The 144,179-nt window shown below is 35.0% G+C and overlaps 4 protein-coding genes, 2 long non-coding RNA genes and 1 other non-coding gene across 10 annotated transcripts in view; 5 read left to right on the top strand and 2 right to left on the bottom strand.

The window, feature by feature from the left end:
• The window catches only part of LOC150032690 (uncharacterized), a 3,405-nt gene extending 3,064 nt beyond the window's left edge, over positions 1–341 (bottom strand). Inside the window, exon 1 of the mRNA XM_090306987.1 lies at positions 1–341. This exon is cut by the window's left edge and continues 47 nt beyond it. Coding sequence (XP_090163113.1) covers positions 1–341 — 341 coding nt within the window.
• A 32,782-nt stretch (positions 342–33,123) lies between these two features.
• On the top strand, positions 33,124–36,025 carry LOC120091826 (protein TEEBE). Its single transcript, XM_039049968.2, has 3 exons — positions 33,124–33,502; positions 34,249–34,746; positions 35,213–36,025. Exons 1-3 carry the CDS (start codon positions 33,415–33,417, stop codon positions 35,731–35,733), a joined length of 1,107 nt encoding a protein of 368 aa, XP_038905896.1. The 5' UTR covers positions 33,124–33,414; the 3' UTR covers positions 35,734–36,025.
• Positions 36,026–46,184: 10,159 nt separating this feature from the next.
• LOC120092140 (uncharacterized) lies at positions 46,185–107,177 on the top strand. Of its 4 annotated transcripts, none has more exons than XR_005485922.2 (4): positions 46,185–46,410; positions 46,711–46,781; positions 46,868–46,938; positions 106,348–107,177. It is a non-coding gene; the product is annotated as an uncharacterized LOC120092140 (long non-coding RNA). The 4 variants fall into 4 exon arrangements; XR_005485921.2 differs by lacking the exon at positions 106,348–107,177 and adding an exon at positions 90,466–90,776; XR_016524537.1 differs by lacking the exon at positions 106,348–107,177 and adding an exon at positions 47,609–47,882.
• On the bottom strand, positions 56,263–57,715 carry LOC150032689 (uncharacterized). Its single transcript, XR_016524539.1, has 2 exons — positions 56,741–57,715; positions 56,263–56,670 (listed from the first exon to the last, which is right to left on the bottom strand). It is a non-coding gene; the product is annotated as an uncharacterized LOC150032689 (long non-coding RNA).
• LOC150032688 (small nucleolar RNA R71) lies at positions 77,119–77,225 on the top strand. The gene has a single exon (XR_016524929.1). It is a non-coding gene; the product is annotated as a small nucleolar RNA R71 (small nucleolar RNA).
• Positions 107,178–108,654: 1,477 nt separating the features above from the next.
• Positions 108,655–111,563, top strand: LOC120089828 (Ribosomal protein S21 family protein). Its single transcript, XM_039047232.2, has 2 exons — positions 108,655–109,215; positions 111,389–111,563. Exons 1-2 carry the CDS (start codon positions 108,914–108,916, stop codon positions 111,396–111,398), a joined length of 312 nt encoding a protein of 103 aa, XP_038903160.1. The 5' UTR covers positions 108,655–108,913; the 3' UTR covers positions 111,399–111,563.
• Positions 111,564–118,328: 6,765 nt separating this feature from the next.
• On the top strand, positions 118,329–118,712 carry LOC150032687 (secreted RxLR effector protein 161-like). The gene has a single exon (XM_090306986.1). It carries the CDS (start codon positions 118,329–118,331, stop codon positions 118,710–118,712), a length of 384 nt encoding a protein of 127 aa, XP_090163112.1.
• Positions 118,713–144,179: the final 25,467 nt, after the last annotated feature.

The raw sequence follows: 144,179 nt of genomic DNA, 5'->3' as shown, positions 1-144,179 counted from the left end.
TCGGTCACAACGTCTAGAGACTTCGTTGCCTCCTGATGTGTCACGGCGTACACTCGCCCCTGCTGCTGGGGTCGACCTACGATATTCTTCTGCTTGGCACCACTTGACCCTTTGCCTCGATTTCCACCACTTTTTGGTTGGTTAACTATCTGAGAGGTTAGCTGTTGTGCTGTCGAGACATCCCTGTTCACCTGGGGACAGTCCCTCTTGAAATGCTCTGTTTGTCCACATTGAAAACATACCCCTCTGCCACTATAGCATGCCCCAAAATGCCTCTTGCCATAACTAGGGTACGTCAGTCTCTTGTTTGCGCTGGCTACTGACTCACCAGCTTGTGGCATCTCTGATCGACTAGCTGCACTAGCCAAGGGTCTCGTTTTTCTTTTCTAGGATCCCTGCCAACTGGTTCCCCTGAATTGGCTTCCACTAGCCTGAGTTGCAACTGGAGGTCGGGATCTTCTGTCTCTAGGCCCTACTACTGCCTCACTGCCTCTTGGCAACTGCTCATCATCTGCCAAACTTCGCTCAACTCGTGTTGCTGTTTCTACTAACTTGTTAAAATCTAGCCAGTTAGCCGTAGACGTCACCGGAGTTCTAATTTCCTTCCTTAAACCTTGTTCAAACTCCCTACATCGATCTCTTTCCTCAGCAATAATCGGTAGGGCGTATTGCGATAACTCTGTAAATTTCTGCCGTACTCTGCCACCGACATCGTTCCCTGCGTTATTTTGAGAAATTCATCCCTTTTCACATCTGGAATGAGCTAGGGTAGTCCTTGTCTTCAAAGGCCTTCCTGAACTCAAGCCATAACATCGCATCTGTACTGGCTCGTCTAGCGGATATCACTTTCCACCATTTCTCTTCTTCTTTCTGTAATAGGAAGGTGGCTAGCCCTACTTTCCTGTCCTCTGGACAACTCATAACATTGAAACATTTTTCAACTACATCCAGTCATAACTCGGCTTCAGCTGGGTCTGTTGTACCTTCAAATGTTACAGCCCCTAGGGCTTTAAATCTCTAAATACCATATTTCTTCTCTAGGTCGGCTCGTATGGAGCCCACACTGGCTGCTAATCTCTGCACTATCCTGTCAAAAACTACATCTTCTAGCTGAGAATCTGCCCTTGCCTAGGGAATACTAGACTCTCCCTCAGACATCATTTCCTGACCAACTAGATCATTCACCTTCTTTTTCCCACCCGGTAGGTTCTCTCTAACCTCCAGGCCCCTATTGGTAAAGTCACTATTCCTGCCACCTATCTGCTTACTCGGTCTGCCACGTTGCCTCGGCATTTCCCCTAATACAATGTACACATGTTAGGGACTCGTACTTAGGGACTTAGACTTATGCATGAACTTCCCCTCTCATTCCCAAAACCTTATGCTCTGATACCAGCTTGTCACACCCCCTTCCAGATTAACCTTTGAATCTAAAAGAGGATATGACCGCGGTAGTTACTAGCCCTGCTGCCAGCACCTACCACCTTAGCCCTCTGATCTAAATGCCAACCTAATAAACATTAATAATGTATGCATATGGTATGCCTCCTTAAGATTCTACAAAATATTATATAAACACATGCACACAGCCATCATATGACACCTAAAGAAAGAAACATTCACAGATGGGCCCAAACATCTCTAATAAAGCCCTAGTCCCTCTCAAAACATGTGTACATAAATAGATCATCAACCTAAGTCTTCTTAATAAGCCAAGTCTTTAGGTGGCAAGCAGCAGCAGGATCAACCCGGAGGAATCTGATTGCTACCTGAGAAGGGAAAACACCGAAATTTCGTGAGCTTAAAGCCTAGTAAGTGACTATAAAATCGTATAACATTATGTATTACATTACTGTAAACATGAAAATATATTAATAAGGGTTTCAAGCAATTGTCTCTAAATGTAGCTTTAAACCATTCTTAGATATCATCAAACATCATTATTCCCTAGTTGAGTTCGGCCTCTCATTCAGAACTGCCTACGTGTACATGGCCATACTAAGTACCGTCATACCTTAGGTACTTCCGCTCAGATACCTTCTCAAACCTATCCTTCAATATCGAGCTACTAAGATACCTTCTCAAATGTCCTTCAGTATCAAGTTGGTTAGATACCTGCTCAAATGTTCTTCGGTACCGGGGTATTTTGTATCATCAACTTAAGTTCTATTGCCTACCATCTACACAAGAACTCATTCTCTCACAACCTTCCTCTAGGAAGCATATTTTAACATTAGAACTTAACTATTGTAATGACTACATGACATACCTTGGCCTGTGCTACACATATACAAGTCGGGGAACATGCGTTAAGTTATTCTCCATCTACTTGTTGCTTGAGAAAGTATAAATTCATCACTAATGTCACTGTAACTTACTTAATTTTATATGTATAAGTATTGGAGACATTAATTCACTTAGTCACTCACCGCTCGTCAAGCTCTTAATGGTTTATACACCTCTCCTAGCTCTTCTTGACTTGAAAGGACATAATTCCCGGTTAAACTACTTAGAATTCTTAGTCAATTTATTCATTTATTAAAGGAACTTTCATCAACAAAGATAGCTTTACTGGCGAGATGCCCATAAGCGAGGTCAGCAAGATCCTCTAGAGCGATATCAGCGAGATCCTCTAGAGTGATACCAGCGAGATCCTCTAGAGCGATACCTGCGAGATCCTCTAGAGTGAAACCAACGAGATCCTCTATATCGAGATCAAGCTTTTCCTAGAAAACTTTCATCCTAGCGATACTCAGCCCAATTCCTAGCGAGATTTTCTTCTAGAGTGAGATCGGCGAGATTCTCTAGAGTGAGATCAGCGATATTTCCTCTATAAGCAAGATCCTCATCCCCATATCTTGCTATAACTCCCACGGTGAACTAGTTGTTTATTCATCCCAAGCAGTTGTTTGCTTATGCATCGATTCCCTATTATAACTTTAAAAATTTATAACTTAAAATCCATAGCTCTTTTCAAGAAACTTTCTTCTACAAACTTGTTTAGAATTGGTTATCTTTCTTACCTTAAAATTTCAGATAAAAATTCCTTGTAGTTTGGCCTAAAACTTCCAATCTTCACCTCGAGCTCTGATTAACCTAAGATTCTGCCTCCTCTATACTTTCTTCACTTCTTGTTCTTCTTCTTATGCAATCTTCCTCCAAAAAGACAACCTCGCAAACTAGATTCTCTGTTTTCGAATGGCACCAATTTCACTAAATTTGCTCATGTCAATTGTCGAAACCATGCTTTTGAAGTTCTTCTTCCAAAAACTTTCCACCGCCTTCAGAGTTCAAGGGTTAACTGCCACGTCACCTCTCATTTAATATGTTTTTCCTTCCCTTCCATCATAACTCCTATAAACAAACATGAATTGCTACTTAGTAATTATATAATATAATATTCCTTTGGCTAAACATACTTATCTAGGAAACCTAGAGTTCGGGGTTTACAATGATCTCGCGTGCAGTGATCATGGGCTCATGCTTCTTGGCTAAAACGTCGTTAAGGCTGGCCAAAATATATGCTCGGGCCTTTTTGTTTACCGTGTCTAGCGTTCGTACGCGTCTCGAACGTTTCGAGCAGCGTTAGGAGGTGGAATAGAAGGACACTCCTCCATAAGGATGAACCTTAAGTCATCGATGATTAAAATCGTATTAATCATATTCTTCCAACTAGCGAAATTTTCGCTAGTCAATTTATCAACGGCAAGTAGTGGTAAAAGAGTGGTAGCCATAATTTAAAATTGTTGAAAACGTGAACAAACGTAATGAGTCTACTTGCATTAAACCATTCTTAACACTAATTAAGTTTTAGCAAAAATAGTTTTATTATACCCTAAGTGACATCTATTTTGCAATGATGCTCTAGTGAGGCAGGACAAAAGTCACCGAATGGTGATCAAGTGCCCCTTCACTGGAATGAGTCAATCTCAACCATTAGACAGAAACAACTCCTTGTAACTGAATCTAACAGTCACCATTATTCGGTCCAGAATTTGTTAACATCCTTAATAATTTTGTGCAAGTGTAACCCCTTATTCTAGGCCCTAAAGTTCTGCCCTAATGAGCCAACCTTAGGGAAAAACTAATTGGGACAAGAGACTAAAGCAACCCTATCCATTGCTAGAGATAAAATAAATAGTTATGCAAAAAAGTTATCCTTTAGAGGGACACTCCCAGGGTGCCACAAGGCGATACACTAAAACTTTATCCAACTTAATGAGAGAGACTGAGGGATATGTTGTCACACGTCCCGCTCCCACTTACTATGAACATTCTCTCCATTCACCTTGGTGCTGACCTACCTAAATGCCATCCGTAGGGGGACACTCCCAAGGTGCCTCGAGGTCGAGGATAGATCTCACGGTGTGAACTTTTTAGGGAGAAACATGTAGAGGTAAAGTGAAGTATCATATACCCCAATTACCTCCCACTAAATGTTCTGCCTAGGGATTCATTAACTTAGAAAATCAGACTACTGATTTTAACTAAGTAATTTGTTTAATTTTCTAAAAAACAATACTTACTTTTGATGATTAAACAAGTTTGATTTAAGTCTTATTAAACACTTTAACAGACTGTCATCAAATTTGCATACATGTAACAAATCTATCTAATTCACATTTCCAAGTAGGTTCCTAGGTAGGGGTGCGACGTTTTCATCGACTTAAGTACCCAGCCTAGCCAGAACCAGCCTTAGCCAAAAGATCCCTTATAGATACATTTGTTACATATTTAATCTTTTATTAGTCAATGTAATCCTATTAAACTGAATTAAAAGATTAAACTTAGGTATCTAATCTCATTAGAACCGTGACCTTAGGACTATCTCAATCAAATTTTAAAACACTTTTAAAACATGATTAAAGCCTAAGGTGTGCACGCAACTCTTTATTATTATTTCAATTCTAATTTCATTAATTATAACTTTTATAAAGAATGAAACAATTAAAATCATTCACATTGCTAAGCTAGACATTCACAAGGTATTTATAACTTTTATAAATAAACTTAAGTGTCATGCTTCATGCAATGTTCATTCATTACTAATTTATAACTTTTATATAACAAGTAAAGAACTAAGCATATATTCCATGCTAACATAAAACCTTATATTATAACGCTTATAATATAAATGATGCATAGATATGCTTTAATACATGCATATATTATAACTCTTATATTATATGATGCATAAGCATGCTTTAATGTAATTTAATCATGCATACTAATATATTATAACACTTATAATATAAAGATGATGCATGAAAAATGCATAATCTATGGTGGGTTTTAATACTATATGACATACATTATGGCATATAAAATAAATATACATTACATGCATATTTAATAAAAGTTGATGGACTGGGATAACTTGTCTCAAAACCGAAAATAAAAGCTAAACTATTACAAAATAGTTGAGTTAATCGGTTCGAATAGGTGAACCAGGTCTTGAACCGCCAACCTTGAAGCCTTGTCACTTGATCGTATAGCAAATCCTTTGATCGCCAAGTAACGCACGTCGAGTGTAAACGATCGTTTAGCAATGATCGTTGGCTTAGGACTATGCAATGAGCATGAAAGTCCACGCGATCGTGCAGTGCGCTTCGAGTAACGCATGACATGCAATCGTCTGTATTTTTTGTCATAACCAGAATTTTCCAACAAAATGGATCCATTTAAAAAATGATCATGAGAAAATGTGTAAATATACTCCCGAAAGCGGCGTTCTTGAATGAAGTCGAGACGAACCGAATTAGCACTTCTCAGATCAGGTTAGGCCTCTCCAGCGGAGCTGGGCGCCGGGGCCCTGGATGCGCTAGCGATCAGCACATAGGGGGGTGGTTGCCCGGTGACTATGCGATGAGCATGATAGACTACACGAACGAGTAGCAAGCGCCAAGTATCGTATACCATGCGATCGTGTAGCTACTAACTATGCGATGAGCATGATAGCCTACACGATCGTTTAGCGTGCATTCCTTGTGTCGAGTGTCAAATACTATGCGATCGTTTACCCTCGATCGTCTATGCAATCATGCAGCCAACGCAACACAATCGAGTAAACTCTTTACACAATTGCGTAGCATTAACTATGCGGTCGTTTAGCAAATACTACACGATCAACTAGAATATTTCTACATGAACGCATGGCCAAATCTAAACGATCGTCTAACTTGAGCTACATGATGCGACCACCATTTCATTTTCTTCATCAAAGCGAACTGAAACTTTTTGCATATGAAGCTTCTTCATGAACTACTCAAAAAACACAAATGAATATAGACTCGATTACAAGTTATTATGCCTAAAGACACAAGGGCCTTTACAATTAATTTTTCTAAAAGTAAATAGGAAGCATTAAACAGAGACAACTATCCTGAAACATCCATCAACAACTTCCACACACATTTAACACTTAAACGCATTGCAAAAAGTTAAAACCCACCAAAAGTGTAAACAAAATTCAATACGGCAATGGAATTTGGAAATCAGAACACAACCTGACTCTGATACCAATTGAAGAAACTCCATTTACAGAGGACCTTTAAGCAGAAGCGGACCGTTCAAATCCCATTGTGAATGAACTCATATATTTACAGTCACACAAAACAGATTATGCACAAAAATTAAATTACAACATGCCTCTGAAATAAAAACAAATGATAAGAGATTATACCTTTGAAGAACCCTTCTTCAAGTAAATCCCTCGATCAAATTTGTTCACGAACACAACAAACATCTCGAACACCCTCGAACAACAACAAGCAGCAATCGGACACTACCACTAGGTTACCTTGGTATTCTCAGTGTGAGAATCCAGAAATGGTGGGCCCTGGCTTATTTTGGTTAGAGGGAAGATTTAGAGTTTGAGGAGGAAGACGATCGAGTGGACGACGAAGTCTATCGCATAGACAAGTTGCACGATCGTTTAGATAATAAGGCTATCGTATAGTCTTTGAAGCTATCGTGTAGTAACTTGATAGTATATATGATATCTCATCTTGCTTTGGAAAAAATAAAACAATTTTTATTTATCTCAATTTGCCATAAAACTGTGTAACTATCTGCTAAGGGTGGTTATGGAGAAAAAGAAGTTAATTATCATATAATTAATAAATTATAAATAAATATGATAACTAACTTATTATATTATATTTATAACCTATATTTTTAATATTACATCATATACAATATATAAACCATAGTTCATTTTCTCTATTTTATGACATTTAATATAAATCATATTTATATTAAATTTAATAACTATGAATCTAATTCATAAAAAATATATTTGAGTCATATTCAAATATTTAGTTCCTCCAGTTAAACAATAATGTATCAAATACACTAAATCAATTATATCATATATAATTTAATTAATTTAATTATATCATATATAATCAAATTCTCTCTTATTAATTTGAACATTTCAAATTAACCCAAAAACTGATTCTCAACTTAAATCCATTAAGCTACCAGGGGGACCTTATGAACCTATAGCTTGAAGCTCCAACGATACATGAATAATTGATTAAACTCTTTAATAACATTATCTATCATCCATTAACTGTCGGGCACTCCACTAAAGACCGACAACTGCACTCTACGCACTACAGTTAGATTTTTGTGTGTATTAGATATAACCAACCAATAGTACGATGACCCTTCACAAATCGCTTATAAGTACAACTAGTCCAAATTACCGTTTTTTCCCTGTAGTTACATCTAACTTCTTAATTACCATTGATTTCTCTAATGAACAATGGATCATAGTCCTACGACTAAACTCATCTCCGGCCATGAGAGGTGTGTGGCGCCACATTGTTCAAGACCCGGAATCAGCCCTTAAGGGAACAATTTATCTACTTACCCCTGCTTTGGAGAAGGAGTGAATTCCATCTTGTGTTGCTAAGTTCTCAGCTCCTCAATCAGACAAATCCCCAAAATGGTAGGCTTGTTGAGTCGACGATCTAAGGACCGCACTTATAAGCAGGAGTTCACAACTCACTCAGGATTAAGGTCATGTTACCTATGGTCATCCTAGTGAAATGAAAGTCTCAATTATGAATAGTGATATATAACGAGACTAAGCATTTTGTGGTCCGGTCTTATACAAACTCCTTTGTATAGAATATCCCCGCTCACATGTCTAATACATGAATGATCATGACCAGATCATTTATAGCACTTTACAACACTTGTAACACCTACAAAGCGGGCCATACTCATAGTGTCACAAGAATAAGGTACCCAGCCTTATCTATATACTACAAACCGTTTAGGTTATCACTTAAACACGATCCATTTGTATGTCTCCACATACATGTTTAATTTACAACGATAATCATGGATATTAGTTTATTGGTTTGTGGTTAATGCAACTAAAATATCAAATATTTCATAGACAATGTGAATAAAATACCATATATTATAAATCACAAAATGTTTGTTCATACAAGTGTTTACGAACTACAGGACCCTACGACATTTAGGGCATCAACCCCAACAGACCAAATACTATATCCAAAATAACTCTCATTCCTTAGTCATTTAGTTACCATTTTCGGTCAAAAACTTACTAACACTTAGTAAATCTTGTAAGTATGACCCTCCATTTTCATATTTAATATAACGGTATGATTATGCCCCCAAATAGAAAGATAACGTTCAAACTGAAACTAAAAAACCCTATACATTTATGAAGTTTAGGTTGTTCCAAATCCTATATTACAACCCTCTGAGGGGATCGCCATAAAATGACTAGCTAGTGCCGCCTAAAAATGACAGCAGGTACAACATAGGAATCTCACGGTACAAACTAATGTAAGAGTCTATACGATATGTTGACACATTTCCTGCACCCACTTACTATGAACTACTTCCCTTATTCACCTTGATATTGACCCATGAAAACACTTTCTGAATGGAACAGTCGTGGTAAAAGCGACATGAAGCCGAGCATGGATCTCAAGATGTGAACTCTTAGGGACACGAGAGCTAAAAATAATATATCGTTTATACTATTAATCTCACACTGAAGTGTTCTATTTATTTAAGTATCTTTTGTACTTAGGTATATTTCGTCTAAAAAAACATCCCAAGTCTATGTGGTTTATCCAAGTATAAAATTTATATTTAGATTTTAACCTACGATGTCTAAGTGATAAAACATTTTATTACCTCACATCACTCATGCAAGCTCATAAAATGGGTTAACAACGCTCAATAATTCAGCTAAAATCTCCAGGTAGGAGGTGTTACGTAAACCGTCAACTTAAGTACCCCTAGTCTTAGATAGAATTATAGACCGATTGAGTTTGTAACCGCTATTTTAGTTATTAAAAACAAGTTGTTTTTTTAACCTAAGTGAGCATGTATCTTATCTTTGTTATAGATTTTAAATGTCTAACCCATTTTATAACTTTTATAAAACTATAGACATGCTATAACATTCATATAAGCATTTCATACATTAATATAACAATTATATTAAATTTATGAAACCCCAATCATGCATACTATATATTATAACTAATTTATAACGTATATCAATGCATGAAACATGCTTTCCTATGCTGAGATTTTAAATCTATATGGCATACTATATGCACATACATGTTTACTTTAAATATAACATACATCACATGCATAAAATATTTAAACAACACTGATATAGATCAGCTTTGGCATCATAAGCAAGCAATAAATTAAATTATTACAAAAATAATTGAAAAACATCTTAAGGAAGCCTTTGAACTGCTCGAGCCGACCAGAACCGGACTCGACCCACAAGAACCGACCCTCCTATTCTTCAAAAGAGGGTAATCTGGTAAAAAAAAAAAAAGTTGAACCGGAACTCACACCTCCGAATCGGTCGAACTGGACTGCTCCCGCGAACCAATTCACAAACGTGCGCATTTCTGGGCTAAGATGAGTAGTGTCGCAATGCTTCATCCCAGCGTTGCAACGCCTCGAGTTCATGAAGAACAGTGTTGCAACGCTATCTGGACAACGTCGCGGCGCTGCTTGACAGTAGCTTTTTTTCCAATTTTTCCAACTGAGCTTGCCTGTTTCAATCTTCATTTACAACCTAGCTTCAACTCTATTGACTCCAATAAAATTACAAACTCTCAAGCATGCATTAAAGCTCATCAACCAAGAGTCATTACAATTTTAACAACTAAGTCAAAGAGAATTCTAATGTCAAAGTTGAATTAAAACTCATATTAGTCACCAAACATGCATTGCTAGAAACTCACCAATCAAGAGCCAATTACACATTTAACAAAGGAATCAAAGAAAACTTAAATACCAAATCTCAAAAAAAACATATCAGTGCATCATTTTCACATATCTCATAAAAAACACCCACCAAGCCAAAATTAAACTAAATTGAATGCTTATATGATGCTCTGATACCAATTGTTAGAGTTAGACGCAGCGGAAGAAAAACGGTTCAATAAGTATTCTAATTCATTAATTTTGGCTTTAAAGTAAGCATGCTCATAAACTAATAAGAGGGTTTCATAACATACCTTTGTAGAACCACTTGAATCTCGATTCCAGCTACAAATCTCCACCAAATCTGCTTATGAACCACCTCAAGGCCTTCCCTACTATACTTTTGGTGCCTTAGATTAAGTTATGAGACTCAAAATAAGATTGGATCAAGAGAATTTAGAGAAGAAGTTACTGCATCACCATGGAAGAAGACCTTCTTCAACCTCAAGCTTTTCAGCAAAAACTATCAAGATGCATGCTTGATTCTCAACCCAATCTTCTCCATTTATTGCAAGACTATCATGCAAAGAGGATTGCTACATGAAATGCACCTCATGCTTGGAAGATTGACTCATGAAAATGGTGGAGAATGTCTGAGCTACTTAAAATGGAAAGTGGAGAAATCCCACTTTTTCTATTTTCTATCTTTTCAATTTTGTTTTGCAATTGATTTCCAAAATCAATTTTTGTTTTCAAAACAAAAATCTTTATTAATTTTACAAAATTAATTTTCTAAGAAAATTAATAATAATTAATTAATTAATTCTAATTAATTCAATATCAAATATTAAATTAATGTGACAGTAATTCCACTATCATGAATCTCTATTCATAAATTTAATATTTAAATCATATTTAAATGGAAAATTATTTCAAATGGTAAAATTTTTTAAAATATATACAAGATATAACAAAATTTTAGAACCATCAATGTCTATCAGCGTCTATCATTGATGGTTCTAAAATTTTGCTATATCTTGTAAATATTTTGGTTTATTTTTCTATATTTAAAAACAACCCTATTTAAATATTAATTAATTCTCCAATTTCGTTTAATTCCAAAATTAAATGCGTAATTATATCACATTAATTAATAATTCCCTTAATTCTAATTTGAATGTTTCAACTTAACTTATCGTGCTGCTCTAAGGCTAATCCATTTATGAGCTAGTACGAGGACCTCGTGGATCTACAGATCATGGGCTTCAATGTTACGAGATTAATTGGCTAAACTCTTTACACTGAATTCACATCCATTCGTTAACTATTGGGTCACTAAATTAAAGCCCAGAGTTGCACTCTCTTCACTGTAGATATATTATGTCCATTTGATATAACCATGATTAGTAAGTTAACCCTTCATAAGTTGTTTGTAATAACGATTGGGTCAAATAGTTGTTTTACCCCCGAGGTTATCTCTTGTTCCTTAAGTTCTACTGATCCTCTAATGAACAAATAATTTGTGATCCAATCAATAAACCGAGTCCCTCTCGAGCCAGTAAGAGGGTGGGGCCCCTTGTTCAATACCCGGAGTCAGCATTTAAGGGAACAACCTCTCTACTATCCCTGAAAGCGGGCAGAAGTGAATTTCATCTTGCACTCTATGTCCCAATCTATCTACCCGATCTTACTCATAAAATGGAGATTTATTGAGCTGACGCTGTTGAGCCAACCCTCGCTTATGAAAATATAAGAATAATCCTGAATAAACAGAAGTTCATAGTTAGCTCAGGATTAAGGTCAACTTACCTAGGTCATCGCTTTGAAATAGTCACTCTTAAACAGTAAACAGCATTAGAAAGTAAGAGTGACTAATTTTGTGGTCTGGACTTGTACAAACTCATTGCACAAGACGCCCCCACTTCTCATGTCATGACATGTACGAATTATGATCACTTCGTTTGTAACACTTTACAACTTCTTGTAACAACTACAAAGTAGGCCGCATCTGATAGTGTTACCAGAATAAGGCACTTAACCTTATTCATATACTATAGATCTTCTTAACTATTTACTCGAACCTGATTCACTTTTATGTCTCTGCATAAAGTTCAAGTATTCATGTAATAGTCATGGATCTTTTAGTTTATTGGATTTATTTCTAAAATGAAATAAGCAATTCATATATTCAATAACAACTTATTGAATGTTCAGAAAGTTTTAATGTTTACAATCCACGAGTTTTAGGACATAAAACCCAACAATCTGGCCACTCTCACCCATAGAAATCAAAGGACTACCTTCATAGGCAGGAGTTCACAACTCACTCAGGATTCCGGTCATATCACCTATGGTCATCCTGGTGAAATGTAAGTCTCTATTATGAACGGCGTTATGTAATGAGACTAAACATTTCATGATCAGATCTTATATAAACTCCTTTGTATAGAATAACACCACTTACATATCTCCACATGAATGATCAGGATCAGATCATTTGTAGCACTTTACAACAATTGTAACATCTACAAAGCGGGTCGTACTCGTAGTGTCATCAGGATAAGGTGTCTATCCTTATCCATCTACTTTAGACCATTTAGGTTATCAATTAAACGTGATCCACCCATATGTCTCTATATACATGTTTAAGCTATAAATAACCTTAGATGTTAGTTTATTGGCTTGTGGATTAATGTAACTAAATGTCATGTTTTATTAGTTAAATAAAATGTTTGTACAATACAATTACAAACTACAGAACCCTACGAGATTTAGGGCCTAGACCCAAGAAAGGCAAGAGGAGGGTTTGAATATTTCATCTCTTTTATAGATGATTATTCTAGATATGGGTATTAATACCTAATGCAACACAAGTCTGAAGCCCTTGAAAAGTTCAAGGAGTATAAGGTTGAAGTTGAGAATTCATTAGACAATTAAGGCACTTCGAACCAATTGAGGTAAAGAGCATATGATTTAAAATTCTATGACTATTTGATAGAACATGGAATTGCATCCAAACTCTCAGCACCTGGTACACCTCAGCAGAATGGTGTATCAAAAAATTGAAGCATAACCTTATTGGACATGGTTCAGTATATGATGAATTATGCTCATTTACTTGATTCATTATTGGGTTATGCAATGTTCCATCCAAGAGTGTTTCTGAAACACCTTTAGAATTATGGAATGGTCGTAAAGGTAGTTTATGCCATTTCAAGATCTAAGTCTTTCCAGTACATGTGCTTGAGGTGAATCCTAAGAAATTTGGTGAATCCTAAGAAATTTGAACCTCATTCAAAATTATGCCTATTTGTAGGCTATCCTAAGGGAACTAGGGGTGGCTTCTACGATTTCAAAGATAATAGAGTATTTGTATAAAAGAAAATGCTACACTTTTAAAAGAGGACAACATCAGGGAGCATAAATCGCGCAGTAAAATTTTGTTAAGCGAGTGTTCCAACGAAACTACTGAAACTTCAATAGAAGTTCTTGAAGAAGCTAAAATTTTTACAAGAATTGTTGATATAGGTTCATCTAGCCGAACACATCCACCTTAATCGTTGAAGGAACCTCAACATAGTGGGAGAGTTGCAAACCCATGTGTTCGTTATATAAGCTTAATAGAAACCCTAACATCATATCAGATGGTGACATTGAGGATCCATTGTTCTATAAACAAGTAATGGACGATGTGAACAAAGATGAATGGATCAAATCTATGAATCTCAAAACAAAGTCGATGTACTTAAATTTAGTATGGGATCATGTAAATCAACTTGATAGTGTCAAACTTATAGCTTGCAAGGGGATCTACAAGAAGAAAGAGGGTGCAAATGATAAGGCGCAGACCTTTAAGGCTAAACTGGTGGCAAAGAGTTATACCTAGGTTGAGGGAGTGGACTATGAAGAAACTTTCTCACCTGTTGCCATATTAAAGTCTATCCGGATTCTCTTTTTCATTTCCGCATATTATGACTATAAGATTTGGAAAATGGACGTCAAGACTGTCTTTCTGAATGGGAATCTTCAGGAAACCATCTATATACAACAACCAGAGGGATTCATCTCCCAAGTTTAAGAGAAAATGGTTTGTAAGCTTAACTGGTCCATTTACAGATTGAAGCAAGAATCTCGATCTTGGAATATAAGGTTTGATACTATGGTCAAATCTTATGGCTTTAATCAGAATGTTGATGAGTCTTGTGTCTAAAGAAAATCATCAACAGTTTAGTTCTTAGTATTGTACGTGGATGATATCCTACTTATTGGAAATGATGTAGGTGTACTGACTGATGTTAAACAATGGTTAGCGGCCTAATTCGAAATGAAAGATTTGGGAGAGGTGTAGTTTGTTCTAGAGATCTAGATTTTCAAGGATCGTAAGAACAAAACACTGTTCTTGTATTAGGCATCGTACATTGAGAAGATGCTTGTCAAATATTTGATGAAAAATTCCAAGAGAGGCTTATTACCTTTCAAGCATGGAATTTTTTGTAGTGGGAATAGTGTCTTAAGACACCTTAAGAGGTTGAGAAAATGAGACGAATCCCCTATGCATTGGTTGTTGGCAGCCTAATATATGCAATGTTAAACACTAGACCTAACATTTGCTATGTAGTAGGGATAGTCAGTAGATATCAGTTTAATCCAAGATTAGTTTACTGGGCAGCCGTTAAAACCATCATCAAGTATCTTCGGAGAATGAGGGACTACATGCTTGTGTATAGGTCTAAGGATTTGATCCTTACAAGATATATTGAATCTAATTTTCAAATTGATAGGGATTCTAGGAAATCCAATTCAAGATCAATGTTAACTCTTAATGGAGGAGCTGTGGTCTGGAGAAGCACAAAGCAAGGTTGCATAGCTGACTCTACCATAGAGGCAGAATATGTAGTGGCTTGTGAAGCTGCCAAGGAGGTTGTATGGCTTAGAAAGTTTTTAACTGATTTGAAAGTTCTTCCAGACATGTCAAAGCTTATCACCCTTTATTGTGAAAATAATGGTGTTATGACTAATTTTAGGGAGCCTAGAAGCCACAAGCGAGGAAAATACATAGAGTGCAAATATCATCTTATATGGGAGACTGTGCATCGGGGGACGTGATTGTTATGAAGATCGTTTTGGAGTACAATGTTACTGTTCTATTTATAAAGGCTCTCGTGGCTAAAGTGTTTGAGGATCACCTAGAGAGTTTGGGTGTACGAGGCATGTATCATCTAATCTAAGGTAAGTGAGAAGAATTACTAGACGCGTGGTGTATGCCCTAGTTTATTGTTTTGTGTACTATACTTAGCTTTTTTTTACTTTGTATTTGTACACCCCACTAGCTTTAGAACAAATGGAAGATTGTTGGGGTCGATGCCCTAAATATCGTGGTCTTGTAATTTGTAACTTTTATTTGTACAAACAGATTATTTATTTAATAAAATAAGTGTTATTTTATTTGAAATTTAGTAGCATTAACCCAAAATCAATAAACTAAGATCCAAGGTTATTTGATGTAGCCTAAATATATATTTGGTGACATACAGGTGGATCATGTTTAAGTAATAACAACGGTCTTTAGTAGATGGATAAGATTGGATACCTTGTCCTGGTGACATTACGGATACAACCCGCTTTATATTGTTATAATTGTTATAAAGTGTTACAAATGATCTGATCCTGATCATTCGTGTGGAGACATGTGAGTGGGGATATCTTATACAAAGAGTTTATATAAAATCGAACCGCGAAATATTGAGTTTCTCTTTATAACCCCATTACTAGAAAAGACTTATATGTCACCAAGATGATCATAAGTGACTTGACCTTAATCCTGTGTGAGTTGTGAACTCTTGCCTATAAGGGTGGTCCTTTGATCTGCATGGGTGAGAGGGGCCAAATACGCCAATTCAATATACCTATCATTTTTGGGATTTATTTGATTGAGGAGCTGGGAAAACAATTATACAAGAAGAAATTCACTCACTTTCATTGTTAGGTAAGTAGATAGATTACTTCGTAAGGGCTGATTCCGAGTCTTTAACAATGTGGTGCCACACCCTCTCCTAGGCCGAGAAGGATTCAGTTATAGTTAGACCATGACTAATTATTCATTAGAGGGATTAGTGGTACTTAAGAAGTTGAATGTAACTACAAGGATAAGACGGTAATTGTGACCTAACTGTACTTAAGAGCAATTTATGAAGGGTCAATGCATTGTTGATTGGTTATATCCAATGGACATGGAAATATATCTATAGTGCGAAGAGTGCAGCTATCGGTATTTAATGGAGTGATCGACAATTATTAAATGGAGATTAATTTAATTAAAGAGTTTAATTAATTAATTAATTAATCTTATATAATTGGAGCTTCAATCTATAGATCCATAAAGTCCTCTTGTTAGCTTAATAAGAATTAATGAGAATCAAATCAATTTAGGATTAATTTGAATTGCTCAAATTAATTGTATGTGATACAATTAATATAATGTATATGATACATTATAATATAAAGTTTGATGAGAGAAATAAGTATTTGAATATGAGTCAAATATTAATTATATGAATATATAAACTATAGGTTAAAACTAATATGAATATGATTCATACTAATACTACAGGTTATATGAGAGAATTTAATCTATATGTTATATTATATGTGATATAATAAGCTATAGGTTATATATTATATGAGATGTAATATATGGTTTACTTATATTAATTGGTTAATATAATTAAATTAAATTTGAATTATTTGAAATTCAAAATTAAATAACTTCTTGGGAGTTATTTTCACTTAGTAGATAGTTATCCCTCAAACTCTTTCATATGGTGCAATTTGGACAAAGAAAGGGATATACTTTAACATGATTTTCACAAAAGAATCTCTCAGTTTCATCTCCTTCCCTCTGTCCTATTCTCTTAAGAATTACTCTTTGTCTCTTTTACAAAATTAAACACAAAAGCCCACAAACTCTTATGATTCTCACCTTGAGAATAACAAGGTAATGTTGTGGCAGTGTCCTCCTAGGCAAGTTTGTGATTTTTTGTGGAGAGAAAATGTGAAGAAGTGTTTCTTCAAGGGTATGTATTCCTATTCCCTTTCCTTTCGATTTTTCTGTAGACAAAGCATGCTTAGGACTTGTTGTTTATCCTGTGTTTCCATCTCTCTATTTTATTGAGTCTTACAAACAAAATTTGAGACATGAGGTGTTCGTACGCTTCCATTTTGGGAATTCAATCCCTTCATTGTTGCCACTTTATACTACAATTGAATTTTAGTAAAAGATTATTAATGGTGTTGTTAACAAAATGTGTACCTTATCGTTGATCAGTGCTTGTGGAGTACCAAACGATGTGAAGATATACTTGGTAAGAAATTTTGAAACAATCAACGCATCATTATTCGAACATGATATGGCTTCGACCCATTCGGAAACATGATCTACTGCCACTATGATGTATTGATGGTCACATGAAGCGGGAATGGCCCCAAAAAATCAATGCCTTAGACATCATCAATTCAATTTCTAGAATTGAGGTTAAGGGAATTTTGTTGCATCTAGATATGTTTACCGTTCTCTGGCAGTGATCACACTTAGCTTGACTGCAAACTCACAAGCATCTTTAAACAGAGTTGGCCAATAATACCCACTCTAAAGGACCTTGGCGGTAGTTCTTTGTCCTCCAAAATAGCCTCTGTATGGAGACTCGTGACATTGCGAGAGTATGAGATAGTAAGCATTTTATGGTACACATTGCCTGAAAATATAGTCAGGTCCACGTTTGTACAAGTGAGGTTCATCTTAGTAATAGAACTTACACTCATGCCTCAACCTTTTCTTTTGTTATACATTGAATTATTCATATTAATTTTAACCTATAACTTTATATAAATCTCATTCATATAATTAATATTTGAATCTTATTCAAATATATATGGTCTCTCATATTATAAAGCTTAATTTTGAATCTCATTCAAAATTAACTATATATTATAATGTATCTATACACATTATATTAATTGCATTTCATACAATTAATTTATATTCCCTTATTAAATTTGAAATTGATCTAAAACTAAATGATTCTTGTTTTATCCTTAATGAGCTAGCAAATGACCTAATGGACCTATAGAATAGAGGCTCCAATGATACGAGATTAATTAATTAAATTCGTTAATTAAATTAATCAACATTCATTAATTATGAGTCATTCCACTAAAGACCTACAGTTGCACTCTTTGCACTGTAGATATACTTCTATGTCCACGGATATAACCAATCAACAGTAAGTCAACCCTTCATAAACTGTCCGTAATTAAATTTGGGTCAAATTACTGTTTTACCCCTATAATTATCTTTAACTCCTTATGTACCATTGATCCCTCTAATGAACAATAAATTTATAGTCCAACTATAAACTAAATCCTGGGAGGGTAAGGCCTCACAAGACCCGAAATTAGCCCTTAAGGGATCAATTCATCTACTTACCCTAAAGACAGGAAGAAGTGAGTTTCATCTTGTGTAGTTATGTTTCTAACTCCCTATTTAGACAAATCCTCAAAATGGTAGACATATTGAGTCGGCGAAACTAGTCACTCTCACCTACAAAAATTAAAGGACTGCCTTCATAGACAAAAGTTCTTAACTCACTCAGGATTGAGGTCAAGTTACCTGTGGTCATCCTATGAAATATTAATTTCTTCAATCGATGGTGCTATAAAGAGAGATTAATCATTTTGCAGTTTTTTCTTATACAAACTCTTTGTATAGGATATCCTCACTCGCATGTTTCCGCATGAATAATTTGGATCAATTTGTTTGTAATATTTACAACTCTAGTAACATTTACAAAGTAAGTCATATTCGTAGTGTCACAAGGATAAAATACCCAAACTTACTCATATACTACAAACTATTTAAGTTATTACTTGAACATGATCCACCTGTATATCTACCACATACTGCTCAAATTACATAAATAACCTCGGATATTTCATTAATGGATAATTGCACATATAAAAGAATCAATTATTATTTCAAATAACTTATTAATTACGAGGCTTTAGAGCATACATCCCAACATAAATATGATTTATGATTAGAACTATATAATATGTGAGAGTAATACATTTGAATGAGATTCAAATATTAATTATATGGATGAGATTCATATAAATACTATAGGTTAAAATTAATGTGAATGAGATTCATATTAAAACTAAATTATGAAAGAGTTATACATTCGAACATAATTTAAATGCATGTTCAATTAAATATGTGATATTTAATTAAATTATAATTAACTAATAAGATTAATTTATTATTATATTTATTATTTAATTTTATAATTAATTAAAATTAAATATTGGATTCGAGTTTAAATAAATTAATTAAATAATGTTAAAATAACTCCCCTCAATTGTAGGGGAGTAGTTAAAGCAGTGAGGGGAGTTTACTCCCTCTCATGTTTCTTTTGTGGTAACAAATCATTTTGTAAAAGTTACGGAATATAAAAAGAAAGAAACACAACAAAACAAAAGCTCTCTCGACTCTAACTCTTAGAATTCCTCTGCTTTTCCTTTTTCTCCTCCAAAAAAAAAAATAAAAAAATCCCACCATCCTTTTTCTTGTCTGGAGAATAGTAATGTTTCCTCGTGGTAGTGTCTTTTTTTCGTGATTGTTTGTGGACTTGTGAAGAGTTCATGATATTTTGGTTTTTTGAAGCTTTTATGGATAGGAAATCTAAAAAGACAGACTTCAAAGGTATGATTTCTTTTCCATGTAAAAGCATATTGTTAGATATAATGGTTATCCTATGTTCTGCCTTTTTCCTCTGTTTTTTCATGGTTTTCCAAAAAAAAAAAAAAAAAAAAAAAATCAATGGCACACGCGCTCATGCATTTCTGCTGAGGAATACGATTCCTTCACATATGTAACCCGACCTCAATCCTGAGTGAATTATAGATTCTTGCATATGAGGGCTCACCCTTTGATTTGTCCGGATGAGAGTGGCCCGAGTCGCCGACTCAATATACGTACTATCTTAGGGACTTGACCGAATAAAGAGCTAGAAACATAGTTACACAAGATAAAATTCTCTCTTTCCCACCGTTGGGAAAGTAGATGAGTAGTTCTCTTAAATGTTGACTCTAGGTCTTGAACAATGGGGTCAGATCCTCTCACTAGTCCGAGCGGGGCTTGGTTTATGGTTGGATCATAAACAAATTGTTTGTTATAGGATCACGGTACTTAAGGAGAAAGAGGTAATTACACGGGTAAAATGGATTGATCCAACTATAATTATGAAGAACCTATGAATGATTGACTTACTTGTAATGGTTATATCTATGGACGCAATATATTCTACAATGCATAAGAGTACACTTATGAATCTTTAGTGGAGTGCCCCGTAATTAATTAATATTGACTAATTTAATTAAGAGTTTAATTAATTAATCTCATATAATTTGAACTTATAATCTGTAGGTCCATTAGGTTCCCCAAATAGCTCACAACGAGTAAAACAAGGATCAAGAATTTTGAAGAAATTCGAATGTTCAAATTGATTAAGGGAATTTATCGTATATGATACAATTAATATAATGTTTTAGATACATTATAATATAACATTAATTTTGAATGAGATTCAAAATTAAGTTTTAAGAGAGATGTGCATTAGAATGTGATTCATATATAGTTTTAATTAAACGAGTTCGATATTACGTGCGTTGCATGTATTGCATAAAGTTTTAAAAGAGAATTTAATTCTAAAATTTTAATAATACAACTAAAATTTATGAATAAGAGAGTTTTATTTTTTAAAATAAGTCATGAAAAACATTTATAAAAAAAAAATTGGAAATTGGGTGAAGGAAAATAATAGTTATTTGAATTGAGTATAGAACGTAATATAAAAGAATATATAAATTAAACATATATAAAAGAATATATAAATTGAAATATTTTGTACTTTTTTTTTCCAAAAAAATTGTGATAATTATCATCTTAATGAAAAAAATATATGTTTTATTTTAATCGGATGATTTGATTATCTTCTTAATTTTGAACTTCAATATGAACAATATTATTATTATCATCATCATAAAATTTGTGGTCACTTGGTTAAAAAAATGTATTTGATATCTGGATTTAGATCATTTGATTATCCTCTTAATTTTGTACTACTTTTTCTTAAATTTCGTGATAATTATCTCTTAGTCATTTTTTAAAAATTTTAATTTTGATGATTTGATTATCTTCTTAATTTGAAACTTTGTTTAAACCAAAGTTTTTTAATTTTGTGATAATCCTTTCTAGTTATTTATTTATTTTTATTGGATGACTTGATTAGCCTCTTACTTTTAAACTTTAAATTAAACCTAATTGTTTTTATTTTTTTATTATTTTGTGATAATAATCTTTTTTTTATGATTTGATTATCTTATTAATTTCAAACTTTGATTTAAACTAAGATTTTTTTAACAAAAAATCGTGATAATTTTTTTCTAATTTAATTTAAAAATTTTATTAGATGATTTGATAGCGTCCTAATTCTAAATTTTAAATTAAGCCAAAATATTTTTCTATATTTTAATTTATTTTGGATTGGATGATTTGATTATTCTCTTAATTTTAAACTTTAATTTAAACTAAAATATTATTATTTTTTTAGTTATAATTTTATCTATATTGATTTTTTTAATTGATTTGGATGATGTGATTATTCTTTTAATTTCAAACTTTAATTAAAGTAAAATATTATTGTTTTCTATTTTTTATAAAATTTCATAATGCTTCTTTTTTAGTTGAAAAAAAAATGATTTGATTATCTTCCTAATTTGAACTTTTTTTTCAAATTTTTATTTCAATAAAAAATAAAATATTTTATGCAAACAGAAATCCTAAAAACTTAATCTCTTTTAATTTGAACTATCTTCTTCTTGATTTCAAACTTTATTTCAAATTTTTATTAATTGGCGTGTACTTACAAAAAATTTAAAAGGATGAAAAAAAAAAAAAAAAAAGAACAGAAGCATGTAAGAAATAGTAAAAATTATTATAAATCTTTAAATTCATTGGTGTGCATAAAAAAACTAAAACGTGGAAAAACTACCGATACTTTAAACACAATCACTCTTTTCTTATCACTTTGTCGACCTTTAAATTGCTTGAACTTGGAGAAATTTCTTGAACTTTAAAATCAAAGTCTTTTATCCACCCTTTCAATATGTGAGGATCAATGGGTGAATTTGTTGTATATATAGAAAAAACTACAAAAGCATATTAAAAAAAGTTACATTAAATAACTCTATATATTTTTGTAAAATTGAAAGTGAAAAAAGAAAAAGAGGACATAGGTTAATCCAAAAAAGAGAGAGAAAAATGTGATATCTTCCTATAAAAGATAGAAGAGATACTTGAAATCGAAAAATTAAACTTCTTAAAAAAGGAAAAGAAACATTAGGAAAGATGTCGGTATTAACAAAAAAATTTTTAAAAAAAAACATATCTACAACAAATTTTCTTTAAAAAAAGAAAAAGAAAAAAATAAGAAGAAGATGAAGATGAAGAAACAAAACAAACAAGTTAGAAAGAGTTGATTAACAAAATTATTAAAAAAAAAAAAAAAAAAAAAAAAAAAGGAGATACTCGATGAAAAATGAAAGTTGAAGTTATTTATTTATAGAGAAAATGTAGATCTCAAATCATAATTTGATCTTATTTTTTTAAAAAAATATTTTATTTAATTTGAAGAAGAGATTATTAGAGATAAAATGTAATTTTTTATTAAAAAAACCTGAATAAGATATTAGAAGATAAAATGTGGTTTATTTATTTATTTATTTATTTTACCTTTATTTAACTTGGAGTAGTTATTAAAAATAACATGACTTTTAAAAAAAATAGTGAATAAGAGATTAAAAGATAAAATGTTATTTTTTAAAAAAAAAACCTTTTATTTAAAGTGAAGTAGAGATTATTAAAGATAAAATGTGATTTATTTTTTAAAATATTTTACGTAAATTAGAGATTAGAGAATTGATTTTTAAATTTCTTCCATTTATTTAATGTGAAGTAGCTATTAAAGATGAAATGTGATTTTTTTATTAAAAAAAAAAAAGAATCCTTTTATTTAACATGCAATGGAGATTATTAGAGATAAAATGAGATTTTTCTTTATTTAATGTGAAGTAGAATTAGAGATAAAATCTGATTTATTTTTTTAAATTATTTTTATAGTGCAGTAGAGATTAATAGAAATAAGATGAGATTTTTTTAATAATTTAAATGTGATTATTTAAGATTTCTCAATGATCATAAGCTAAAATGGACAAAAGAGGAAATCGAAAGTTTCTCCCTCGTAGTCGTATCCTCTTTTAGATAATATAAATATAAGATAATTAATTAATTAATATTAAATTAAATTATATTGTATTAAATTAAATTAAAAGCTCACTTGCATTGCAAGAGGAGTGGGCAGTTGGAGAGTATACTCCCCCTCTCTCCTTAAAAACGCAAAGTCTGCAATTCGATGTAATATTTTTTTAACGTGAAAAAGGAGGATTTTATCTCTCTTTAAAATTCCCTCAATTGATAGAGAAGTTTTCTCTCAACCAACCCTGATCCATCTTTCAAACGAAGCTCCCACAAGCTGATTCTTGCCAAAGAATGGCAAGGAAGACATTTTGGAGGTGCCATGTGCATTCCTACTGTAGATCTGTACATTGGGAGAAACTTGAAGAAATCAATGATCTTCATAACATTATATTCCTTAGTAAAGATCATGCTTAGCCTGTTAATTTCACAACATTATGAATGTTTGTCCATCTTTCATGTATTGAGAATTCTAAATAAAATCAAAGTAAATGTCTGCTGGGGATTTGATCCCATCGAACTTTTCATAATTTTAGTAGTATTGGGAATTATTACTTATCGTTGGAAGCAGGGAAAGACACGAAATACTTGTGGACAAATAATATCTCATCTTATTTGGCAAAGTGAGCTTAACTCAACAGTACTTAGCATGATTTTCCTCCTTAAAAATTAAAAGTTCAATCCCCCATTCCATAGAAACTAAAAAAAAATCTATAACATACTTATTTCATTGTGTTGTATATGATTCAAAGAAACAAAGTTCTTTTTGCACCATAATAATAATAATAATCTACCATGTCCCATAGGTCCACACCTAATGGCGGAGCCAGAAATTTTGTATAGGTGCACTACATAATTAAAAAACTGTAAAGAAATGTAAAAAAAATATTCATGGCTTGATAGATTAACTAATTTAGTACAATTATAATTGTCTCTACGAGTTTTTATGTCTTGAAATCGATCCAAATTTAGTGAATGAAAAAAAATATGATTCTGAAACTAATAAAGGCCTTGTTGTAAGTATGTTCTACAAACTTGATCTTAAATATTATCATTATATTTAGAAGTTTTAGTTCTTAGACCAGGATCTGCAACTAATTATCCTAAATTGATTTCTATATAAGATCTATCAAAATCAGAAGTGTGTTATCTTTTTGAGAATGATGATTTTATGGTTTCTATTGTTATTTTTCTTTTAAAATATCTCTCCATGTTAATATAGAGTTAACTTTACAAAAGTATTATCAATAAAAGTATTATGATTTATTACATAGATTTAAAAGTATGAAAATTAAAAAATTTGAGAAAATTTTGAAATTTACTTGTGAATGGTACGATTCGTCCTTACGAGGAACGGAAAATTATCTTGTAATTTTAACTTTGAAATTAATTAAAATAAATATATACTAAGCAATACAAATCCAAAAATTATGTAGACAAGAAGTTAATGATATATTTTCAATAGAATGTTGTTGAGACTTGAGTGGAAAATTTTAGATTGAAAAAAATATCTATAATAAAAAAAAATTGACGTAATCCTACCAAATTTAGATTTTAAGATAAATTAAATTTTAAAAGTTAAATAAAAGAGATTCAAACCTACAACCTATATCATTATCTTAAACCCTCCTTACCACCACACCACCTTCAACTTTTAAGCCCTCCTTACAACCCATCTTAAGCCCTCCTTACCACCACACCACCTTCAACTTTTAAGAAGACAAATAGTTATATATATATATATTATTAAATATTACTTAAATTTTATATTAAAAAAATGTAAAATATGATAAGTTGAGGGGCCTTTTCGAACCTCTATGTGGCTCCACCAGTGTCCACACTCAAAGCTACTTTACACTACTACTCTAATGTGGTGAGTATCATATAATTATCCTTAGCATTACACTCCATATCTCTCTTACGCAGCAAAACTTAATACTTCGTTTACGATTCAATAAAAATATTTCGATCAACTTTCTTCTTAAATTTAAGTCAAGTCTATTTAAGATTTTGTTCCACAATCTTAAGAATCTATACATTGTAAAACTAAAATGACACGTGGAAAAACAAATCCTTAACTACATGTTAACTTGAATCAAATTGCTAACACAAGAAAATCTTTGGTAATTAGTCAAAATCAAGAAAAGGGGGGAAAAGTTAACAAAAAGTGATCGAGGAAGTGGGCCTGAGTGCACATGGGGGCTGGGCCCTAATCAGCCCATTAGCATTAAATTAGTCTTTGATTAAAGGAAATCTTTGTTGTGCCATTTCCCACCCACCACACGGCTCACCTTAATAATGCCACGTGCCAATTTCATTAATTAATTTTCGGAAAATATTATCTTCTCATTAAATAATTTCTAATTTTAAATGAGTGAAATTATAAATTAAGTCCTCAAAATCTATAAATAAATCTTTTAAAAAATCTCAAACTGTCTGCTTGTGTCGGGTGGATGCTTAATTTTAAAAATGAGTACTTAAAAGTATATTATAAAAAATAATAATAATAAATACAATTGTGTATTTAATAAGTTTCCAAATTTTCTTTAAAAAAAAAGTACGTTTCTAATTTTGTTTAGATAAGTTTCTAAATTTTAAAGACACTCGATTTGTGTTTAATAGATTTTCATAAGTTCAAGTGGATAATTATTTGATTTTTTGGAAAAATTAAGTTCATTGGTACTTTTTTTTATTGATTTCTTTGTTATATTATCTATTTTTTTTTATAGTATTTTGAAAAATACTGTCAAATTAAATATATATATATATATATATATATATATATTATCTTTTAAATTTGGTTAAGAATTCGATGAAAATCATGATAAACAAAGTTGTAAGAAAACAAATGTAATTTCTAAAAAAAAAAAAAAATCACATTTGGTAATTATTTGGGCTTTCTTTAGTAATCATTACTTTTTTTAAAAAAAAAAAATTAAACCTACGTCCTCTCATTTTCAACCTACGTCCTTTCATTTTCTTACCTTTGTTTGTAAATTTATAAAGTTTAATAGTTGAATTCTTAGATAAATTTAAAAACAAAAAAAAAAGTTTTTAAACTACTTTTTTTAGCTTTGAAAAATTAGCTTGTTTTTTGCAAACAAAACAACAAATTAGAGGTGAAAGAATTGTTTGCAGACTTAATTTCCAAAAACTAAACACCAAAAATCAAATGATGGATCTTGATTTGTTGTTTTTAATTTTTGAAAATTAATTCAATGAACATCATTTCTATCTCTAAATTTCTTACTTTGTTACTTAACTTTAACATTTAAAAAAATAAAACTAAGTTTTGAAAGTTTTTAAAAAATAATTAAAAAAACAATGAATCATTTTTAGAGTAGGAAAATAAAAAAATGAATTGAGAAAAAATATACTTAATTTTAAAAAAATAAAAAAATTATCAAGCGAGACTTAAAATACTCAATAGTTATTAATAAGGTCTAATATTTTCAATATTTTCTTTTTTTCAATTAATGATTCAATTTCACATAACACTAAATTTTGTAATTACATTAATATGGATAATAGTTACATAAAATTTAAAAAATATCAAATATGTCCATACTTATTAAATATTAAATTAAAAGTCGAATGACTTATTAGCCAATAAATTAAAATTTTATATATCTATGTGACAAAACATTTCTAAATATTTTAGGTATAAGATTAAAAATTCACTGACTTATTACAAAAACTTAATAATAAGCTCAATTTAAAAATCTTATGGAAATAAATTTATATATTAAACATTTATATTTTTCTATTTTCTTCAACCGATGGACAAGTCGACAATGCAAGTTGATTCTGAACATGTAAAGCGACACTTAAGCCTGCGTATGTTAGCGTTAATAATTTGATATCCTACTCATCCCAGACTTTTTATTATTAATATTAGTGTTGTTGTTATTATTATTATTTTCAAATTAAATAAATTGTATCCAAATTTTTTCAAAAATTTGACATATGAACTTAAGGGGATGTTTACTTCTCAATAAACATAATTAATCAATTATAATATAAAAATAGATTCGTTTAAATATACCCATATAAATATGTTCTCAAATAATTAATTAATAATATTTTGTGAAGTATGTATAATAAAAACAATTCATTAGAATTGGAACAATTTTAATTACAGATTAATAAATAGGATGTAAATTCAATCAAAATTGATACAACTCTCTTATTTTCATCCATATACCATATTTTCTTGTTTGTTATATATTTTATATAAATATTTTCAAAAATATTGTTTCCATTCATAACCTAGGGTAAGAACATTTTTAAACTTTTTCTTAGGTTAATGGTGATAATGAAAATTTGAATATTCAATGATCCATTTGTAATCAATTTAGCTAATTAAAAAATATCAAAATGTTTGAGTTCTTTAATTACATATATGTGCAATAAAGTTAAAATATCATTTTCATCTCTATACTTTAGAATCCATTCAATTTTAATCTCTGTAGTTTTAAATATTCAATTTTAGTCCATATACTTTCAATAAATTTTAAGTTTAGTCCCTTAAAATTATTTTTTTTTATCAAAATTGATTAAATAATAATAATAATTTTTATGCAATAATACATCATGTAAGAATATATTTTAAAAGAATTGAAAATATAGTTAAATCTCTATCATTGATAAACTTCTATTAGTGATATGATCTATCAATAATCGACTCTAAATGTTGGATTTAAATTTTTCTAAAACTGTAATTTTTTATATTATACTATATCTGCAAATATTTTGACTTTGATTGTTATATTTGTAGTTGTTGAAAAATAAATTTATCTGGTTTTTCTTTTTTTAAAAAAGAAAATAAATTACATTTCGCTTTAGTCCTTAAGAAAGAAAAAAGATAAATAAATAGCTTTTGGGTGTGGCCCCTCCTCGTTAAAAGGACCTTATCCTCTCATTGATAGGATCCCCAATTTAATTTAATATTATGTCAGAATTTAACCAATGAAATCAGCCCCCTATTTATTTATTATTATTATCATTTTATTTTTTTTAATGTATTTGGACCAAGAAGAGACCATAGTCCCTAAGAGATTTAGTAATTTCAAATGTAACGCGGTGGTAAAATATTTCTATATATGTTCTTTGTTATTATTTTAATCAGCCCCTTTTTTCTTTATTGTAAATTCTACTCCTTTTTGTTTTAAAAAAACATCCTAATAAAATAGAGTTATTAATAGATTTAGTCGTTGTCACCTTGAGATAGTTCAATACAACTTAGTTGGTGAAAAAGATATCTCATTCAAGAACTTCTATATAAATAGTATTATTCACAAATAAACATTAATATATGATAATAGAGTGAGGTGGAGTTGAAGATGCACCCATCTCTCACTCATTCCCAAATTTGAGAAATTGAGATTGGGATAGGTCGTAGGAAACTGATGATGTGAGATCTTATGGGCTATTTTTTTTTTTTTTTTTTGTTATTTATATACATAGATATATATCAGATTAGATAGATTATTTGTTAAAATAATCATTATTTCAAAAGAATATAATCAAATTTCTTGTATCAAAATTATGATTCAACTTCTACTACTACTCATATAATATTTTTCTATGTAAATTATAAGCTCCAATTTTTCAAGGCTAAATCATAATGAATGTGAGGAGATTCAACACATTCTGTTAGAGATGTATTTAAAAACTTTTAGGCAAGTCATAATCTATGAAATATATTCTATTATTGTGCTTGCAAGCGTATTGTCAATGTCTCTTTTGGTTTATGTAAGGATTTTGTAATTTTGTTGCCTACTCTCTGGCATGTGTAGCTGTTAGTTTGTTTAATTTCATGCTCTTCCTCTACGGAGGAAGGTGTTTCTACTAATGAGCAACCTGCTAATATTTTCACCAAAGCTTTGTCCCCCGAGTGCTTCCTCCCATTGCTCAACATACTCAAGTTGATTCCTACTTTACCACCTTGAGTTTGAGGGAGGGTGTTAAAATATACTTAGTCAATATATATCTGGTCTATGTTTTTAGAGAGTTTTTAGGTTGGTTGAGCCCTTCTAGTTTTATGGTCTATTTTTAGTCTCTTGATACTGTATTTACACTTCATACATTTTCTGTAAGATACAACTTGTGTAAATACATTTTTATCCAGGCTAATGTACATCCGTGATAGTATGTTCATTAATTTGAAATATTTCACTAGACTAAAGTACAAATTATGCCAAAAGATGGACCATATTTTACACTTTAGGAAAAATCCAAAAATAAATAAATAAAATAAAATAAAGTAGTCATCAATCATGAATCAACTTAAGTGGAGGCAGATCTCCAACTTCACATGGGGAGAATCCAATTCCATGAGATTTGAAAGCACATTATCAAATTTGATTAAATAAACACCTCCATCTAAGATTCTCAAATGTTTTGTCTTATAATAATGACCCCATCTCAGATAATTAATCTTATTTTAAGTCTCAAATAATTATTATTCATGCTGTGCTATGACAAAATACCAATTTATATATATATGTTACCAAAATTTCCAATTTTTACCATTTATGCTATATTTTGTTTTGTAAATAAATCTTCTGCGCTTATATATATATATATATATATATATATATATATATATATATTTAAATATAACTTAGAAATCACTACTGAATAAATATTTTAGGTTTAAATAGTTAATTTGATAATTTTGATTATTATATTTTCAAAAGATTCGTTTTGCTTCTTGCACCTCTAAAAGATGACGATATTGGTTGCTTCACTTCTATTTTTATTTTATTTTAAGTTAAAAGGATCCATTTTTTTTAAAAAAAATATCGAAATTAAAATAAATCAACGTTGGAAGTATATATCAAAATGAATCAAAATTAACCTTTTGAGAACACAATCATCGAAATAAAATAAAGTTAAAAATATACCACAATGAAAGTAGTATTTAAATAATATTTAAATAAGCTGGTGAATAGGAAATTTCCTAGTATTTAGGAATAGTGTGGTTTTTATTTCTCATAAATTAAATTAAATTACACTGAGAGACAGCATCTGACACATCTTCCATTATTGCCTCAAAACTATTATTTTTTCAATTTAATTAAGTTCACCACCACAACAAATAAAAGGTTAATTAATTTCAGCCACTTCTATTTCATTCATTACTTGTTTCCTCAACCGAAACCATTAATTACAAATAAATTGAAAACTGGAAATGGAAAAAAGGGCTCACAATTATTTCGATTTTTCAATTTATGACATCTTTAAATCATATTTCTAACTTTTTTTTTTTATGCGTATTTCAAAATTTTGGTCGAAATCTTAGTAGGAGAATTTCACTTTTCTTCGATTTTTTCAAAATTTAGAAATTTCAATGACCAATTTAGAAATTTCCATGGTCATTGAAATTTCGATATTTCGAGTTTTTTCTAGCAATTAGCTATGCTATTTTAAGTGATGTGTAAGAAAAATATTTCTTTTCTACGGTACAAAATCTTTATTTTCAAGAAACTACTTATATTCACTCAAGTATTTTTCATTGAATTTTTACATTATTTCACCTCAAACTTTAATTAGAGTGAGTTCTCTAATATTCATCTCATTTTCTCTCAAGTTCTATCCACTTGTAGAGTTTTCTTTTCCTTCTTTCTTTTCCATTCTGACGTGTTATGTTTAATATTATGAATTTTCCATTATTATCATTATGTTTTGTTAATTTAATGCTATGATTTGTTCATTTTTGTATCAACTTCGTTTTATAATAAATAATTTATAATTATTTATATGCAAATATTTCATATATTTTAATTTTGTAATTAATTTTCAATATTTGATGTTATTATGTACTTATTTTTTTATTTTTAAATTTATACTCCAGCATCGGCATCTGCATATATATTTTACAATATACATTTAAATGTCATCTTACTTTATAGAAATGATGGTTAAAAATTGTCAATTATAATCTAATTCAGCTACTGTCAAAGTTTCATTAACTAATTATAACAATTTATATCCATTTTCATAAAGTTTCCTAAAATTTCCATCGATATCAATATTTTCATAAAATCAGGATTTTGATATTTTCATTGCTATTGATATTTCGCACCTTATTTTTATGTGGTTTTCTTCTTAGATCTTTAATTTTTAAATATTTTGTTTTTATCTTCTTTTAATTTTTTAGTCCAACGTATTTGTCTTGAATTGTGCTATTAATTTTAAATGTTTTGGTTTGGCAGAGAGACTTTCAAATATTACGAGTCTATCTTAAGTGTTAGATTAAAAATATATATTTTTTAAAAATATCGTTCATAATTTTTGTAGGAATTATAAATTAATTTCGAAGCTCAAAACCTAGGTTAAATATTACCATGTCATATTGAATAAGAAGATGATTAAGAAAATTGTACCTAAAATTAAACAATTAAAATATTAAATTTAAGAGTTTGGAAACTAAAATGAATACATATAGAATTTTGAAAGATACAAATAGAATTTATGATCTATTAACTAAAATATGTGGGTTCACATGCACATATACTTGAATTCAATAATAAGAGGGGTAAAGAAATTCGAACATTTAACTTTTTGATCGGAGATATATGTCTTAACTAATTATGTCATATTTAAATTAATTGTGAATTTACATACATGCTCAAAATTTTCAACTCTAAAATACATGAAGTGGTGAAGAAATATATGGTACAAATTTAGAATGCAATTAGATTACATGTTTGGTCCATAAACTTTAAAGTTGCATATTAAATTACTTTTTTTTTTCAAAAAAAAAACATTGAGATTTTTATTGGTCATTTTCTATCTAATTATATTTGAAATGTTTCTATCTCTTTGACCCTATTCCATTTCATGCCTTAAATTAACATACCAACTACCAAAGTAATCCTTTTATAATATCATTATGATGTTATATATACTTGAAATGGAAAGTTTAAGATCCTAAAAGTTTACAAAAAAAACTAAGCACATATCACTCAAGTTTGAAGAGTTGTGCCAACATTAATCTAATTAAATAGTCATGTTATTCTGGTTTTAAATTGGAAGTTCAAATTCTCACTTATACATTTATTATACTAACAAATTTTTTTGGAGAATTGATGAAAATGTCCAAATATTTGTAACAAGGAAGTCCAAATTCTTCAATTTGTACTAAACTTATAGTTTAGGAATTATAAGGCAATTCAAGCATTAAGAATTATTGTAAAAAAAAAATATTTAATTACAAATTTAGTCCTATAATTAGAACAAAGTTAGAATTAAATTCATATAATTTTAAAAGTTAAAATTTTGTTCTCATAATTTGATAAAATCTTATAAATAGTTTCTATAATTTGATAAATTTTCATACACAATACTTATTGTAACATTTATTTACGAAAGCTTTATTAAATCATATGAACTAAATTCTAATTATAAATTATAGTCATTTAAGTTCTAATTTTTTCTTAAAAATTTTAGGAACTAAATTTATAATTTATGAAAAGAAAAAAAATGAAATAAAACAAAAATGATATTAGAGAAAAGAAGTGAAATGACAAGTTTGGCACCTTCAAGTCCATGAATCATGGAGCAAAAATCGGTCTCGAAATGGAAGCAAGCAGACAAATTCACAAGCGATGTTTCATATTTCAAAATCTCATTTCCATTGTTGTATTGCCATTGCACCTCTCACTTAAACGCGTAATTTCTACTAATCTTCTTCTCTTTCCTCGCTTCTTCCTGCTTTAATCATTCTTCTCTCACTATATATTCTCTCCCCAAATCCCACCTCCACTCTCATCCATTCATACCCTTTCCCCATTTCCTCTCTAACCCCAAAAATGGCTTCTCCTCCATTTTCATCACTGCCGTTGCTCGCATTCTTCTTGCTTTTGGCTTCTTCAGCCCTTGCAGGGACGATTTTAGAAGGTATCATGCTCCTTTTCAAAACCCCTTTTGCCTAATTTTGTGATTTGAATTCCCTTTTTTGTGGGTTTCTCGTTTTCCTGTTTTTGCTGCCATTTTGCATTTTGCTGCATTTTACTTCAAGATGTACTTATGTCTGCTTGTGGGCTTCTCTGTTTTTTGTTCCTTTTTCTCATTTTGAAATGGTTTCCTTGTTTTGTTGATAGTACTGTTTTGGATTTTCTTTGTTGGATTTACTGTATTAGTTTTTGCTTTCTAGTTTCCTCTAGTGAAAGTTTTGCTGCTGAAATCCCTCTATCTCTTCTTCTGCAACTTCCATTTTTTAGTTCCTGCTTTTGTCCAATTTCATTCTGCTTACTTGGAAGCTTCATCCCTTTAGATCTACCCTTGGTAGAGTTTGTTTTACCCTCCAGACCAGTTTTAGTCTCTGTATTTAGTGTTGGGAATGCTAACAAGAGAGGAAGATCATAATATACAAGTAAAGGTAATATCAATAAATCAATTGGTAAAGTTATGCAGGTTTATGCTTAGAGTGGACAATATTGGTAAAGTTATGCAGGTTTATGCTTAGAGTGGACAATATTGTATCTTTGTGGGACTCATGGGGAATATGTTGTAGTCCTAGCAGTTGGAAGTTGGATCTTTCACTTTCTACCTCACCCTTAGAGCTTTGACTAGAGAGAGAGAGAGCAATGTATGTTTGTATTTTCCATTTCTGGATATTGAACTCTGTCTCTTTACTCACACAGGACTTCTAGCAAATGGGAACTTTGAGGAATCACCAGCAAAAACCAACTTAAAGAAAACAGTAATAGTAGGCAAAGATTCTCTGCCAAGCTGGGAAATCAATGGCTTGGTTGAGTACATCTCAGGTGGACCTCAACCCGGAGGGATGTTCTTCCCTGTAGCTCACGGTGTCCATGCTGTAAGACTCGGCAATGAAGCTTCAATCTCTCAGAGCATAAAAGTGAAAAAGGGATCACTTTATGCTCTAACATTTGGAGCTTCAAGAACATGTGCACAAGATGAAGTTTTGTCTGTGTTGGTGCCTCCCCAGAATGGAAGTTTGCCTCTACAAACTCTTTACAGCAGCAATGGAGGTGATGTCTATGCCTTCGGATTTGTAGCTCGGTCGGATTTGGTTAAGGTGACGTTCCACAATCCTGGAGTTCAGGAAGACCCTGCTTGTGGACCTCTGTTGGATGCTGTTGCCATCAAAGAGCTCGCTCCTCCATTGCCAACAAGAGGTAAAGCCATTCCCCCTCCGCCAACATGTTTACTGGTTTTTTTGAGATCTAAACACTTGGACCATTTGATAGTTGTGAGTTTGGTAATGTTTGTGTTATGAAATCAATAAATAAAGAAAGTGAGAAAATGTAAATAGTAAAGATCAATATAGAGATTTACGAGGTTCATTAATAGTGTCTTAGTTAGTCCATGAGCAGAGAAAAATATTAGTTTATATATAGCACATTCCTCCAACCCTAAGACCAACATCATAAACAACATAAATACAAATAAAATTTAGGAGTGCGAGATAACCGATTCAAGATATTCCAACTGTTTGATATTCTTCTAATAATTGTAAGAAATATTCTCAAAATGTAAAGTTGAAGAGAAAATATAAAGAAAGGTCTTGTGGATTTGGTTGTTACCAATTTCCCTGTATTTGCCTTAATATTGATCAGTGCCTGTTTTATCATCATCTTGCAGATAACTTGGTCAGAAATCCGAGCTTCGAGGTTGGTCCTCATCGGTTGGTGAACTCCACCAATGGAGTTCTTCTTCCTCCAAGACAAGAAGACCTTACATCTCCACTCCCAGGCTGGATCATAGAGTCCCTCAAGGCGGTAAAGTTCATTGATTCTAAGCATTTCAATGTTCCTGTTGGACTTGCAGCAATCGAGCTCGTTGCAGGTAGAGAAAGTGCAGTTGCTCAAATTATCAGAACCATCCCTGACAAAGTCTACTCTCTAACGTTCAAAGTTGGCGACGCCAAGAACGGATGCCATGGATCAATGATGGTGGAAGCATTTGCTGCTAAAGACACCGTCAAAGTTCCTTTCGAGTCTCAAGGAAAAGGCCTTTACAAAGCTGCCATTCTGAAGTTCAAAGCAATCTCACCTAGGACCAGAATCACATTCTTCAGTTCATACTACCACACTAGAACAGATGACTTTGGATCCCTGTGTGGTCCTGTGCTTGACGATGTTCGTGTTGTTCCTACTTATTAGAGATATTATTTGCAATGTCCCTGGCTCGGTATTGAGTATTGATTCTTAAAAACGTAGACGTTGCAACGGCTGCTTGATCTATACCCTTCTTTTGTAATTAACACCTTTGATGAGGCTAGCTGTGTTCTTGAACTCTTTGCAATTTTCTTGTCTCAGGAAGTTTTTACTGGTTTTCTTGTAGTTTATTTCATACTATCAATGATCCTAGTTTGAATGTTGGTCATTAATATTTATAAAGTTATATATTTCTCTCTAATAATGGAGAGGGAATAGTAAGATTTCATGATATAAACTCACTCTTTAGAGATCAATTTTAGCTGATTTTGTTTGAATATTATTAACGTGTCAATTGGGGTCTTCAAGATTCGAAACTTTCATTTTTCTCAATAATTTGTTTTGAAATTCAATTTTTTTTTTCCCCTTCCAGTGTTGGGATTAACATTATTACTGATTACGGTTTTCCCATGGTAGAAGGGCAACTTCAATCATGTCTTGTGTAGGGAAACTGGTCAGAAATAACCAAATAAGATTTCAACTTTTACAATTAACTCCATTTTTAACAATTCATTATAATAGTTCTTATTGGTACTTCTCGGCCGAGATCTATTTCAAGATTTGAATAAAAATTTAACTTTCTTTTCATCGCATATTCAAGTCATTAATCTTTTTGAGCTTTTTCAGTAGAATCTCAACCAAGATGAAGATTGAGATCTTATGTAATCTTTCCCAAAGAAGCAATGAGAAATTCATAAATCCATATGAAAATTCTCAATCAAGACAATTGTGGAAAGATTACATACAATCTCAATTTTTGTCCCAGTCGAGATTCCACCAAAAAGCTCAAAAAATATGATGAAAAGAAGTTAATTTTTTTTTATAAAAAATCTTGAGGCCGATATTGATCAGGAAGGACTAGGAAGGAGTGCTAGTTATGAAAAATGAAAATAATTGAAGATTTCAGTTCACAAGTCTCGGAACTACTTCCAATCAGAACTTGCACTACGAATCTAAAGAAAAACACTCAATCCCAACTCTCATGATATTGCTCACCGTGGAACAATGAACAAATGTTGAATTTTTCGTTGCTTAAGAATGTTGGGAATGACCAACAACTACCTAGGCCCATGGCCCATAGAAAATTAACACTTAAGAAAGTTTCCTGGGATGTTTCTAGTGAACCTCGGGATGTCATTAGCATGGATTTTGTTTTAGAACTACAAAGACTAGGAGACATCATGATAGTATTTTTGTGGTAGTTGATAGTTTTAGTAAAATGACACATTTCATTCCATGTAATAAAATAGATGGTGCTCCTAACATAGCTAATCTTTTCTTTAGGGAAGTTGTTAGATTGCATGGAATTCCTAAAACCATTATTAGTGATAGAGATGCAAATTTTTTTAGTTATTTTTAGGAAGTTTTTTGTGGGGTAAATTGGGAACTAAGTTTTTGTTGGAGTTAATGTCCTCAATTGGTGTATCTTGTAGTTTGTAAAGATAAATTAAATTATACATCCAATAAAATAAGAGGTATTTTGTTAATGTTCAGACTACATTAAATTAATCCAATAAACTAAGATCTAAGGTTATTTTATGAAACTTAAACACGTAGGTGGAGACATATAGGTGGATCACGTTTAAGTGATAATATAAACGGTCTATAGTAGATGGATAAGGCTGTGTACCTTATCCTGGTGATACTACAAATATGACATTCTTTGTAGATGTTACAATTGTTATAAAATGCTACAAATAATCTGATCCTGATCGTTCATGTGGAGACATGCAAATGGAGATATTCTATACAAAGAGTTTGTATAAGACCAGACCGTGAAATGCATAATCTCTGTATAACACTGTTGCTAGAAGAGACTTACATTTCACTAGGATGGCCATAGATGACTTGACATTAATTCAAAATGAGTTGTGAACTCCTGTTTATGAGGGCAATCCTTTGATTTGCATGGGTGAGAGTGACCTTATTATTCGACTTAACAAGTCTACCATTTTGGGGACTTGTCCGAGTAGGGAGGAACAGAACTACACAAGATGGAATTCACTCATTTTTCAACCTTAGGAAAAGTAGATAAATTGCTCCCTTAATAGTTGATTCTGAGTCTTGAACATCGAGGCCTCAACCTCTCACTGGCCCGAGAGGTGTTAGTTTATAGTTGGACTATAAACTGTTTGTTCATTAGAAAGATCCGTGATATTTAAGGAGTTAAATGTAACTGTAGGGGTAAAACGATATTTTGACCCAACTATAGTTATGAGCCATTTGTGAAGGGTTGACTCACTATTGATTGGTTATATCCGTGGACACAGAAATAAATCTACAGTGTGAAGAGTGCAATTATTGATCTTTAGTAGAGTGACTGGTAGTTAATGAAAATTGATTAATTTAATTAAAGAGTTTAATTAATTAATCTTATATCATTGGAGCTTCTAATCCGTAGGTCCATAGGTCCCATTGTTAGCTCACTAAAAGATATATAGGTGGAATAGTTTGAATTGTTCAAATCAATTGCATATTAATGAGATTAATATAATATGGTTAATTACAGATGTGATATATAATTAAGAGAGAAAAATATTTAAATAAGATTCAAATATTAAAGAGATGTATGTGATAATTATATGTTGATTAATTCTATATTAAATATGATTTAATATAGTCGTTTAATTGATTAATTAATAGTTAACTGATTAATTAATTAATTTTTTAGAAATAAAGATAAATAAACTTGTGATGTTTATTTATTTATTAATTAATTATATACATTAAATTGGATTTAATATATATGGTTATTTAATTATTGGACTAATTAATTAAATAAAAGTTATTTAATTAAATTCGAACTAGAATAGGAATATGAAAGACCAGGAGAAGGGGGCCACCCCTCTTCTCTATAAATAGGTTTTCATGACCCATGTTTGTGACACAGTTGAATTGGGAATTTTGAATCCTAGACTCCTACTACTTCTCTCAAAATCTTTTTTTTTTTCTCAACTACTTCTTCTTCCTCTTTCAAGCCTTAGAGACCACACATCCAATTCTTGGGATCTTAGACAATAATAAGGTTTCATTTACGATAATGTCTTTTGATCATTGAAGAGATGTTCAAGAGAAGACACGGGGGGAATCATGAAGAATTTGAGAATCTACAAAGGTAAGGTTTAACTCTTCCCTCTTTTCTTCTCTTAAATGCATGCTAATCTTGATTTTCTTTATCACTTATGTTATTATTTTTATACCGTATTTTATTTATGCAAAATCAAAAATAAAATCAAGCGATCACACGCTTCCGCTTGGGATTCAATCCCTTCAACTTTTATTTTCAACAACTTGTTACCTACAAATCGATTGGCAAATTGAGGTGGTAAATAACACATTGAGGGGTTTGCTTAGGTCACAAATTTCTAAAAATCTCAAGTCTTGGGAGGATACTCTACCTTTTGTAGAGTTTGCTTACAATAGAGCAATACATAATACCACTCATTGTTCACCTTTTGAGTTTGTGTATGATTTTAATCCATTAACTTCTTTAGATATGTCACCTTTGCCACCTAATATGTTTACTAGTGATGCAACTATTACAAGGGCAAAATACATAAAAATTTTGCATAAAGAAGTAAAAAAAAAAAGATTGAAAAGAAGAATCAAAAGCTTGTCCATAGCATGAACCAAAGGAGGAAGAAATTGATTTTTAAACCCAACGATTGGGTTTGGGTTCATCTATGAAAGGAAAGGTTTCCAGATCAAAGGATGTCTAAACTTCAAACAAGAGGAGATGGTCCATTTCAAGTGATAGAGCGGATCAATAACAATGCCTACAAACTAGATCTTCCAGGTGAGTACAATGTAAGTTCTACTTCTAGTGTGGCTGATTTGGCTCCTGATATAGGAAATGAAGACCTTGTTTTAAGGATAAATTCTTTTAAAGAAATGGAGGATGATGTCAATTCAACCATTGAACCATTGCATGTACTCGAGGGAGCAATTACAAGAAGCAAGGCAAAGAAGATTCAAGAGGCTTTCACACTACACCTTCAAAAGATAGCAAATTCACCAAAGACGAAAAATAATTTTGAGCCAAATTTTTTATATAATGTTAGTTCAATAAGTCAAGAAGAGAATGACATGAAGATAACATGGAAAAAAATCCTCTAGTTTGAAAGATAGCATGGCGGTCTAAAAAAGTGTACAGATTTTGTGAAGAAAATGCGGTCAAATGTGCACTGCATGGAAAAACATGATGTCAAACCTTGTCAAACATGCATATTAGCCTTGCTGCCTTCTAAAGGAGTTGTTCGCACGAGATTTCAATAGAAATTTATTTCGTGGAACTTGAACTTTGTATTTGTATTAATTTTGTGGAAAGTGAGTACAATCTCTAATACATAACATTTTGATGCTTTCAAAATAAACTATAATCTTTAAGCTGGTTGATCTTCTTGAACGATCGACTTTTGGGCTTGTTGATTTTCTTGGGTGATCGGCCTTTGGGTTTGTTGATCTTCTTGGATGATCGATCTTTGGGCTTGATAATCTTCTTGGATGATCGTCCTTGGACTTGTTGATCTTCTTGGATGATCGGCCTTTGGGCTTGTTGATCTTCTTGGATGATCAACTTTTGGGCTTGATGATCTTCTAAGATGATCGACCTTTAGGCTTGTTGATCTTCTTGGATGATCGGCCATTAAACTTGTTGATCTCCTTGGACGATCGGCCTTTAAACTTGTTGATCTTCTTGGACGATCAACCTTTGGGATTGTTGATCTTCTTGGATGATCAGCTTTTGGGCTTGTTGATCTTCTTGGAGGATTAGTGTTTACACGAGGATTTCGGAGAAATTTATTTCGTGGAGTTGAACTTAAGTTGGTGTTGATGTTGATGTTAATTTGATGCGATGTGGTTCGATCTCTAGTGTTTGATCCTCTGATTCTCTCTTGGTTGAATGCGTAGACTTGATGTATAGAACTGGGGTGTGTGGATGTTCTTGAGCTTCGAATCTTGGAAAAATGCTTGTATCTTCAAAGGACTTCAGTCTTCAAGCATATTCAGAATGCTTGTATGTTCAAAGGACTTCAACCTTTAGAATGCTTGTATCTTCAAAGGACTTTACTCTTCAAGTGTGGTCAGAATGCTTATATCTTCGAAGGACTTCAGTCTTCAGAATGCTTGTATCTTCAAAGGACTTCAGCCTTCAGAATGCTTGTATCTTCAAAGGACTTCAGTCTTCAAGCATGTTTAGAATGCTTGTATGTTCAAAGGACTTCAGCCTTTAGAATGCTTGTATCTTTAAAGGACTTCAGTCTTCAGAATGCTTGTATCTTCAAAGGACTTCAGTCTTCAAACATGTTTAGAATGCTTGTATGTTCAAAGGATTTCAGCCTTTAGAATGCTTGTATCTTCAAAGGACTTCACTCTTCAAGCGTGGTCAGAATGCTTGTATCTTCGAAGGACTTCAGTCTTTAGAATGCTTGTATCTTCAAAGAACTTCAGTCTTCAGAATGCTTGTATCTTCAAAGGACTTCAATCTTCAAGCGTGGTCAGCTTCAAGAGTAAAAAAGTCTTCTGATTGTAGAGAATTTCCTCTAAGCTCTCTGGAATGCAGAATTGCTGCTCTTCACAAATGAAGAGAGATCGTCTATTTATAGGGCTCTCGGATGAGCTTCTTAGGCTTGGGTTTGGTTGATCCATGGGGCTGGCCTTTGGGCTCAATTAGTTAGACTTGGGGTTGGTTAGTTCATGGGTCTGGCCTTTGGGCCCAATTAATCGAATTTAGGCCTGATTTGACATTTGGGTCAAATTCAACTTATTTTTGGGCTTAGTTGGTTTTTGACCCAATTAATAATATCAAATTGGACCAAATTAATCTTATTTGATTCAACGGTCATGATAAAACCACGTGGCATCATCGAAATTTGTCTTCAACTTTAATTCGGGACATATGTCAACTCCTAATTGGGCCCAAATTTAATGATTTGGAATTTTGTCATTAATTTAGCAAATGACGTGGCAACTTGTGATAGGTCCAAAATTTCTTATTCAACGAAGTTATTTAAGACATTTTGAAAACTTTCTACATTTTTAGTTTTGCATTTTGACTTCTAAATTGGTATGCAATTAAGTTCCAAATTCTTAGGTATTATTTTCTACAATTTACATTTAATTGTTTTTTAATGACTTTTGAGCTTCCATCCTATGCGCGACCGTTTGGCCTTTAAAATAGCTTTTGCTTATTCAACCCTTTGGTATTGTCTTTTCTTTCAAATCTAGTTTTAGATTTGATGTTTAAATCAATTCATTGGGCCAGTCTTGTCAAGCTACTCCTGGAGTGAGTTGTCTTAGGATCTAAGAGTGATCATCATAGATTCTAAGTTTGATCTAAGTTAGTTTTTTTGTGAGTGTTTGCAAGGATCCTAGAAGGACTTCTAGTTTTACATCCAACAAATATTGCGAGCACTTATCACTATTCTTGTGTTCTTCTTGAAAAGTTTTGAGCTAAAAGGATATTGAGTTTGAAATATGTTGCTTATCCTTTGGGTGAAATTGATTAGAGTTTTTATTAAATGCCTTTTTGAGCATGAAGTTATACATATTCTGTGGTTTATACTGTTGAATGAAAATCATCTTGAGTTGATGTTTGTCTTATGTTGAAAATATATGTGATTTGCAATGTTGTTTGGAATTCTTTTTCATATGAGGAGTATTTATTAATTGGTACTTTCTTGATCCCCGATTAACATTTTGTTCAAAATTGGTGTAATTATTGCTTATGTTGTACCATGCTTATATTTGACTGATAATTCCGAGATGTGTCAGAATTTTTCTCATCAAAGTGGATCAATTGAAAGGTGCCACTTGGAGTAATGGAAGAATGACACATGGTGAGCTTTTGATTTTTTGATTGGTTTTAAAAAGAAAATGAATTTAATATATTTTATGTTTGTGTCTAATGGCTAGTTATATCAAAAGAAGTAAAAAAAATCTTGGTTTTTTCCAAGATCTAAAAGCCCAAATTGAATATGGATTTCTCCTCTTCCCTTCCTTTCTAAACTCATTTTCTTCTCTAAAGTTTATACAACTACTTTCATATTTTTCAATCCTATACAAAAATACAAAGCTTCCGTTGTTGCTCTCTCAATCTTCAATTTTCTTATTTTCATCTTTTTCTTGAGAGAGATATATTGTATTATGAGGATTGATTCATTAAGTGCTACAATTTGTAAATTCACTCTTTTAGAGAGTTTCTTAGGTGAGTTCTTTAATTTTTTTCAAACATCTTGTCAAGGTTGCTCTTGATACTGAAAAAGAGTGGTGGTAATAGTTCGATCCTAATCCGTGAAAATGATTGAGTTTGTTCTTAAATTCGCAAAAAGAGTAGTGTAGTGGTTGGACTCTAATTCGTGAAAAGAGTCAGTGAGATCCTTATTCAAAACTCCAAGAGGTACTTGAGAAAGTGGACGTAGATCGAGTTTGACCGAACCACAAATTTTTTTTTTGATATTAATTTCTCTATCCATATACTACTTTAATTTTGCAATTAAAGTATTATTATAGTTTATTACATGAAATTAATTTCAATATTTGTTCTTGAAGTTAATTGCTCATATTTGTGTATTTTGATTAGTAGTTCTTAAATTTCTACATTCATCCTCCATGTTGTTATTAAAATTAAATTAGGTGCTTAAAAGTGTTAGTTTTAATTACTTGGCTATTTTGCTTGAATTTATTGTTTAAATTATTTGTTAGCAAAAAGTTTGTTTTTGTTAATTTGTTTAATTGGACCCATGTTAGTAAAAAGTTTTCATTAATTAAAATTAACCCTATTCACCCCTCTCTAGGATTTTATCATATCGATCCTACTGATTCAATATGCTTACCATTTTGGAGATTTGTTCGAGTAGGGAGCTAAGAACATAACTACACAAGATGAAATTAAATCCTTGCCGATTTTTTGGCAAGTAGATGAATTGCTTTTTTAAGGACTGATTCCAAGTGGCTCACCCTCTCACTTGTTAGAGGAGTTTAGTTTATAGTTGGACTATAACTATAGTTATGAGTGATTAGTGAAGGACCGATCCATGGACATGTGAATATATCTACAATGTGAAGAGTCAGTGTGGGTCTTTAACGAAGTGACGTGTAGTTAATGAATGTTGATGAATTAATTAAAGATTTAATTAAAGTTTTAAATCCTATTTTAGTTCCTAAACTTTATAAGTTGTTCTATTTTGGTCCCTAAACTTTCCAAAACGTCTATTTTAGTCCCGGAGCTTTTAAAAAATGTTTGCATCGATCCCTACGGTTAAAATTCTATAATTATTTAATATAATGATGAGATGACATGCATATTTGGATGACTAGGCTCTACATGATTTGATTTTAGAACGGAAGAAAATGTGGAAGTAAAAAAGGAATACGTAACAACTATATATACACGTGTATAGAAGGCAACATGCCAAAGTTTGTTAACAAAATCATAACAGAGAAAAAAATTACTAAACTAATTTATAAAATCCATCCACAGGTTCAGATTTACCTATTTTAGTCTAGGTTTATTTGTTTTATGAACTTTCTCAATCTGAAGAACATATAAGTCTTAACAAGTCCATTCATGGAGCCAGTCCTCTCTCCATACCCAATCCCCAACACAATATGATCTCTCATGTAGGCGTAATTTTTCATACAATTGCAAATTTGCAGTCAATTTTAAAATAGCTGAATTATAAATAGATTATAAAAGAAAATAACCGCACAATCAAAGGAAGAAACAAGGGCTGGAGATGCTGCAAATACTCAATATTAAAAACCACTAATTGAGGAGAATCCTATTGTGGAGTGATGGTCTAAAAATCCTCAAATTATTTAAGTTTTAAGAATTTGGGCTGAAGAATTCAAATTTTCAACGCAATCAATTGCAAATTAGAAACCTTCCATAGATACGCATATTGTATATTTATAATATCAATTACACAGATGACTATTGATATTGTCATCCTATACAAAAAAAGGGCTATCTTTCATAGGCATTCACTTGATGTTGGAGCAGTAGAAGTTGTTTCTTGCACACTTAGAACCTTCATAAAAAGTGTCAATGAATTAAAAACATGAATTAGAATAATAAATGTATGTTAGAACAAGCTATAGAAATTGGGTTACAAACCTGAGGCTCACTTCTTTGTTCAATGGGTCCTTTACACCTTCTCTTGTTGTATCCATACTCTTTACATCTACTACATTTAATAAGTAGCTTGATATGCCTCTTTCTTGTAATATTCATGTACATATTTCTCTATAGGATCACCTTGATAAAAGATATAACTAATGGCATGCATGCACATTGGTAATCCTGTGAGATCCCACTTTCTACATGAACATGTTTTAGTATCTAAGTCCACATTAAATTTTTTCAACCATCTTTAACTTCAAATTTACCATTTCCTGCCCAAGTGGATGCCCAATTTCTACTTAGCATCTTCTCTTGCTCAATTTTCTTCTTAGATAGGAACTTCAAACTTTTTTACTTTATCTCTATTTCTTTAGAATCTCCTCATCAAGTAATTTCGAATCCACTCACAAAGGAAAATAATAGGTTGATCCCTAGCTTCCAAAATAGTAAAGTTAAATACCTCACAAAAGTTATTAACAAGGGAACCACTCTTACTATTTGTAGTGGAGGCATGCTTACTCCAAAGACCGGTTAGTTGTAGATAACCATTTATAAGCTCCATCTATCTTTTTCATTACTCCCTCTCCCATTGTTGTTTATATGTGGCGTTTGCTGTCCTCCCCATTATCTCCTTGCTGTTGTTAACAACAAGACCCTCAGACGACGAATAAGATAGCAGCAAACAGTCAGATAACGACGATCGAGCAAAGAACGGAACCTGCAAAACAAAAGTTCGTTATAGGCTGAGTCGCGTAGCTCGCTCTCTTTAATACGTTTCGCGGTTCTACCCAAGTGTGCAAACAGGTCGGGAATAGTGCCACACTGTCCTCAGGATAAAATAGTCCAAAAAGAAAATCTGATTGAAAATACACCGTTATCGACCGGAACACACACCTTTTTGACGGAACGACTCGGTCGAAAAATGCTCGCGCGGAAGACAAAAAAAATGAGATAAATAACAACGAAAATAATAATTTTATTAAAGAAAAATAATCACACACATGCATCATACCCACCCGACTGCATATGTGAATAGTATAAGGATAAACTAAATATGATTAAGGTTATGTATGTTAATAGAGAATATGTATATTAGAATATGATTCATATTTACATTAAATTTAATATATAATATTTAACAAATTAATTAATTAACTTGGATTTAATTAATTAATATTTAATAAATTAATTAAATTAGTTATATTTAATTAATTTTAATTAATATATTATTGAATTTGATTTATTTAATATATTTATTAATTAAAATAAAAGAATATAACTCTCCTGCAAAGCTGGGGAGTGGTGAGTGGAAGCTGCAGGTCCACGTCGAAGCTCAACCGTTGCTTGTCGCTCATTCGTCCTTCGGTCGTGGTTCGAACGTCGGCTGTTGCGCAAAGAAGGTGTTTCGTTCGAGCAGTCGATGTCGCTGTCGTCGATATTAGATCTGACCGTCGTTGACCACCATCTAACGCCGCTAGCCCGACAAGATCGCCACTAAAGTAAGTCAACACCTAATTTAGCTACTGCCTTTGGTTTTCGCTGGAATCTTGGATTTGGGGTAAGATTTAATTAATTTAGTTGGACTTCTTGAAGGTTATTGAACACCCACTAAGTTTCAGCTTCGATTTATTAATACCCATCACATTTTGGTGTTAGATTAAGGGGTTAAGGCGTGATTGTTTGCTGTCTAGTAGGTTCAGGGTAAATTTCGATAGGATTTTGTAACTGTGTGGGGTTGCGTTGAATTTCCATCAAATTTTTGTTCTGATTTGATGATATCAATGAATTTTGGATGTTAGAAGTGCATTTCAGCGAGCTTTTGGTGGTTATCCAGCAGATTTTGAGGTTTTTAGTAAGTAAAAGTTATTGGGTAAGTTAACTGGAGATATTGAAATAAATTTTGTCAATTGGAATTAGGCCTTAGTTATCCATTTTAAATATGGCTTATAATTTTAGGGCTTGACTCAAGGTCTTATTAGGCAAAGGGGAGATAAGCTTGTTTGAACACATTTAGCCTTAATTTCAAGGTATGTAATCTTACTATTAGAACCATCTTTGTGTCGGGTGATATAATTAGGATAATTTTGATGATTCTAAGACTGTAAATCGCGATGCTTGATTAGAGAGAATATATGAGCATATAATAAATATGTTTGAATTATATTGTATGTATGAACATGATTTAGAATTTTAAAAGGATGAATGAGCATGAACTAAATTTTATATGATATGTTATCAGGATGTATGAACATAATGTCATAATTCCATTATTAAGGGACTCTGATTTATTGCATGATATTTATGTTAATGATAGTCGCCCCGAACCCGTAATCTTGTACCCACTAGAGGTTAGTGTCTCCTTTGAGATTCACCAAAGGTTAGTGATTCCTCGAGATTCACTAGAGTTTAGTTTCTCTTTCAGGATTCACAAAGGTTAGTGTCCCCCTTAGGATTCACAAAGGTTAGTGTCTCCTTCAGGATTCACCAGAGGTTAGTGTTTCCTTGGGGATTTAATAGAAGTTTGTGACTCCTTCGGGGTTCAATTATCACCTAGATGGTCATCTATGATAAGTAGATGTTTTTGTATGTCCCACTAGAATGTTGGATTTATTAGACATAAATGCATAGCCTAACCTCGGTAGTAATGTTACTTACTGAGTATTTTATACTCATTTTTTTTAATGTTACATTTTTTAGAAAAAAATAAAGGACACATCGACGAATGATAGAGGGAATTTGAGACTGTGCCATTTGGGACTAGAGAGATGCTTCTACTCATTCTCATGTTTTAATGTTTTAGATACCAATCTTGATGTTTGAACGTAGAGTTCCGTTGTTTGAAGTTTTTATAAAGCTTCATGAAGTTTATTTTGAACTTACTATTTAGGGGGACTCCAATCAAAGATTTTTAGTTATTTAGATTTTACAAAAACTATTTATCTAATATAATTCTTTTGATTTTTAGTTATAATTTATGAAAGAGTCATTTTGAGATTTATGTATGCATGTGGTAACGACCTAGATAAGTCTTAGAAAGTTGGGTTGTTACAGATTCTGGTAATTCTTCTTCTACTACTTCTTCACCCATTCCTACTTCTACCATTTAAAATACTATGCCAGTTGTGGTTGATGTTGATTTTCCCATAGCTATTAGAAAATGGTTCTTTTTTTTTTGCCCTTTTGACCTCTTCTGGTGAAAACTTGGTTGACTTCTTTCTTTTTCGACACTCAAGGAGATCATTTTTCTCTTGTATTTAAATTATAAATCAGTGAATATAATGTTAAAATCAGTTTAGAAATATGTAGGGCATCATTTAGAGTGATTTAGACAATCATTTATTACAATATGGCGATCATTTAATAAACTATAAGCATAATTTAAAAACTGTAAGAGATGCTTACTGTTTTGGGGTAGAATATATTCTTATCCATCAACTTATACAATGGAACCTGAGAACACGTCCGCCTAAAAATTCGTGGTATTTCCTTCTTGCTCACTTTCGTGGCTATAAACTTATTAGATGTTGACAGTATATCATAAGCCCAAACCTATAATATGCGGAAAAAAAAAACATTTGATACACATACATAATTTGTCACAAACTGTCACATCCCCTCCCAAATTACCCTCTTAATCTGAAAGAGGATATGACCGCTGTAGTTACTAGCCCTACTGCCAGCACTCACCACTTTAGCCTTCTAATCTAAATGTCAACTTGTTAAATATTAATAATGTATGCATATAGTATGCCTCCTTAAGGTTCTATACAATATTATATAAACACATGCATACAACCATGACATAACATCTAAGGGAAAAAAAAAAATATCCACAGATGGCCCAAACAACTCCAATAAAGCCCTAGTCCCTCTCAAAACATGTGTAAATAAACAGATCATCAACCTAAGTCTTCTTAATAAGCCGAGTCTTTCAGTGGCAAGCAGCAGCAGAATCAACCCTGAGGAATCTGACTGCTACCTGAAAAAGGAAAACACAGAAAATCTGTGAGCTAGTAGCCCAGTGAGTGACTATAGAATCGTATTACATCATGCATTACATCACTATAAACATGTAAATATACTAATAAGTATCTCAAACGACTGTCTCTAAATATAGCTTTAAACCATTCTTAGACATCATTAAACATCATTATTCCTTAGTTGAGAACGAGCCTATAACGCTCTACCTCCCAACGTCTATTACCGGCCAAGAGACCCATACTTCGGCCTCCCTTTGGTGGTGCATGGCCTAGGAGACCCATACTTCGGTCTCTCATTCAAAACTACCTACGTGCACATGGCTATACTAAGTATTGTCATACCTTAGGTACTTCTGCTCAGATACCTTCTCAAAACTTGTCCTTCAATATCGAGCTATTAAGATACCTTCTCAAATGTCCTTCGGTATCAAGTTGGTCAAGTACCTTCTCAAATGTCCTTTGGTACCAAGTTGGTCAGATGCCTTCTCAAATGTCCTTCGGTACCAAGTTGGTCAGATACCTTCTCAAATGTCCTTCGGTATCGGGGTATTTCGTAGCATCAAATTAAGGTTCATTGCATATCATTTACACAAGAACTCCTTATTTCATAACCTTCCCCTAGGAAGCATATTTCAATATTAGAAACTTAACTTTTGTAATGATTACACGACATACTTTGGCATGTATTACACGTATACAAGCCGGAAAACATACGTTAAGTTATCTGCAACCATTTGTTGCTTGAGGGAGTATAAATTCATCATTAATGTCACTGTAACTTACTTGTCCTTATATGCATAAGTATTGGAAACATTAAGTTCATTTAGTCACTCACAGCTCATCGGGGCTCTTTAACGGTTTATATACATCTTCTAGCTCCTCTTGGCCTGAAAGAACATAATTCTCGGTTAAACTACTTAGAATTCTTAGCAAAATACCTCAAATAGTTCATCTACTAATGAAACTTTCATCAACAAAGACAGCATTGCTAGCGAGATAATCATCATGAGTGAATTCATCCTCATGAGCGAGATCCTCATAAGTGAGATCAAGCTTTTCCTAGCAAACTTTCATCCTAGCGATACCTTACCAGCGAGATTCATCCCAATTTCTAGCGAGATTTCCTTCTAGAGCGAGATTCTCATCATAAAATCAGCGAGATTTCCTTCATAAGCGAGATCCTCATTCTCCATATCTCGCTATAACTCTCCACGGTAAGCTGTTTGCTTGTTCTTCCCAAGCAGTTGTCTGCTTATGCACAGATTCTCCGTTACAATTTAAAAAATGCATAACTCAAAATCCAAACCTCTTTTGCGGGAACTTCCTTCTACAAACATGTTTAGAATTGAGTAAACTTTCTTACCTTAAAATTTCAGCCAAAATTCCTTATAGTTCAGCCTAGAGTTTTCAATTTTCACCTCAGGCTCTGATTAACCCGAGATTCTACCTCCTATGCACTTTCTTTACTTCTTGCTCTTCTCCTCCTACAATCTTTCTCCGGCAAGATAACCTCGAAAACTAGATTTTCCCAGCTTTCAAATGGCACAAATTTCACTAAATTTGCTCATGCCAATTACCAAAACCAAGCTTTTGAAGTTTCTCTTCCTTTTAATCTCCCTGCCACCTCCCGAGTTCAAGGGTTAACCGCCACGTCACCCCTCATTTAATATGTTTTTTTTTTCCTTCCCTTCCTTCATAATTCCTATAAATAAACATGAATTGCTACTTAATAAATATGTAATATAACATTCCTTTGGCTAAACATGCTTATCTAGGAAACTTAGAGTTTGGGGTTTACACAAACCCATTGAATACATATTGAATTCAATTGGAAAAGCAATGGAATGCAAGTAAAAATCCCTTTATACAGTAGTATATGATGTGTTTGGGATTTGTTGCTTTCTTTATATCGTGCAACTCCTTCTTCTCGCGTAAAATGCACTTATACTATTCAACAAAAGTTCGAATAAGACAGTCGGCCAGTCAGAATGCCTGAAGACTTCGGTGTCATCGACTATCCCAAATGTCTTAACGTCGAATCGTATTTGCTTGTCTTTTCCCATCATCACAACTTTGGGGTATAATGCCAATGCAACCTTCATGACATTTTCATCGTTTGTAAATCTGACTTTTTCAAAAGCAGTCTCAACATCTTTACAAAGTTTTTCCTTCTTCTCATTTAAGTCCTTCGGTTCGAGCAATAGATGTTGTAATCTCTCTCCGCTTGTATTCTTTCAATTGTTTCCTCGGTCGGCCACGACTCAGTTCTCAGATTAAAATCATCTTGGGTGAATGTTACTTTCTTCTCCAATATGTTGAAGCTGATAACATTCGCGTTCTCATCATTAACCTCCCTTAACAAAAAAAAAAAAAAAATGGTGGAACAACTACCCATTGAACACAAGGTCCACGTCCAGTAGTGGACCACATAATGTTTTCCTAAACATCAACATCTACCCTGTGGTAAGTTTCTTCTTAATTAGGTCATTCATTTTGTGGACCATGCAAGAGACGATAGCAGGAAAATATTTTTTAGTAGAGATGACTATCTTAGTAAACTGTAACAAACATATAAATTGTAGCAATAAGTAGAAGATCACTTAATAAAACCTAATGATTGCTTGCACAAAAAATTAATCGTTCGTTTAACCTAAGTTGCACGATCCTTTTGTTGGGATTGGTGTCCTAATTCTCCCGGAGTCTCGTTGTTTGTAATGATACACATTATTTTATGAATAAAATAACTGTTATTTCATTCTGGCATTTACTCATATCCAATAAACAAAGCTCCATGGTTATCTTATGTAAACTTAAGCATGTATATGTGATATACAAGCGGATCATGTCTTAAGTGATAACCTAAATAGGTTTGTAGTACAAGGATTAAGGTGGGATACCTGATCCTTGTGACACTACGGATACAGCCTGCGTGGTAAAGGTTTGCAAGTGATGTAAACTACTACAGATGGTAGATATTGACCATTCATGTGGAGACATGCGAGCGGGGGTGTCCTATACAAAGAGTTTGTATAAGACCGGACCATGAGATACTAGAGACTTACATCTCACCTAAATGATCATAGATGACACGACCTCAATCCTGAGTATTTTGGAAACTCCTACCTTTGAGAACGGTCCTTTGATTAATATGGGTGAGAATGACCATATTGCCAACTCAACATACCTACTTTTTTGGGGACTTGTCTGATCTGGGAGCTGGAAACTCACTTACACAAGATGGAATTCATGAAGGAACTCTTATACAAGAGTATCCATAAGCGCGTTTGGATCTTTCCTGTTTGATTGTGACCGAATTACCACACATACATTCTAACAAACAGGTATGCAATTTTACACTAATTAACGGTATGCTTTGATAAATAAAATACAAGAGATTGAGTACACGCACCAGTTGAAGACTCTCTTCACTTCGAACTCAACCCAGTGGAAGCAAACCTCTACGTTCTTTATCGCCCAGCAAACAGTCGGCTACCAACAGCACGATCGTCTACACGAACGGCAGCAAATGAACAAGCAAGAGTGGGGACGACACCACCACTTAGAGCCCTTGGTATTCTCGGAGTGAGAATCTAAAGAGTGGTCTTTGATGGAGTTGGTAAAGGAAGGAGGAACGGGATGATTGTGTAGAACGATAAGCAAGTGGGAGAAGACTATTGTATAGTGGATGCTTATCGTTTAGAGAAAGATACATGATCGTGTAGGTTTTATTAAGCGATCGTGACGTAAAATCGGCACGCTAAGCGATCGTTTAGAGAAGGCGAGTGATTGTTTAGACGCGGGGTGTGCGATCGTTTACGCGATAAAGCACTATCGTATAGGCTCTCAGCTAAGAGATAGTGACGTTTTCACACCTTAAGCGATCTTTCCGAACTTCTTGCAAAATGAAAAAAAATTTCATTTTATTCTTCAGTTACAATAACCGAATTTCATTTTCCCACTAACGAACGATTGAGGAGATATTTATGGCCAATTATCACATAATTAATCAATTAATTAATAAATGAATATAATCATATTATATTCTGAACCTATAGTTTGATATCATATATCTACTATAATATTTTCTCCTATACTTGATATAAATCATATTTATATCTAATTTCCTCCAAAATAATGTATCTCATACATTTAGTCAATTATATCATATATAATTAACCAGTTTAATTATATCATATATAATCGAACTCCCTCTTGTCAATTTGAACATTTCAAACTGATCCAAAAATTGATTCTCGACTTTATCCAAGCTGCCTAGGGGATCTTATGGACCTATTGTCACAGCCTCTCCCAGATTACCCTTCTTAATATGGAAGTGAATGTGACGATAATAGTTATCAACCCTTTTGTGGCACTTACTGCCTAACTAATATCCTTAACCTGCTTAGTTCCCTGGAATACATATATAACATTCATTAAGCTAATGAAACTTTAAAAAAATAACCTCAGAATACCTGGGATCAACAACAACATAATTACATCATATTAACACATACAGGGTTCAACGGTCCCAATATACTTTACTAGTCCCTAATATGAGCAACACATATGTACAGACATTTACAGAGTAAACACTTAAAACTTCTCTCTCTACTTTGGACTTTTAACTGGAGTCCTTGAGTGGCAAAGTAGGATGACAGCTAACCTCTGGGGAGATGACCACTACCTGGGAAAAGAAAAATATTTGAAAGAATGAGCTACTCGCCCAGTGAGTGACTTAATAAAAATATAAATCTCATGCTTAAACTGAAAGCTAGAAAACATAATACTGGAACTAAAACATGCCAAGCAAACGTGTACATAAAACTTTTAAAACCATTGTATCTGAAAACATAGCTAAATTGATTCCCGATTGAGAAAGAACGCTTTTACTCGATCTCTCAACGTCGGATATGTGGCCTGGGGTGAGAACCCTTTTGTTCAACATCTTCTAGCCAATACTAGGAAAGAACCCTCGTGGTTCAATTTTATCGTCGGGTATCATGTTTATGAGAGAACTCTTTTTTTCAATCTCTCAAACATAAGCCTGGGCTGGGGTGAGAACCCTTTTGTTCAACACTTTCTAGCCTATACTAGGAAAGAACCCTCGTGGTTCAATCTTATCGTCAGGTTTTATGTTTAAGAGAGAACCCTTTTGTTCGATCTCTCAAACATAAGTCTGGGCTGAGGTGAGAACCCTTTTGTTCAACACCTTACAGCCAATGCTAGGAAAAAACCCTTTTGTTCAATCCTATTGAACTGATTAACTATCATACATGCATGTAGAGCAAACTAGATCCTGATGTCAAGGATCATAACTGAGGCAGGGTACCACTGCTTATCATTGAACTAAGTGAATTATTTCGATACCTTCTCTATGTACTTCAACAAAAGAATAATAACATAACTAAAACTAGGTAGTACAACTCGGATACCTTCTCCTTGTACTTTAGTATTGAGCTGAAAATACCCAATAGGAAAACATTTTCATAAAACATGCTTACTGAAATCTTGATATCATACATTATAGTTTTCACAAGAACATCATTTGCTAACGCATGCTCAACAACATTAAGAGCACGTATGCTTTAAAACATAATACGAATACTTGTAACATAAACATGTCATAGAATCTCCTTTTAAAAACTACCATGGTTCAACTATTGTACCAAAGCATATTTCATAAACTTTGTAACTAGCATGCGTTTATAAACTTTAGAGAAATGCGTTGCTTGGAACTTCTTGTAAAATAACCAACATAAAAGTAACTGTCAATAAAGCATGGATTATTAAAATATTTATAAAGCATTTATAAATCATTTATAGTCACTCATAGGTCCTTCAAGTTTGCTTCCTTAAGGCTTGATAGGCTTTTCCAATGGGAGTTGAACCTACACATATAAGCATACTACTTAGTATTTACATTAGCCTTCCTTTTAGGCCTACTCAATAAATCAAGCTCACATACTAAACCATCACATTGTGCCTCCTATCATTCACCTTGAGGGTCGGACACTTAGCCAATTTGGAGGGATTGGGTGTCAAAAGAATGCACCCTTTGATCGCACACACTCCCCACACTTAGAAAAATTTTGGAGCATCAAACTACAGATTCAATTCCAACAATTTATAACTAAATTTCCAGAACTGATCTCAAGGAAATTCCTTCTACAAACTTGCTTAGAATCAAGTTAGAAACATTACCTTAAAATTTCAGCTCAAAATTCTTCGTCGTTTTATCTGGATATTCAAAAATTCATCATTGGCTCCAATTCAAGCAGCTGCCTGCTTGTTCAACAATTTTCAGTTCAAATTTCAAAAATATATAACTCAATTTTCAGGCCTCATCTTAAAAAGTTTCGTTCTACAAAGTTATTTATAACTGAGTTAACAATATTATCTCAAATTTTTAGCTCAAAAATATTCGCGATTCTTCTTGGAGCTTCAATTATTCACTGATGATCTAGATTCACCCGAGAAACGAACCCTTCATCTTTTTTTTGCTCCTCCGGCCTTATTCTGGTGAGTTTTTCCTCCAGCATCATAGCCGCAAAAAATAGACTCTTAGAGATTTCGAATGCCACTAGAATTATAGAAATAGCCCAAGTAATTTGTTCAAACCAATTAAATGAAGTTGGCCTTTCTGCTTACCACCGCCCAAAATCCTGCATGAAATCTCCTTGGGCCACTTAGCCCACTAATGAAGATTAATGACTGAGATTTTATTAAGCCATTTTCTTCCCACTCCATTACAGCACAATTCAACATTAAATCTCTTAGGATAGCATGGTTTCCTCTTGGTTTCCCATACTTAGCCAAAATTTGACCATTCTTTCCTACATAGCCATCTGAGAGTTTTCTTGCTCCTTAGTTTGCTTTCTTCCTTCATCACTCCTAACCAAAACATAATCTCATTACAACTCATTGGAAGACATCACATAACTTACACTTGTTTACTTAAGGTAATTAAGATTCAGGTTTTACACCTGTGGCTTGAAGCTCCAACGGTACGTGAACAACTGACTAAACTCTTTAGCCACAAGATCTACCATCCGTTAACTGCCAGACAATCCACTAAAGACTAACAGCTGAACTCTTCTTACCATAGATATATTTATGTGTCCACCAGATATAACCAATCATGAGTACGATGATCCTTCACAGATGCTCGTAAGTACAATTGAGCCAATTTACCATTTTGCCCCTGTAGTTACATCTCACTCCTTAAGTACCACTGATTACTCTAATAAACAATACAACATAGTCCAACTATGTGTGAACACCTCTCAGGCCAAGAGAAGGTGTGTGGCGCCACATCGTTCAAGCACCAGCATCAACCCTTAAGGGAGCTATCTATCTACTTACCCCTGCTTCGGGGAAAGAGTGAATTCCAGCTTGTGTAGCTGAGTTCCCAGCTCCCAAATCAGACGAATCCCCAAAATGGTAGGTTTGAATCGGCGACCTGGCCACTCACACCCATACAAATCAAAGAACCGCCCTCAATGGCAGGAAGTTTCCAACTCACTCAGGATTGAGGTCATGCTATGGTCATCCTAGTCAAGTGAAGTCTCTATCATGAACGATGTTATATAATGAGACGTTAATACTTCGTGCTTAGGTCTTATAAAAAATCTTTGTATAGGACGCCCCTGCTCGCATGTCCCCTACACAAATGATCAGGATCAGACCATCTGTGACAAGTCACAACACTTGTGACCATTCCACAAAGCGGGCTGCATCCGTAGCGTTACCAGGATAAGGTTTCCCTCCTATATCCATATACTACAGACCATTTTGGTTATCACTCAAGACACGATCCACTTGTATGTCACCACATACATGTTTAAGTTACATACAGATAACTAGGGATTTTATGTTTATTGGTTTGTGGTAAAGAAAATAAAACAAACAACTGAGAAAAATCAAGATGTGAAGTAAATATCATATATTATACAACACAAGCATTCATACAAACTGTTTACAAACTACAAGACACGAGACTTTAGGGCATTAACCCCAACAATTCACTCCTTCCCCGAAGCAAGGGTAAGTAGAGAGATTGCTCCATTAAGGGCTGATTTTGGGGCTTGAACATAGTGGTCACAGCTTCCTTTTGAAAGAGAGGACTCAGTCATATTAGGACTATGACTTATGTTCGTTACAGGATTCAGTGGTACTTAAGGAGTTAGATGTAACTACAGAGGCATAACGGTTATTGGTTGAGTTATACCTATGAGCGATCTGTGAAGGGTTGTCGCACTATTGATTGGTTAAGATGGACACAATATATATCTGTGGTAAGGAGTACAACTATCGGTCTTTAGTGGAATGCCTAGCAGTTAACAGATGATGGCTCCCATGACTAAAGAGTTAGTCAGTTATTCACGTACCGTTGGAGCTTTGAGCTACGGGTCCATAAGGTCCCCTTAGTAACTCAATGGATTCAAGTTAAGGATTAGTTCTTGGTGTTGATTTGAAATGTTCAAATTGACAAGAGGTAATTCGATTATATATGATATGATCGATATGGTGTATGAGATACATCACGTGGAGGATTAATATAAATGAGATTTACATTAAGTGCCATGGAATAGAAAAAGAGCTATGGTTTATATGTTTCGTGAGATGAAATATTAAAACTAGAGGTTATAAATATATTATAGTAAGTTAGTTATCATTTATATTTATAATAATATTAATTATTGAATAATTATCTATTTTTCTCTAATAACCAATTGAGTGGGAGGTTATTGGTGGTTGCATGGTAACTGTGAGATAAAAGGGAATTTTTTTTCCTAATTTAAAAAAAGAAAAGAAAAGAAAGAAGTTTTGAGAATTTGATTCTCTGAAAATTCTCACAGTGAAGTCAAGTAAATCAGATTTACTAAGTGACAACTTGGAGTTAGCTAAACGACCGTGGAGTGTTCTTACACGATAGACACTCAGCTAGACGATGAGCTAAATGATCGCATAGCTTTTGTTAGACGATCGCATAGCGTTTCTTAAACGATTGGGCATCGACCTATACGATAGGTTGTTCTATCTTCCACTTGCTTAATCGTTTACACGATTATGGTTCCTCCAGTTTTTTGCCTCAAACCAAGTCCACACACAACCCACCCTCTGGATTCTCTCACCGAGAATACCAAGGTAACCTTCTTGGTGGTGTCATACTCAACTCGACATTGTTGAGGTTCTGTGGAGGCCTTTTGCGGTGTTTGTGACCTTGGCGATCGCTTAGTTCGAGTGTGCGGTGATCATGTAGTGTAATGGTCATGTTGGACGAATGTTCGTGTGTTGTTATGTTGCTGTGATCGAGCGTTCGTGATCAAGGAACTTGAAGATGAGTCTACAAAGGTTTGTTGATTCTTCCATTGATCTATAGTAAAACATGCTGTAATTTCTATTTTATGCATAACCGTATATTTCCGTTTGTGATTGTAATTATAAAGTTCATATACGATTGAAATTTGGAAAGATCCTTCCGCTGCTCATGGAAATCCTCGTGTTTGATTTCCTTCTATTGGTATCGGAGCCAGATTGTTCTGATATTCAAAATTTCAATTCTGTTTTGAAATTTTTTTACAGTCTTTGTGGGTTTTCTGCATTTGTGTTTAATGTTAAATGCTTTTGTGGATGGAGCTGATGAATGTTTACGAGGTTAATTTTCGTTGTTTAATATTCAATTACAAAGTGTTAATTTGTAAGGACCCCTGTATTTTGGGGCATAATTAACATACAATCAAGTCTGTAATTCAAAGAGTTTGAGTTAGTTGAGTCGTTCGTGATGAAGTTTCAAAGCATGGAGAAGTGGTTCTCAATGAGGAAGAAGACCAAGAGCTGGTTGTATCTTGTAGCCTAAGGTAAACGATCATTGAGATTTATCTAAGCGATCGTGTAGTATTTACTAAACGATCGTGTAGATTTTTCTATACGATCGTGTAGTATTTACTAAACGTCGTTTAGCTAATTCTAAACGATGGGGTAAATAATTTACTCTATTGCGTAACGTTGGTTGCCCAATTGTGTAGACGCTGAAGGTAGACGATCATAGTGGGAGCATTTGATGCTTATCATTTAAAAGAAGGCGCGTGCTAGACGATAGTGTAGTTAGCTTGCTTCATCGCTTAGTTACTACCTACACGATCGCATGGTATATGATATGAAGGCGCTCGCTAAGCGATCGTTTAGGCAATGGTGCTTTGTTGCATCGTAGTCATTTAGACGATCGTGTAAGGCTGGTGTTGTACGGAGCGCGCTAGACGATCACATACCTTCATCGCTTAGTAAAAGGTACACGATCATTGTTAAACGATCATTTAACTCTGGGAGCATTGGTAAACGATAGAGCAAATTGTTTGTTCTTTCGTGTAGACGATCGCAGGGAGTTTGATACACGATGGTTGGAGATGCGTTGCTTCGCCTGAATAGTTCAAGACTCGGTTCACCTGTTTGAACCATAGACTTCTTTTTTTTTTTTTAATAGTTAGCTTTCTTTTTTGTGGATTTGAGGCAATTTTACCCGGTTCATCAACATTTATTAATTATACATGTGATGTATGGTGTTTATATGGCAAATTGTTTGACGTAAAGTTTAAAAACCCAGCTTAGGTTGTGCAATTATTCATGCATCATGTATTATAAATGTTATAATCTAGCATGAAGAAATTACATGAAAGCATGCACTTACATCATGAAATATAAGAGTTATATTTTGCATGCAGTGAGCATTACCATGCATCATCCTTTTATTATAAGTGTTATAGTCTAAGGGTGAATGGAAGCATGTTATGCTTGTTTTGTTGTTGATTTTGTATAAACGTTATATAAAAGAAGTAGCAATAAATGAACAATGGATTGAGCATGACACTTAGACTGTTTATAATCGTTATGAATGCCTTGCATGTCTTAGCTTTGCATTATGGTTTTGGTTGTTTCCGTTTATAAGTGTTATAAAGAAAATTAGTACTAAAATCAATAAGAAAGAGTTGCATACGGACTTAGAGTGAACTCAAGTTTTTTAAAAGAGTTTTAAAATTAGATTGAGATAGACCTAAGTTCAAATGGTTCTAAAGAGTTTAGGAACCTAGATTAATCTTTTAAAATCGGTTTAATAGGGTTGAATTGATTGGCATAAAAGATTAAATTCGTTTTAAATCTATCTAAGGGACCTTTTGTCTAAGGCGGGCTCTTTCTATGTTGGGGTTCTTAAGTTGATGGAGATGGAACACCTTTACCTGGGAATCTACCTGGAAAGGTGAATTAGATATATTTTCTACAAGCATGCGACAATTGGACAAAGATTCCGTTAAAGAGTTTAATAAATGATGATCAAAAGTTGTTTAACTAACCAAGGTAAACGTTACTCTTAGGCAAACCTAAAAGTCACTTAGTTAAAATCCTTAGCCGTGTTTTTTTTAAGTAAACTAAATCCTAGGTTATAAAATACTCAGTGGGAGGAAGAGATGTATCTGAGATGTCTATGATTCCACTCATAATTCATGCTTGGCCTCGTGGTGCCCTGGGAGCATCCCTCTTCAGATGGTGTTTGCATGAGTCAATATCAAGATGGGCAGAAAGGGTGTTTATAGTAAGTGGGTGAAGGGTGTGTGTTAACACATCCTATGGTCTCTGTCATTGGTTCACATCGTGAGACCATTCTGTACTCCCTCATGGCGCCCTGGGAACGTCCCCCTTCAGATAGGCTTTGTGTAGTTGGTCAAGATCAAGGTGAACTTCAGAAATGAATAGGGTCACTTTAGGTTTTACCTCAATTGGATTTTTTCCCTTCGGATTGGCTGCTTGGGGCGGATCTCTAGGGCCTAAAATGGCGGGTCACCTTACGGGAGATAGTTAAGTAAGTTAATGATCTCTTGATCAAATCAATTATGGCTATTCGTTATAGAAACAAGAGTTGTTTTGGTATTAACGACTGATTGAGAACTTCTCAATTCAGAGGAGGGATAATTGACCTTCTTTCAGCGACTTTTGTCCTAAATCTTTGAAGTGTCATTGGGAAACTAGATGTCACACGGGGTTCATATTAGTTTTGCTAAAACTTTATTGGATGTTGTTTGTTTTCCAACGGGTATTTGCTTAAAACCTAACATAGGTCAATATGTTTTTCTTTTCAGCAACTAATTAGTATTTTCGTTTAGTGCTTTTAATATGACTGATTACATAGAGTGGAAAGAATCGTGTGAAACATATTTTGTGGCAAACGACCTCAAATTTTTCATGGTTGAGGAATGTCTTCAAGTCCCGACCCTTGATGCACCGCAAAGTGTTCGTCATGCATATAAGGTGTAGTTGAAGGCTAATTCATTGGCCCGACTTCACATTTTGGCTAACATACTTGATGTTTTGGCCAAAAGGGTTGAGAACATGGTCATTGCACGCGAGATCATGGACTTGTTGCAAGATTTGTTTGAATGTCAGTTCTTACTTGTCGAGCACAAAGGGATGGATGACGAAACCAGTGTCAGTTGTTCTGACACTGATCCCACTACTCTTCAAAAGAGGAGGAAAGACAGTAAATCTGATTTATTGGCCTTGGAGACGTGTTTGGTAGAGAATGATGATTCTGCCTAGATCTTAGATTCGAGTGCTACTAATCATGTCAGTTCCTCTTACCAAGGATTCAGTTCCTGGAAAACGTTGCCATAGGGAGAGATGACTCTACGAGTCGATACTGGTGAGGTTGCTTCAGCTGTTACTGTAGGTAAGCTAAAGTTATTTGTTGACAAGAAACATTATATGTTATTGGATAATGTTTTCGTAGTTCTTCATATTAAGAGGAACTTAATCTCAGTTTCTTGTCTCATTGAACAAGGGTATACCATTTCCTTTTTTAAGAATAAAGTGTTTATTTTCAAGAATGGAATGGAGATTGGTTATGGTTTAATGGAAAATAACTTATATATACTAAGGCTGTTAGTCATAAAAGCATTGTTTAACATTGAAATGTTCAGTACAACAACAACAGCTAAAAGACCAAAGGTTTCTCCTAAGGAAAACGCCCATTTTTGGCATCTAAGGTTAGGTCACATCAACCACAATAGGATTGAGAAGTTGGTGAAAAAGTGGACTTCTAAAGATTTTAGAAGAAAACTTCTTGCCGGTGTATGAATCATGCCTCGAAGGCAAGATGACCAAACAACCTTTTACTGGAAAAGGTTACAGAGCCAAGGAAGCCTTGGAGCTTGTACATTCAGACCTCTGTGGTTCGATGAATGTTAGAGCTCAAGGTGGATATGAATATTTCATCTCTTTCATAGATGATTATTCAAGATTCGAGTATCTCTACCTAATGCAACGTAAGTTTGAAGCTTTTGACAAGTTTAAGGAGTATAAGGCTGAAGTTGAAAACTTATTAGGTAAGAAGATAAAAACACTACGATCTGATCGTGGTGGAGAGTATATAGACCTCCAATTCCAAAACTATATGATAGAACATGGGATTGTGTCCCAAATCTCGGCCCCTGGTACACCTCAGTAGAATGGTGTATTAGAAAGGAGAAACAGAACCTTGTTAGACATGATTCGGTCTATGATGAGTTATGCTCATCTTTCAGACTTGTTTTGGGCTTTTGTAGTGGAGATTGCATGCTATATCCTGAACAACGTTCCCTCGAAAAGTATTTATGAAACACCTTTTGAGTTGTGGAGAGGTCGTAAAGGTAGTTTATGCCACTTCAAGATTTGGGGCTATCCGACACATGTGCTAGTGACTAACCCAAAGAAGTTGGAACCTTATTCGAAGGTTTGCCTCTTTATAGGCTACCCCAAGGAAACGAGAGGTGATACTTCTATGATCCGAGTGAGAACAAAGTGTTTGTTTCTACAAATGCTATCTTCTTGGAAGAAAACCACATCCGAGATCATAAGCCATGAAGTAAGCTTCTTTTGCGTGAGATTTCTAGTAAGACTGAGACTACTGAGGGTTCAACAAGAGTTGTTAAACAGGCCGATAGATCAACAAGAGTTGTTGAGGTCGGTACATCTAGTCAACCAGCTCAAAAGTTGAGTATGCCTCAACGTAGTGGAAGGGTTATGAACCCACCGGATCGTTATGGGTTTGATTGAAGCCCAAAACTTCAGTTCGAATGATGGGGTTGAGGATCCATTGTCTTTTAAGAAAGCAATAGAGGATGTTGACAAAGATGAATGGGTTAAGGCCATGAATCAGGAAATGGAGTCTATGTACTTCAATAACGTCTAGGAGCTTGTTAATCCATCTGATGGGGTAAGTCCTATTGGGTGTAAGTGGATCTATAAGTGAAAGACAGGTACAGATGGAAAGGTGCAAACATTTAAGGCTCGACTCGTGACAAAGAGTTATACCCAGGTTGAGAGAGTTGACTATGAGGAAACTTTCTCATCTGTTGTCATGCTCAAGTCTATCCGGATACTCCTGTCCATAGTCATATTGTATGATTATGAAATATGACAAATGGATGTCAAGACTACCTTTCTTAATGGTAATCTTGAGGAGACCATCTATATGACTCAACTAAAGGGGTTCATTGTTCAAGATCAAGAGCAAAAAGTTTGCAAGCTTAATAGGTCCATTTATGGACTGAAACAAGCATCTAGATCATGGAACATTAGATTTGACACTGTGGTTTGGCTTTGATCAGAACTTTGATGAGCCTTGTGTCTACAAGAAAATAATGAATAACTCAGTAGCTTTTCTGGTACTATATGTGGATGATACCCTACTCATTGGGAATGATGTAGGATATCTGACTGACATTAAGAAATGGCTAGCTGCCCAGTTTCAAATGAAACATTTGGGTGAGGCATAGTATGTTCTAGGGATCCAGATCATTTGGGATCGTAAAAAAAAATGATTAGCTTTGTCTCAAGCATTGTACATCGATCAAATGTTGATCAGGTACAAAATGCAGGATTCCAAGAAGGGCTTATTACCCTTCAGGCATGGAATCGTTTTGTCTAAGGATCAATGTCCTAAGACACCTCAAGAGGTTGAGAATATGAGACGGATTCCCTATGCTTCAGCTGTAGGAAGCTTAATGTATGCAATATTGTGTACTAGACCCGACATTTGTTATGCAGTAGGGATTGTCAGTCAGTATTAGTCCAATCTAGGATTTGATCATTGGATGGCGGTAAAGACGATCCTCAAGTATCTTCGGAGAACGAGAGACTACATACTCGTGTATGGAGATAAGGATTTGATCTTTATAGGATACACGGACTTTGACTTTCAGACCGATAGAGATTTTCGCAAATCGACATCGGGGTCAGTTTTCACTCTGAATGAAGGGGCTATAGTGTGGCGAAGCATCAAACAAGGATGCATCGCGAACTCCACTATGGAAGCCAAATATGTAGCCATTTATGAAGCAGCGAAGGAAGCTGTTTGGCTGAGGAAATTCCTTTCAGGTTTGGAAGTTGTTCCAAATATGGATTTGCCTATCACTCTTTATTGTGATAACAGCGGGGCTGTGGCAAATTCGAAGGAGCCTCGGAGACATCGTCAGGGCAAGCATATAGAGCGAAAATACCACTTGATCAGAAAGATTATGCATCACGGTGATGTGATAGTCACGAAGATTGCGTCGGAGCACAACATTGCTGATCCTTTACAAAGGCTCTCACGGCTAAAGTGTTTGAAGGTCACCTGGAGAGTCTGGATCTGCGGGACATACGACATCTTGTCTAGGGCAAGTGGAGATTGATACTGGGGTATGCCCTAGTTTATTGTATATTGTACATATTTTATATTATATTGTACATTAGTCTCCCGAGACATTAGAACAAGTGGGAGATTGTTGGGATTGGTGTCCTAATTCTCCCGGGGTCTCATTGTATGTAATTATACACATTGTTCTATGAATAAAATAACTGTTATTTCATTCTGGCATTTACTCATATCCAATAAATAAAGCTCCATGGTTATCTTATGTAACTGAAACATGTATATGTGATATACAAGTGAATCATGCCTTAAGTGATAACCTAAATAGGTTTGTAGTATACAACCCACTTTGTAAAGGTTTGCAAGTGTTGTAAACTACTACAGATGGTAGATCCTGACCATTCATGTGAAAACATGCGAGTAGGGGTGTCCTATACAAAGAGTTTGTATAAGACCAGACCACGAGATAACTAGACTCTATATATAACGTCGTTGATACTGGAGACTTACATCTCACCTAAACGACCATAGGTGACACGATCTCAATCCAGAGTGTTTTGGGAACTTCTGCCTTTGAGGGCAGTCCTTTGATTAGTATGGGTGAGAATGGCTAGATTTCCAACTCAACATGCCTACCTATTTGGTGATTTATCTGATATAGGAGTTGGGAACACACTTACACAAGATGGAATTCACTAATTCCCCGAAGCAGGGGTAAGTAGAGAAATTGCTCCCTTAAGGGATGATTCCGGGGCTTGAACATAGTGACCACAACTTCAATTTTGGAAGAGAGGACTCAGTCATAGTAGGACTATGACTTATGTTCATTAGAGGATTCAGTGGTACTTAAGGAGTTAGATGTAACTACAGGGGCATAACAGTTATTGGCCGAGTTGTACTTACGAGCGGTCTATGAAGGGTTGTTGTACTGTTGATTGGTTAAGATGGACACATAATATATATATGGTAAGGAGAGTACAACTATCGATCTTTAGTGGAGTGCCTGGCAGTTAAAGGATGGTGGATCCTGTGACTAAAGAGTTTAATCAGTTATTCACGTACCGTTGGAGCTTCGAGCTATAGGTCCATAAGGTCTCTTTGGTAACTCAATGGATTCAAGTCGAGAATCAGTTCTTGGTGTTGATTTGAAATGTTCAAATTGACAAGAGGTAGTTTGATTATATATGATATGATCGGTATTTGATATATCACGTGGAGGATTAATGTAAATGAGATTTACATTAAGTTCCATGTAATAGAAAAAGAGCTATGGTTTATATGTTTCATAAGATGAAATATTAAAGCTATAGGTTATAAATATATTATGGTAAGTTAATTATCATTTATATTTATAATAATATTAATTATTGGATAATTATCTATTTTTCTTTAATAATCAATTGAGTGGGAGGTTATTGGTGGTTTCATGGTAATCGTGAGATAAAGGAAAATGTTTTCCTAATTTAAAAAAGAAAAGAAAATAAAGAAGTTTTGAGAATTCCATTCCCGGAAAATTCTCACGGTGAAGTTGTCAAGTAAATCAGATTTACTAAGCGATAACTTGGAGTTAGCTAAACGATCGTGGAGTGTTCTTATACGATAGACACTCAACTAGACGATGAGCTAAATGATCGCATAGCTTTTGCTAGATGATCACATAGCTTTTCCTAAACGATTGAGCATCAATCTATACGATAGGGTTTTCCAACTCCTACTTGCTCAATCGTTTACACGATTGTTGTTCCTTCAGTTTTTTGCCTCAAACCAAGTCCATACAGAACCCACCCTCTAGTTTCTCACACCGAGAATACCAATTCAACCTTCTTGGTGGTGTCATACTCAACTCGACACTGTCGAGGTTCTGTGGAGGCTGTTTGCGATGTTTGTGACCTTGGCAATCGCTTAGTTCGATTGCGCGGTGATCGTGTAGTGTTGCAGTCTTGTTGAACGAACGTTCTGTGTCTGTGTTCCTGTGATTGAGCGTTCGTGATCAAGGAACTTGAAGATGAGTCTACAAAGGTTTATTGATTCTTCCCTTGATCTGTAGTAAAGCATGCTGTAATTTTTATTTCATGCATAACCGTATGTTTCTTTGTGATTGTAATTGTAAAGTTCATATACGATTGAAATTTGGAAAGATCCTTCCGCTGCTCATGGAAATCCTCGTGTTCGATTTTCTTCACCTTTAAGCCGTTGTTGAGTGATCATTTAACCTAAATTGGAAGATCATTTAATTTAAGTCGAGAAACCATTTAATTAAAGTTAGAGGATCATTTAATAAAGCGATGGGCGGTCAATTTCGTTAAATTAAGTGAACTCTAAACCAGTTTTTAACGCTTAATAGAAAATTCAACATGCATTGAAGGAAACAAGTAAAATACCTTTTGGATCATGAGAATGGTGGTGGAAAATGTGTAGTAAAAACTGGTGAGCAGTGAAGAACTTATCGAAGACGAAGTCGAATACGAAGAAGAGTTGAGAGAAAATTGAGATAAAAAATCAAGAATGTGAGAGACAGTGAATGCTCCCTTAGTAAATTGATGGAGTAGGCGTCCGACTTTAGTTGTATTGTTTGGTTTTAAAAAGCGGGGGTATAACTGGTATTTCACATTGCAATTTTGCTTTTTGGGTTATTTTGTGGAATTTTTAATAATAAGCAAGTTTTTAGAAAGAGGTCAGTCATAGAAGAGTATAAAGATTTTAGTTAGGGGATTTGCAATGGACAACAATTTAAGAATAAGGTTTTACAGCCATGTCTCCTACCTTTGAGATTTTACATATATGGGTAAAATATGCAAATTTTTTAGTTTTGATATTTAATTTTATGAAACTCTAAAATTGCCCTATAACAATTTTCAATTTGGATCTGAAACATTGTTGATCTCTCTCTCTCAATTTCTCCATTGGCTCAAGCTTTGCTCGTGGAGAAACTCTACAACTGCGACTAGCACGACCCATCATCTTGTTCGTTTGAAGAAAGCCTCAGGTTAATTCCATTGATGTTAAATTTTGTGCCCTAAGATGGTCGGGTGGCCAAAACTAGAATCTGATAGCATTATTTTGTAGCATAAATCAATCCAAGCTCAATTCCTTTTCAAATCAATTGAAGAGATTACTTTCAAATCTCTTATGCTGCTTTGTTTGATTTTGATCATACAATGAAACATGTATTTTTGATATGTAGATCCAATAATTCCCTGTTGACCAACTGAATTTTTTGCCAATAATGTTAGGTTTTATACTACTCTATTAAGGCAATGATTTTAATCCTTATCACGAGTAATGCCCCATTAGGTTTTCAATTTGAGTTAAATTATATGAAGCCTTGTGTAGGGGTACTTTTTTTTCTTTTTAATGGTTTCAAATGTTAAAGAGGCAGAATAGGGAAGAAGAAGAGTCGACAGCCTCTGAGATTAATATCAATTTCTATTTTCTTGCTTTATGTTTTTGTATATATTACATTGTGTGGAGGAGCTCATATTATATACACTGAGTGAGCAAATAAGGATAAAAGAATAAAGAATCTTGGCAGTAAATATCAGTAGACAGTTGCAATGGATTTGATATTTTGGATGAAGAAAATCTACGGTGGCAAGAGGATCCAGGTTAGCGATGCTATGGTGCCTAATCAACTGCTGATTGTGTTTGGTGCTTATCCTCAACGTCCCCCCTCAAGCGAGAGGGTAAAGTGTTTAACCCGAGCTTTCTTTAAAAGTATGTGAATCGATCATGAGGGAGAGCTTTCGTTAGACAGTCGACAAGTTGTTATTGGAAGGAACATACTTTACTTCTAGGAATCCTCGAAGAACTTAATCCCTAACAAAGTGCACATCAATTTCGATGTGCTTGGTTCAGGCATGGAAGATAGGATTGGCGGCCAAGGCACCGGCACCAATGTTATCACACCATAATATGGTACACCATATGGGAAAAAGCCAATTTCAGAGGGTAAATTGCGTACCCATGTGATTTCAGTAGCAGCGTGAGCAAGGGCTCGATATTCGGATTCAGTACTCGATCGAGCCACAACCATTTTCTTTTTGGATGACCAGAAGATGAGGGTTGAGCCAAAAAAGAAGCAGTAGGCAACTGTGGATTTACGATCATCAAGATTGAAGGCCAGTCAGCATCTGAGAAGGTAGTGATCGGTTGTATAAGGAGACCATGATGTAAAGTGCCTATAAGATACCGAAGTACTCGTTTTACTGCTGACCAATGGAAGTCCGTAGGGGCTTTGAAGAATTGGCTAAGCTTGTTAACGACGAATGCAATGTCAGGTTTGGTGTTTGTAAGGTATTGAAGAGCACCTACTGTGTTTCGATAGGGAAGAGGATCGGGAAGGGAATGCCACTGTTTATTGAGAGGAGAGAACCAGGGGCAGCTGGGGTTGGACACAGTTTCATATTTTGTAGTTTGAGTTTGGATAGAAGGTCTGCAATTTATTGAGATTGATTAAGGTGAAGTCTAGAAAGAAGGTAGGTTATTTGAATGCCTAGGAAGTAGTCGATTCAACCGAGGTCTTTGAGCGAGAATTTAGAGTTCAGAATGGAGATAAGATGGGTTATTTGAGCTGGATCACTACCGGTAATAATGAGGTCATCGACATATACTAACAAAAGAATGATAGTTGTGTTAGTGCGAAAGTATTAGAGAGAGGTATCAAGGGTGCTTACTTGAAAACCAGACCTGCGGAAGAAAGTTTTTAGTTCATCGTTCCATGCCCTTGAGGCTTGTTTGAGACCATATATTGCTCGATTGAGCTTGCAGACATGAATAGGAAATGAAGGATATTCAAAACCTGGGGGCTGGGTCATATATACTGTTTCTTTCAATGAGCCATTTAAGAAGGCATTGTTAAAGTCGATCGTTTAAAGTACCCAACTGTTTGATACTGCCAGGAAAAGAACTATGTGAATTGTGGAAGCCTTAGCAATCGAACTGAAGGTGTCAAAGAAGTCAAGGCCAGGGTGTTGATGGAAGCCTTTGGCAACAAGGCGGGCTTTGTGCTGTTGAACAGACTCATCAACATTTCGTTTAAGTCTGAAAACCCACTTGCAACCAATAATGTTTTGATAAGAGGCTGATGAAACTAAAGTCCACGTTTTGGTTCGGTGCAGAGCTTCAACTTCGGCCACCATGGTTGAGCGCCACTGAGGAACAACTAGGGCATGAGTGACAATCGTGGGTTCAAATAGGATGTGTTGATTTATCTTGCGATGTAAGGATATGTGGATGCGATGATCATGCAAGTTTTCCTAACAAAGCCCAAGTATAAGCCTTCTTAGGGTCCTGGTAAGTCCAGGGTCGAACGTAGAGATTATTAAATAGATATGCGACAGACTCTTTGATCCTGTTGCGATGGTGATAAAGAAGTAGATGGTGATTTAATTTAGATTTTCTAATGCGATGGAGTTAAATGCGCAGCGATGAAAGGGTGGTGTTATAACAAGTATATGATGAAAGAGTTGAGAAGAGATTTAGCTAGCATTTCTTAAGATTTTGTACAAGTCATGCAATCATGCTATACACAAATATTAAGTACTACATTTTTCAATGCATAATGCCAAATTTCCTATTTCTAGGATGCATGCAATGTGTATGGAATGTAGCAGATAGAACTTATTTCTAAGTCTCTACTCTTGCTTATGCAATCTAATCTGACTCTTTTAAGCCTAGATTCTGTCTTTAGACTATTCTCTCAAGTACTCCAAATGATGAATGAAGCATACATAAGACAAGATGGTCACATAAAGTGCATAGCTTAAGTCATGCCAGCTAAGTACTTCTCAACCCATTCACAAATTTAGTTACTCATGTATGGTGTGAAGAGACTGAACATAAATCAAAATGAAGTTTCCATTTGCAAATAAAGTGTTGAGTACCAAACAATAAATGGAGTAAGAAGTATCAAGCCATATAAGCAATGCCTTGCTTCCTCTGTTTTTTTACACTACTCTTATCACTTCAACTCTTTCCCGAATCGTAAAATCTTGCTCTCACAAGGGTTGGGTGTCTCTCCATCGTGTTGTTTCCGACAGTCTCTCGACCTTTCCGAAAATTAATTTCATCTCAAGAATTCCCTTCTTTCTGCTTTGCCTCGCCTTTTCACGCGCTCTCTCTGGTTTGGTAACACTGGGTATTTATAGACTTCTAGGCGAAGCAATTCTTCTCACTGTTGCGCCGTCTGAAAGTCACCAGAAGTCACTAGAAGTCACCGAATGTTCAATGTATTTGCACCGGTATTGTCTTCAACGGCCGTCAACTGTATTTCTGAATTGACCGTTATCAGCTTTACATCCTATCATGTTTCATTATGTTGTCTCCTTTATGTAAGGTTTTTACGCGATCATCTTTGAGGTACTCTTGGATTTCAAACTCAAATGCGCCATTGCATTGTACCCTTGGATCGTAATTTCAGATGCGCTATCGCATTGTACCTGCACAGAATAACGCAATTTAACTGTTTTTATGCGATGAGCGTTAGCGATCGCAATTTTCTTTTAGTTTGGCGCATTCAATCGTAATATTACTTATTTTACCGTCGCTTTCTCCCATTGTTTTAATAATTTGAGCTTTAATAACTTGTATTTCTACCAGTTATCACATCCCCAAATTTAAAACAATGTTTGCCCTCAAGCATAAACTAAAGATTTCTCAAAATTTCAATCGCCTTCACCCTGCCTAGGCTTCTCATGATGCCTTATTCAAATGGCTGAACCGATGCCTTATTAATTTCTATCCTAATCTCTTCGTAAAATATTTCTAACTTTTAGGGACTATGAGCTTAATCTTCAAAACAAAATTTGCTCATTTCTCAAGACATCGCATGATTTATATCAAATTTTATCAAATCGGAGTGTTCAAGCGATTTTGGCCTTCACATGATTCAGATATTCGTTTTGTGATCTTGCGCTAATTCGAGTGCCCAACCTTCATTTTGGCTTGCCCCCATGGGTGTCATGCGGACATCCAACTACGAGCGAGGCGCTCTTTTCAGTCAAAACTCATGCCCATCTCTTTATTTGGTAGCAGAGTTGTGATCACTTAGCTTCTGCGTTGATCACGATTCCCATCTTCTTTTTGGCTTTCCCCCACGAGTGTCATGTGGACATCCAACTACGAGCAGGATCCGATCTCAACGTTTATATATTATTTCTCTCTCTCTTTCTCTCTTTAAATTGAAAATATGAAAAATAGCAAGGCTGAAAATAGCACCCCCCCCCCCCCAAAAAAAAAAAAAACTTTAACACGAAGCAATGTCCTCATTGCTGAAGACAAAATAATTCATGCGATGGATTCGAAAAATTTTGTAAAAATAGTTTTGAAGTAAAGCTGGTAGACCACTAAATTTTAGAAATGTTTTGTGAATCGATTGTCCTGAAATTAATCTGATGCTAGTTCATGCGGTAAGAAAAGAAGCATATATTTCATCATTGAAGTCATAATGGGCAAAGGATGAATGCGACGACCAAATTAAGTAATATTCATAATTGAGCCAAACGAGAGAGAATGTGATAGTAGAATTCAGCAATATGAAAGTTAGAAGTACAACAGTTTAAATAAGATAAGGCAAAGAAGGACACAACCCCCAAATTTAATTTTTCACCCGCAATATTGTGATCGCATCCTTTCTTGTGATGGGCTTATATATATATATATATTGGAACTCAACAAATTGCATGTTTTATGCCCATTGCATTGCTCCGTCGCATTCGTTTATTGCGATCAAAATGATGAAATCAAAAAGATTAAAAGTACGAAAAAAGAGTCGACAATCGTAAAGAGTAATAAATATACAGAAAGTAAACTAGATTCTTGAAAGAAAAGAAAAAAGGATACTCAAAAGGATATGCTTCGTCCCTGATGAATGTATGCCTCTTATCATCGCAGAGACTAAGTGTTTCTTTTTTTTTTTTTTTTTATTCTGGCTTCCTCAAGTCAATGGAGGTTTTTTCAAGTTGGAAATCTCCTCCATGATATCTCCACTCTTTGTCCATTCACTTTAAATGCATTGGTCCCATCTTCGTTGGTCAATTCCACCACTCCATGCAGGAATACTTCCTTGATTATGAAAGGCTCGGACCAACGCGACTTCAGTTTTCCAGGAAAGAGATGCAGCCTAGAGTTGAATAGTAATACCCTTTGACTTGCCTTGAAGCTTTTCTCGTAAAGACACTTATCATGCCATCGCTTGGTGCATTCTTTGTAAATTTTGGAATTCTCATATGCCTGTAATCTCCACTCGTCCAGCTCTAGTAGCTGAAGTTTTCTCTCTTCTCCTACAGCCTTAAGATCAAAGTTAAGTTTCTTAATTGCCCACATCGCTTTATATTCTAGTTCCAACGACAGATGACAAGCCTTTCTAGACACCAAGCATATGGTGACATGCCTATGGGTGTCTTATAAGCAGTTTGATATGCCCACAAGGCATCATCCAGTTTCATGGCCCAATCTTTCTGCGATGGGTTCACCACCTTCTCTAAGATTGATTTGATTTCCCTGTTAGAAACTTCTGTTTTCCCATTTGTTTGGGGGTGATATACGGTGGTGATCTTATCGTGGACATTATATTTGACCAACAATTTATGAACAATACGAATCATAAAGTGGGTCTCGTCATCACTTATTATGGCACGTGGGGTGCCAAAACGAGTGAAGATGTTTTTCTGCAAGAATTTAGAGACAATTGCTACATCGTTTGCAACGCATGAAACAACTTCAATCCATTTAGAAATATAGTCGGCAGCCAATAGAATGTATTTAGGACCATTTGACGATGGAAATGGTCCCCATGAAATCTATTCCCTAAACGTCGAATAGCTCTACCTTCAATATGTTGTTCATTGGCATCGCAATTTTTTTTTTCTGAAATGTTCCAGTACATTGGCACTTATCGCATTTCATGGAGTATTCTCGTGTGTCCTTAAACAGAGTGGGCCAGTAATACCCATATTGCAAGGCTTTTGCTGTTGTGCGCTGTCCACCGAAATGCCCTCCATAAGATGATTCATCACATTGAAACAATATGTGATGAAAAGCAGTTTCTAGAACACAGAGTCTCAATATCTGGTCTGGTCTTCTTTTGTAAAAATTTGGATTGTCTCAGTAGTAAAATTTGCATGCATGACTAAGCCTTTTCTTTTGATGGGATGTGTAGTTTTGAAGGAATTGTTTACAGACCAAGAAGTTGACAATATCTGCATGCCAGGGTAGTTCTTGCTCATCAGGAAATGAAGAGTTCATCTCTGACTGGATGCGATCCACTTCTAGATTCTATAATAATGATAAATGGTCAGCGACCTGATTCTCTGTTCCCTTTCGGTCGATTATTTCCATATTAAATTCTTAGAGTAAGAGAACCCATCAGATTAGTCTAGGCTTTGCATCTTTTTTGGTCATCAAATATCTTATCGTCGAGTGGTCTGTGTGGATTATCACTTTTGACCCATATAAGTAACGTCTGAATTTTTCAATCGCAAAAATTACCGCTAAAAGTTCCTTCTCGATGGTGGTGTAATTCGCCTGCGTGGAGTTTAATGTTTTGCTAGCATATGCGATGGGGTGCAACATTGTCTTTACTTTTTGTGCCAAGACTAGCCCTATCGCATATCCGCTGGCATCGCACATCAGTTCGCCCAATCGGGTGCGATCAGAATTGGCACTGTAGTCAAAGCGTCCTTTAGTATTTTGAATGCAATGAGGCAGTGTGAATCAAAATCAAAAGGTCTATCAGCTTCCAACAACGCATTCAAAGGGATTTTGGAAAAGTCTTTCACAAACCTTATGTAAAATCCCGCGTGTCCTAGGAAACTCCTAAAAGCTTTCACATTCGCTGAATGTAGAAGTTTTTCTATAGCTTTAATTTTTGCTTTGTCCACCTTTAACCCATTCCTTGAAACCTTGTGCCTGAGCAGAATTCCTTCTTTGACCATAAAATGACACTTTTCCCAGTTCAACACCATATTAGTTTCTTCACATCTTTTCAATATTCTCTTCAGGTTTTGCAGACAAATTTCATATGTTTGCCCATAGACTGAGAAATAATCCATAAAGATTTCAACTGAGTCTTCAAGGTACTCAGAGAAGATCGCTATCCTACACCTTTGAAACGTATTGGGAGCATTACATAATCTAAAAGGCATGCGAAGAAAGGCGAACGTTCCATATGGACATGTGAATGTGGTGTTTTCTTGATCCTTTGGTGCGATCATAATTTGGTTATAGCCTGCTACCCATCAAGGAAGCAAAAATAATCATTTCCCGCTAATTGGTCGAGCATTTAATCAATGAAAGGCAGGGAAAAATGATCTTTCTTTGTCGTCGCGTTGAGTTTCCTGTAGTCCATACAAATCCGCCAACCCGTGACAGTCCTCATAGGGATCAATTCATTATTTACGTTAGAAACTACTGTCATCCCACCTCTTTTGGGAACACATTGCATGGGGGTAACTCGCGTACTATCTGCAATAGGGTAGATAATGCCGACATCTAACCATTTGATGATTTCTTTGTTAACAACCTCTTTCATCGCAGGGTTCAGTCTGCGTTGAGGTTCTATCAAGCCTTCCTGATTTTCTTCAAGTCGGATTCGATGCATACAATACGGCGGGCTAAGACCTTTAATGTCTGCGAGCGTCCATCCGATTACTCTAATATATTTCTATAGAACACTGAGCAACGCAGTTTCTTTTTCTTCAGGTAACGCAGAGGATATGATGACTGATAAGGTTTCATTCTGGTCAAGAAATACGTACTTCAAGTGGGTTGGTAAAGTTTTTAGTTCCAGTATAGGTTGTTGCTCTAAAGAGGGCTTCTGTGCTTTTCTTTCTTCACCTAAATTCAACATTTCTTCATTCTTCAATATATCTGTTATTGCATGGCAAGTCTCTATGGATGTTGCCGCATACTCTCTTTCTTTATTTTCTTCCTCGGACTCTCAATCTTCAATGTAATGTGTTCATCATCGGAATTTGATAAGCCTTCCTTATTTGGGAACTTCATTGCCTTGATAATATTGAACCTGAGCTTCTTTTTGTTGATGCTCATTGTGATTTGTCCCTTGTGTACATCTATTTGAGCACGACCAGTAGACAAGAATGGTCGTCCTAATATAATTGGAACATCTTTATCCACCTCATAATCTAAGATAATGAAGTCTGCAGGTAGAATGAATCTGTCTATTGTTACCAAGACATCCTTTAATTTCCCCTCAAGGTGTACCAAGGATCTACCGACGTGTTGAAGAGTCACCGTTGTGGGTGTTAGGTGTCCTACATTCAATTTTTTAAAGATTGAAAGGGGCATTAAGTTTATGCTTGCCCCAAGATCGCATAATGCTTGACCAATATAGATTCCTCCTATTGAGCAGGGTATTGTGAAACTACCTAGGTTTCGCATCTTTGGTGGGATTATAGCATTAGATTCTTGTGTCAATGCCACCATGGCGAATCTGTCCGTGCTTCTCTACTTCAAGCAATGTCCTTAAAGAATTTGGCATACACTGACATCAATATTTCCAAGAAGCGATGATACTGGCCTTCATCGTTATGTTTCTTTTTTAGTCTTTGAGGAAATAGAGGTAGCTGTACTTTCAATGTTTCATGGTCTGGAGGCTTAGAGGTGATCGCATCTTCTGGTTCCATAGTTTCAGACTCCTTTGATTCAGTCTACGATAGAGGTTTCTTTGATTCAATCGCAGGTTGCTCCTTTGACTCGGTCTGGCGAGGCACCTTTCTGACTTCTATCGTCGCCTTTCCACTTCTTAGGGTAACTGCTTGGCTGTGTTCTTTCCTTGTATTCCCTGGATTGCATGGAAGCTCAGTTGAGCTAGGCAATGTCCCTTGGGCTCTGTTCTTTAGCTCTCCCGCAATTTGTCCTATTTGAATTCTCAAATTGTGGATGGATGTAGCTTGGTTGTGAAGGACTGTTTCATTCTTTTCGATGTATTGCTTTAAAAGGTTTTCCAGGGATGATGGGGATGGTGTTTGAAAGCTACTAGCTTGTTGTTGCTATTGTTCATTAATTCTATGGAAAAACCCTGGCGGTCCCTCTCTCTGAGCTACAGGCTGACTACCTTGTTATTGGTTATTCTTCCAAGAAAAATTAGGGTGATTTTGCCCCCTCCCCCCCTTCCCTCCCCCGGGTTGTAAGTGTTTGAAAAAGGATTGTTTTTGACAAAGTGAATTGATTGAGGATTTCGTGGACATTCCTCAAAAGAATGCGATTCTTCACATACGATACAACTGGTGCTTGTTTGATCTATCGCATTGACTTGCCCATTTCGAGTTCCTGAATTGTTTATTGTGATGCCTTGCAATAATTTTATCATCGCATTCATCTGATTTTGTAATGATGCGATGGCACCATTACTCGCATTATCTTCTCTGGGCTTCGTTCTTTGATTGCTTCCTTGCCAATCTTCATGATTTTTCGAGATGCGATCAAGAATATTCTTTGCTTCATCATATGTTTTATCTAGTAGACCTCCTGCTGCTACCGCATTGGCAGCTGTCTACGATGCAGAGTTGAGTCCATGATAAAAAATCTCCATTTGAAGGCAATCCAACAATCCATTGTGTGGGCAGTCGCGTACTAGTCTCTTAAATCTCACCCATGCATCATTGAGCGATTCATCTTCTTCTTGTTCGAAATTGGTGACCAATTTCCTCCTTCTGGCATTTTCTGTAGAAGGAAAATATTTCTTTATAAACTTCTCCACAACTTGCTCCCATGACGTTATCTTTCCTGGTTCGAGAGAGTAAGCCCATTTTCTTACTTTATCGCATAGTGAAAATAGAAATCATGTGAGTTGAACCTCTTCTGGGGAAATATTAGGGAACACAAAAGTGTTGCAAATTTTAATAAAGCTTTGTAGATGGGCGTGCGGATCTTCACCACGCCATCCTCCGAACTGTCCTACTGTTTGTATCATTTGTAACATTATTGGCTTCATCTCGAACCTTGATCCATCAAATTTGGTCTCATGATTCCTCAGGATGAATCATACAAGTTCGGTGACACATAGTCCTAGATGGGTCTATCACAATCATTTGCTAGTAGGATAGGATTTGTCATCATGTTGTTTTCATTTACTACTCGTTCCTCTGGTTGTTTAACCATTCTGTGAAATCTACCTTGCCGTTTACGTCTGTTTCTCTACCTTTTGCGAAAAGTTCTTTCGATCTCTAGGTCATACTTGAGCTCAGGAGTATGTCCTTCGCTCATACGACGTTTGCTTCTTCCTTCACAAGTGGAATGGCAATACAACAAAGGTTGAAAGCTACGAAGATCAAAGAGGTTTGATGTTAGAGCAATCTATACCGTAATCCCCAGAAACGGTGCCAAAAACTTGATGCGTTGATTTATAATGTGACGTAAGGATATGTGGATGAGATGATCATGTAAGTTTTCCTAACAAAGCCCAAGTATAAGCCTTTTTAAGGTCCTGGTAAGTCCAGGGTCGAATACAGGGATTACTAAATAGATATGTGACGGACTCTCTGATCCTGTTGCAATGGTGATAAAGAAACAGATGGTGATTTAATTTAGATTTTCTAATGCGATGGAATCAAATGCACAGCGATGAAAGGGTTGTGTTATAACAAGTATGCGATGAAAGAGTTGAGAAGAGATTTAGCTAGCATTTCTTAAGATTTTGTACAAGTCATGCGATCATGCTATACACAAATATTAAGTACCACATTTCTCAATGCTAAAGCTAAATTTTCTATTTCTAGGATGCATGCAATGTGTATGGAATGTAGCATATAGAACTTATTTCTAAGTCTCTACCCTTGCTTATGCGATCTAATCCAACTCTCTTAAGCCTAGATTCGGTCTTTAGACTAGTCTCTCAAGTACTTCAAATGATGAATGAAGCATACATAAGAAAAGATGGTCGCATAAAGTGCATAGCTTAAGTCATGCCAGCTAAGTACTTCTCAACCCATTCACAAATTCAGTTACTCATGTATGGTGTGGAGAAACTGAAAATAAACCGAAATGAAGTTTTCATTTGCAAATAAAGTGTTGAGTACAAAACAATAAATGGAGTAAGGAGTATCAAGCCAGGTAAGCAATGTCTTGCTTCCTCTGGCTTTTTACACTGCTCTTATCACTTCAACTCTTTCCCGAATGGTAGAATCTTGCTCTCGCAAGGGTTGGGTGTCTCTCCTTCGTGCTGTTTCTGGCAGTCTCTCGACCTTTCCAAAAATTAATTTCATCTCAAGAATTCCCTTCTCTCCACTTTGCCTTGCCTTCTCACGAGCTCTCTCTGGTTTGGTAACATTGGGTATTTATAGACTTCTAGGCGAAGCAGTTCTTCTCACTAATGATTGCATGGATGGGCAACATTAATTTTCATACCCTGTTGCGTCGTCTGAAAGTCACCGGAAGTTCAATGTATTTGCAACGGTATGGTCTTCAATGTCCGACAACTGTATTTCCGAATTGACCGTTATCAGCTTTATGCCCTATCATGTTTCATTATGTTGTCGACTTTATGTAAGGTCTTTACGCGATCATCTTTGAGGTACTCTTGGATCGCAAACTCAAATGCGCCATCACATTGTACCCTTGGATTGCAATTTCAGACACGCCATCGCATTGTACCTGCACAAAATAACGCAATTTAACTGCTTTTATGCGATGAACATTAGCGATCACAATTTTCTTTTAGTTTGGCGCATTCAATCGTAATATTACCTATTTTACTGTTGCTTTCTCCCATTGTTTTAATAATTTGAACTTTAATAACTTGTATTTCTACCAGTTATTAGAGGGGTCTGTAGATATAGAGGCAGTCCAAACTTTGGGTCGAAAAATGCCAGACTTGCCCCGAGTGATCATGGGATGATTGTTTATGACTGGCTGGGAAGTTGGTTGTGGGACAGGCAAGGGTGAAGGAGGTAGTATATTTTGACTTAATGATTGGAGTAAATCGGGAGATGGAGGAATTGGGGAGGGACATAGTAGGGATAGAGAGTGTGGGCAAGGGAGCGGGCTTTGAAGAGATGAGTTTGGAAAGGATAGGGGTGATTGAGAGGAGATTGGGTTTGGGTCACTTGTTGGTTGGGTGGGGGAAATTGGGGCCATTTGGGGTGGGCTTGGGGGGGAGGGGTGAGGCACGGTCTATGAGGGTGTTGGGCCCATGGAAAATGAGTTGGATGGGTAGGGTGGTAGGGGCTGAGGAAATCAAGCGGTGATTAGTTGGGTCGGTGAGGTGGGTATTTGGGTCGGAGAGGATCTGAAGCTTAACCGAAAAAGGAAGTCATCTTCGTGGAAGCTAACATGTCGTGGACGATCATCTTGCCATCATCGATGAGACAGCAAAAACCCTTATGAATTAGTGAAAGTCCAAGGTAGACACATCGCCGACTGTGGAAACCGAACTTATAGTTCTGATATGGCCACAGATTAGGGTAGCACGCAAAGCCAAAGACTCGTAAGGATGACAGATCCAGTGTTGTGTGACGAAGAACCTCCATGGGGTTTTTATCCTGAAGAATAGGGAATGAAAAAGAGTTAAAAAGCATTGTTGCTGTTTGAAAAGCGTACCACCAGAAGTGCAGAGGCATGGAGGCCTGAGCAAGGATCGTGAGATCGGTTTCGACAAGATGACGGTGTTTGCATTCAACACGGCCATTTTGAGCTGATGTATATAGGCATGACATTCTGATTTGAATACCCAGATGATCACAAATGTGCATAACGATTTTAAATTTGCCACCACCATCCATTTGTAAGATTATGATAGTTTTGTCAAATTGAGTTTGGACAAACGATTTGAAGTTCTTAAAAGTAGAGGCAGTGTCACTCTTCTATTTCAAAGGATATATCCATGTGAATCTACTGAATTCATCAATAAATAGAGTGTAATAGCGAAAACCGTCAGTTGATGCACTGGAGCAGGCCCCCACAGATCAGTATGAACATCAAATGGGGATTTTGCATGTGAGGGGGAAAGAGAAAAGAGAAGGTTATGCATTTTCCCAAACTGAAAAGCTTCACAAAAATCAGTGTTTTCATTATAAAAAATTTTGAAATTACTTTAACCAATTAACTTGGCCAAAATTTTACGGGATGGATGTCTAAGACATATGTGTAGAAGAGACTTGGATATTGATGTACTCGCAGTGAAGACAGGTAGTGAAGAAGAAGAAGCCGGAGTAGCAAAGCTAACACTTAGGATTGAGGGAACTCTTAACGAAAAGCATCCTTGAGCACGTTCGGATCTTTTTTATTTCATTGTGACTGAAAAACAACACATACATTCTAATAGATAGTTATGTAATTCACCACTAATTAACGGCATGCTTTGATAAATAAAATACAAGGGAATGAGTTCTCATACTAGTTGAAGACTCTCTTCAAACTCGAACTCAACGTAGCAGAAGAATCTCTACACGAACTCTATCGCCCAGTAGATTAGTCAGCTACGACAGCACGATCGTCTACACGAACGACAACAACACGAACAAGTAAGAAGCGGGGATGATACCACCAAATGGAGCCCTTGGTATTCTCGGAGTGAGAATCCAAATTGTGGTCTTTGGTGAATTTGGTAGAGGTAGGAGGAAAAGTTGATCGTGTAGACAATAAGTAAGTGGGAGAGAAAGCTATTATATAGCGGAGTGTTTATCATTTAGACAAAGCTACACGATCGTGTAGGTTTTACTAAGCGATAGTCTAGTAAAAGATATATGATCGTTTAGAAAATGTGGCACGCTAGGCGATCGTTTAGGAAAGCTAAGCGATCGTTTAGAGAAAGGCATGTGATCGTTTAGACGTTGGTGTGCAATCGTTTAGACGATGAGACTCTATCGTATAGGCTCTCAGGTAAGTGATCAAGACGTTTCCACACCGATTACGATTTTTTCGAACTTTTTGCCAAATGAAACAAATTTTCATTTTATTCTTTGGTTACCATAACCGAATACGGCTTCTCCCACTAACGCACGATTGAGGAGAGTATTTTGGCCAATTATCTCATAATTAACCAATTTAATAATAAATGAATATATTCATATTATATTCTTACCCTATAGTTTGATATCACATATCTACTATAGTAATTTCTCCTCCACTTGATATAAATCATATTTATATCTAATTTCCTCCAAAAATAATGTATCTCATACATTTAGCCAATTATATCATATATAATTAACCACTTCAATTATATCATATATAATCGACCTCCCTCTTGTCAATTTGAACATTTCAAACTGACCTAAACACTGATTCTCGACTTTATCCAAGCTACCTAGGGGACCTTATAGACCTGTAGCTCGAAGCTCCAACAGTACGTGAATAGCTGACTAAACTCTTTAGCCACGAGATCCACCACCGTTAACTGTTAGGCCTTCCACTAAAGACCCACAACTGAACTCTTCTTACCACATATATATTTCTATGTCCATCGGATATAACCAATCATGAGTACGATGATCCTTCACAGATGCTCATAAGTATAGCTGGGCTAATTTACCGTTTTGCCCCTATAGTTACATTTCACTCCTTAAGTACCACTAATTCCTCTAATGAATAATACAACATAGTCCAACTATGTGTGAACACCTCTCGGGCCAAGAGAAGGTGTGTGGCGCCACATTGTTTAAGCCCTAGAATCAGCCCTTAAGGGAGCTATCTATCTACTTACACCTGCCTTGAGGAAGGAGTGAATTCCATCTTGTGTAGCTGAGTTCTCAGCTCCCAAATTAGACGAATCCCCAAATATGGTAGGTTTGAATCGGTGACCTGGCTACTCGCACCTATAAAAATAAAAGGATCGCCCTCAATGGCAGGAGTTCCCAACTCACTTAGGATTGAGGTCATATTACCTATGGTCATCCTAATGAAGTGAAGTCTCTATCATGAACGATATTATATAACGAGACGTTAACACTTCGTGGTCAAGTCTATACAAACTCTTTGTATAGGACGCCCTCGCTCGCATGTCCCCTACACGAATTATCAGGATCAGACCATCTATGACAAGTCACAACACTTGTGACCATTCCACAAAGCGGGCCGCATCTATGGCATTACCAGGATAAGGTTTCTCTCCTATATCCACATACTACAAACCATTTTGATTATCACTTAAGACATGATCCAGTTGTATGTCACCACATACATGCTTAAGTTACATACAGATAACCAGGGATTTTATGTTTATTGGTTCGTGGTAAAGCAAATAAAACATACAATTGAGCAAAAACAAGATGTGAAGTAAATATCATATATTATACAACACAAGCATTCGTACAAATAGTTTACAAACTACAGGACACGAGAATTTAGGGCATCAACCTCAACAATTTCCCACTTGTCCTAAAGCAAAGTGGGGTGTACATGAAACTAGTACAAAAAAATAAACTAGGGTATAAAAGCCCAGTACAAGAAAATCTCCCACTTGCCTTAGTCCAGCCGCGGGCGATCCTGTAGACCCATGCTCTGAAGGTGACCCTCAAACACTGCAGCTATGAGAGCCTTCGTAAACGAGTCAGCAATATTGTGCTCCAACGCAATCTTCGTGATGATCACATCCCCTCGATAAACTATCTCGCAGATCAGATGATACTTCTGCTCTATATGTTTGCCGCGCCTGTGACTTCTAGGCTCCTTGGAGTTCGCCATTGCCCCATTATTATCACAATAAAGGGTAATGGGCCTAGACATATATAGAACAACTTCCAGTTCTGTCAAGAACTTCCTGAGCTAGATGGCTTCCTTAGACGCTTCACAAGCCGCTACGTTCTCCACCTCCATAGTGGAGTCGGCGATGCATGATAACGGGCAGAAATGCGCGTTATCATAACACTAAGTTCTTAAATAATGTTGGATTGCGTTGATGAAATATGCTAAATTGCATCCATTAAGCATAAATTCTATAATATTGCGGTCGCATGCGTCCAACGCATTAGAGCAATTGATCTTTACATTTTTGTGCAGAATATGCGTTAACGCAATGCAGAGATTGCAATCATAGGAATACATTGGTCGAGCGCAACTTCAACGCAAGACTTTGCGTTGATCGTGCTCGCAAACATTCGCCCAAAAAGAATCACCGCAACTTGGTCAGCACAACATGGTGAACGCATCCGGGTGAAAGGACAATTAAGAGCGATGGGACAGAAAGCTGACGGTAGTCAGATCCAAATTAAGTTGACAACCGATAATAGTCACGAAGTACATTCAGCTTTATCGGTGACAATTATCTAGCGCATTAGCCAGGAATTAAAGTTGTCCCATCTGTACAATCGGGAGAGAGAAGCCGTCTCTCAACATGGAAACTCTATAAATACCAAGTACATTCTTCAGAGAAGGGGTTAAGCAGTCGATTACTTCATCATCTTACAAGTTCACGTCTCTGTCCATAGTCTTCTTTCATTTTAAGGCGGACGCGAGGAAGAAGGTGTGCTGATAGATCATTTCGGCAAGCTTGGAAAAGCATCGGAAGCTCCAAGACAGAGAGAGGGCCGAAGCGAAAGCGGAATAGAGATCATTCTTGTCAGCTTGGAAGCAAGGCTCTCAACCTTTATTTTTCATTATCATTTTGTATTCAACTCAGTTATAAGAATGGAATGTCTTTCTCTATATCTGTTCACTCTCTGTAATTCACGCATGAGTAGCTAAATTAGTTGAATGGGTTGAGAAGCATTTAGCTAGCACAACTAGGGAATCTTCATTCTTTACGATTATCTTGTTTATGTATGCTTCATTTGTCTATTAGAGATACTCGGGAGGGTAGTCTAAGGACAAGATCTAGACTTGGGAAGGTCAGGTCAGAATCTAGGTTTGGAAGAACCAGATTAGAACGCATAAACAAGAGATAGGCACTTAGGAATGAACATTATTTGTTATTAATACATCGCATGCATCTTGACGATAAGATACGATTGTATGCGGTCACCTTGCTTCCATGCATTTTGCAACAATGCATAGGACAAGAGTAGAGTCTTAGGAATAAGCTCTATGGACATTTTGCATTCAACACATGCGTCCTAGACTTAGGAGCATCGCATTTACATTGGGAAATGACTTACTGTGCATGGTTGTATCATGATCGCAAAGTTTGACGCATTCCCGAGTAATGCAAGCTAAAGATCTTCTCAACTCGTTCATCGCATACTCATTGCATCTATCAACGCAACTATCTTTCTCAAATCCACCACCTTTATTTACTTCTTTTTCATCAACGCAACAACACACCCAATACTTTATTTATTTACTTGGTTACCACAAAGTTTTCATAAACATTACCAACGCAACTATTTTCACAAATCCCTATGTACGACCCTGGACTTACCAAGAAACTCAAAGGAATTTACACTTGAATTCTGCTGGGAAAACTTGAGTGCACAATGCAATCCATCAACGCATATCATCCATATTTCCACTTAACAAAATTAACGCATCAAGTTTTTGGCACCATTGTTGGGGACTTTGGCAAAATAGTTGTTCATTGTAATTTTTGTGATTTCTTTAAAGAACTCTCAATCTCTAGCGAACTATGACCCAGAGATTGAGAAAACATTTCGAAGGAGACTACAAGATCGACAACAGCAACCACAATCCGACAAAGAGAAGATGGTAGAGTAGCCTGAAAGAGGAACACCAAATGATGGCAAATCCAATTCTGCTGGCAAACGATCACAATAGGCCTATTAGGGACTATGCATCACCAAACCTCTATGATTTCTCTTCGGGAATCATAAGGCCTGCCCTCGATGGAAGTAGATTCGAGATCAAATCGGTGATGCTGTAGATGATCCAAACTGCAGGTCAATTCGGAGAAAGGCGTGGCGATGACCCGCACGCCCACCTCCGAAGTTTTATTGAAATCTGCAATACTTTTGTGTTCCCGAACATCTCTGCTGAAGAAGTTCGACTAACGTTGTTCCCATTTTCTCTCTATGATCAGGCTAGGAAATGGGCTTATTCGCTCGAACCAGGAGAGATTACTTCTTGGGAGCAGGTAGTAGAGAAATTCATGAAAAAGTATTTTCCACTTACCGAGAACGCAAGACAAAGAAAGCTTATTACAAATTTTGAACAAGTTATGGACGAATCACTCAACGATGCCTGGGTGAGGTTTAAAAGGTTGGTCCGAGATTGTCTGCATAATGGGCTACCAATGCGGCAGCCGCTGGTGGTCTGCTTGACAAAACTTACGAGGAGACAAAGAATATTCTGGACCACATCTTCAAGAACCATGAAAACTGGAGGGAGAGTGACCAGAGATTAATACTCAAAGATTCTGATGTAAATAACGGTGCCATTGTTTCATTACAAAACCAAATGACTACAATGATGAATTTGATTCAAGGAATGGCGATCAACAGCCCAACACCGCAAGGTAGGCAAATTAATGCAATAAGTCAAAACATCGCAAGGTGTGCGACTTGCAGTGATGGGCATGCGATGGAAGATTGCCTACAAAATCCACAATCTGTATATTTTGTAAAGAATAATCCCTTTTCAAACACTTATAACCCCAAAAGGAGAAACCACCCCAATTTTTCTTGGAAGAATCAACAACAAAATTTTCAATCTGTGGCGCAAAAAAAAGGGCCACCAGGATTCTTCCAACGCAACAACGGTCAACAGAGCAACCAAGCAAGTAGCTCACAACAATCAACGCAATCTTCTTCTCTAGGGAGCCTATTGAAGCAATATATAGAGAAAAACGAGACAATGCTTCAAAGTCAGGCTACATCCATCTACAACCTTGAATTGCAAATGGGCCAGATTGCGAATGAGCTGAAGAGTCGACCGCAAGGGTAATTGCCAAGTTCCACCAAGCTTCCACGCAACTCAGAGGGATCACGTAAGGAGCAATGTCAGGTTGTGACATTGCGTAGTGGAAAGGCTATGGAGGGAGAAAATAAGGATCAGAGTAGAACAACTTCTATCGCAACTGAGCCCGAGAATGCGGTAACGCAAGAAGAAGAAAGAGAGAATGAAGCAGTGGAACCTGAGGTTGCGTAAACCTCAAAGTCAAATGAAATGGGAATCGTGGAAGTACAGTTACCACCTTTCCCTCAGAGGCTAAGAAAGAAGAAAAATGAAGAAGTACAGTATCAACGCTTCTTATCTATGTTAAAGCAATTACATGTTAACATTCCTTTCAATGAAGCGATTGAGGAAATGTCTGCCTATGCCAAGTTTCTGAAGGACATGGTAACTAAGAAAAGAGGCACTGGAAAATTTGCCACGGTGGCATTAACGCAAAGTTCCAAATCTATTTTTTCACCAAAGATGAGCGATCTTGGGAGCTTCACTATTCGTTGCTCCATAGGAGGACTCTATATTAGGCAAGCCCTATGTGACTTGGGGGCCAGCATAAATTTGATGCCGCTGTTAATCTTTCGACAATTAAATGTAGGGCAACTCATGCCCACATCAGTGACTCTCTAATTGGCTGGTAGATCTCTAGTTCATCCAAAAGGTAAGGTGAAAGATGTGCTGATCACAATTGATAAATTTATTTTGTTAGCTGACTTCATCATTCTAGACTATGAGGCCGAAAAAGATGTGCCCATCATTTTAGGGCGACCTTTCCTATCAATGGGTCGTGCTCAAATTGATGTGCACAAGGGAGAAATCACTTTGAGCATAAACGGATAGAAGCTCAAATTTAAGATAATTCGTGCCATGAAATTCCCAGATGAGGAAGACCTACAGGATTCTGACGATGACCTGAATTTGATTGAAGAAGAAAAGTCTGATGAAGATTGTGAAGAAGAGGATGCCAACACATTCGTAGCTGCCTGCAATGCAATCATAGCAAAAACAAACAAAGAAGAAGGAACGATCGCAACGCAAGAAGAAGAGCCAAAAGAAGAAAGAAAAACAATGCAACCTTCCCTCGTGGAACCACCAACACTTGAACTGAAGACCCTACCAACACATTTGAAGTACGCATTTCTGGGACAGAATGAGAAGTTGCCAGTGATAATTTCCTCTAGCTCAATGCAGATCAAGAGAATGCGTTGATGGGCATTCTCAAGAAACATGTGCGAGCAATTGGCTGGACGCTCACTAATATCAGAGGAATTAGCCCTGCGTACTACATGTACCACATTCGTCTTGAGGACGACCATAAAGCAACTATTGAACATCAATGCAGACTCAACTCTGCAATGAAGGAAGTCATCAAAAAGGTCAAGTGGCTAGATGTGGGCATTATCTATCCCATTGCAGATAGCACGTGGGTCAGCCCCGTGCAATGTGTGCCGAAGAAAGGCGGAATGACGGTAGTCCCCAATGAGAACAATTAATTAATACTGCAAAGTACCATCACTGGATGGCACATATGTATGGACTACCGCAAATTGAATGCAGCCACAAAGAAAGATCACTTTCCTCTGCCATTCATCGATCAGATGCTAGATAGATTAGCAGGGAACGATTTTTATTGCTTCTTGGATGGATATGTCGAGTACAATCAAATCATGATAGCTCCCAAAGACCAAGACAAGACCACATTCACCTACCCATATGGGACATTCGTTTTTCGCTGCATGCCTTTTGGTCTCTGTAATGCATCGAGCACGTTCCAGAGGTGCAGGATGGTGATCTTTTCAATTTTTCCCGAAGACTTAGTGGAAATACTTATGGATGACTTCTTTGTTTATGGGAACACTAATGAAGTCTGCCTGGCCAATTTGGAGAAAATTCTAAAAAGATGTGAAGAGACGAACCTGATGCTAAACTGGGAAAAATGTCACTTCATGGTAAAAGAGGGTATAGTGTTGGGACACAAGGTATCCCGAGAAGGGTTGAAGGTAGACAAAGCAAAGATCGACTCAATTGAAAAGTTTCCACCTCGAACCAGCGTGAAGGCTGTGCGAAGCTTCTTGGGGCACGCTGAATTTTACAGACGATTCGTTAAGGACTTTTCTAAAATAGCACGACCACTGAGTGCGTTGATAGAGGCAGACAAAAGGTTTGAATTTGACAACAATTGTCTCAACGCATTCCAAGTTTTAAAAGATGCGCTGATTACCACGCCCGTCTTGATTGCGCCGGATTGGACACTGTTGTTTAAAATCATGTGCGACGCAAGCGAGTAAGCGATAGGAGCCGCATTAGCACAAAAGAAGAAAACTATTTTGCACCCCATCACATATGCAAGTAAAACTCTAAACCCTGCTCAAATCAATTATACCACCACTGAAAAAGAACTCCTGACTGTGATTTTTGCGTTGGAAAAATTTTGGGCATATCTATTGGGAACCAAGGTACTCATTCACACTAATCATTCGACAATCAAATATTTGATGACAAAGAAGGACACAAAGCCGAAGTTGATCAGATGAGTTCTCCTTCAAGAATTTGATATCGAGATAATTGGTTGGAAGGGGACAGAGAATCAAGTTGCAGATCACTTATCCAGACTGGAAAATCCTGAGGTTGACCGCAATGAATCTGAGGTGAGTGTCATGTTCCCGGACGAGCAGCTGTTCCACATAGACGAATTGCCCTAGTATGCAGACATCGTTAATTATTTGGTTTGTGAACAATTCCCTGAAGATTACACCTACCATCAACAAAGGAAGCTCAAGCATGAATGCAAACAGTATTATTGGGATGAGTCGAATCTGTATAGAAGAGGTGCAGACCAAATCATTCAATTATGCATACCAAATGCTGCTCAACAACACATATTGTCATAGTGTCACGATTCGCTATATGGAGGGCACTTTAGAGGGCAACGCACTGCAGCTAAAATTTTGCAAAGTGGATTTTTTTGGCCTTCATTATTTAAGGATGCTACTGACTACGCAATAAAATGTGATCGGTGTCAACGCATCGACAACATTTCATGGAAGAACGCAATGCCAATGAACACTATCTTGGAGCTGGAATTATTTGACATTTGGGGAATTGATTTCATGGGACCATTCCCTCCTTCACATGGCAAGCATTATATCTTATTGACTGTTGATTTCGTTTCTAAGTGGGTAGAGGCAATTGCATGTGCTGCAAGTGATGCGGCGGTAGTCTCCCAGTTTCTCAAGAAAAATATTTTCACTCGTTTTGGCACTCCTTGTACCATCATAAATGATGAAGGATCACACTTTGTCAACCACAATATAAAGAAGTTGTTGTGCAAGTACAATATCCTCCACATGGTGGCCACCGCATAATATTCGCAAACAAATGGCCAGGCTGAAGTGTCCAATTGTGAAATTAAGTTGATACTTGAAAAGGTGGTAAAACCTTCGCAGAAAGATTGGGCGATGAAGCTTGATGATGCGTTGTGGGCATACCAGACCGCATTTAAAATGCCAATAGGTATGTCCCCTTATTCGTTGGTATTTGGCAAGGCGTGTCATTTTCCTTTGGAGCTGGAGTATAAAGTATTGTGAGTGGTCAAGAAACTGAATTTTGATTTGAAGAAAGTAGGGGAAGCGCAAAAACTACAGTTGGTCGAGCTAGAAGAATGGAGGGTCAACGCATATGAGAATGCAAAGATTTATAAAGAGCACACCAAGCGTTGGCATGATAAACGCATATGCGCTAGAAACCTCCAAGTCGGGTAAAAGGTCTTACTCATCAATTCGAGATTGCGGCTCTTCCCGGAAAAATTAAAATTGCGCTAGTCTGGTCCCTTCATCATCAAAGAAATATTTTCATATGGTGTGGTAGAACTGATCACCGAGGATGGTAATCGAACATTTAAAGTTAATGGACAACGAATAAAGGCATATTGCGGAGGAGATTTCCAGTCAGAAACAGTCTCCACAAAGTTGAAAAACCCGGACTATCCTTTACTCAACTCTTGAACATTTAACTCTTCGTCATTTTACTATTATCAGTATTTCACTTATTTTTCTCTATAAAAAAAAAAAATTGTTGTTTTGTTTTAAAATCATTTGACCTTCTCTTTGTCTGTTTACAAGGATTAAGGCACAAGATTACGAAGAAGCAAATGATCTCATTCCATCACCGCAATCCAAAAAAGCAAAGATTTCCGCAAGGATGGATGCATCAATATACAATGCAGACGACATCGCAAAATTTGGGGGTGTACTCTTCCTTATCTTTATTTCAAATTTTGTGCTATCACATTGTATTTTACGTTTTATCACTGCATCCTCCTTAATTACCGCAATCATTTGACAAGTAGATAAATTTAGTAGTTCACCACATGTTGTTTCTTTGCCAAGGATGATTTTAATGATGAAAAATAGGCTTCTACGTCTTTCATATACATCAGAGTGAATTAATCTTAAGATAGTCACCTCAGGAAATATTTCTAGACGTTATGGGTTTGCTAGCTTTCTTTGAAACTCTCTTTACCAGTATTCTATGACCATCGCATGACCTATTTTAATTTCTTTTGGTAATGAGGACATTACCGCATTTTAATTTTGGGGATGAGGTATTTATTTTCAACCTTGCTATAAAATATATACATATATATATATATATATATATATACATTTTTTAGAATAACGACTCCACTGTCACCGCAATGGAAAACCCATGTTGATAAGAGTTAAGTTGTGAAAGGCACTTACCCATAGTTGGATGTCCGCATGACATTCTCGTGGGGACAAGCCAAAATGAAAGTAAGTCACTAGGATCAACGCATAAACCAATGACCGCAACTCTACTGCCAAATCGGTATGAGTTTAGTCTGAGAAAGAGTGCATTGCTCGTAGTTGGATGTTCGCATGACACACGTGAGGGCAAGCCAAAACAAAGGCAAGGCACTCGGATCATGCGATGTACCAGAATTTAGTAAAGTTCTTTTGAAAGTTAAACTTGCAATTCCTAAGTCTTAGAAATATTTTAGGAAGAGACTTGAATAAGACTTAAGGAAATTTTGGCAAATAAGATTTGAACAAAGTATCCTTGAGAAATCTAGGGAAAGAAAACTTTGCAGTTAACTTGCTAAAGGAATCTTTAGCTTATGCGTGAGGACAAGCATTGTTTAAATTTGGAGGTGTGATAACGGGCAGAAATGCACGTTATCATAGTACTAAATTCTTAAACAATGTTGGATTGTGTTGATGAATTATGCTAAATTTCGTCCATTAAGCATAAATTCTATAATATTGCGGTTGCATGCATCCAATGCATTAAAGCAGTTGATCTTTACATTTTTGTGCAGAATATGCGTTAACGCAATGTAGAGATTGCGATCATAGGAATACAATGGTTGAGCACAACTACACTGCAAGACTTTGTGTTGATCGTGCTCGCAAACATTCACCCAAGAAGAATCACCGCAACTTGGTCAGCGCAACATGGTGGACGCATCTGGGTGAAAGGAAAATTAAGAGTGATGGGACAGAAAAATGACGGTAGTCAAATCCAAATTAAGTTGACAGCCGATAACGGTCACGAAGTACATTCAGCTTTATCGGTGACAATTATTCGGTGCATCAATCAGAAATTAAAGCTGTCCTATCTGTACAACCAGGAGAGAGAAGCCGCCTTTCACCATGAAAACTCTATAAATACCAAATGCATTCTTCAGAGAAGGGGTTAAACACTCGATTACTTCATCATCTTATAAGTTCACGTCTCTATCCATAGTCTTCTTTCATTTTAAGGCGGACGCGAGGAAGAAGGTGTGCCAATAGATCGTTCTGGTAAGCTTGGGAAAGCACCGGAAGCTCCAAGACAGAGAGAGGGCCGACACCTACGGAAGCGGGAACATTAGTAGATCAGAATAGAGATTCAGTGTAAAAAGCCTTGGTCAACGAGGAATTGCTACCAGGCTCTCTACCTTTATTTTCCATTATCATTTTGTACTCAACTCAATTATAAAAATGGATTGTCTTTCTCTATATCTGTTCACTCTCTGTAATTCACGCATGAGTAGCTAAATTAGTTGAATGGGTTGAGAAGCATTTAGCTAGCATAACTAGGGAATCTTCATTCTTTGCGATTATCTTGTTTATGTATGCTTCATTCGTCTATTAGAGATACTCAGGAGGGTAGTGTAAGGATATGATCTAGACTTGGGAAGGTCAGGTCAGAATCTAGGTTTGGAAGAACCAGATTAGAATGCATAAATGAGAGATAGGCCCTAAGAAATGAGCACTATTTGTTATTAATGCATCGCATGCATCTTAGCGATAAGATACGGTTGTATATGGTCACCTTGCTTCCATGCATTTTGCATCAACGCATAGGACAAGAGTAGAGTCTTAGAAATAAGCTCTATGGACATTTTGCATTCAACACATGCGTCCTAGACTTAGGAGAATCGCATTTACATTGGGAAATGACTTACTGTGCATGGTTGTATCATGATCGCAAAGTTTGACGCATTTCCGAGTAATGCTAGCTAAAGATCTTCTCAACCCGTTCATCGCATACTCATTGCATCTATCAACGCAACTATCTTTCTCAAATCCGTTGCCTTTATTTACTTCTTTTTTATCAATGCAACAACACACCCAACACTTTATTTATTTACTTGGTTACCACAAAGTTTTCATAAACATTACCAACACAATTATTTTCACAAGTCCCTGTGTTCGACCTTGGACTTATCAGAAAACTCAGAGGAATTTACACTTCAATTCCGCTGGGGAAACTTGAGTACACAACGCAATCCATCAACGCCTATCATCCATATTTCTACTTAACAAAATTAACGCATCAATGCACCCCTGCTTAGTGCTTCGCCACACTACAACTCCTCCGTTAAGAATAAAGACTGACCCTGATGTGGACTTCTAAGAGTCGTTATTAATCTGAAAGTCAAAATCTGTGTATCTTGTAAGGATCAAATCCCTAGATCCATACACGAGCATGTAGTCCCTCGTTCTCCGAAGATACTTGAGGGTGTTCTTCACTGCGGTCTAGTGACCCTGGCCTTGGTTAGACTAATACCTACTGACTATGCCCACAGCGTAGCACATGTCTGAACGAGTACATAACATCGCGTACATCAAATTGCCATCGGCAAACGCATATGGGACCTGTCTCATCTCCTCAATCTCTTGAGGCGTCTTAGGACACATGTCCTTACAGAAAGTGACTCCATGCCTGAATGGCAATAGACCCCTCTTGGAATCCTGCATCGAGTACTTGAGCAACATCTTGTCAATGTAAGATGCTTGAGACAGTGCTAGCACTTTGTTCTTACGATCCCGAAAGATCTGTATACCTAGAAAAAACTGAGCCTCTCCTAAATATTTCATTTGGAATTGAATCACTAGACAATTCTTAACTGTAGTCAATAGACCTACATCATTCCCAATGAGTAGTATATCGTCTATGTACTACACTAAGAAGACTACTGAAGCATTGATGATCTTCTTGAAAACACAAGGTTCATCACGTTCTGGTCAAAGCCATACGACTTGATCACAGTATCAAACCGTATGTTCCAAGATTGAGACACTTGTTTTAGCCCGTAAATGGACCGATTCAGCTTGCAAACCTTTTGCTCTTGACCTTGGGCTATGAATCTCTTGGGTTGCACCATATAAACAGTCTCCTCAAGATTGTCATTCACAAAGATCGTCTTGATATCCATTTGTCATATCTCATAATTATAACAAGCTGCAATGGACAGAAGGATGCGGATCGACTTTAACATGGCAACAGGCGAGAAAGTCTCCTCATAGTCGACTCCCTTTACCTAGGTATAACCCTTTGCCACAAGTCGAGCCTTGAAGGTCTGTACCTTTCCATCAACACCCCGTTTGCGCTTGTAAATCCATTTACAACCTATAGGTCTTACTCGATCAGGCTGATCTACAAGATCCCATACTGAGTTGAAGTACATCGACTTCATCTCGAGATCCATGGCTTTGAACCATTCATCCCAGTCAACATCCTCCATTGCCTTTTGATAAGACAACGGATCCTCAATGTCGCCATCTGCTACCATAGCAAGGATTTCTGTGAAACCCAGATAGCGAACGGGTGGGTTCACAACCCTCCCACTACGTTGAGGTTCCCTCAACTCTTGAGGTGGAACCGACCTACTAGATGAACTCCCATCAACAACTCTTGCTGATGTAGCAGGCTCTTCAACAACTCTTATTGAAGTTTCAGTAGTTTCAGTGGAAAGCTTATGCAACACGAATTTACTTCGTGAACTGTGCTCCCTTATATGATCCTCCTTCAGGAAAGTAGTGTTTTTTAAAACAAACACCCTACTTTCTGTTGGATCATAAAAATAACCCCCTCGTGTACCTTTGGGGTAGCCTACAAAGAGGCATAACCTCGACCGTGGTTCCAACTTCTTGGGATTAGCCTCAAGCACATGTGCAGGGTAACCTCAAATGCGGAAGTGATGTAAACTAGCTTTACGCCCGTTCCACAACTCCAGAGGTGTTCTTGCAACACTCTTGGAGGGAACACATTTGAGTATATATACCGCAGTCTCCACTGCGAAACCCTAAAACGAGTCCAATAAGGAAGCGTAACTCATCATCGAATGCACCATGTCCAACAAGATCCTATTTCTCCTCTCTGCTACACCATTTTGCTAAGGTATACCCAACACTAAGATTTGGGAAACGATTCCATGTTCTATCAAATAGTCCTGGAATCCCGAGTCCAAAAACTCTCCACCTCTATCCGATCGAAGTGTTTTAATCCGTCTATCCAATGAGTTTTCAACTTCAGCCTTGAACTCTTTGAACTTTTCAAAGGATTCAAACTTCCATTGCATAAGATAAACATACCCATACATAAAGTAATCATCAGTAAAACTAATAAAATACTCATAGCCACCTCGGGCTCGCATATTCATAGGACTACAAAGGTCAGAATGTACTAACTCAAGAGACTATTTGGCTCCATAACCTTTTCCAATAAAAGGTCGTTTAGTCATCCTACTCTCAAGATTTTCTTCTAACTCACTTAGAAGTCCATTCTTTACCAATCTCTCGATCTTATTGAGATTGATGTGCCCTAAACGAAGATGCCAAAGATGGGCATTTTCTTTTGGAGAAATACGTCGACGTTTTGTATGAGTTACGACAGTTTTAAATAATTATGTGTTATGGAAGGAATTAATGGATAACGGCCTTAACACATATAAATTACTTTCCAGATTTGTTGTACAAATAGTAACACTATCTTTATGAATAAACGCTTTATCCACATTGAAAGAAATAGTGTATTTACATTGTAACAAACACTTTATAGAAATGAGGTTCCTCTTAAGTTCGGGAAAAATATATACATCATTTAAAACTAGAAACCTATTATGTAAAGCTAACTGGAGCCCTTCCACTGCCACAGCTGAGACGACGTGCCCGGTGCCTACTCGCATCGTCATCTCACCAGCCTCCAGCTATTGCCAGGATCTAATCCCCTGAAAAGAAGAACAAATGTGATTAGTGGTGCCCGAATCAATTATCCAGGAAGAATCATCATTCTTCACTAAACAAGTTTCAAGTACAAATAAATCATATTTACCTTTATCTGCCTTGGCCTTAGCCTTGGCAGCCTTCCTTTCTTCAGCCAGCAAGGACAGTTCCTCTTCCAGTGTCCATCTTGGTTGCAGTGGAAACACTTTTCCCTTTCAACTGGTGAACGCCTTCTTGGGGCGACAGGCGACAGGTTAGTAGGCGCCTTCCCTTTTCCCTTACCACTCTTCTTTTTCTTCCTCTTTGTAGAGTTAGAAGTAAAAGGTGCAGACTTTGTCCCTGAAGTCGAACCTCTATGGAACGTTCTGGAGGATGAAGCAACATTTGCCTCACCTTTCTTTCTCTCCTTACTTTTCAGTAAAGATTGGTAGGTCTGCAACTCGTTGAGGAGAGTTGTAAGGTTATATTTCACTTTGTTAAGAATCACATTACTAACAAAGTGTAGAAGCTCTCCAGCAAAGAATGCAGGATTATGCTAACTTGACTACCTTCATCGATGGTAGACCCATTCAACTCTGCCACATTGAAGTGGACCATCATGTTAAGCACATGTTCATGAACAGAGGTGCCTTCTCCCATTTTGGAGTTGAATATATACTTAAGAGCCTCATGCATAAGCTGTTCAGACGGTTGTCCAAACATCTTCTGCTGGGACTCCATGATCTCACGCGCTGAGACCATGGGCTCATGTTTCTTGGCCAAGACTTCAGAAAGACTTGCCAAGATATAGGCTCGGGCCTTCTCATTAGCCCGTGTCCACCGCTCGTATGCTTCCCAAACATTTCGAGCGGCATTTGGAGCTGGAATAGGAGGACAAACCTCCGTAAGAGTGAGCATGAGATCCTCGATGATAAGAATCATCGTGATCATGTGTTTCCATGTCGAAAAATTGTCGCCAGTTAATTTTTCAGCGCTAAGCAAAGCTAACGTGGTTGTTGCCATTTTGAAAAGTTATTGCTGAAAATATGAACAAAACTTTATTAGATTTTGCTAAACCACATTTAACCAATTAGTTTTGTAAAACAGTTTCAAGTACCCTAAGTTAAAGACTTCTATTTTGCAATGATGCCCCAGTGAGGTAGGACAAACGTCATTGATGGGGTGATCAAATGCCCCCCCGCTGGGATGAGACATTCTCAACAATTAGGCAAAACCAACTCTTGGAACTGGACCTAACAGCCACCATTCATTCGGTCTAAAACTGTTAACCTTTAACAATTTCGCGTAAATGTGACCCCTCGCTTTTGGTGCCAGAGTCCTGCCCTAATGAGCCCACCATAGGGAAGAAGAAAATTAGGACAAGAGAGTAAGATACCTTATCCTCTTACAAGAGATCAACTAAAGAAACGTGCAAAACTGCCATCCTTTAGGGGGACTCTCCTAGGTGCCTCGAGGTGATGCGCAGTAACTTTATTCAATCCAACGAGGGAGACCGAGGGATATGCAGAAATGCACGTCATTATAGGCCTTTTATTTAGAATTATGAGGGCTGTTAAGTAGAATATGCGGAAAATATGTTAGGAATTCATGAGAAATTGAGTTTGCGTCGATCGACATTAAGAATCTCGGCTAACCCACAATTGTGTTATTATGCGTTCATTTGTCTATCTTTGTAGCTAACGCAGGAAGCGAACGCATGCACGAAAGTTGGGCTATCGCAAAGATGGCCGCATGCAGGGAATCTCTTCACCGCAAAGGCGAACGCATACGCTTGACACATGGATTTTGTGGCCATCAACCACATGCGTCCATCGCACAAAAGTTACGGTCATCGAGCGAATGCGGTCATCGCGAGGAGATTGCGGCTACATGATAATAACCATAATAGAAGGATGAACGCAAGGTTGGTGGAATGGAAGCATGAACGCATACCTCGGGAGTAGCAAAATATGATGTTGACATTTCACCTACCATGCCATTAGCAGCAGAGATTCAGAAAAGGACCATCGCGCCACGAGTGTAAGATTCAGAGCAGGTCTATTAATGTTGTCGACGATCAAGCTTTATAAATAGAAGTCGATGAGCAGAATTTCAAAGGATCCAAGTTTCTACCTTCGGGTGGATCCTTGTTATCCAGACGAAAGCGTGAGAAGAAAGATTGAGAGTTTTTCATCTCCTTTATCCATTGCGAGTGACGACCAGAGCCTTCGCCGGATTTAGAGTTCGAGAGAGCCTACTCCACCGCCCATCTATGGTACCATCGGTAGCCTTGACACACATCTGCTGGAAGCAAGACATTGCTTCCAGCTGGTCTTTCCATTTCTCTTTTTTCCTTATATTGTATTGTATTACATTTTGGCTTAAAGAATTAATACATTTTGTGATCAATGCATTCCTATATTTTCCTTCGATTCCATCTTCATCTTCATTTACTTAATATCCTTTACTTTCATTGCATCACTTAGTGAGATTGTTAGAGTATCGCATACTTAATCATGCGACATAGGAATATGAAGCATGTAGCAAACCACCGGGAGGTGTGCGTTGCGTGAGTCTTATGAGAAAATCTTATTTACTTAGTGTGAAGCTGTAGCAACACTTGTCTATAGGCGGATGCAATACTTGTCTGTGAGTAAAGTCAGCAACAACTAACTGCCCAGGAGGGTAAGTGGTTGGTCGCATTAAGCAATGTGAGCAAGTATTCAGTAGAAATAGGAATAATCTTACGTCAACCAGGGTTTTGTGCTTACCTTGTTTTATGTATGCATCCATCACACCTTTGGAGCTACTCAAGAGAGAGTCCAAATAAAGAACCTAAGACTTGAGAGAGCTAGGTTAGAATCGAGGCTCGAGAGAGCTAGATTAAGATCGCATAAGCAAGAATGGAGACTTAGGCATAAGTTTCATTTGCTATTACACATCATGTGCATCTACATCAGGCGTGTATAGCATGATCGCATTAGTTTGCGTTGGTTGGGGTTTCTCTTGCGGTCAAGCTGAAGGTTACGATGAAGACATCCTCACATTTTATCTGTTTTTCCATGCATTTTACTACGCGTCAACAATTGTTGTGTCTCTACTCTCATTCATATTCTCACTGCTTAATCTGCTAGTTAGGAGTAGAAGTAGTTTGTAGCTTAAAACTTCCATCATTCTTTTATTTATCCGTCGCAAATACATCACCGCATAGCATTTAGCTACAAGTCCCTGAGTTCGACCTCGGATCACCCGAGAAACTTGGTTCTCGTTATACTTGGCGAGAGTGTAAGAAAACTTGTGACAGGAACGCATGGTCATTGCACATGAGATTAACGCATACATTTCATTCCAATGCATGACCACCGACGCATGAGAAACAACGCATAACCTAAGACATGCATTGCATATTGCGTCCACTTAATTTTCGTCACCAAGTTTTTGGTGTCGTTGCCGGGGACTTGGCAACTAATTGTTTGTTGAGTTTTATGTTTTCACAAGCAACTTTTTTACCTTGGGAGTATTGTAGCTTGTGCGACCAAGTTGCAAACAATATTGACCAGTATTAGCTCCAAGATAGAAAGGAAATCAGTCGCATGAGCTGAAGGCAATTCTAAGCACATGGTGGCCAACATGCGCCCAACAATTGCCAGAAGTTCTAATGGTCAGAGCAAACCTCTTGACCTAAGCAGTTAAGAGAAATCTCCAGCATAGAAGACTCCTTGCAGCGACATCACTCCAATTTCTCCAGGGACGTTTTCTACTTTATCTTTACCTTGCTTTTCTAGTTTAGTTTATTTTTTTATTTTTATTTTGGATATGCGACTGCTTTCTTGGATGTGGTGCATTTGCTCCTTGTAGGTGGGACAATAATTCTCCTTGGTGTGTAGTTACAGCGGAAGAATTCTCTCCATCCTTCAACGCATGGCTTCGACCGCATGAATTCCAAAGCATGGTCGCAAGTGTATTCTACTGAAAGTCTTTTTCTTGTTTTTTTTTTATGCATTATCCTTTTGAAATTCACTTTGTCCTATTGCTTTCCTTTGCGATGCATCTATGATGGTACGTATAATTCACCGCATCTGCTAACTAAGCATCGTAAGGCTCATCTTACTTTTAATAGCTTCTTCAAATTTTGACAGTCTAAGCTTTATTATGTGCAAACCTTTGTTCAAACATTTGTTACTGCATTCCTGTTGATTTTGTCTTTAGCTTTGCGGTGTGAGCATTGTCAACCTCTAAGTTTGGGGGTGGCAGCGATCCCAAAGAAATGCGTTCACCACATTGCGATCATTTACCTTAAAAAAAATTGGGAATAACAACTCCACTGTCAATGCAATGGGGAAACCCATGTTGATAAGAGTTAAGTTGTGAAAGGCACTTACCCGTAGTTGGATCTCCACATGAAACACGTGGGGGCAAGCCAAAACAAAGGTAAGTCACTAGGATCAACGCATAAGCACAACTCCTTTGTTGGGCGCAAGCTAAATTAAGCAAGACAAGATGGAACGCAACCGAAGTTGGCTGTCCGCATGACACACGTGGAGGCAAGCCAAAACGAAGAGCGTAACCAGGTTCAACGCCGCATTTTAATAAGAAATCGCAAAGCTTTGAATTGTTTTGAGTGAACGCATTCTCAAAAGCTGAAAGCAAAGTTGCGGGGAATTAATAAAAAGTTTTTTGAGCAAAGGCTTGCCGGATTTAAACTTAGAAAAGATCTTTTTTTAAGAAGAAGCCGAAGTGGAGGAGAGCGTTACGGCCATGGTCAGAGGTATGAGTAAATTATATTCTGAGAGGCTGGTCATCGCAAAGGAAAGCCAAAGGGTGAGTTAAGAATTTCATGAGTATAACACATGTTTGAGGACAAACATGATTCTAAGTTTGGGGGTGTAATGACGGGCAAAAATACACGTCATTATAGGCCTTTTATTTAGAATTATGGGGGCTGTTAAGTAGAATATGCGGCGAATATGTTAGGAATTCATGAGAAAATGAGTTTGCATCGATCGGCATTAAGAATCTCGGCTAACAACCTATTATGTGTTATTATGCGTTCATTTTTCTATCTGTGTAGCTAACACAGGAAGCGGACGCATGCACGGAAGCCGGGCTATCACAAAGACGATCGTATGCGGGGAATCTCTCATAGCAAAGGCGAATGCATACATTCGGTGCATGGATGTTGCGGCCATCAATCGCATGCATCCATCGCATTGAAGTTACGGTCGTCAAGCGAATGTGGTCATCGCATAGAAGTTGTGGTCATCGAGCGAATGCGGTCATCACGAAGAGATTGTGGCTACATGATGATAACCATAATAGAAGGATGAACGCAAGGTTGGTGGAATGGAAGCATGAACACATACCTCGGGAGTATCAAAAGATGATGTTGACATTTCATCTACCACGCCGTTAGTAGAGAGATTCAGAGAAGGACCATCGCGACGTGGGTGTCAGATTTAGAGCAGGTCCATTAATGCTATCGGCGATCAAGCTCTATAATTAGAAGTCGATGAGCAGAATTTCAGGGGATCCAAGTTTCTACCTTCGGATGGATCCTTGTGATCCAGACGAAAGTGTGAGAAGAAAACTTGAGAGTTTTTCATCTCCTTCATCCATTTCGAGTGACGATCGGAGCCTTCGCTGAAGTTAGAGCTCGAGAGAGCATGCTCCACCGCCCATCCATGGCACCACCGACAGCCTTGACATAATCTACTGGAAGCAAGACATTGCTTCCAGCTAGTCCTTCCATTTCTCTTCTTTCCTTATATTGTACTGTATTACATTTTGGCTTAAAGAATTAATACATTTTTTTATCAATGCATTTCTATATTTTCCTTCGATTCCATCTCCATCTTAATTTCTTAATATCTTTTATTTTCATTGCATCACTTAGTGAGATTGTTAGAGTATCGTATACTTAATCATGCGACATAGGAATATGAAGCATGTAGCAAACCACCGGGAGGTGTGCATTATGGGAGTCTTGTGAGAAAATCTTATTTGCTTAGTGTGAAGCTGTAGCAATGCTTGTATATAGGCGGATGCAATGCTTGTCTATGAGTAAAGTCAGTAGCAACTAATTACCCGGAAGGGTAACTGGTTGGTCGCATTAAGCAATGTAAGCAAGTATTCACTAGGAATAGGAATATCTTACGTTAACCAGGCTTTTGTGGTTACCTTATCTTATGTATGCATCCATCACACCTTTAGAGCTACTCGAGAGAGAGTCCAAAGAAAGAACCTAAGACTTGAGAGAGCTCGGTTAGAATCGAGGCTCAGATGGCTAGATTAAGATTGCATAAGCAAAAATGGAGACTTAGGAATAAGTTTTGTTTGCTAGCATCTACGTTGGGCGTGTATAGCATGATCGCATTAGTTTGCGTTGGCTGGGGTTACCCTTGTGGTTAAGCTTAGGGTTGCGATGAAGAAATCCTCACATTTTATCTGTTTTTCCATGCATTTTACTACGTGTCAATAGTTGTCGTGTCTCTACCTCTCATTCATATTCTTATCGCTTAATCTACTAGTTAGGAGTAGGAGTAGTTTGTAGCTTAAAACCCCTCATCATTATTTTATTTATTTGCCACAAGCACATCACTGCATAGCATTTAGCTACAAGTCCTTGAGTTCGAACTCAGATCACCTGAGAAACTTGCATTCTCGTTATACTTGGCGAGAGTGTAAAAAAACTTGTGACAGGAACGCATGGTCATTGCACATGAGATCAATGCATACATTTCATTCCAACACATGACCACCGACGCATGAGAACCAACGCATAACCTAAGACATGCATCACATATTGCGTCCACTTAATTTTCATCACCAAGTTTTTGGACGACAACGAGGCTGCGATCACTTAGACGACAACGAGGCTGCGAAGCCTGATCGTCTAAGCCATCGCTTAACGCGGCAAAAGGTAAACGATTTACCGTGCATTGCTAAGCGATTGTTTAGTCAGTTACTAAGCGATGAAACTTGTTGAGCTAAATGATCGTCTAGTGTGTATGTGCGTTAAACGATACATAAGCATCCCATCGTCTACACGACCTGATACTCAGCAATCGCTTACCCTATCGTCTACACAACCCGATCTACCCTTGATCGTCTCCTTCCTCGAAGAACTACAACTCTTGCTCCAATCTTCTTCACGAACGACTCAAGACTCAAACTGACTTTGAATTACAGACTCAATTACGATTAATAATGCCCAAAAACGCAGGGGCCTTTATAATCAACAAAAAATGTAAAAGAATTAAATTAAACCGAGGCTAACATCCTAGAAAACTCCATTAATCCGCAAATCCATAACAATTTAACGATTAAACAGAGCAGATATGCACCCACCAAGAATGTATATACAATTCGTTGCAACAATGAAATTGGAATATCAGAACCTGGCTCTGATACCAATTGAAGGAACTCTTAACGAAGAGCATCCATGAGCGCGTTCGGATCTTTTCGATTTCATTATGACCGAAAAACAACACATACATTCTAGCATATAGTTATGCAATTCACCACTAATTAACGACATGCTTTGATAAATAAAATATAAGAGAATGAGTGCTCATACCAGCTGAAGACTCTCTTCAAACTTGAACTCAACGTGGCGGAAGAATCTCTACACGAACTCTATCGCCCAGCAAATTAGTCGGCTATGACAGCACGATCGTCTACACGAACAAGCATGAACAAGTAAGAAGTGGGGATGACACCACCAAATGGAGCCCTTGGTATTCTCGGAGTGAGAATCTAAAGTGTGTTCTTTGGTGAATTTGGGAGAGGTAGAAGGAAAGGTTGATCGTGTAAACGATAAGTAAGTGGGAGAGAAAGCTATCATATAGTGGAGTGCTTATCATTTAGACAAAGCTACACGATCATGTAGGTTTTACTAAGTGATCGTCTAGTAAAAGGTATACGATCTTTAAGAAAATGTGGCATGCTAGGTGATCGTTTAGGAAAGCTAAGTGGTCGTTTAGAGAAAGGTGTGTGATCATTTAGACGCTGGTGTGCGATTGTTTAGACAATGAGACTCTATCCTATAGGCTCTCGGGTAAACGATCAAGACGGTTTCACACCTATTGCGATTTTTTCGAACTTTTTGCCAAATGAAAAAAATTTTCATTTATTCTTTGGTTACCATAACCAAATATGACTTCTTCCACTAACGCACGATTAAGGAGGGTATTTCGGCCAGTTATTTCATAATTAACCAATTTAATAATAAATGAATATAATCATATTATATTCTTACCTATAGTTTGATATCACATATCTACTATAGTAATTTCTCCTCCACTTGATATAAATCATATTTATATCTAATTTCCTCCAAAAATAATGTATCTCATACATTTAGCCAATTATATAATATATAATTAACCAGTTCAATTATATCATATATAATCAAACTCCCTATTGTCAATTTGAACATTTCAAACTGACCCAAACACTGATTCTCAACTTTATTCAAGCTACCTAGGGGACCTTATGGACCTGTGGCTCGAAGCTCCAACGGTACGTGAATAGCTGACTAAACTCTTTAGCCACGAGATCCACCATCCGTTAATTGTCAGGCATTCCGTTAAAGACCAATAGCTGAACTCTTTTTACCATGGATGAATTTCTGTGTCCATCGAATATAACCAATCATGAGTACGATGACCCTTCACAGATGCTCGTAAGTACAGTTGGATCAATTTATCGTTTTTTCCCTGTAGTTACATCTCACTCCTTACGTACCACTAATTCCTCTAATGAACAATACAACATAGTCCACTATGTGTGAACATCACTCGGGCCAAGAGAAGGTGTGTGACGCCACATCATTCAAGTCCTGGAATCAGCCTTTAAGGGAGCTATCTATCTAATTGCCCCTACCTCGGGGAAGGAGTGAATTCCATCTTGTGTAGTTGAGTTTTCAGCTTCCAAATCAGATGAATCTCCAAAATGGTAGGTTTGAATCGACGACCTGGTCACTCGCACCTATACAAATCAAAAGACCGCCCTGAATGGCAGGAGTTCCCAAATCACTCAGGATCGAGGTCATGTTACCTATGGTCATCTTAGTGAAGTGAAGTCTCTTTCATGAACGGTGTTATATAGCGAGACGTTAACACTTCGTGGTCAGGTCTTATACAAACTCTTTGTATAGGATGCCTCCGCTCGCATGTCCCTTATACGAATGATCAGGATCAGACCATTTGTGACAAGTCACAACACTTGTGACCATTCCAGAAAGCGGGCCGCATCCGTGGTGTTACCAGGATAAGGTTCCCCTCCTATATCCATATACTACAGACCATTTTGGCTATCACTTAAGACATAATCCACTTGTATATCACCATATACATGCTTAAGTTACATACAGATAACCAGGGATTTTTATGTTTATTGGTTTGTGGTAAAGCAAATAAAACATACAACTGAGCAAAAACAAGATGTGAAGTAAATATCATATATTATACAACACAAGCATTCGTACAAACAGTTTACAAACTAGGCACGAGACTTTAAGGTATCAACCCCAACAGGGATCGCCTTGATGCTAGATACATTATTTATCAACGGGCTGACGTAGTCCATTTGGTAAAGGCCATCCTTAAGCTTGCCTCTCAGAAGTTCCTCACCCGAGTCCTTGTCCTTAACCACACAAAAATCAACATGAAATTCAACAAATACGTTATTATCCTTGGCCAGCTTAGAGACACTAAACAAGTTCTTAGTAATGTTAGGAACATAAAGTATATTTAATAGGGAGAGAAAACCAGATTTAGAATGTATGGTTGAAGTCCTTGTTGTAGTGGAAGAAACAAATGTTAGTAGTATGGCCTAGCTTACCACAAGTTTGGCATGTTTGTCGATTTGCTGAGGCATTGTTCCAACGACCCCTTCGCCTGTTTCGACCTCCGCCTCCTCTGAATTTTGGGGGCTGAGAGTGTCCTTGTGAGTTACGATACTAATTTGGGCTTGCTTGGCTATTCCGTTGTACTACATTCACAAAGACTAGGTTTGAGGAAAGGGAAACGTTGGACATTCCAGACACTTCAGTCTTGACCGCCAGTTGATATTCAAGACATTTTCATATGAAAGGGGATCAGATTGAAAATCTGACCTATGTACCATGCGTTTGCCTTGAATAGCTACACTTACTGGGTTGTATTCTTAATCTAGATAGGATAGTACTTGAGAAACAAGATCAAAAGGGGACACATGGCATCCAGCAAGGGCAAGTTCGTTAGAATATTTTTTCATTAAGGTCAAGTACTCACTCATTTTGAGAGCTCCTTTGCGTGTTTGTTGAAATAGTCGCTTGAGGTAATCGATTTCTGCCCTTGATCTTATTCCGACCAATTCTTGAACAGCTTGCCACAGATCCTTAGTGGTTTGAAAACCCATCACTTTGGGTTGCTACTTATTGAGTCATTGAGTTGTAGAGCCAACCTAATGGGAGTTGGTCCACTGCTATCCAAGCATCATAGGCTAAATTTAGTTGATGATCTATTTCAGGTGGGGAAGTTGCGGCTGGTTCTGAGCTCGAGCTCTCACTGGAGATTTCATTCACTTTCTTTGTGATGAATCAACTGGGACAGGCGTTTTCTCCTCTTAGATACCCTTCTAGCCTGTAGCTCTTGAGTATGGGCTAGGCGAGATTTTGCCATAGAAGGAAATTGGATCTGTCCATTTTGATAGACGTTACCTGATTTAGAAGTTGATTCAATGGAGGGTCTGTGATATTGCCGGTGTTGACTAGAGTGACGAGGAGACTGGTTGAGGGATGACTCAGTATTCATCGTGGTAGGCTCTGATACCAAGTTAGAGAGACGGAATAGGGAAGAAGAAGAGTCGACAGCATCTGAGATTAATATCAATTTCTATTTTCTTGCTCTCAGTTTTTTTATATATTACATTGTGTGGAGAAGCTCATATTACATACACTAAGTGAGCGAATAAGGACAAAAGAATAAAAGAATCTTGGCAGAAAAATGTCAATAGACAGTTGCAACGGATTTGATATTTTGGATGAAGAAAATCCACGGTGGCAAGAGGATCCAGGCCAGCAATGCTGTGGCGCCTTGTCAGCTTCTGATTGAGTTTGGTGCTTGTCCTCAACATCAAATCTTGTTGTAGTCTTTAAAATTTTACGTGTTGCACCTATTAAAATTTGAAGATGACATATAATAACCAAAGTAAGATATATATATATATATATATATCAAAGTGTATCGGTAAGCTTATACATTTAATATCGAAGTGTAAAAGTGTATCAGTCAAATAATTCGTATACCTTAACTGATGTAGTTAATATTGACTATATTATTGATATGCTATTGTATTAATATAGTTTATTTTTTTTTGTATATTGTCGATACACTTAATTAATCGATATACTTGATATTGAGTATATCTTTGATACACTATTGTATTGATAAACTTTATTTAATGATATACCTAAAATGAAGTATATCAATAGTATTTTAGTTAAAATTCAATTGACGTTATTTTAAATACATCAACAAGATATCATACATCAATCAACAAATATATTAAAAATTTCAAGTACATCAACAAAGTATCATACATCAATCAACAAGCTTTTCAAGTACATCATTACACTATCAAGCATTTGATATACCTACTATAGAATATATCAATGGTGTATCAGTATTGAAGTATATCAATAGTATGTACCAACATTCATTCAAAATTCAAGTATATTTTTAAAATGATTACTTAACTAGCTAATAGTGTAAAGAATGAATTAGAAACTATAACTTTTAACAAAAAAAAAAAGAAAAAGAAAAAGAAGAAGAAAATTATATACTATATATAATGTATATAATTTTGGTCCTTTATTAATGAAGTACATCAAATACACATTGGAAAGCTAAGAGCCTGCTCGATAGAAAATCTTAAAACAGAAATTTGAAAATAAGGGATTAAATGAAAACAGTGTTGTATTTTATGTTTTCAAATATGTGTTTGGTAGCAGAATTCAGAATTTGAATTCTAATTTAAATAATTTCAAACTAGCTGTAATTACCCACTAAAAATTAGTTGATAATAAAATATTATTAATTTATTTATAAACATGTTTTATGTTAAAAGAATTGTAAAATTATTATTTTGTAATAATATATAATATATAGGATAAATTGAAGTTTTTATCAATATAGTTTGGAAGAAGTTAAAATTTAGGTCTTATGGTAGAGATTATTTAAAAGGATTTAATAAACCATAAGAACTAAAATCTAAATTTTAAAACCACATGGACTAATTTTTAACTTTAGGTTAACTATAGGGACCAAATTTGGAATTTAACCCAATTTATAATATATTACATAATAAATATTTTAATTTTAAAAAAATTAAATTTGAGTTTGTAACCTGACATTTACTATATTTCTAAATGTTTTTAACATTATTTAATATAATTATGCATTTTAAATTTTAAAATTCAAATTATGGATACAACCAAAACATAAAAATGTTGTTTTCAAAATTTACACGGTTTAGATTACAGAATCCGAAAATATTTTTCAAAACTAGAATTCAGATTATCTGTCAAAGACTTATTTACTAAATTCAGTAAATCTGAAAATATAAAACAGAATTTGATTGTCAACCAAACAAACCTAAACGTGTTCTTTTTCAGTGAATCTAGTATGATTTAGGAGTATATAAGGTTTTTGAGACTTTTACTAATTCTATTTGGGCTGGGCTGATGTTTTTTTCTACATTTGCAAAAGAGGAAAGAATATGGACTACGTATGCAATATCAGATTTTTTTTTTTTTTTTGGGTTAAATCTGCAACTACCCCTAGTTTTTAGGTATTTTGTGAAATCCTTCTCTCTTCCTCTCCCTCTCCCTCCCTTTCCTTTCTTCCAAGTTTCCATCGTCTTTTCACCGCCGCACCTCACTCTCTCACGGCCAGCTTCCATCGCCGCCCCCTCACTCTCAAGGCCGTTTATTGCCGCCACCCCTTGTATTTGAAATAACCACTGCCAGTCCGCCATCGACATAGCCCACTCCATCTCCTGTAAGAACGACAAACCGTGGGGTTAAACTCAAGAAATGAACTCGTTGGCCCGGAACATATCATGCTCCATCAGATCTTCGATTCACACCAATTATCTGCAGCACCAGCAATTGAGGGGGATCCGAGTGAAGGTACTGAACGGAAATCTAGAACAGGCACTGGCATTTATGAGAAGGAAGATGCAAGCGAGCGGAATTGAGCGACTGATTAAGCGGGAACAAACTCATCATATCAAGAATTCCGAGAAACGAGTTTTGGCCAGGAAGAATTTGGAGCGCAAAATTCGATCGCAGGACCTCGCTCGCAAGCTCAAAGCCATCCTTATAAAGAAAGTCAGGTATTTATATATCTTTTCTTTCAACAATAAGCTATTGGTTGATGATGCGATCGTTCGAATGGATTCTGCATAGTGGCCTGATCATACGGTTCTTCTAGCTTTGCTTATGAGTTGCTTGCCAATGTTTAGCGACTAGGGATTGCTTAGTATTTGAAGGTGTACTTGGTACAATCCAATGCAACAAGTTTCTACCCGTTGAACTTTAAGAAAGTTAAACTTCCTGCCTTAAGCATCAACAACTACGTTGCTAGCACGATATCTATAATTCAAAGTGGAGTTAAAATGGTGAAGGAAAGATGCCATTGAACATTGTCATTTCTGCTATTGAGATTCTCTTGGGAATTGTTGATTTGGTAATACTGGCGATCAGTAAAGAGAGCAAGCTATCTATTCTTATCAATTCAGTTGTTTGGGGTTTATTTAGAAGAATAGTGATAACCGTCCTCCCTGACAACATCAAAAACTTAGTTTTTTTTCCCTTTTTTTAATAAATAACCGAACTTTGAGAAGAAATAAAATAGTACAAGTTTATAGCTTCCAAGAGAAATGAGACTTGAAGATAATAGAAGCCCACCAGAACACATAGAATCTGACAAAGAACAAAATCTCACTTAGAGATCTTTTGACACAGACTCTAGTTTGTCACCAAAAAACTTCCCTCCTTATGGGGAGGATGTAGAATAAATTCCTCTATTATCTCTCTGGAGCCCCTATGCCTGGCCTAGCTAAATCTAGACCGAACTCCTCAAACAACCGGTTCCAGACTGCAGATGCAAAATTACTTTCTTGGCTAAGATGTTATTTTGTTTAAAGAGAATAGAACTAGAGGTTTTTAGATTTGTTCAGGAAATCTTAGGAGGATTATTTAGCATCTTTAAAGATTTTTTTTCAAAAAAAAAAAAAGAAAAAGAAAAAATTCCATGACATCTTTAGCTCAAAGAAGTCTTTCAAGCGCTACTTGGAGTTTTACTCCTCGTTCTTCTAATTAAACAACTTCTTATTTTCTCAAACCAAGAAGAGAAATTGATTTGGACTGAATTTGAACAAAACTCACCCCAAGATCTCGAGCCCTTAAAAACTTTATATTGTTCCTCTCATCCTAATGACCCTTCAAAATGGAACACGCTGTAGTTTGTCACAAAATGCTTTCCTTCTTACGACAGGGAGGATGTAGAAGAAATTTCTCAATTATCTCTCTGTAGACCCTATGCTTGCCTTGGTAAATGTAGACCAAACTCCTCAAACAACTGGTTCCAGACTGCATATGCAAAATCACTTGTCTGGCTAAGATTTTATTTTGTTTAAAGAGAATAGAACTAGAGATTTCTAGACTTGTTCAAGATATCTCAGGAGGATTATTTATCATCTTTAAAAAAATTTTGAAATAAATTATTCCCTGACATCTTTAGCTCAAAGAAGTTGTATCTTTCAACCGCTGCTTGGAGTTTGACTCCTTGTTTTTCTAATTAAGCAGCTTCTTATTTTCTCAAGTAGAGAAGAGAAATTGATTTGGATTGAATTTGAACAAAACTCACTCAGAGATCTCCTGAGCCTTCAAAAAACTTATATTGTTCCTCTCATCCCAATGACCCCTCAAGATGGAACAACGTTATAGTTTGCCACAAAAAACTTAGACAATGTAGAAGAAATTCCTCTATTCTTTCTCCTGATCCCCTATGCCGGTCTAAATCTAGACCGAACTCCTCAAACAACCGATTCCAAACTGTATATGGAAAATCACTTGCCTGGGTAAGATTTTATTTTGTTTACAGAGAATAGAACCAGGGACTTCTTGACTTATTCAGGATATTATAGAAGAATTATTTATTATCTTTAAAGATTTTTTTAAAATAAATTATTCCCTGACATCTTTAGCTTAAAGAAGTTGCATCTTTCAAGCACTACTTGGAGTTTTACTTCTCGTTCTTCTAATTAAGCAGCTTCTTATTTTCTCAAGTCATGAGGAGAAATTAATTTGGAATAAAGCTTCGGAAAGAACTGTTCATTATTTACATGATTAAGTGAAGTAAAATGACTTTGATTAACTTAGAATAGGAAATGATTGTTACCAGGCTATCTTTTTGGCGAAAAATGTGGTATCTGCTTATGGATTATCCCCCTGCTTTCTTTGAACTTTCTTCTAACACCAACTTTATCATCTGATTTATTGCAGGGGTCTGTAAGCATGTGACATTTGCACTATAGTTTCACAGACATTTTGCTCCTTTTTCTTTAAACTCTGTGGCTTGGCAGCTTCTTGAAAGTGCAATTGAAGTTCCCTTTATTCAGCAGGAAGGCTCCAGTGAGCTGTCTATCTACATTGCTTTATATCATTCTGTTTTCTCTTATCTTGTGAGCATTTTTTCCTGCCCGCTATAGTTACCTCTCAAATTGCTTTGTAGACACCTCTTTGATCACTTTCTACCACCTGCACTACTTTAGTTGGATTTCTCTGCAAATTCATATTTTGAAATACTATGGTCAATATATAGGTCATGGTATAATAAAATGTTTAAAGGGATGAGATCAATCCATGGTGGCCAATGTCCACCTACCTAGAATGTAACATCCAAATGTTGTAGGACTACGTGAGTTGGGTTGTCTCATTAGATTTGTTGAGGTGCGTGCAAATTGGTTTTAGCACACAAATATTAAAGTGGCAACCCTGCTAGCACTAAACTCGTCCTCATCAAAAAAATCTCAATGATCACAGTATGTATACACAACATTAAGGGGTAGTAGTATGCCAATTAGGATGAACTTTTAGACTAAATGGTAGAAAATACCTTTGAACTTTTTTTAAAGTTTATCGTTCTTCAATCTTAAAAAAAAAAAAAAAAGGTTAAAGAATATTCTTGTTGTTAGTATATGGATGAAATCTGGTTATCTATATTTTGTTTCCTTCCCTCCTTTATTACCCTTTTATATTCCCATTCTTTCATTTTCCATTCTCAAAAACTACTACATTTAATTCAATGTATAGTTTGTTGCAAGAAAAAAGGAGAATGATGGACCACGAGACTTTAAGACAACATTTAAGTTAATAGTTGAATATGAGTTAATATTTTGAGGTTTAATATACAGGAGGGAAACGTTGAGAATTTGGTTTTGAAGAAGTGTTATGGAGTAAGAGAAAAGAAAAATGTTTCCATCTATATAGTAATAGTAAGAACATTCTTAACTCTCTTTTTTTTCTTTTTGAAAAGGTAAAAGTATTATTGCAAATTTTGAAAATTTAGCAATATTTTCTAAATAAGGTACTCAAGGTTTCTATTCAAAGTATTAATTGTTTATTTGAATTTTTTTATAAAAAATGAAGGATATTTATGGAATTTTTAAAAATTCATAGGTATTTTTAACATAAAAAGCTAATGGTTTCGGTAAAAAAAGAAAAGAAAAAACAAACGAATCATAAGGGTGGTGTTGAATTTTTTTTCTTTTTCTTTTTAACCAAAGTTAAAGTTAGGAATATTTTATATATTTTGGTCAAATTTTTATTTTACTATTATTATTATTTTATTGACTATGAGCTGTTAGTCTTTTAGCTATTGTCCCAAATTCTACATTTTAGGAGAATGTGTTATTTTTCATAAGACAAAACTACTCCTCCCTCCATATTTTGGTTTCTAAATAACATCTAACCAACCGATCATCACTACAATGAAGGAGACCACAAACTAACCGAATATAAAATAACCACTACATAGACAAAAATAATAGTAAATACCAAAATACAAAATTTATAACATTCACAATGTATTCACAATTTCAAAGTCGTGTATGTACAAAAAGATACATCCTACATGTGAATAAACCTACTAATATCATAAATGTTGGTGTTTCAATGTATATATAAGAACCCTAATTAACATAGAGTGTACCGTACGTGTGAGGAAGTATTGAATGATGCAAAATAATGATAAATAGAATGAAAATGGGAAATTATTTCAAATGGTAAAACTCTTGAAAATATTTACAAGATATAGGAAAATTTTAAAACCATCAATGATGTGATAGATACTGATAGAAGTCTATCAATGTCTATCAGCATCTATCATTGATAGTTCTAAAATTTGCTATATTTTGTAAATATTTTGGTTTATTTTTCTATATTTAAAAACAGCCCGATGAAAATTTTAAAGTTTGATGCACCTACCTTGTAATAGTTTCATAAAACGCAAAACTTTTAACTGTTAGTTATTGAAAAATATTTAAACTTATTTTACGTATAAACCTCTTTTGTCCGGTGTAAGTCTCAAGTGAAAAAATGTTATAAATATAATTATTTACATGGTATATAAGCAATAAAAAAACACAAAGTAAACAAATATACCTAGATTTTTCAATGAATTTCATAGTAAAAGTGGAAATAAATGCATAAGGTCGTTCAGGTGAGCTCCTAGCTATAACTAGATATGTTGATATGTTGTTAAAGTTACCATATAATGTAAGTGTAAATATATACCCTAACCCCTCACTATAAGAATTCTGGCCTTTAATGTCGGTTGACAATCGATATTAAAGATCATGTTATAAATGATCTTTTATAACACGACCTTCAATGTCAGTTGTCAACCAACATTAAAGCCTTTTAATGTCGGTTTTGAACCAATTTTAATGTCAATTTTAAATCTACATTAAAATCCAAAATTATTGTACATTTTTTTAATGCCATTGTCCAATCCAGTTTTAATGTCAGTCAAAAAGTATAACATGACACATCATCATCGAACACTGTGACTACTGCAACGAAGCACGTATGACATATTATTCATGTATGGATTGTAAATCTATTACATTTAATCCGCAAATTCTACTATAAAATTATAATTTAAAAGATCGTACAATAATTCAGGCCTTGAAACACAAATTACAAGTAATACAAATATTATGAGTTTACTCCTTTGTTGCACCTGCAAAACAAGAAAACTCAAAAGTTGAATAAATGAGAGAATCTTCTTTTTCAAGATCTTGAAGAAGAGAAGCTTGGTTACCTAGATATGAGCTACGAAGACGATGAAAATTTTTTGGCAGCATAACGATGCTACCACAACAAAACCAAAAATTTACCTTGAACCTGTTCAAAGAAACACACTCCCAAAAATATTCCACAACCACTTGTTCTCAACGGAACTATCAGAATTCCCAAAAAATGAATATTCAAGAACACATACATCAATAAGCAAATTTAGCTTACAATGTACTTCAAATCTCAAAAGTTGTCACAAAAACAGCAATGATTTACAAAAACTCTCCTTGTAGGTTTCTTCAGACATTCAAACATAAACAACAATGATTTACAAAAACTCAGATCTAATTACTCACTTGACTTCAAATCTCAAAAGTTGTCACATGGGCATTCGATCTTATACCTCCAGATTCATGGACTCGGTTCCTATCAATGAAAAGAAGTTAAAAAACAAAAACTCAATAAAGTTTAAAACTCCACCAATCCAAACAATATCACAATAAACCATGTCCTTAGAGTTAGACTCTTTCTATAAATATTTCAAGAAAAGCTAACAATGAATAAAAGGGATGTTCAAGTAGCAGAATCAATTAACAAGCCCAACATCCAAAAACATGTCATATCACAAGCACACACTCTTAACAAAGGGACATTCAAGCTGAAAAGCAAATGGTCCTATCAACATTAAATATCCAATGGAATGAATATAAACTATTTTGCTAAGAAGAGTAAAGCATTTGAAAAATAAATGAACAAAAAAGAAAATTGTTGCTTATGATACAAATCATCGGAAGAAGGAAAAGTTGGATGACCACCATGAATCCATAAGCTTATAAACTCAAACAACTTAATGAAAATAAACAAACTTTATGAACCCAATCAAGATTCTTACCTATTTAGCAGTTTTAAAACATGTCCAATGCAATCTTCCTATCTTGAATAATGAAGAATTAACCTAACCCAAAATGCATGAATAACCCACAAACTACCATAGTGCAACTGGATTCATTTAGATAAATAATGCATAAATATAAACTACCAAAGGATGCCTAAGAAGTTTCACTACTATAAACCACTCAATGGAAGTCATAAACAACTAAGCTATGACTACCATAACTGCAAGATAGTTATAACATTCCAACACTAAATCTAATCCAAAACTTTAGAAGACATTCAAAGAATTTTGCTAATATGAAAAGAAAACTTTACCTTTCTAAGCAAACTACTCAAACAACCCACAATCCACAAGCTTTAAGAACTGTTCTCTAGCCAATTACGCTAGTCCAACATTAATAAATTTCAAGAAGCTTAATCATTGGAACAAAACATAAAATTAATGAAATAACACTCGAACCACATTAACAAATCCAACGTTTACTCCAACTCTTTCAAGCACCCCTGCAAAGCTCTTACTACACAAATTAAAACCCAAAAAAAAAAAATTATGCATGTCGGTAGAAATATTGGCATACCTCTATCTCTAGCAAGCTCAAATAACAAGAACTGGCATTGAAATTTCTTAAAATTATAAAACAAAAGAACTTCTACATTCATATAATAATGCAGTAAAATACACTTTGAATGCTATTTTATTCATACTTAGCTCCATTTCTCACGCATAAAATATAGCAAGAGTTGTGAAAAAGACAATTTACCTAGCATCTGATGGTATGGAATAATCTGCAGTTCCATGAAATAGAATCAAGTGTGGAAGCAGGGCAACTGCATCTTTAATCTTTGGATCCTGTACAATAACCTCCAGTGAAAATCTTTGCTGGGACTCTTCTCCTTCCATTATGTTGTATTTGACATTCATGAAGTCACAAATTTACGTATTCAATGTTTTATAGGACAAAAAGAAAAAGAAGAATGTGTTTACCTTAAAAAGATGGATCTGTGAAGACCTCGACCATGAAAGTAGTCCTTCAGATTTATCAAATTGTACGACGAATGGCGAACAACCACCAAAAGAAAAACCACGACGAACGGCGAATAACCACCTCCACGACTAGACGAACGACGAGCTGACCGGAGAACAACCACACGACGAACAACCGGAGAATGCCCATGCGACGACGAAAACCAACCGGAGAACACCCACGTGACGATGAAAAACAACCGGAGAACGCCCATGCGATGACAAAAAACAACTAGAGAACACCCATGACGATGACCCACCACCAAAAGAAGCCCACGATGATGGAGATCCAAGCAACACCGGTGACGATGACGATCGAAAGTTATTCGTAAGGCCAAGCTAAGGAGAAGAGAGGCTTTGGTAAGAGAGAAGTGAAATTAGGAGAGAAGAGATTTGATATGAAATGAAGAAGATATTTTTTAATAAAGCTTAAAAAAAATTAGAGGTCTTTAATGTCGGTTTTAAACCAACAGTGTAGCCCATCTTCAATGTTGGTTTAAACCCAACATTAAAGATCCATTTTTTTAAAAACCGACATTATACATCCGATATCACTTTTTTCAATCGACATTAAAGCCTAAAATTCTTGTAGTGTCTGCTCCATGGAATATACACCTATAACTAAGTACACCTAAATATCCATTTTATGTATATTCGAGTATATACTCTAACCCCCGCCCTCGCGGAATGTTAGGTATTTACAATTGAGGATAAAATGAAGAAAGTTGGATCCCTAAACTTCAAAATAATCAAAATCAACCTCTAGCGATCGAAGAAAAATAGCACACATCAATAAAAATAATTACCTACAACCATTAAATGAAGATTTTTTAAAATCTTCTATTGTCCAAGATATATACATTGAAAAAAGGAGAGAATAGCTTCTTCTTCTTCATCTTTGTGCGCCTGTATATCTCCCCCAACTTTTTCCTTACATAATCTTTATCTACATGTCTTTCTCGCTCTACATCCTAACTAAAGCCTGTCTTTACCTTCATCTACATTTTTTACTTGAATCATAAAATGAATGTATGTGTTCATCTTCATGATATTTTGATTGAGGGGTGTGGTTTATCAATGACTTGAAAATTTCGGTTTAAGTTTCAGATGAATTTTTAGCATCAACAAGTTTCGATATAGTTGGGAGAAAAGAAAAAAAAGTGAAACCCAAAATGAGTATCCAGAAAAATATAGTCAACCTTGCTTGAATTAATTGAAATTTTATAAAGATTAAATTGATTAAATTACCAATTTATTTAATGAACTCTAATTTCAATTCGTAAAAGGAAAACATTTGAATTTAACATAGAGTGAGAAAATTTGAACTAACACGTTACACCTTTTAGTAGTTGGTGCATGCTCTATCTTTCATAAACAGAATTGACTTTAGGAATAAACGTTGAAAAATATTACTGTTCTTGTACTAAAACTTAGAAAGGATTACTATTCTATTATTTCCAGAATTTTGACTTGGAAGTTGTTGGATAAATGCCATGCAAGAGGAGTTCGAGCCTGAATATGTGAATGTTATTGACACAAAGTGGATTTTAAAAAACAAGACTAATGAGAATGGAAATGTGACCATAAATAAACAAGATTAGTGACTCAAGGATACACACCAGTTGAAGGTGTGGATTTTGATGAAACCTTCGCTTCTGTTGCAAGATTAGAAGCCATCAGACTCTTGCTCAACATTGCTTGTCTTTTGAAGTTTAAATTACATCGAATGGATGTAAAAAATATCTTCTTGAACGGAATTCTAAATGAAGAAGCATATGTTGCTCAACCCAAAGGATTTATGGATCCTTCTCACCTCGAGCATGTGTATAAACTCAACAAGGTCCTCTATGGTCTTAAATAGGCTCTCAGAGTATGGTACGAGCGTCTAACCCAATTTCTTGTCAACAATGGGTACAGACGAAGGGGAGTTGATAAAACTCTCTTTGTAAAGAGATCTGGTGAAAAATTTGTGATTGTTCAAATTTATGTTGATGACATTATTTTTGAAGGAACGTCTCAAGAGATGGTTGAGCTCTTAGTAAAACAGATGCAAGATGCTTTGAAATGAGTATGGAAGGAGAACTATCCTATTTTCTGGGATTTCAAATCAAGCAACTTAATGAAGGAATATTTATCTCACAAAGCAAATATGTCTAGAATTTAGGAAAGAAATTTGACCTTGAAAGTACTCATACTAAAAGAACTCATGCTCCAACTCATGTAAAAATGTCAAAAGACTCCGGTGGAACTAATCTTGATGAGAGTCTCTATAGGAGCATCATTGGGAGTTTTCTTTGTTTGATTGCCAGCATACTTGACATTGCCTTTGTTGTTGGTGTATGTGCTAGATATCGATCATGTACTAAAAATAGTCATTTACTCAGTGCAAAGAGAATCATCAAATATATAAATGGGACTAGCGATTATGGCTTATTGTACACCTTTGATACCAATAGCGCTCTAGTTGGCTACTATGATGCTGATTGGGCAGGAAGTTCAGAGGATATAAAGAGCACGTCCGGAGGCTACCTCTTCTTAGGGAACAACTTGATTTTGTGGTTTAGCAAGAAACAAAATTGTGTTTCCCTATCTACAACTGAAGCAAAATAGCCATTTACTCAGTGCAAAGAGAATCATCAAATACATAAATGGGACTAGCGATTATAGCTTATTGTACACCTTTGATACCAGTAGCGCTCTAGTTGGCTACTATGATGTTGATTGGGGAGGTAGTTAAGATGATAGAAAGAGTACGTTTGGAGGTTGCTTCTTCTTAGGGAACAACTTCATTTTGTGGTTAGCAAGAAACAAAATTGTGTTTCCCTATCCATGACTAAAGAAAAATATATTGCAATAGGGAGTAGTTGTACTCAATTAATTTGGATGAAGTAGATGTTGATGGAATATTGTTGAGTTATATGTCCTAAAACTCGCAGTTTATAAACATTAAACATATTCTCTTTGCAATAAAATTATTATTGAGGTTTCTCTATTAAAGTTGTTATTGGATGTGTAAATTGCATTTATAAATTATTAAATCCAATAAACTAAACTCATGGCTATAACATGAATACTTAAAATTTTATATAGAGACATAAAAGATGATCAAGTTTTAGTATATAGTCAAAACAGTCTATAAGTATAAGGATAGAGTTTGGTACTTTATCCTGGGGACACTATGGATGCAGCCTGCTTTGTATATTGGTACAAACGATGTGATCCCAAAATCGTTCATATGGAGACATGCGAGTGGGGGCATCATATGCAAAAGATGTTTGCATAAGACCGGACCACGAAATAGTTCCTTTTCTTTATAATGTCGTTTACTGTTAAAACTGACTATTTCAAATCGATGACCTAAGTTAACTCGATCTTAATTCTAAGCTAACTATGAACTTCTATTTATTCGAGATTATCCTTTAATCTGCATAGGTGAGCATGGCTCATCATCGTCTTATAAGATAAAATTCACTCCTACCCGTTTTAGGGTTAGTAGATAGGTTGTTCCCTTAAGTACTGATTTCTAGTCTTGAACAAGAAGCCCCGCCCTCTCTATGGCTGAAAGGGACTCGGTTTATTGGTAGGAGCATAAACCAAATTGTTCATTAGTGGATCAGTGGAGACTTAATAAGCAAGTTGTATTACAGGGGTAAAACAGTAATTTTGACCCAACTGTAAAAACAAACGACTTGTGAAGAATCAACTTACTGGTTATTGTTAAATCAAGTGGACATAAATATATCTACAATGAAGAGAGTGCAATTATTGAGCTATAGTAGAGTGTCTCGATAGTTAACGAATATCGATTAATTCGGTTAAAGAAGTTTAACCAATTAATCTCAAATCATTGGAGTTCGTGATCTGTAGATCTATTAGGTCTCTCTACTAGCTTGTAAATGGATTAAACCTTAGAATAGTGTGTTGAGAGAATTTGAAATGTTCAATTTCAGTTTAGGGTTTGGATTATTATATTCGATATGACTAATGTTTAATTATCATATTAAACAGTTTTGGAGAGTTGAAAATATTTAAATATGATTTTAATATTAATTACATGATTAAGGATTCATGTTTGGATTAGGTGTTTTATTAATCTAATATTTGATATTAAATTAATATTTGAATTAATTAATTAAATTTGTTTAATTAATTATTGGAAATAAAATTAATTTGCATTTGAATTTTTTCAAATTCAGAATTGATTTTCTTTTTATTTAATTTAATTTTATTATAAAATTGAATTAAAATGCAAAAAATGCAAAAAAATAGGAATATGAGATTTTTCCACTTTTTCCATTATAATTAATACCTAATCCACTAAAATTAGTGAAAAATTGAATGTCAAACTCCCATTTCATTTAATTTACATGTTTAAATTGAACAAATGCAGTTTTTATTTTAGACAAATTTAGGCATGCAAGTTGATTTTTAAGGAAAAATTTTATGGCAAATTTTTCTTACCAACTCTCCAAAATCCATCCCAAATCCCTCTCAATTTAGATTCCACAATCCAATCTAAGGCCTGAGATTAGTAGAGAAGATTCGTGTGGTAGTCTACGTCAAGTTCTTGAAGAGAATTCACAGGTTGATTGGAGCAATTTGGAAGAACCAACAAAGGTATTCTTTTGAAACAATAATATTCTGAAAAATCATGAATATGCATGTTAATCCACTAAAATTAATATAGTTAGGTGCTTGGAATCCTAATAGCTTCTGTTTGTTGAATGTGAACTCCATCAATTGGTATCAGAGCATGTTTGAAGTACTCAATTCATGTTAATTTTAGATTGGTAGGTGTTTTTCATGAGTTGCATGAAATGGGTGCTTAAATAGATATTATGGTTTTGGCGTTAGATTTCTCTTCAATTATGATGTAATTGTTGTAATTGGCCCTTTGTTTATAGGCTTTAATGTGTGATTAAGAGTCTGTAAATTTGTTAGAGTCAATTTGCAATTAGGTTATAATTAAAGAAGAATTGAAGCATCCTCAGTAGCTGAAAGTAGCAGGAAAGGCTTCTGCCTTACAGCGTTGTAACGCTGTTCTTCAACCAGCCCAGAAAAGAAGAAAATTTCATGGTGTTGCAACGTTGGTTGAAGCGTTGTAACGTTGTTCATCACCAGCCCAGAACACACGCGCGCAAACGGACCGATGGTTGAACTGGATAGATTCAGTTGGTTCGAGTGGTTTGGAGCTGGTTCGGGTCTATTTGGGTGGTTCAAGACTTGTTTTAAATTATATTTGTCATAATTTTAGGCTTTTGGTTGCTTAGGATGCTAAAAACCAGTCCATTCCAATGGTGTTTAATTATTTATGCATTTTGAATGTATGTTTAATTAAATTAAATCTTGTACATGCATAAAGTATGTCATGTAGATTTAAAATCCCACCATAGGAAGCCTGTATCATGCATTAAAAATATGTTATAATTTTTTATAATATATAGTATGCATGATTTAGGATTTCATGTATTTGATATAATCTGTTATATTAAATTATGGAATGTTTGATGTATGGATGGATTGATAGCATCATTATAGTTTTATGAAGTGTTATAAAATGAGATAGACATTTAAAATCTATTACAAAGATAAGATGCATGCCCACTCAGGGTTAACGAATAACAACTTGTTTTAATAGTTAAAATAGGTCGTTATCTTGTAAAACTATGGTTACAAACTCATCCGGATTATAATCCTGTCTAAGACTAGAGGCATTTAAGTTGACGGTTTACAGAACACTTGCTACCTGAGGATTATAGCCGATTCTTGAGTGTCGTTAACTCAGGTTTTATGAGCATGCGTAAGCAATGTGAGGTAGTAAAATGGTGTATCAGTTAGACATCATAGGTTGAAATCCAAATATAAACGTTATACTTAGATAATCACCTAGACTTAGGTTGTTTTTAGCCAGAATATACTTATGTAAAAAAAATATACCCAAACAAATTAGAACACTTCAGTAGGAGATTAATATATATGATATATTTTAGCTCTCATTTCCCTAAGAGTTCACATAGTGAGATCCATGTTCAGCTTCCTGTCGCTTTTACCGCGACTACTCCATTCAGAAAGTGTTTGCATGGGTCAATAATAAGGTGAATAAGGAAAGTTATTCATAGTAAGTGGGTGAAGGAAATGTGTCAACATATCTTGCAGTCTATTCTATTAGTTTGAACTATGAGATTCTTGTGTTGTACTTGTTGTCATTGTCGTTTTTCAGCGACTATCCCCTCGGAAGGTTGTAACATAGAATTCAGAACAACTCAAACTTCAGGTATGAATAGGGTTTCTAAGTTTCATCTTCAATAGTGTCTTCCAATTCAGGAGCTTGTTGATACCATTCTCTGAAATCTGAAAATGGAGGGTTACACTTACAAGAGTAATTAAGTATTATTAAATTCTTCACTGAAAACGGTAATTAAATAACTATAGGAATAAAGAGTTATTCTGATAAATAGTATTTAGTCAAGAAAGTCTTACTTTGGTGAAGGAGTATTTGACTGCCCCTCGGTAACATCTATTTTAATTCACTAAAGTATCGTTACAAATAAATAATGAAATATGGGTACATTATTACTTTTGTTAAAAATTGGATTTAGACGCCGTTTACTAATAGAATTATTTATATTTTAGCATGTCGAATTTAATTATCTAACTCTTAACTTCTGATAAGTTTAACGGTGAAGGATATTCAAACTGGAAATCAAATATCAATATGATACTATTTGTGGATGATTTGAGGTTCGTTTTAACAGAGGAATGTCCTCCAGTTCTCAGCTCAACTGCAAACCGAAATGTTGGGATGCATATGACAGGTGGATTAGAAAAAATTGAAAAGCCCTAGCCTATATCTTAGCTAGCATATCTGATGTGTTAACTAAGAAGCATGAGAGTATGGTCACCGCTAAGGAGATCATGGAGTTGTTACAAGCGATGTTTAGACAATCGTCGACATCAGTTCGACATGGTGCTATCAAATACGTTTATAATTCCCAAATGAAGGAGGGGACCTCTGTCAGAGAACATGTCTTGGACATTATGGTCCACTTCAATATCGTGAAAGAAAACCTGGGTTGTCATATATTAAAAGAGCCAAGTCAGTTTCATCATGGAATCTCTTCCGAAGAGTTTCCTGCCATTTCATACAAATGCAATGATGAATAAAGTATAATATAACCTAACTACTCTTCTTAACGAGCTTCAAACTTACCAATCCCTGATGAAAAATAAGAGTCGGGAAGGGGAAGCAAATGTTATAACCCAAGGAAAATTCCATAAGGGATCGTCATTTGGGACTAAACCCACTGGAAAGAAGTCTGGACCTTCTACTGTTTGGATTGGTGTCCTAAATCTCTTATAATCTCGTAGTTTATATACTTTGTATAAACATATTGTTGTTAATAAAATAAGTGTTTTTTATAAGCATATACTTAATCCAAATAACTAAGATGTGAAGTTATTTTATTAATTTAAACAAGTATGTAGAGACATACAAGTGGATCTTGTTTAAATAATAACCTAAACGGTCTGTAGTAGATTAATAAGGTTGGGTACCTTATCATGGTGACACTATAGATACGACCAACTTTGTAGGTATTACAAGTGTTGTAAAGTGCTATCAATGATCTGATCCTGATCTTTATGTAGAAACATGTGAGCGGGAGTATCCTATACAAAGAGTTTGTATAAGACCGGACCACGAAATGATTAGTGTCTTTATATAACACCGTTAATAATAAAGACTTACATTTCACTAAGATGACTATAGGTGACATGACCTGAATCCTGAGTGAGTTGTGAACTCCTGCTCATGAAGGCGGTCCTATGATTTGTATGGGTGAGAGTGACCAAAATTTCAGCTCAACAAGCCTACCATTTCGAGGATTCATCTAACTAGGGAGCTGGGAACAAAGCTACACGAGACGGAATTCACTCCTTCTCCGATGCAGGGATAAGTAGATAAACTGCTCCCTTAAAGGCCGATTATGGGGCTTGAACATAGTGGCCACACCCTCTCCTAGCCCGAAAGGAACTTAGTCATAGTTGGACTATGACTTATTGTTCATTAGAGGAATCAGTGGTACTTAAGGAGTTAGATGTAATTACAGGGGAAAAATGGTCATTTTAGCCCAACTGTACTTACGAGCAATTTGTGAAGGGTCATCGCATTGTTGATTGGTTATATCCAATGGACACGTAAATTTATCTGTAGTGCGAAGAGTGCAGCTGTCGGTCTTTAGTGGAATGACCGGCAGTTAATAGATGTTGGGTAATTTAATTAAAGATTTTAATTAATTATCCGAGTACCTTTGGAGTTTCAATCTACAGGTCCATAAGGTCCCCTCTGTAGTTCAACAGGGATTTAATTGAGAATTATTTTTTGATTAATTTGAAGTGTTCAAATTAATTGAGGGAATTAATTATACATGATATAATTAATTAAATAAATTATATATGATATATAATTAATATAATGTATTTGATACATTATAATATAAGGTAATATGAGAGGAATTTGACTATGATTCAAATACTAATTATATGAATGAGATTCATGTAATTAAATTTAATATAAATATGATTTATATTAAATACCATAAATAAGTTGAGAGGAATTAAATATTTGAATATGATTCAAATATTAATTATATGAATGAGATTCATATAAGTGAATTTAATATAAATGTAATTTATATTAAATGTCATGTATTGTCGAGAGAAAATACATGTATAGGCTATATTGTATTCAATACAATATTTGATTATAAATTATGTGTTATATGGAAAATAACATATAGTTTATATACATATAATAAGGTTGTTTTTATATGTATAATAATTATTATTAAATTAATAATTAATTAATTAAAGGGAGGAAGTTACAACTCCCTCCCACTAATTTCTCTTAGCCATATACGTGGGTTGTGTGAGAGAAGAAGATCTGGAAAACATTGAAAGAAGAGTTCTCTTTGGAAAAACTAAAATAGAAGAAAAGTTCTTCTCCTCCTCTCCATCCCCTTCCCTCTTCCAAGGATTCAAGCAAAGCCCACAACTCTTGCTTGAATCCTTTGTCCCAAGAGAATACAGAGGGTTCTCAAGTGGTGGTGTCCCGTTTGGAGAAGGAGATCCGTTCGTGACTTGTTCGAGGGATTCTTGAAGAGTAGTCTTCAAAGGTAAAGGTTTCTAAAACCCTAAATTTTCCTTTATTGTAGCATGTTGTAATTTATGTAAATGCATGTCTTGTTCTTATTTATTCTAAAACTTACATTCAATGTTCTATTTGGGTCGATCTTGCTTTCGCTCGAGGATCTCCTCAGTGAGTTTCCTTCAATGTAAAGATAAAAGTATCCAAATTAAAAAGAATGGAAAAGGGAAAAAGAAAACTCCTGCAAAGAAAGGCAAGACCAAAGTTGCTAAAGGTAAGTGTTACTATTGCAATGAGGACGGACATTGGAAAAGAAACTCCCCTAAATACCTTATGGAGAAGAAGGCTGAAAAGACAAAACAAGGTAAATTTGATTTACTAGTAATTGAAAAATGTTTATTGGAAAATTCTCATTTGACCTAGATATTAGATTCAGGCGCTGCTAACCATATTTGCACCTTCATTCAGGAAACTAGTTCCTAGAAATAACTGGCAGAGAACGAGATGACTTTCAAGGTGCAAACAAGTGAAGTCATTTCGGCTCGTGCAGCAAGAGATCTAAAGTTATTTTTTGAAGTGTTCATTACTTTAAGAGATGTTCAAATATGTTCTGCTAAACTTGAAAATAACTTGTATGTGTTAAAACAACCAAGACAAAAGCTATTTTAAATATAGAGATGTTTAAAACAGCTAAAATTCAAAATAAAAAATGAAAAATTTCTCCTAACGCCTATCTTTGGCACTTAAGACTTGGACACATAAATCTCAATAGGATTGAGAGACTAGTAAAGAATGGACTTCTAAATTAGTTAGAAGACAATTCTCTACCTCCATGTGAATCGAGGGTAAAATGACTAAAAGATCTTTTTCAAGAAAAATGTCTAGGAGTAAAAAAAAAAAACCTTTAGAGTTTGTACATTCAAACCTCTGTGGTTCGATGAATGTTAAAGCACAAGGAAGATTTGAATATTTCATCAGCTTTATTGATGACTATTCAAGATATGGTTACGTTTACCTAATGCATCATAAATCCGAAATTCTTTAAAAGTTCAAGGAATACAAGGCAAAGGTTGAGAACTTATTGGGTTAAAAGATTAAAATACTTTGATAAGATCGAGGTGGTGAGTATATGGATTTAAAATTCCAAGACTATTTGATAGAACATGGAATTCAATCTCAGCTTATCGCACCCGATACACTACAACAAAATGGTGTAGCGAAAAAGAGAAATAAAACCCTGTTAAATATGGTTCGTTTGATGATGAGTCGCGCTCAATTACCTCATTCATTTTGGGGATATGTAGTATAGATTGCAGTATATATTTTGAACATTGTTCCCTCAAAAAGTGTTTCTGGAACACTGTACGAGTTATGGAGACGGCGTAAAGGTAGTTTACATTACTTTGGGGATGGCCAACACATGTGTTGGTGCAAAATCCAAAGAAATTGGAACGACGTTCTAAAGTATGACTATTATAGGATACCCCAAAGAAACAAAAGATGGTTTGTTTTATGATCCTCAAAATGATAAAGTGTTTGTATCGACAAATGCTACATTCTTAAAGGAATACCATATAAGAAATCAGCAACCTCGTAGTAAACTAGTATTGAATGAAATGTCCAAAGAAACTACAGATGGTTCAACAAAAGTTGTTGATCAGGTTGATCGTTCAACAAAAGTTGTTGATACAGCTAGTCCATCACATCCTTCTCAATAATTAAGAATGTCTCGACGTAGTGGAAGGGTTGTTCAATAGTCTGACTGGTACATGGGTTTGACAGAAACTCAAGTCGTCATATCTGATGATGGCTTAGAGGATCCATTGACTTTTAAACAGGAAATGGAAGATGTAGATCGAGACTAATGGATAAAAGCCATGGACCTTGAAATGGAGTCTATGTACTTCAATTCAGTCTGAGAACTTGTAGATCAACCAGATGAGGTAAAATCTATTGGCTGCAAGTGGATCTACAAGAGAAAATTAGACCAAGCCGGTAAGGTACAGACCTACAAAACTAGACTCGTGGCAAAAAGATTTACCAAAAAAGAGGGGGTGGATTATGAAGAAACCTTCTCTTCAGTTACCATGATCAAGTCTATTAAAATACTCTTATCCATTGCTACATTTTATGGTTATGAAATATGACAAATGAATGTCAAAACAGCCTTTTTGAATGACTATCTTAAAGAGAGTATCTACATGTTTCAACTAGAGGGATTCATTGCAAGGTTAAGAGAAAAAGGTTTTCAAGCTTAAAAGATCCATTTATAGGTTAAAAAAAACATCTCGATCCTGGAATATAAGATTCGACACTGCAATCAAATCTTATGGCTTTGAATAAAATGTTGACGAACCTTGTATTTACAAGAAAATTGTCAGCAAGAATGTAGCTTTTCTAGTACTATATGTTGATGATATCCTACTCATTGGGAATGAGGTAAGATTCCTTACTGGCATTAAAAAATGGCTAGCATCGCAATTTCAAATGAAAGATCTAGGAGATGCACAGTATGTTCTTAGAATCCAAAGAATTCGGAATCGCAAGAACAAAATGCTAACATTAACTTAAGCATCTTATATAGACAAAATGTTGTCTAGATATAAAATGCAAAATTCCAAAAGATGTTTATTACCTTTTTTGACATGGAGTTCATCTATCTATGAAACAGTATTCTAAGACACCGCATGAAGTTGAGGCTATGAAAAGAATTTCTTATGCATCAGTAGTCGGGAGCTTAATATATATCATGTTGTGTACACGTCCAAACATGTGCTTTACGGTTGGAATAGTCAGTGGGTTTCAGTCCAATCCTAGATATAGTCATTGGACTGCCGTTAAAAACATTCTCATGTATCTTCAAAGAATGAGAGACTATATGCTTGTGTATGGATCTAAGAATTTGATCCTTATTGGATGTACTAATTCTAATTTTGAGACAGATGTGGATTCAAGGAAATCTACTTCGGGATCAGTATTCACTTTGAATGGAGGAGTTGTAGTATGAAGGAGTATAAAGCAAAGTTGTATTGTTGACTCTGCCATACAAGAGAAATATTTAGCTGCATGTAAAGTAGCCAAAGAAGCAGTATGGCTTAGAATGTTTTTAACTTATTTGGAAGTGGTTCCAAATATGCATCTGCCAATTATCTTCTATTATGATAACAGTGGAACAATTGCAAACTCAAAAGAACCAGAGGCCATAAGCAGAAAGAACATCGAGCGTAAGTACCATCTCACCAAGGAGATAGTACACCGAGGAGACATGATCATCACGCAGATAGCTTCCAATGACAATTTAGCTTGTCCATTTACAAAGGCCCTCACGGCTAAAGTGTTCGAGGGTCACCTAGTTGAACTAGGACTACGAGCTTCATAAATCTAAAGCAAGTGGGAGAATTCGTAGGTATATAGATGTCCTAGTTTATTATATACTCTTTATGCTCAACATTGTATACTTGTATATATTTAAACCCACTGGAGTTTTAGTCCAAGTGGGAGCATGTTGAGTTATATGTCCTAAAACTCGCAGTTTGTAAACTTTAAACATATTCTCTTTGTAATAAAATTATTATTGAGGTTTATTCAATAAAGTTGTTATTAGATGTGCAAATTACATTTATAAATTACTAAATCAAATAAACTAAACTCATGGCTATAACATGAATACTTAAAACTTTATGTAGAGACATAAAAGAGGATCAAATTTTAGTATATGGCCAAAAAGATCTATAAGTATAAGGATAGTGTTGGGTACTTTATCTTGGGGACACTATGGGGACATAGTCTTGTAAGACGGAATTCACTCCTACCCATTTCAGGGTTAATAGATAGGTTGTTCTCTTAAGTACTGATTTCTAGTCTTGAACAAGGGGCCCCGCCCTCTCTATGATTAAGAGGGGCTCGGTTTATTGGTAGGACCATAAACCAATTGTTTATTAGTGGATCAGTGGAGACTTAGGGAGCAAGATGTTATAGAAGTAAAACGGTAATTTTAATCCATCTATAAATATGAATGACTTGTGAAGGATCGACTTACTGATTATGGTTATATCAAGTGGACAAAAATATATCTACAGGGAGAAGAGTGCAACTACTGAGCTATAATGGAGTATCTGGGTAGTTAACGAATATCGATTAATTCGGTTAAAGAAGTTTAACCAATTAATCTCAAATCGTTGGAGCTCATGTCTGTAGGTCTACTAGGTTCCTCTACTAGCTCGTAAATATATCAAACCTTATAATATCGTGTTGAGAGAATTTGAAATGTTCAAATTTAGTTTAGAGTTTGGATTTCGATATAATTAATGTTTAATTATCGTATTAAACGGTTTTGGAGAGTTGAAAATATTTAAATATTAATTATATGAATAGAGATTCATGTTTGGATTAGGTGTTTTATTAATTTAATATTTGATATTAAATTAATTTTTAAATTAATTAATTAAATTTGTTTAATTAATTATTTAAAATAAAATTAATTTGAATTTGAATTTTTTTCAAATTCATTATTGAATTTATTTTTATTTTATTTAATTTTATTAGAAAATTGAATTAAAAATAAAAGAAAACTGCAATATATATATATGTGTGTGTGTGTGTGTGTGTGTGTGTGTATAGGAAAGTGGGATTTTTCCACTTTTCCCATTATAATTAACACTTAATCTACTAAAATTAGTGGGAAATTGAGTGTCAAACTCCCATTTCATTTAATTTGCATGTTTAAATTGAATAAATAAAGTTTTTATTTTTTCTCACCAACTCTCTAAAATCCATCCCAATTATTTCTCAATTTGGATTCCACAATTTGATCTAAGGCCTGAGATTAGTGAGAATATCCTTGTGGTAGTCTACAACAAGTTCTTGAAGAGAATTTACGAATTGATTGGAGCAATTTGGAGGAATCAACAAAGGTATTCTTTTGAAAACCTAATATTCTGAAAAGCAATGAATATGCATGCTAATCCACTAAAATTAATATAGTTAGAGTACTTAGAATCCTAATAGCTTCCATTTTTTAAATGTCAACTCCATCAAATGATGTCTCACAAGATGTCATGACTCTTTTCTATGACAATATGAGTGCGATTAATATAGCCAAAAATCCAGTTCAACATAGTCGTACTAAGCATATAGGCATCAAACATCATTTTATTCATGATCTTGTAGAAAGTAAACATATTGTGTTAGAGCGTTAACACAAAAAATCAAATTACTGACATTTTTACTAAAGCTCTAGATGTTGATCGTTTTGAGGCTCTAAGGGCAGCCTTGGGTCTTTGTGTTTTTAAGGCATAGCAATTAATGTTATGGGCCATTTAGCTAAAAATCTCTGCCAATCAGTTGTGAAAACCCATAAGGAAGATCATGTAATTAACTGCCTTAATCATGGTTGGTGAGAACTCAAGGAAGTTTAACCGGGGTTTAACTTCTTGCTGTTCGAATTCAAATTATAAGTGGTTCAATCGTGACAGGTTTCCTTATTGCATTGTGGGTTTCTCTCTCTCTCAACTACCTCTATTCAAAGTTTGTATTCTTGATTATCTCACTCAGTCACCTCTAATGGTGAGTACTCACCAAGGGACTCAAACATCTAACAATAAAATGGTAAGATAAAGAAAAAGCTAAACGCAAGATGCATGTTGTTGATGAAGTCCCACCGCCCTCTACAAACAAATATGGTGCTCATGTGCAAGGTTTTCCTATTGAAATTAAGGAAGTTGGAGTTCCTCCTTCCTCTGCAAAAAGAAGACATTCTGGAGCAAGTCAACCACTAGAAACTAAAGAGAAAGAAAATGTAAGTTCATCGTCCTTAACGATGGTTGATTTAATTGGGGCTGGTGTTGAAATTGTTCCAAACAAAACTCCTTCTAGTGGTGAATCAAATCACATGCATGAGTATATTGTCATGCCTAGAAATCCTAAAGAGATTGTTGAACCTTCTGTAGAACCTCATGGAGACGCTAGGATTTTCAAAGGTAGTTTAGTTGATGATGTTATTCTTGATTCTGGTTCTGTCTTTGCTGACCCTACTTCTGAGTTATGTTCTAATGTTGTTAATCCGAATTGTCATGAATCCGAGAAGTTTTCTGTTCCTACTTCAAGTATTGTCAATTCGTGATAATGTTGAAATTGCTACTAATTTAGAAAAAAAATGAAGGTGTAAATACTTCTGATGAAACTTTTTTGAACTCTATTGTTGAGAATATTGTTTTTTCCTCCTTTGTTATTAATGGTATTGATTCGCAAAGCGCTCTTGTGGTTCCTATTGTTATTGGCACTGGGCCTAGTGATGAGGCTCAAAATGTTAAGAATGTCAAGACTCTGAATGAATCTTCCACTATACCATATCAAAATCCTAATAATATTAATTTGTTGGTCTCTGCGTCTCTTGAGAATGTGAAAAATGTTGTTGAATATGAAGTTGACACTAATTCAGTGACCTAAGTTTATAGAATTCTCCCCGCTCCACTCATTCTGATGAAGAAGATGATATCCCTATTGCTGCTCTCCGATCTAAGAAAGTTGTTAATAGTGTTGATATTTCTAGAGATGATAATGATGATGTTGACTCCTCTAATCATGATTCTAAGCAATTTGCTTTTGAAGAAGCCTCTGACTGGGGTTTCAAGCGTAGCTCAGACAAAGAATCTACAGAATCTGTTCAGGTCACTAGGGTCATGGTTCAAACTAAAAGAAAACAACTATCTATGACTAATATACCTTCTATGCCTTTGGATGGGAGAGTGCAAGTCTGTGGAAGTATGTTGTAAAACGAAATATTGTGGATGAAAAAGAATTATCTGATCGTACTCAAGAATGTGTTGAACTTATGGAATTGATTCAAACTTCTGGTCTTGAAAGAACAGCTTTGAATTTGGGGCTCTACTATCCTTAGTTGGTTCTGAATTCGTTGTGAATCTTCCCTCGGACTTTGCAGAATCAGCTAGTCCAGAATTTTAAAGGGTACACACTAGGTGACATATTTTGTTTTCTCTGCTGCGGTAATCAAACAATTTATTTGTCGTACTATGCCTGAAACTGTGAAAGAATGTCTTTCTTTAAGAGATTTAGTGTTTGAGTTGATTGGAGGAGCACGTTCCACGTGGCCACGTAAGGGTCAACTGTCTATAGTTGTCTTAAGTGTTAAATATGCCTTTTTCAATAGGATTGAAATCTATAATTAGTGTCCTTCTTCACACAAATATGGTTTGTGCATTGTCCTTGCTACTTTGATGTATCAGATTGGGACTAGATCACAATTCAATTATGGTGTGTTTGTAAGCAACCAGATTAAACGTCACATTGGGTCCACGGCCTTGAAATTGCCTATTTGTTTTCCTCGTTTTATTTGTGGTATCCTTTTGTCCTAGAAGTCTGATCTTCTCATTGCTTTAGATGTTGCTGGCCCATCTCCCAGTCTCTTCTCCATCAATCCTAAACTTTTACAGGGTTATCATGTTTCTAATATGGATACTACAACAACTACTTATCATCTTGATGGTTCAAGTCGAGATTTAATAGCTTCTTCATTTGGTGGTCGTATTCTTCAGTTGTTTTCCACTACATCCCGTGATCTAGAGTCTTTGGTGTGCCAGCCTCAGAAGAAAAAGGCTAAAGCGAATAAGGTTTTATTGATCATGCGGTCTATTTTATCTCGGGATACAGGTGCTTCCTCTTCTCAACAATGGTGTTGATGTTTTTTCTTATAGCCATAAAGGGGGAGTTGTTTGTGGTTTGCTTTGGTGGAGGTTTCTGACTATTTTCTGCTATTGATTATGATGTGTTTTTGCTCTAAGGACTAATATGTTTTAGCTTGTTTTTTGTTGTTCTGTTGATGTTATTGTTTTTTCAAGACTTTCTTTCAGATATTTGTGCTTATTGTTGAATGGTAGTTTGTTTTTGTTCTGCCTATAAAAAAAATTATAAGCCAATGGGGGAGTTTGTTTGAGTTTTGGTTTGTTGGCTTTATAATTTTATCTAAGATAGTAGTTCTGTAGATGTCTCAAATAAAGTATTAACATCCAGTTGTGATATTAGAGTATTTTTCATACAGAATATTTTCTATGTCTGAAAATATCCAACTGTGATATTTAGTCCGATATGTTCCTTTTTGAAGCGTTACTTTTTATTCCAAATAAGGTATTTCCTTTATTGGATCCGTTTATTTAAAGTGAGTGTTGCAGACCATTAAAGGTTGTCGCATTTGTGTAATTGAGCAAGACGTTTTTCTATATTCCGATCGAACTATTCTATATCATGTTCTAGCTTGTTTGCTCATTATTCCGTTGTGCATGTTCTTCATCCATTGAGTGCAACATGTTGAAGAGTTTCAAAGTCTTAGGGGGAGATAAGTCATTGCTGCCAAAGAAGGAATTCTCAGTCTTAGGAGGAGCCTAAGACTCAACTTCAGAGAAGGAGTTCTCTGTCTTAGGGGGACGTAAGAGTTACCGGTGAAGGAAGTTCACTAATCCAAGAGGAAGATAATCAAGTTGAGAGGAGTCTCATACACTATTAGGTGCTGAAGTATCAAATGCTAATATTAACATACTTAAAGGGAGCCTAAGTTTAGAGAGGGAGTCTCACATCTAGCAAAAGCATAGGTGTAGTGTGAGTTAAGCTCTACATGAGCCACTATAGTAGTTGATGTATTACATATAAGTACTATGTTGTAAATTGCTTAACTCTTTAATATTAGTAGATTATCTTTCTTGGGCTTTCTGCCCCCAGACATAGGTGTTTATCACTGAATTGGGTTATCAACTGCCGTGTGCTTTTACTTGTTGTTGGTATTTTTGTTGTTACAATTGTTGTTAGTGCTTTCAGTTTAACATCCATATATCTAGTGGTGAGTCACTCTAGCGCTTTTTCATATTTGATACAATCTAAAGTTTAAGAACTTAATAGATACTTTAAAGTTTAGGAAACTATTAGACACTTTTTGAAGTTTAGATTCAGAATAGATCCAAACTTAAAAGTTGATGAATTGTGGATTTAATACCTATCACAATATTAATTGATTTTCTTCCATTATTATGCAAAGGACAATATTGATTAATTTTGTGTCGACCGGAAAAAGTTGGAATAAGACAAGGCACATGGGCCCACAATAATCATGTGACATTGCCACTATAGCTCTCACTAAGCTAGAGTTTGTCCCAATTTTAGTCCATCAGTCTATTTATTTTTGCCACAACAAATAGCTCTGTATTTTGTACCATCAAAGGTCTGAAATTTTTCATTGAATGTGCAATTTATGGACCTTCAAATTAGGTTAAGAAAATATATGAAGTATGCTGATAATGAGATCGAAAACCCCAATCAAATGAATGAGATTTAGAAGTTAAGTGACGGTTTCCCTCTAATATTTTGATCGATGATATAATATTTTAATCGATTTAACATTGACAAAACCGAATATAACTTAATTGACATGAAATGTATATCAATAATTGAAAGATTTGAGGTTTGAATTTTTCTACCTTTAAATTTAGTTGAATTATGCTCCGGGACCAAAAATTCACTAAAAGAAATATATATCGTACTTTTAGTGAGAAGGACAAAGGATGTAAATTTTACTTAGCTCCTGTGTCCATCTTGATTTTATTTTTCTTGAATCTTTTTATTACATATTTACTTTCTATATTCATGCACAGAAGAGATTATGAAGTTAATTATTCAAATAATGATGATCCAAAAAATTAATTTTCTCTGAAATTTAACTTAAAAGTATATAATTTATATGTTGTTTAATATGTAATAAATTAATTTCCTCTAAAACTTAACTCAAATTTATATATTGTTTCATATGTAATGTCAATTTTATAAGTTTATGACAAAAAAAAATTGTTTTTATCTTAAATTTGACATGTTGTATCAATATTAACTCTAAACTTTTCAATTCTATCAATTTAAACCTCAAACTTAACAGATGATATCAATTTTAACCTCGATAAGACTTAATCCATGGTATCTAACTTTCAACATTTAGTTTTATATTTAACTGGTCATTGAAATATTTTCAACATTTTGTTAATCAACAAATTTGTTGATGTCAAAATTTGGACAAGAAAAAATGTATCTAACTTTCATGTAACAATAGCGATAAATTTGTAATTTGGGAAGTGAGGACCCACAAAACAAAGAAAAATGTCTTGAAAGCCAAAGTCAAAGAGAATAATTGTAGAATTGAGAAGAAGTTAGAAGTTTTAAGTTACATCATATGGACATATAACAATGTATTTGTAGGAAAATTGATCGAGAGTTCATTATAAATATAATCCCAAGAGGATTAGGATACAAATTTCTCATAATCCTAAATAAGTATAAACTAGTCCAAGGACTAGTTGACCCTTGACTTATTTGAGCCAAAGTCTACATTATCTTAAACATATTATTCATATTCTCCCAACATTTAACCTATTTCATCATGTCCAAATTTACTCACAACCTAGGAAGCACAGACACAGATACGGTTACACGATACGGATACGGCGATTTGTCAATTTCTAAAAAACTAAGATACGGATACGTCAGAAGATACGTCATTTTTTTTAATATATATATTTTTAAAAATGAGGATACTGATACGTTGAAGATACATTTTTTTCTTTAAAAAAATATAGGATATAGATAAATTTAGCATACAAGTTAATAACAAATGCACAAAATAGAATACAAACACTAAAATACAATACAAAAAAAGCAACATCTAAGATGTTGAAGTACAATAGTTAATAAAATGCAATAGAAAAGTGACTCATATTGCAAAAAGAAGAGGAAGAAGAAGATTAGAGAGAGAAGGATGAAAATAAACGAAGAACTTATTGTTGAAGATATCCAAATGGTTTATATTTTGGTGGACTTTGTGGGGACTCAAATGTAAAGATGAAGATTAGATGATTCTCTAGGGTTTGGTCCGTTATTTTTTTTTTCTTTTAGTTTTGGACTCGAGTAGTGAGCTTTTTAAATAGGTTGCCTAATTTTATATTAGGAAAAATTAGATGTGTTACTTGTCTTTTTTCTTTAAAAAAAAGTAAGCATAGAAATAGATACGTCAAATCACGTGTCAAATACGTATTTAAGAAGTATCTAGAAGTATCGGTATCCGATACGTATCTGATACTGATTTTTTGCCTCACATGAAGTATCTGTGCTTCATAGCTCACAACATTATCTATTAAACATGAGATGTTGAATCACCACTTATATCAACGTCGACTCAAGTCGTAGAAACATCAATGAAAATTAAATGCATACCACATTCAAATTTATCTTTTTATTACTAGGTTGTTTTTCCACTTGAAAACGATTTTGTTATGCACGTGCTTTTTGTTTCTCCTTATTTTTTTTAACGAAAATGCAATGAATGGCTAAAATCAGGGCCAATTTTAAAATATGTCTACTTCTGGATTTTTTTTTAGTAAAACCCATTTGACATGCAATCTAAATTATATTTGTATGTTTTTAAACCTAAAAAGAACTCCGTTGATATTTTATCTAAGATTTTAGAAAAATATTAGAAGAATAGTTATCTTTCCTTAGAAAAATTAAGGAATGTGATGGATTCAAAGCACTATAAAAGAATTCTACAACTTTGGTTTCAAATTATCTAATTAATTTGATTGATAGCTACAATTTTTTTTTTTTTTTTTTTTTTTACTTTATGAAAAGAAAATCCTATTATATATTCAATTTATTTTTAACTTTTAATTTTGAAAAACGTAGTGCATGATGTATAATATAAATAATAAGTTTTTGAACTTATTTCTTAAAATTGTTATGCATGAATGAAGGGTAAAGACAAATTGAAAAGAAACTAGCCTTTATATTGTGCTCACATATGCACTTTCAAAATTAATAATACATAGTGTTAACCTTGTACACTTTTAAGGTTTAGGGTAATAAGAGCTTAGTTTTAATTTGTTCCTCGTAGCTTCAAAAAAATTTGAATTCATCCATATATGACTTTTTTTATATATATAATATATCTATTTTTTTCAGTTACAAAATCGTGGATATTGGAGAACATGTCATTATCACTTCAAATATATTTGAGGTGTTCGAACCATGAATTGGAGCTTCAAACTAACGGTCCATAATGTCCCCTTATTTAGTTGAAAATCAGTTTTTGGTTAATTTGAATTGTTCAAATTAATAAGAGAGATTTAATTATATATGATATAATTAAATCATTTCAATTATATATGATATAATTGTCCTAATGTATTTGATACATTATAGTTTATTGGAGAAAATAAATATTTGAATGGGATCCAAATATATTTTCTATGAATTTGATTCATAGTTATTAAATTTAATATAAATATGATTTTTATTAAATGTCATAAAATAGAGAAAAGAATCTAGTTTATGTTGTATGGGATACAATATTGAAACTATAGATTGTATGTTATATTTGATATAACATATAGTTTAATATAAATATAATATGATAAGTTAGTTATCATATTTATTTATATTATTTTATTATTTTTGAATAATAACTATCCTATTTTCTCTTCGACCACCTTAGTGGGTGGTTATTCAATTTTGTGACAAAAGGAATAAAAGAAAATAGTTTTCTTTTCTTCCTCTACGCTTGAGCATTGCAATTGGTTGTATGACTGAGTTTTGCAGAACTATTCTGTGCATTATCTCAATCTTCTTCCTCCAAACTCAAACAATTTCTCCTAACCAAAATAGTCAGAGCCCACCACTCTTGGGTTCTCACCTTGAGAATACCAAAGGCTCGCTGTGGTAGTGTCCGATCTATTTGGTTCGAGAAGTTCTTGAAGACGATCTTCAAGAGTTACTGAATTCGTGACTCTTCGAGGGAATTACAAGAAGAAAGGTTCTTCAAAGGTGATATCTCTTGAACCCTTTTTTTAATGGTAAAAAACATGTTGTAATTTGTTATGGATGCATATCTTGTATGTTTACTGTACATTTAGTTTTCAATAAAAATGGAATTTGGACTCTGCTTCCGCTCGAGGATCTCCTTCAAAATGAGTTCCTTCGGATGTGATGTCTATCATGATGGTTTATATAACAACCAAGACAGCCATGGCAGAGATGGAAAGAAAAATAAATCTCCTAATGAAAGTTGTTGAGGAGCGAGATCATGAAATCACTACCTTAAGAAATCTAATGCAAGCTCAAGAAACTACTGAGTCGAGTCAAGCTTCTACTGTTAAAGTCAATGAAAAAAGGAAAACTGTATTGCAGGATATGATCACAAAATTTATAAAGGCTTAGTATGAAGGATCGTCGCATACTTCTTTTATGTACTCCAAGTCGTACACCAAGAGAATCGACAACCTGAGAATGTCAGTTGGGTACCAAGCTTCAAAGTTTCAACAGTTCAATGGAAAGGGCAATCTAAGACAAGATGTTGCTCATTTCATTAAAACCTGCAAAAGTGCAGGAACTAGAGGAGACCTGCTAGTCAAGCAATTCATCTTAACCTTGAAAGAAAATGCTTTTGACTGGTACACCGATATGGAGCCAGAAGTGATTAGCTGCTAGGAATAACTAGCAAGAGAGTTCCTGAACCACTTCTGTAGCATAATGCATACTGTTAGATGATGGAGCTGACAAACGTCAAACAACAAAAAGAAGGTCTATTCATCGACTATATCAATAGATGGAAAGCTCTAAGTCTGGATTGCAAAGATAGACTCACTGAATTATCTGTGGTGGAGAAGTACACCCAAGGCATACATTGGGGACTTCTCTACATCTTGTAGAGAATAAAAGCTCGTACATTCGAAGAATTGGCGACTCATGCCCATGATATGGACATAGGCATCGCCAATAGAGGAGCTAAGGACTTTATGATTCCTAAAGTGAGGAAAGACAAGAATGAAACCAAGGGCACTAAAAAGATCATGAATGGTATCACAAAAGAATCTATGGTCGTTCATGCGACCTCATTGAAATTTTCCTTCAAAGGAAAAGAAACAAAAATCGAAAGAAAGCATGATGAAGACAAAAAAACATCGCCTAACTTCAAAAGAAAGACACAATAAAGTTTTATCTATTTTTCGACTCTGATGTGGCAAATATGTTAGAGCAACTGCTAAAGAAGCAGAGTATTCAATTGTCGGAATACAAACGAACGGATCAGTCAGAAAAAGTAGATGATCCTAACTACTGCAAGTATCACTGGGTCATTAGTCACCCTATTGAAAAGTGTTCCATGCTGAAGAAATTGATTATAAAGTGTGCTTGTGAAAAGAATATTGAGCTAGATCTGGGCGAAGTAACTCGAAAAAATCACACTATAGTGATGGTGACTTCAAGTATCTGGCTATGTTTATGATTAAAGAGAAAGTTTGATCCAGTTTGGAACCTTTGAGTCTATAGTTGTTCGGTTTCAACAAAAGACTCTAATTATAGACTTCCGAAACAAAGATGAGCCTATTAAAAATGAGACGAATGGTGGATCCTTATGACTCGTTGAGTCGAGGTCCACCCAAAAGGAGTTTCACTTTCGTCGAAATTACAGAAGAAGAAGCGAGACTCATAAAATTAAAGAACAGAAGAATGCTTGGAAGCCTAAACTCATCCAAGAGGAAGATGAGAGCTTTCCTTGACCTCGACATCTAGTAACTTCAGTAGACTTCCTCCCAAAAAAACTTCCATGATAATTATTCAAATGAAGTACTAGAAGTTGTTGCATGTCATGTTCTCACCACAACTGAGAGTGAAAATGTTCCTTCAAGTTCATTCGAGATGGTAATAGAATCAAAAGACTTACCATCATTCGATATAAATGACTTGTTGTCACTTTCTCAAACAACCAAGACCGCTCTCATTGACGCATTGTTAAACTCGAATACATTGAGTCTCAACCTCTATGGTGCACACATGTGCTTCTTATTGCACATCCATAGGTTTTTAAGATGAAGACTTACTGTTAGGATCAAAGCTTCATAACATGCCTTTATTTGTTTCAGGATATGGTAAAAAACAAAGGTTGGTCGAATTCTCATTGATGATAGATCAGCTGCCAATATACTGCCTAGGTCAACTATGAGACTATTAGGCATCTTGATGGAAGAGCTGACCAACAATTCAAGGCTTCAACCAAAGCGCTCAACGAGCAATCAACATGATAAGGTTGGAACTTATTATTGATGATCTAGAAGCCAATGCATTGTTCCATGTCATAGACTCAAGAACCACTTATAAGTTGTTACCAGGGCATCCTTGGATTCATGGAAATGGAGCGATAACTTCAACACCACACCAATGCTTCAAGTTTTATCAAGATAGCGTTAAGAAGGTAGCAGACTCTAACACATTCTCATAAGTTGGGTTTCACTTTGTAGACATGAAGTTTACTTGCTATGCCTGTAGAAATCCCTCTATAAAAGGTGAGGATAATTCAAAGTTGAAGTCACAAGCAGATGAAAAGAAAAATCATGTGAAGGGGCAAGTACTTCTAACTCCCAAAAGAGTGAGGCACCCACTAGCCCCTACAAAGATTAAAATTTTAAAAGATGAGAAAACTCCAAGCCCTCCAATCTTGCGTTATGCTCCTTCGTCAAGACAAAAGAAGCGTGCAACTATTCCCACAGATTACACAACCACTAAGGGATATGTCTAGCAGGAGTTAGGTCGTTGATGACGAAGCTGAAGTGTACGACCACACCTATAGGTTACACAACTAAAGGATGTGTCCCTATAGGTTACACAACTAAAGGATGTGTCCAGGTCGTTGACAGAGAAAAAGGCAACCACCCATGCAAAAGTCCAATATATATATACTCACTTTTGGCAAATATGTGTGAAAGCTAAAAAAAAATTACTCCTCACATACAAGTTACAACAGCTTCAATCTAGTTAAAAAAAATGAGGGCAAGATACTAAAATATAAAAGAAATGCATTAAAAAATTTTGCAAGTAAAGGTGTGAATTCAATTCTTTTGGTAGAGAGGTAAAAAAGAGAGAGAAGATTTGAAAAAAGGAAAAGAAATTTATTATAAAAAAAGGAGCAAAAGGAAAAGGGGAAAAAAAAAGAAGAAAAAGAGCATGAAACAGAATAATAATAATAAATAAATAAATAAATAAAAGGTGACAAAAAAACGAAGGTTGAAGAAAAAATAGTGAAAAAAGCAAACAGAAGAAATAAAATAAAACCCCGGCCACCACGATAGTGCACACGATGACATTCGTGCGGCAATAAGAAAACGGCCAGAAGAAACGTGAAACGTGGCTCTCAATCCATCTGAAGATCAAAAAAGAAAGCAAAAAAAGGGTAAGAAAAATTCGATCCGCCGGAGACAGTGACTCTCAATATTACGGCCACCGGCACTTCACCTTTCAACGACTAAATCAATGAGATTGTGGCCCATGTGAAGTCATGAAGAAGAAACAGAGATATGTACAAAAATAATAATAAATAAATAAATAACCCAGAAAGTTTGATGAGTTTGAAAAAAAAAATGCAAATTTATAGAGTGGGCAGTATGGATTCAAATAGAAAAAAATATATAATATGATTGGTTTGTATTTGATTAAAGATTTAGTTTAGTTTAAATTCAAATCATATCTATTGATTCAAATTGATGGATGAGATCATTTCCGTTTTGCCATAAATGCTCGAGTATTTAGGTCAAAATTCAAGCATCATCAAAATTTTGGTCCCAAGCTAGAAGCCAGTGTCATTTATATTCTAATTTCAAAACAAATTTTGGATGGAGTTTCAAGTCCACTCTAAATCATGAAATTGGAGTATATCTCAAAATTTATCCCAAATTTCAAATCACCATTAAGCTTTTTATCTGAATTAAATTTTGGATAAAACCTCAAATTTATCTCATTTTAAAATTTGATCATATTCTAAATTTAAATTCAAATTCAAATCATCCAAGCTAAGATCTCAAGTTTACCTTGAATTAAAGTTTGATCATATTCCAAATTTTAAGCTTAGGTATAATCCAAATTCATCTTTGAATTCTACTCCAAATTTAAAGTACAAGTATCTTAGATAGGAGTTTAATTTCACTCCAAATTCAATTATGAATTAATTAGTACAAATTCTACTAAAATTCAACTTAGAGGCATGTCATGAAAGGGAATCAAAACTTTGGCTTAATTCTATTTTTAAAATAGTCATTTCATCTTACAATTCTAAAGAATAAGATTCAATTTTCTCATTTTATTTTTTAGGGGCTGTTTGTTTTTTTGGAATGTAAACTACCAGAATCTTTAAATGTCTAGAATTGTAGATAGTTAGAATTACATATGCCTAGAATCTTTAGAAACAAATATGTTTTATAAATGCCTGAGAATTATTGATAATTGTGTTTGTTTTGCTGGATTTGTATATGGGAATGTCTTTAAATTTACATAATCTACTACTATACATGTCATTTTCTCATTAATTTATTATATTTTGAATTTATATAACACATTTGGTTTTTTTATCAATTTAAATTTATTTTATATGTTATTTTTTCAACAAATTAATCTTTATTAATTTATATTTCGTTCTGTATCATAAATTAGCATTGTCACAATATTATCCATCAATCCCAAAATACGATGATCCATATCTGCAAATAATATAAATATATTTTTCATAAATAAGCTTCAAAACATTAACAATATGAATACTAAATTTACCTTGTAAAAGTTTCAAAAAAAAGAAAATTTTAGTTAAAACTATCCTATCAATACTTTTAAAATAATAAATATAAATATTAAAAATACATAAATTAATTCACAATAAATTTATATAGAATCTATTTTACAAAAAAAAAAAAAAACAATAATAAAAAGGTGTATATATACATAGTTGGACTTTCTATCAAAACAATTGAACACAAAATCTAATCTTTTAACAAAAAAAAATCAAATCTTTTCTCTTCATTCCATTGGACTTTCTATCAATTTTTTTCTTTTTTCTTTTTTTGTAGTTTATAGTAGGCCTAGGTCTTGACTTAAATTGAGAATCCAATTGAGAATCCATGATACTTAATTTAAATTAAGAGCTTAAGAACCTATTAGACATCTTTTAAAAAGTTCAAAGAAAATATCGAAATTGTAAAGAATTTATAGACACTTCCAAAATTAAAATATAATAAAATGAAAGTCATAAGGTCTAGACTCAAGTCTCAATCAGGAGAACAAAAATTCTTTTTAAAAAAATAAAAATAAGAACTCTAAATTGTGTTGCGGACTCAATAAAAAAAACACAATCAAGATTTTCTCTCAAAAAAACACACACATACACAAATTAACCCTAATTACGGTTTAGTCTCAACAAATAAAATACATAAACCTAATCTAAAACGCGCTCTATATTAAATGAGAGATTTTGGGACCTCCAATTTTAAAGTAAGGTCTCAACATAAAGAAAATAAAATAAAATGATCAAAATTAAATAGACAACACCAATAACAAAAATGTGAATTGGTAGAAAAAACCAAGAAGAAGGTAAGAAAGGGAATGCAAAATGGAGAAAAAGTAAGAAAATGAATGTGAAAATACCTTGCACAAAATCCATAGGAGTGTGTAGATGAAACCTAATTAAAAAATGGCAAGAGAAAGAAACAATATGGTGGCTAATTATATACTAATTAAGGATAAAGGTAAAGATTGTAATTTTATAGATGTTTGATAGTAGAGAATCTTGAAAACCCAATTGTTTTCTTAAGATTGTAAATTTTAATCTTAGGATGTCCAATATCTTTGAATTCCTGCTATTTTAAAATTACCACGATACAAACAAAGGAATCTAGATGCTCGTGTGGGGTATCTAAGATTACCACGAAACAAACAACCCCTTAAATCATTCAATTCAAGTTTCAAATTACGTGATAAAGATTTAAATTCATCGTTCTCTTTTTCCAAGAAAAGCAATTTTATCATTCAATACATTTTTCTCAACATAACAAATATCAATCTTATTATGCAACAAC

This window comes from Benincasa hispida, chromosome 11 (genome assembly GCF_027475165.1).
Source record: "Benincasa hispida cultivar pf3 chromosome 11, pf3_genome.v1.1, whole genome shotgun sequence".
Taxonomy (NCBI): Eukaryota; Viridiplantae; Streptophyta; class Magnoliopsida; order Cucurbitales; family Cucurbitaceae; genus Benincasa; species Benincasa hispida.
Note: the sequence above shows the minus strand (reverse complement) of the source record. Positions and strands in the feature narration are given on the sequence as shown.

Coding starts and splice junctions, on each gene's coding strand:
- LOC120091826 (XM_039049968.2), top strand. CDS start 33,415: ATGGCTTCTCCTCCATTTTCATCACTGCCGTTGCTCGCATTCTTCTTG. Junction 33,503..34,248: donor TGCAGGGACGATTTTAGAAG/GTATCATGCTCC, acceptor TTACTCACACAG/GACTTCTAGCAAATGGGAAC. Junction 34,747..35,212: donor TCCTCCATTGCCAACAAGAG/GTAAAGCCATTC, acceptor ATCATCTTGCAG/ATAACTTGGTCAGAAATCCG.
- LOC120089828 (XM_039047232.2), top strand. CDS start 108,914: ATGAACTCGTTGGCCCGGAACATATCATGCTCCATCAGATCTTCGATT.
- LOC150032687 (XM_090306986.1), top strand. CDS start 118,329: ATGTCAAAAGACTCCGGTGGAACTAATCTTGATGAGAGTCTCTATAGG.